Raw genomic sequence first — 118,154 nt, 5'->3', positions numbered from 1 at the left:
TTAGTTACATCATCAGATGGCCGCGATCTTTAACGCGATTTGTGATTTATTCCGGATTAATAATATTAGATATAATGTATCTAATCACCTTAAATATTTATATATTAATTGCTAACAATAACATATGACTGTATATACAATAGGTAACAAACTAACATTTTGTTAAATTATCATATTATATTAATTAGCTTTAATAAAAATTTGAAGAATGTCCTTTACATCCTCGGGACAGAAAATAAACAGAGTTGTAACACAGTAACGTAGTTGTTCTTTCTGTGTATCTTACATGACTAAATTGCACTCAGTTGAGCTTTTGATCTTAATAACGTAAATATAAGCTTCAATATTAATTACAATAAACATTGTGACTGGCATTTACCTATCGTTTAGCTTTATAAAAAAATAATGAAATATTCTTCAAATAGTACCTGGAAAATGAAAGTTAAAACTCTAAAGCCTTATAAAAATTGTAGTATATTCTTTCAATAAAATAAAAGGAGCGTCATCATTGGAATCTTAGCTGTAAGCAATGTGGTAAATGCTTTTGGTTTGGTCGCTATTGACGAAGATTGCTTATATAAGAAAGAAAACTGTTGTCGCAAGTGGATGGAGTTGAATGTTGAAACGTAGTGCTTAGGATTGATGCAACAGCAAAACCCTGACAAAAACAACTTTTTTTATTTTATTGTATAAGTGTTCTTAATATAAAGGAAGTTGATGTGGTGGAAACACAAACTTTACACAGTTTTTCTATCCACCAGGTCGTCGAATATAATTAAATCATTAACACACATATATATATATACTAAGGCCAGTGACATATAAACTGTAAATTTATAACAATCAAACCATTCAAACGATTTAAAATTGCACGTAAAACGTCATATACAAATCTAAGCACTGACGCGCCATAGATAGCCGATGCAAGAAACCTGTTCTTGTCGAGAATTCTCATTCACATACAGGTGAGTTCCTATATTCGAATATATTTTAATGACGTATATAGCATAATTTTTGTTATGCATAATTTATAATTGTTTGACTTATGTAGTATTTTTTTAATTTAAATTTAATATTGTTTCTTGTACTATTAGTAAGAAGTGTAGCTGGTATCGAGTTTATTAAATTTGGAATGATGTAATCTAATGTTTTTTTCCCATATAAATTTTTGTATTTGGGTAATAGAAATTCGTTTTTTAATTTTCTACGTGTTGAATAGTGATACTGTGTTTTAATTGTTTTGAGGTAATTTTCTGTAAAGTAGTTTTCATTTAATAATTCTAGTTGCACTTTCTCGTGTATAAGTATAATTTTGAAAAATGCAAATAGCTTTCTATAGTCCTCTTTATATTGTGATTTTAATTTTATGGGAGCAATTGTTTTTAAAATACGTATTTGTATTGCAAATATTTGATTTAGATAAGTTTTGCATGTCCTCCCATAGCTTGAAAGTCCATATGTTATAATGGATTCGGCTAGTGCTTTGTATAGTAGTAGCAGAGTTTTAATGGTATTTTATTTTTTATTAAAGTGAATTTGGCAAGTATCGCTCTTAGCCTATCACAGACAGAATTAATGTGCATTTTCCAGGACATTCAGTCATCTATTGTAAGCCCCAGGCACTTATACTAATTCTAAGGCGTTTGCAGCTTTTGGGGTACGAGTTATAAGTATGTGCACATGTGTGGTTGTGTAAGATTAAGATGGGTGTACGTGAGCTTAGATTGTGACTGGATCGGATATGCATGAACTTTGTTTTGTTAGGATTTAGTCCGTCGTGGGACCATTTAGCCAATGTATCGAAATCAGATTGTAGCTTTGTTTCTGCTTCTTGGATGTTAGGCCCTGCGGCTACTAGGCATGTATCATCTGCAAATTGGAATATCTGACAATACTTTATTACGTTAGGTAATGTGTTAACGTAGGTAAGGTAGTGTATAGGCCCAATGACTGAGCCCTGAGCCGTACCTTCTGTAATAGATATTGGAAAACTTTCTTAGTTGCACACTTTAACACGTTAAGTTCTGTCTTGCAGATAGTTTTCACACCACTTGAGTAGGTTTCCTCGTACTCCGCAGTCATTTAAGTTCTGTAGGATTACGCTGTGCTTTAATGTGTCGAATGCCTTACTGTAGTCAATAAACACTACTAGAACATGATCTTTTTTATTTAAATATTTATAAATGTGGTCTATGAATGCGGATAGCAATTGTGTGGTATTTTTATTTGGTTGGAATCCATATTGTTTGTTAGAAAGAATATTGTGTTTTTTTATAATAATTTTGAATTTGTCCACATATGTATTTTTCTATTATTTTGTTAATTGTTGGCAATATAGTTATTGGACGATAATTATTATAGATTTTTTTGCTACCATTTTTGTATATTGGTCGTACTATGCCTGTTTTTAGTAAGTTAGGATATTTTCCAGTGTAAATGCTCGTATTAATAAGGTTAGCTATGGCTACGTTGATTTTATTACATAATGTTTTAATATCTATAGCTCGTATTTTATCTGCACCTGGAGACTTTCTGTCGTTTAATGATTTAATTATCTTTGCAACTGATTTAGGGTCTGCTGACTGAAATCTCATACTAGTGTTTTCTGCACGCTGGTAAGAGCTTTTATCTAACAGTGGATTTACACAGTTGGTTGCTATATTACTAATACTATTGTGAAAGGAAGTTGCAAAATTATTTGCAATATCTTTACATGTAATATTTTGATTTGCAAATGAGTTCTGTATAGCTACGTCGATGGATGTTTTAATTTTTCCTGTTAGTTGGTTTAATATGTCCCATAGATTTTTTAGATTATATTTATTAGCTTCTATATTGGTTCTAATTGTTTTATTTTTAGTTTTATTTATTAATTTATTGACATAATTTCTGGTTTTATTATATTTTTGTTTGAGTATTAAGTTGTTTGGATCTTTTATATATTGAGTAAAAAGTTTATCTCTGTACTGACATGCTTTAATAATTCTATTATTAATCCAATGGTTACTATTTCGAAGAGAGTTAGATTTAAGTTTAACTGTAAATTCAGATTTTTTATATGCTTGAGTTAAGTTATTTTGTATGAAGTTGTATATACCAATAGGACACTTAATTTCTATTGTCGGCTTCCAATCAATTTGCTCTAGAAGGATCGTTAATTTATTATTGTCAATTAATGTTTTATATGTTGGAACATCCTGTAGCTGTGTTTTAGTGCAAGCAAGCACGATCGCTCGATGGTCCGCTAGTTTTGTGCCAACCGCTGCCGTGTATAGGTCGTGTGTTTGGGATCGAGCGTATATGTGGTCTATGCATGATTTTGTAATGGTTCTTTTGTATAGTTCCGCCCTAGTGTAAGTTGTGATCCCACACATAAGGCCTAAACTGTGTAATGTGTTGCAATATTTATGTTTTATAGGAATGTCTAGCTTTAGATTTATATTAACATCTCCCAATAGATACAAGTCAATATTTTTCTGACAGTTGTTCTTAATAATATTATGAAGTTCGTCAATAAACACGTTCTTGCTTAGGCTAGGTGGGCGGTAAATAGCACAAATTTGTGCAGTGTATTTTGTCTGAGTTGTGATGGTAAAAAGTATATTCTCGAAATGTTGGCTTTTTACAATTTGCATATTAAATTTATGTTTCTTTGTTACATATACTAAGATACCTCCACCTTTCCTACCATTTCTGAGTGCCGAAAACATATGGTATCCATCTAAATTATACAGACAACTGATTCTATCAGAAATGTTAGCCTCTGTAAGCACAATAACGTCAACAGCGCCAGCCGCATATATACATTGCTCGAGACTGGCAAAGTATTTTATGATTGACCTTATGTTTATGTGTACACACAATAGATTTAAATGTCTACTGGGAATTTTACTTCTAAAATCATTTATGTTTATACAGTCTTCTAATTCACAAATATCACTAGTTAAACTATCCATCTTAATAATAATAATTTATATGCATTTAATTTGGTCAGTTAATTGACATTCTGTCTTTTTTAACACTTGTATATCCAACACTGATCTTAGGTTTTGTATTTTAGTGTTTTCATCCTTTCTTGCACGCACCATACCGTTTTTCAACCATACGTATTTATATCTTTGTTTATTCTTTAATTCCTGTTTGGCTTCCCATAAAATGCTTTTGTTGTATTTAGTCATTGCTTCCCTGATGAATACTATTTTGTTATTGTTGGGTTCATAGGGGCAAACATCGGCCACCATAGTTTTAATGGTTTTTGCAGCTTTAATCCACTTTTCTTGGGTTGCTTTATCATTAAGTTTTACTTGTATAATGCCTGGTTGGTCGTTTTTACCTTGGTATCGCATTGTGTTACGGATACCGTCGAAGGGCTGTTTCAGTTTTAATGCTACATTTTCAACTAATTTTCTCACATTCTCTTCACTCGCAGGGGGACGTTTGCTATTTCTATAGAATTAGCAAGTTTCTCCTGTTCCATCTCATGGAAACGCTGCTCCAATGCACCTACCCTCAATTCCAGATTTTTGTTTTTGTGTATTAGTTCCGTGTTTTTTCTTTCTAAAAATTTTATGGTGTTTTTAAAGGCATCAATACAACCTAATAATTCGTCCAACTTCGTACTGTAAAATTGCAGAGATTGGTTGAATTCGTTTATTTCCTTCTTTATAATTTTTTCTACTTCCTTGGAATTTTTCTGTATTAGCCCCTTAGTGTCCATAGGTATATCCTCCTCTGCATCCTCTGTTAGATACAAAGAGGAGTTTCGCTTCGGGGATTCTTGTTGGCATTCCATACAGGTCCAGTCCAGGCTTGGGGCCGCCTTTAATGCGGTTATCTATTTGTTGGTAAGACCACTGCATGTGGTATTTAGGTGTACCATTTTTTCACATCGGGCACATTCAGATCCAGGCAAAGATTTATAAAAAGATTTATTACATTGGTCACACTTCGACATGATTAGATTGTCTTAAAAAGATCGTGTTGGAATATGCGCATGTCACTCGCACGGCTGCGCTTCGACGACTGACGTCGAATATTAAACGTGATATTGACGTTAAATTTATAATTTTTTATTCTCCAGTCTCTTCAGTGAAAAGATGATATTAGGTACTGTCTTTAATGGCACAATATGCTACGGAATCAGATTCGACCAGAGGTCAATATTCTCATCGGTTATCAGATGTAGTCTCTCAAGCAAAATAAACATTTGTAGCATCAGATATATCCCTTGTTGATAACTATAATTTTCGCTAAAGTCAATGTGCAGCTGCAATTTGATTTATGGTCAAGCCATCTATACATATTTTTCTATATATGTTTGACGCGTTGATAACAGAGTAGTAAATGATACCATACCATACCATTCCACAAAACATAAATGATATAGTAAAAGTAAATTACACTTTTTTTTCATGTTTACATTATTAACCTATTTGACAACATATTGACTTTAAAATAATGAAAAATTCGTTGTTTATTTACGTAAATAGGTAGGTAACAAAGTTGACACACAATAAAAATACGCAGCACGTTGACCGCCTCGCAGCCGACTGACACGTCATAATACAGACATCCCACCCAAACTAGTACAAAGTCTATTTTTTTTTTGAAGAAGGAATCTCGCTGTTGGCGTTAAGGGCCTTTACAGCTCAGCTCGGGCTGTTTTGGCGAGCGTAGCTCGGCCAGAAGTACAAAGTCTAAACAACTCCATCGCTATTTAAAGTTGCGATTTACTCAGTAATATAGTATTTTTGACAAATTCACAAAGTACGCCGGCCAAAGTCTACCGATTTTACAGAATGTTTTATAAATATTGACATTACTCTTATTATGGTAATAATGTATTTAAGGTAGGTTGATATAGTATAAAATAAAAATATTTGTAAGGAAAACCTTTCCGTTACCAAAAATGACCACAATGTTACTTTACCAAAAACAAAAAAAAACTATCTCTTTATTTTAATTTTGAATGCTTATTAAATCGAGGTATTTTGTGTTTAATATAAATTTTAAAAGAGCTTATATAATTATTACGAATAAAACAATAATCACAGTTGAGGGACTAGGTTACCTGCGCGAAATTTGACGATGATCTATAGAAAAAAAGGAGGAAGTTTTACAATATGTATGATGACCATTTTTCATGTAACTCTTGGTAACATAACATAGATGACGTGGTCAGCAAATGTAAAGCATTCGAATTCGTATATGTTTAAAGAATTTTTATTGAGACATTATTAAATTATATTTAACGATCTGTTCTTCCAGATCAGAAACTTTCTGGGCGAGATTAAGTCAAAGAAAATCGTGGTGATATATATGTATGCAACTATATTCTCTTTCCTATCAGCTGTGGCCATTCTCTGCTTTATTGACTGGTTTCAAAATTTCTATACGGCGTTTTATTTAAACAACCAAGGTATTTATTTTGTTAATAATTTACCTGAAACTAGTAGGGCTTGTCTTATCTCGAATCGATTCTTTTTACAAAATTAACTTAATTCGCCTATTGTTAACTGATTTATTTATTTATTCATAAAAGCTTTCCAACGCTCGACACACTGTCACATTGGTACAAGAAATACAAAATACAATACTTAATATGACAAACACTTATATATTAGGTCCTTACATATGAAATTGGCGTTTTGTATGGGAGGAATGTCGAATATTGTTAAATATAATATATTTAATTAATCAAAGTATGAACCATCGTTTTCTATGCACTTTTGCCATCTCATATGTAGTTCATTGATCCCTTTACTAAAAAAACCAGTCGGACGGGAATCAATAAAATCTGTGAAGGCGATTTGGACTGCCCCATCAGAGTTAAATTTTTTCCCTTGCAAGTTGTCCAAATTTCGAAAAAAATGGTAATCTCTTGGAGCAAGGTCCGGGGAGTACGGAGGGTGTCTTAGACATTCCAATTGAAGCTCTTCTAATTTTGAAGCCGTCTGTTGTGCAGTGTGTGGTCTAGCGTTGTCGTGAAGTAGCAGTGGCGTGGAGCGATTGACCAGCCTAGGTTGTTTAGCCGCTAGCTTTTCCATCATGGTTTGCAATTGCTGACAATAGACATCAGCCGTAATAGTCTGGCCAGATTTGAGAAAACTGCAATGAAAAATACTGGCACTAGTCTGCCAAACGCTTACAAGTAACTTTTTTGGGGTTAATTTTCGCTTCGGGCAGGATTTGGCTGGCTGGCCAGGATACAACCATTGCGCTGAGCGCTTCCGATTATCGTAAAGAATCCATTTTTCATCACAGGTAATGATTCGGTTTAAAATACCTTCATTATTGTGCCGGTTCAGTAATGTTGCGCAATGTTCAATTAATTCGTGAGGTACCTACATTTCAAGCTTTTTAATCTTCCCAATTTGCTTCAAGTGAATTAAAACAGATTTATCACTAACACCACAGCCTGCAGCTAACTCGGACGTGGTTTGCGATGGATCCGCTTCCACAATAGCCTTCAATACTTCATTATCAATTTGGGTCTCAGGCCGTCCACGGGGCTTGTTCTGCAGGTCGAAATTTCCAGAACGAAAACGTTGGAACGAAAAACGAACTGTGTTTTCTTTTGCAACATGACCGCCATACACATCATTCACCCTTCGAGTCGTTTCCGCAGCACTAGTGCCACGGCAGAACTCGTACTCGTAAATAATGCGATACTTTAAGTTTTCCATTTTGTAAAATGAGTGACGCAAACAGAAAAAAAAACAGAAGAAAAAAACAAATGAATGACGGTCATCGAAGCACAAATACATGAGTAAATAGCTGTACAAATTTGAATTTGAAATTCCTAACCAAATAGGAGGTATTTGAGGTCAAAGTGCACGACAAACGCCAATTTCATATGTAAGGACCTAATACATACACAAAGAGATAAAAAAAAATCACAAGAAGTCCTTCTGGGATAGAAATATGCCGATGGTATGCTGATAGCAAGAAAGTCATGGTGTCCGGTGGAGTAGACTTAAAAATTAAACTTGAGGAACCGCGATTTTAAAATGTGTTTAAATTATTACAGTGAGTCTGCATCTCCTCTCTACCTTCTATGTGGAGTACATCATAGAATTACTCCTAGAGTTTCAGTTCATGATCGTTGTAATTAGACTAACTCGTATACTAAGGGTCGTTAACGGTAGACTGTCGAAGTTGCTAGAAGTATTGGGTAAGTAACCAAATATTTTATTAAATCTCTCTCCCGGTGATTCGAGGATTCTTATGAATAAAGCCCTGTGCTACCTTACGACCTCTATTTATTCCTTAACAAAAAAATGTTTCGGTGATAATGTTAAAACTACTACCATACGAACAATTATAAGCATGTGCATGGGAAGTCTCTTCAGCCCAGTGAGCGTCGATTCAAACAGAAATACATCACGGTTTTAATTTTACCAACTAATTAATTAATTATGTATTAATAAAAACACTAATTTCCGTTTGTATTGTCTGGTTATGGAATTATGAATTTTTAGATAAAAAGAAGCGTAGAAACAAGAAACTATTAATTAACAACTTCACACTCCCCAAAAATATTCTTTTTAACAATGACTCAAATCAGATGGAAGGTGAGTGAGTCTTGCTTCTTTTACACTCTCCCTGGTGAGGGGGATGTTTTAGCTCGTTTAGGGCGTATGCCCCCTCGGGTTGTTTGTGTGTTCGCCTCAAGTATTGATGTAGGTACCGAGGAGCGACGCTCGACTCGGTCTAGGGGTCCGAGCATGTCAAGTCCGGTGGTGGGGGGAAGGTGAGTGAAACAAACATTGATATTCTTATATAATATCTAACACACACACACACATACTTTCTTACCATAAGTACTTTCTAACATAAGAAATTTCTGTGTACAACCGAAACAATTGTTGTTTTTTAGCCGATTTAAAGCTTGAATACACAAAGTAGGCCTATTGGCGTAAACTAGGTTTAGGCTTAAAAAAGGTACTCATAACAATATGTTTACTGCGAACTGAAAATTATACCTGCTATAACTATTTAGTAAATGAAGAACAGGCGAGCGAAGAGATCCGAGTACTCTGGCTGGTATACGAGTTGGTGTGTGATCTGATTCGAAGAGTGAATCGAGGCTATGGCCTCATACTGCTGCTTCTCTTGCAGTCATTTTTCCTTCACTTCATCATGACACCATATTATATGATTAACCTTTGTGAGTATAAAATGAAACTTTATGTTCGAATATCATTCTTGTGCACCACCACCTAACGGTGGAGAACGGATAGAAAAAAGGATATTGGCACTTCGACAATAATTAAAACAGCTTTATAAAATTGTTTAATTAATTTAATAGCTACGTCTGTCTGTTATATATTAAAAAAATAACTTCAAATAAAATTAACCGTGTACACAAACACTCCAGTTATGATAATGATTTTCGTAACCGACTTATATTCCAGACCAAATTCCTTCAGGACTGTCGACATTAGGTCAGCAAGTGGCCTGGTTCCATTTCCACGCTGCTAGCGTTATACTCATTGTGGAACCCTGCCATGGAGTGCAACAGCAGGTACTTTACCCGAACGCGGGTTTAAAACACCATTGTAAGCTTTCCAAAGAGAAATTCAATATACTTAAGGACACAAGTGCCTCAGATATTATTCGTCATGCGCTTTATCTAAACTGAAAGTTTTTTTCGCCGGCTTTTCTCTCGGCAAAGGGCTCTCTCAAAGGGTGTAGCCTTTTCTTTACCGATGGATAGGGATGTTAGTGTTAATGACGTGCAATAACCTAATACATGTATCTTATATTTCATAATAAACATATTATCTTTTATTTTTATTAATAGAAATGCCATCTGTTTCAGTAGAGTCTGAGGAACTTTGTATAGACGACATTGTTGTTTCTTTTGACTGTTACAGATGGCCAAAACTCGTTCTCTAGTCAGCAAGTTGATGTGTCAGACGAGGCCTTATGGCAGTCTTTCGCGATCTCTTGCTGCTTTCTTCAGAAGTCTCACCTTAGAGCAGCCGCTGATAGCGCCTTTGGGAATGAGCGTGCTTGAGAGACCTCTACTCATCACGGTTAGCGCTTATTACACGTAAATACGGAACCCATTTGTCTCTTAAAAGTGTCGTGTGGTATTTTCAAACTAATGTTTATTGAATTGAAGTCAGAATCGAGTTGGCAAAATGGTTGCTGTGAAGCTGAGTATTTTTATCTATATTGTTTATACATACATATAATTCTCACGCGCAAGTATTAGTCAGTACAATTACAACGTTTTTAAGTAATTATAAATATGTAATAGAAATAAACATTTCATCATTTCATATGACTATAATCATTCTCTTTACGTTACCTAAATATCCTGTATATTGTGTATAATAAAGTTTTTCTTTCTTTGCTTCTTTCTTTCAGATCCTGGGGGTGGTATCTACATATCTTGTACCTCGACATTATTTCTCTTTTCCCAACTCCACTGACAAGATATTTAATGGGACTGACACTGCGCATGTAGCAAATAACCTGTTATTGGAAAATTAAATTTATTTTTATTCATTATTTACACCTGTGTCTCATTTCAAATTTGAAAAAAAACATTGTTGTATTGCATTTGAATATTAAAAATTATGTTACTGTAAAACTCCTATTTTACTGTTAATTCCATGATAATTATAAATGCTGCGATTACCATAACCGACGCGAATGGATTTGAGTCAAAGGAGAAAAATGAAACAAACAGTAATGACACAAATTAATATAATAAATCACACTACAATTCTCCGTTATCATTATATTCCTCCAATTCGTGTTCGACCTTTAAGATTTGTTCAACAACTTCTTCAGGCGTCAAGGCCACGCGATCATATTTTGTGTGCTGTAACGATGTATATTCTTCGGCATCATCAAGTTCGTCCATAACAGCCTCTTCCCCATAATCCTCTTCTAAAGCGTGTGCTTCCTCTGCAAGGAAATATGTCGCAAGATACTCAAAAAATACCGGCAGATTTTTCACTATATTGAAGTCGTTTTGTAACGACCTGCCTTCATCTGGGTTGGTTAGCGCATCTAAAACAGTTAATATTATTGAAAACTTTGCCACAATCGAGAATTTACTAATGATATGAAGACAACTTAAATTTTCTTTTGTTTTTAAAGCTGTTTCCGATAATGTTTAAGTTTCTTATTCGTTTGTAAAATTGAGACAATAACTTAACTAATAATAATAATTTTACATTTACATTTATGTATAATCAAGAATTTAAATATAAGCAATACCTTCAGACCTAACTAGAATATACAGCACCGAAAGGCAAAGTATAAGCTCGATTGTCTTAACGAACATATTTCTTCGGTGACACTTCACTATCTAGAGACGCTGAATATGAATTATCGCATTTTTATTCAAATTTTCACAAGATAAGAAAGACTTAACGAGGCAAAAAACCACTTGGGAAACCTTGGATTATTTAATTGACTATTGAACTGACAGACAATATATGTATCGCACTATCATGTATCGTGTGACTTTCTCTGCATGGAATTGGAATTAAAAATCTTTTCGAGATGCTATTTAATATATTTAAAATCACAATTCCATTTCAGCCGATGACAGCAAGCAACGTTTCATAACTGTAGCTTTTATAATTTTAAAATAATCAAGTAATTGCATGTAAACGTACGTAATAAGGTAAATCACAATAAATACCCAATTAAGCTACTTAAATATAATTAATTCAATCACTGTTGCACATGAAACCTGCAGTATAAAGACACGATCTCAATTCGACACTGCATATAATCACCATGAAAGTATTATTTGTCGTAACGCTGGTTATTATAACTTTTTCTTTCGCGAAATGTTTGAGCAAAGTTCAGCAAGTGAAAGAGATGGAACCACGGACAAATTTAGAATCACGAGAGAGCGATTTTGATTTAATTGAAGTTTTGACTGAATGCAATGATAGTTTTCGGATCGAGATGTGTAGGTTTTATTCATACGATAAGTAAAACTTGTTTAAAAATCTTTAAGGATTTCTAAACAAGTTTTACTTATCGTAATGCTACATTAACTAAAATTATTTTAGCTTATATAGAGGCGTTAAACGCAAGTGGAAGTTTTCCAGACGAAACAGAAAAAACTCCTAAAGTAAGTAAGACTTAAACGTCATATTACATTAATATAAATGATATAATATTGTACCATAGCTTCATAAGTATATTATTCGAAGTGTTACATCCGCTGCGTATTGGAGAAGACAGGTGTGACGTTAGAGGGGGAGGAATTTGACCCGGAGAGGAGTGCCATAGTGCTGGCACAGGTCAGAAAGACTACGCCGGTAGAGGCCATTATGGACATTGCCAATGACTGTGCTAAACGATGTATGTATTATTTGGCTTTGGTATACAGTGTAATATGAAATCATTTGAGTTGGAAAGTTTGTTTGTGTGATCACGCTGAGAGAGAACAAATTCTAGTGTTACTTGTATAGACTTGATTTATATCTAATATTTTAAAAATAAATTTAATGTTTTTCAGCGGAAACGTGCAAGTGTGAACGATCATACCAGTATTTGAAATGCCTCATGGAGACCGAAATACAGAAGTATGAGACAAAGTCATAATGAAACTTAACTAGATACTGGAGCCCCGCATAAAGATTTAAAAAAATAAACGACAATTCTTTAAACTGATTGCTTACAATGTTTATGCACACTATTTTTGTTTAATATATAACAATATTATACAATATTAAAAATGTCTGAACATAAATTCGTCATATGAAATAAAATGCATTGTTATATTATCTTAGTCTTTAATTCTTGTCTCTTATTAATAATAAAAATTATTGTTAGGCCAATCATATTGTCATTTTCACGAGATGACCACGTCGGAGTCGGATTGCTTATCGCCGAAAAAACTTTGCCAAATCGAGCCCAACCACCCTGTCTGTGGCTCTCTGAAAACATTTTTTTTATTAGACTTGATTCATTTTTCTTCCTTTATTGTATAATTTTATTTAAAAAATAGATACATACATATACTGGACAGTTTTTTGTCGTCGACGTCGAACGAATTTAAAACTTATATACCAATCATAACATAAACTTATTTTGCGCGTAATATGATATAATGCACTCAGCCCATCGAAACATCTTGGTATAACTATACTAATATTAAAAAGCTAAAAGATTGGTTTGTGTGAACGGAGTGCGTCTTAAGTACTACTTCGAATTGAAAATCCTTTTTTATTGAAAGGTCTATGCATGTATACGAAGAAAGCAAGCGCAAAATCCAAATTAAACAGTGAAACATTTCATCGCGGCTAGTTTCCGTTTTACTGCAGTTACATTTAGAAGACGGCTCGACTGATTTGAATGAGATTTTACTCTGCGGTCCCTACATAGAGAGACTTAACAGATGCCGCAGTCTTTATTAGTTACTGCAAAAAATAAATACTGCAATTTATGTTAAGATCGATACCTAGTTGGTGAGGAATTTTGTGGCTTCCCGGTAGACGTCTCATTAATACCTTCAGAGTTGGGGGGTGCGCTAAAAATTGCAGTGCACAGTAAAAAAAAAACAATTCACTGGATTACGACGATTTTATGACTTATCAATTACAAAAAGTCTTATTTAAAATTGTCTAAATATCGAATGGCTTACATTAAATAAAGCGTTGTAACCCGATAAAATGCTATGTAACTGTATTCATATTAAACTTCGACTCTTAAAGTTACGTTACATTATTATTTTATTGTTTACTTACTCCTTTTTACAATTATACATGTTGTTCACTTTCTTTACATCCCCTCGGCTTAGACCTTCTCTTTGACCGATCTTCGTGTTGCTGATCTGTGGGCAATATGACAACCAAAATTTTTGATGTAATTAAGTAATTAAGTGATGTAAGCACAAAAACAAATACAGTATAGTAAATACTGTACTTGTTGTAGTATTCTATTATCAGCTATGATGGTATGCTATCTGGAACATACCTTGGGATCAATCGTTTTCTTGGAGTTTCTGGAGAAGGCAAATTCCGAGTAGTGCATCACACTGTTGTAGTCGTAGCCAATGCCGAAATTATCTGTTCTTTTTACATCAGATTTCTTGAAATTTATCTCGGTACCTATTTAATAGGAAATAATTAAAACAAGAAATGTATCTTTTTTGCTACTTCTCTCAATAGTAAAAAAGTACTTACTTATATGTAAAAAAATACAATATAAAAAAAGACTGACTTACCAGGTTTGACGTTATCGTAATTAATTGTTACAAAGTCGTCTCTCTCTGGCCGGCTCTGCTCGTGCATGAACCCTATCGCGTGGAGAAGCTCATGCAGCACCGTACCCTTTTTGGAGACACAACCTGGTGCTTGCAGATTTACCTCTTGACGGCCGCCTAGCGTTATAAAGTTCTAATTTTGAAAATATTTTCTTTATATGCACAACAAGATCCAGAGACGTTATAACGTTTCTCTTATTCTCTGTCCTTTATTACTTAAGCTTCAAAATGTTTTATAAGTCCTGGTATTCGCACTCACCCAGTCTGCCAACGCTGGACCAGCAGCCAGTTTTGGAACTTTTGATGATGATGTAGTCACTCTGTCCACTGTAAGGTACGAACCGCAAACATGTCAGGCGATGGTAGTCGGCTATGGCCTTACGTATTGTGTCTTTCTGCTCCTGAGCTTTAGGAAAATGTTATATGATGTTAAATATTTTACCCATTATTGATAGAAATTGGTCAAAATACATAAACGTGGAAGGAAGCCTTCATATATTTCCTAGAGTCTAGAAAATCTAGGTGACTTATAAAGGGTCCTTAAAGAAAGATATCTAAATTGACTTACTATAACCGCCGTCAATAATATAAGGGATAATGCCATTTGTCCACCGCGCCGTCTTGTCCCTCATTCCATTCCTGGCCAGACCCGGTATCAAGATGTCTCCCTCTAGGTAGCCGCCCATTTCTTCAGGGTTCATCAAGGACGACTCAGTCCACTCCGTTAGGGCTGCTCCTAAAAATCCAATGGAGATTTTGAAAAATAAATACATTTACGGAACCGCTATATTTGACTTAAATGGAAATGAAAAGCCATTTGTTATCACGATATCGTTAAGGAAAGGAAGCGTTTCCGTTAGCGAATTCCGAAGCGTGTCAATCAGTTTATTAGCTATAAATTACTTTACCAAATTTATATGGCCTATTTTTTAAATGTATTTAATAAATATCTTTACAAACAAAGCATTCATAAAGGTACAAACCGCTTTCATTTGTTGGCACCCCATACGCCTGTGGTCCCAGGTCAGATACGTCGATTTCTCCATCTCCCTCGATCCGATTCGAACTCAAGAAATCATCAGAGATGATTATAACTACGTCGTCGTCCTCTATAGGCAAAGAAGTGGTCGTTGTTGCACAAAATAAGAGTATTAAAAATAAAGCCATTTTCTAATGATGTACTAGGCCCGCAGAAGGTGTGAGAATATCTGAGTAACTTTGAAGGTGCGCCGAATTTATATTTAAGGATAGAGTAAACAAATGTCGCGTCACTCGTCATTCCCAGATAAGAAATACACGCAAGTTTAGTAATTACTTAATTTACAGAATTGCAAACAATTCGATACTATTCACACCTTGTGACCGATTTTAAATACTAAAATATTTTACACAGCGCAGTGATTTGGAATCTATAATCGAGGCTCAGTAGAAACTGACAAACATCGTAAACTTAATAAATATTTATTGCTTATTTATTATCTAACTAGAACTGTTATTCGATTTTGATTACTTTTTTGACTAAACAACAATTTCAATAATAATTACTTCATTTGAATGGAATTATACTAGGAAAGTATAAAAATCGAGATGAATAAGACTTTCCTTTATTAAGTGTTAGAAATTCAGTGAGATCAAATCAAAATGAGTACCATAATGTTACTTGCCATTGTCGTGTCTTGTACGTCGATTATAAGTGAAGCTGCAGCTGAGGACTGTTGCTGCCCATGTGAATGCCAAATTATAAACTCAGTATCCAGCGGCCGTAATCAGTCGGAGAAATATCAAAAAACTGTTCAGGATCAATATCCCTTTTTCTTACTGAAAAGATTGGCATACACACACCGGATAAAGGAACAAGAAAGGGGCGACCAGGATAAATTTGTAGAAACCGGCAATGAATTGCGATATGGCATGTGAACAACTGATTAGCGTACGCTCCTTGTAAATAAACGCGTTTGAATCCAATAAAAAGTATTTTATCAATAAAATGTTTTATTTGTCTCTACTACCATCAGAGATGACCATTGGTTGGGAACCCTCAAAAGGTCAGCGGAAATGCATTTCCACCCTATACATAAAATAGTAAGGCTGGTTAAGATTTTAAATTACAAATGTGGTTTAAATCAATATTGAGTCAGGCTTGACATGACGCTGTCGGAACACTTGCATCCGCTCGGAAGCACACCTTATCTCATTAATTTAATCTCCTCATATTTCTCAAGGTTTGGTTGTTTGCGGAAGTAACAGTTAGCCTCCGTGTCCATCATCTGAATTTCTATCTTGTTATTTGTATGGAAAATACAAGCTCTATAGACACCGTAGAAAAAATTTAAACGAACATTTACTAGAAAGCGTATTAACTAGCGAGAAATAAACTAACGCTGGCCATAGACGGACCGCATGTTGCAGTCGAGACCGACTGCTGTAGAGCGGTCGCGTTGAAGTCGTACACGGCTGCAACACGACCGCATAATGCAGTCCCTGTATGGTGGGTCCGGCAGCTCTAAGCAGTCGACCTCACGGGGAAACTCGACCGCAGGGCGACTGCCCCGACCGCTCAGGAGCTGCTCGAGCGGTCCGAGTATTGCGGATATGAATTTAGTACTAACAAAGAAACTACAGGCGTTGCGCCGTGCGACTATGGCCAGCGTAATTGTGTAGCTTATGGATAAGTTTTTAAACCGGTAAGTTTCATTGTAATTATTTGTAATTTGAGGTGTTTAGTTTTGTGATTCTATAGTAACGTTTGTCTATGTAGAGTTATTGATTGTAAACATTGATATGTTACAAGCATCGTCGTCGTAGCGTGACAGGTCGTTTAATTCCCTCAAATATGGTTGAATAAAACGATGGCTAGCGCTAAGAAATGATCGTAATGCACGAATTTCAGTTTGAACGCGTTAATTACAGGAACGACTGATACTACCATCCATCATCCATGGTCCATTTGTCTGTGGAAGCTATAGGCAACATGTTTTACCAGTCTCTGTTATGTTTTTTTATTTATTTACAGAAATACATACATTATCCTTACGGACTATGCCAATCCGAATTCACTGTGAATTCACTTTGCGAACATATATAGATGTCTATAATCGAAGACAACATTGAGTTAGCGCAACGTCTTTGTTAACGGGAATCTGTGTAACCAGTCCATGGTATCAAAAGGCCGAAGTGCCTTCGCACATATCCCCTAGGTACAAAAAAAACCAGAGTTCTTGGAGTACACTTCGGTTGCACATCAACCCCCGAAAATCTTTCAGAAGATATATATTAGGGCAGCTGTATGTGTCGATTCATTATAACCATTTTTCCGTAATAAAATTCTGTTAAGAAACAAATTTATTTTTGGCAATCATTATCCTCTTGCCATCATTTGATGCAAATTAATAGTGTCAAGCTATTTGAGACTTTGGTGATTCATGTATTTTCCTATTCTATTTTGGAACTTGTGATTAGCTTTTGTTTAGACTTAAGTTAAGTAATTATAAAAACGTTCACTAGTACCTAGGTAACACTGAAAATGTTTAGAAAATGTAAAACGGCTTAATGTAGAAAGTTGCCGATACTTTTGTTTTTCGAAATAATTTATGTTCCTCTCTACACATCGTCGCATTCGATGGAACCACTGAGAAAAGCAGTGAGCCCATTCTTAGTCTCTTCTATGGCATTTTCGTATGCTTTCACCGCATCTTCAGGGCCTGTAAAGCGAATACCTCGAATTTTATCTTTAGTTCTTGGTATAAATGAAAGTCGCAGGGCGCGCGGGCAGGACTGCATAGCGGATGACTCATTATCTCAACACCTGCCACAGTCGAATATTCACCAGTCCATGCGAATGTGTTTCTGGTCGTCGGTTAAATTATGGGGAATCCATCTGGTACAAAGCTTCATGACGACTTGGCACGAAATCGGGCTTCATTAAGAAATGCTAATCGCAGCCTATCATAGCTTTGTTGTTGAGTAAGCCCACGACGAAAGTCATAATAAATCATTGACCGAAAATGTTCTCGCGTTAGGTTCATTTTCACGCGTAACAAGTTTTAGATTTGCCGCCAATTCACAAAAACAAATGACAAATGAATGCAATATACATACTACATTAGGTTACCAAAGAGTTCTAAAATTGAAATTCAAAAAAGTTTTCAGTAGCAATGTTTCTAACTGGCCAGTTCTAAATACTTTCAGTGTTACCGACGTACATGTAATTTTGTGTTAATTTAGTTATGCACTTCTTGTATTTTACCCTTATATGTTCTATTTCTATCGCCTGGAAGAGATCGCTTATTAGCGATAAAATAATTATTTTGTTTTTATCTGTACTTATAAATGTTGATAAAATAAATAAAGCTACTGAACTTATAGTAATAAATTAATTTAGAGAAATAAGGAAGGTGGCGTCGAACGGTCACCAACCCATCGGCGACATGAGGTAAGTAAAAGTAGCTCCAATCATTTTAATTCTGGATAATACGTAGATACATACTACAAAGTAGAAAAAACAACATTACAAAATAAAAACCCGTTAGTAGATAGTTAACTTTATGCTTTCCGTTAATTACAGATAAAAGTCTAGACATTATATGTATTAAATTAATTAAGCGTCTTGAGGATGAGGGGCCCGTATTTAACGTAATTTACGAGAACTAATAAAAAAATTCACCTAATATTGTGTTGGCTTTAAGAAACTACAGTTAGGCATTTTAGTACGTAGTAAGTAGTAACTAACTTATATAAAAACGCAATCATTTGGACGAGACAAAAGAGGTATTATTTGGTGGATATACAAATGCAGAAAAAACGTTATGGCATTTTTAATAGTGTATGTGTAGGCGTATATTATCGTACTGTGCAAGGACATTGTAATCAACTAATATTTTCTCATATAAAGAAATTGAGATCAAATTGGTCGATAAATTTAAAACCATTGCAAAATAATTAATATTAGACGACACTTTACAACGGCAACGTAAAATAAAGCATGTTTGTATCGCGCAAATTTCCTAGAATTAGCAGTCTAAATGCCTCACTAAGATAAATGTATCTTTGTAATAAATTAAATTCATTGGTTCAAGTTCGATTGAATTTGGTTAACTCACGTTTTTAACTTAGTGTAAGAACCATACGGAGCATTACATGATTTTGTAATTTTACATTCGTTGATGTAAAGTGCAAAGCCCGAAGTGGTGCATCTAAAAGAATGTATACATACCACATGAGATCTTACATACAATCAACGCCAAGAGATTAAGCCGGTCGTCAGTCCAGTCTACCAATCACTAAAACGCGCTAACATAGTTATTCAACGCTAATCACATAAAGTTTTCTTGTGTTATTACAAATTTAACCCTTTTAGTGCCGTACAAGTTTTACCAATATATTGATAAAATGCCAGTGCATTTTTCTAAACAATTTATATGAACAAGATAAATATTCACAATTCCCTTTACAATACACAAATATTTTACTCTTCAGGAGATTTATACTATGATAATAAAAAAAAACACCGAAACTGCATACTACATATTTACGGTCAAAACGAGCGCTATCGCAACACTGGCATTTTTCAAAACTAGCGAAAGCAGCGCGTCGGCGCTCCATGGCACTAAAAGGGTTAAAGCTAAAAATACATTTCAAATAACTTTAAAAAATAAAAACTAAACCCAAAATTAATAATTAAATGAAACTAACAAAATGCTCTTTAACTGGCAACATACACTGGTGTATGAAGAATGTAGGTAAATAAAACGAAGAAAATAAATATGGTTCATCTGTATTTCTAAAATATTAGAATTTTATACTACGTAATTTATAATATTTACATGAGCATTCTCGCTTCGCAATACATTTAAAATAAAATTCTCTCTTTTAATTTATTTTCACATTATACATCTTTCATATTATACAACTACCGTTAGGCAAAGTCAAATGCTAGAGAAATTCACAAATTAAATAATAATCATTACTTTGCGTCAGCGCAGGAGGAGCAGGATCCTTCAACTCTATGATTTAGTTAGCTTTTATAAAACAGTTTAATATTCCAATATTTAGGTACTCACTATGGATTGCTACAAGGTTCAACTTTGAGTCCATAACGATTTCGTTATATATTGTTTAATAATTGAAAATATTGCACAAAAACAAAATATCACGGACAGTCAACGGAAACTCTGACCTAAGTTAAAGCTCGATATACACGATATTACAAATGTTCAGTTTGCAAGTAACATCTACTCGTAACGATATAAAACTATTGGCACAATATTGCTTATCAGAAAACTGGACAGTATTTGTCTCTCTTCAACGCCAATCGCTATTCAAATGAGTGAAAACGACGACGAAGTCGAATCAACAACACGAGAAACTGCAAACTTAACAAGCGAACGCCTACAGTACAAAATCTTACAAATCCTCAAGACAGCCAAGCATAAATGTATCCTTTCTACTCATCCACTCCTGATACCCGACAACAACAAAGCGTATCAAAATAGTACTTGGCGCGGTGAGCGTTTAATGAATTTCCAAAAATATTTTTATACATTTTTAGTAGGAGTAGTAAAGCAATTCGTCTTAATTTTTTATTGTTTCCTGATATTTGGAAGCGTGCCATACAACAACAATAAGGATAAATTTATCTGGCCGAGGTATTCACTCGCATTATCTATGTAGGCACTAGAGTAGGACGGCCGAGCGGCCTGCGAAATCAAGCTTTGCAATAAATAGTCCAATTTATCTGAATGCGGATTCGTACTCACATAAGAGAAAAAAATATTTCATCCACAGATTCAAATATCAGCTGACGAAACAATTGTTCTATTGCTGTACAAACCGAATATTTTCTTTTTGATACACCAAAAGTGATTATAGTAATGGTCCCAAACAATTTAATTAAAGAGTAATAATAATAAATAAATAAGGGTACGAAAAAAACATTCATAACATTCCTATGGTACGTCACCCGATTACCGTCGGTGCTTGTTTCTTCTCTCCTGGTACAAAAACATACAGCATTCAATTTTCTGACCATAACAAAATAAATATAAATCAATCATCAACACAGTGGTTCCTCTCACACTCATTAAGGGACTTTGAAATAAATTGAACTTTAGACCTCGTTACAAAATATGACCTGCATTAAAAACACGCGTCGAGCATTGTGGGGTTCGAAAGCATCTCCCGCACCGCACGATATAATGCTCCAAATAAACTCGTGTTAAGTGAACGACGCAATTTTGCTCCCTACGTTGCCGATACGAAAAAAATAAATATATCTACAATATCACATCTCGACTGTACACAACGTGGAATTTGTTGTAGAAAAATATACTTAAAACTGTATGTACAGTACGTCAGCTCGACACTCCACTCTCGTCCGGGCCGCGCTCACCGATACGATATCGGAACGTTCCTTTCATCGCTTCTCTTTTTATACTTTATCGTCGGAATACAAAAACAATATCACTCGTGTCTTAACTAAAAGCCTTTCGAGAAATTCGAATATCGCATACGTGATCTCGACCTGCGCACGCGACTTTATAAGCCCGACCGCGAGAAAATAGGGATGAGGTAGTGACACATACTAAACGTTTTATCCTGACGTGCGCCGATACCACAAAATAATTCTGCTCCGCCGACTTTAGTCAGTGTAAAATATTGAATCGAATAAAATTTTGACTGCATTTTAATGCAATATTTATGTATTTATTTCGTGGTAGCGTCACAATTTGCCATTTGCCATTGGCATTAACATAATGCTTCAAGTTAAAAGAAATGACGGAAACGTATAACGCGACACGTTCCTCGCACACAATATAATCACAAACGGCACGCTTCGACTGTCTAACAGATAAGGAGGCGCGAATAAGGCTTCTCGGCGACGCTCGCCGCGCCCGGCGGGCCAGCGCGAGAACCGAGTTTCACATAATCTAGGACCGCGGGCCGGCCCTCGCCCCAAGTCGGTCGCGACACGCGGGAGAACTAGAATACGACGTTTCCGTTCGCTTGCCACAATTCCATCGACTTCTAGGCGCCGGACGTCTCGTCCGACGCCGGCGGATCGCGTCGTACTCGACGGTGTCATCGGAAGAGACCGACGTAGGCGTCGGGCGAGCGAGGTCACGTGGCCGGAGAGTGGGCCGACGTGACCACGACCACGGGCTTCACGATCGTGGTCGCCGTCAGGTACTGCGCGCTCACGGCCAGCGGGGGCACGCCGTTCTTCACCATACCGCTCTCGACCATCTGCAAATAGCGCCGCACTTTTTATGCCTGTGACGATATCTTATAAATTCATTTAATATTGTCACACTCGGCCGGACACAGAAGAAAATATAAAGGCGATCGAGGAAGAAAAACCGGTACCGATTTCTTTACCTTTTGAGTGATTGTGTGCGTGTGCGTGTGCAGCAAGTGCGCGGTCGATTGGGACACCACCAGCGGAGTCAGGCCGCTCACTACCACACTACTGCCTTCTGAAGTTACATTTACAAATTTAGTTTTACAGATATAAACGAAAAACTAATGAAATTCCCTAAAATTTCAAGTCGTTTAAGAAAACAATTAGCAAAACCATACAGACCGGTAGTGACGGCGGCCGACGCGCTGACGCCGTTCTCTTTTGACAGCCGACTGCTCTCCGTCGCCACGCCTACAATAGCAAATAATCTCTCGTTATAGAGAAATGGATATTTCAAACCTTAACTTGAAATAAAGTAGAAACGTTCTTTACCTAGGTAACACTGAAAGTGTTTAGAAAATGAAAAACCTGTTTAATGTAGAAAGTTGACAATACTTTAATTGTTTTTCGAAGTAATCTCTGTTCCTCTCTACACATCGTCGCAGTCGATGGAACCACTGAGAAAAGCAGTGAGCCCATTCTTCCTTAGTCTCTATGGCATTTTCGTACGTCAATGTTTCTAACTGGCCAGTTCTAAACAGTTTCAGTGTTACCCACGTACTATATGCCAATAGTCACAATCGGAGGATCAAATTTAACGGAAATTATCAAAAAGAAGATAATCACCGTTCGTTTGCAGCACCCGAAGTCCTCCGCCGGTGGAGAGCAACTGGATAGCGGCCGGACTCACCATGAGGCCGCCGCTGCCCACCACCTGCACACGCCATATGAAAATAATTGCAACGTCTATCATTGTAACTTCATGACGGCATCGGCCAATTAGCATCGAGCAACAAAGAGTTTACGGATTAAAAGCGAAAGAGACGATGATGACCTGCGAGATGGGCAAATGTATGTGCGCCGGCACTAATGTACTGAACTTTGCGGCCGTCGAGCCGTCCTCGCTTCTCTGAAATGTTAAATCCCAGTCTCTTACTTGCTATGCGTTTAAATAGTTCGCTCATTGGTAAAGGCAGCGGTTTTAGCAATATATTCCGCATCACCATTCCATAATATACGGAAGATAAGCGAGAGAATTAAAGCCTACTGAAGGCGGAATCTATTACCTGAACCGTGCAGGTGGAATGCGCAGGCGCGATGGTCGTGAGCGTGAGAGCGCTGTGCCTCGCACCGTACGACGCCCGCACTACCTGCAAGTGCAATTCCCGTGTTGCACAAAATTAATACGTTTTTTTTATTCTTAAGAACATTTCCACCGGAGACCAGTAAGACCCGGCTTTCCGCGCTCTTTTTTTATTTCGATTCTCACTTCTGTTAAGCATAAATAACATCATAGATGACGTTCCTTATTTTAAAGAAAATTTATCAATGGAAATGACACCCCATAGATAATAAATTATTACTATCCTGCAAGAAATCAATCATGTGTATGCAATTTATAAAAGATAAGAACCAGTTCCAGCTGTTTTGTTTCCACAAACAAAACAAACATCAAACGGTGTTCGGAGATCGTTTACTTTTTTTCTATTTTCTAATTCTAATCCAAGATTAAGATCAGCCCTAATTTCTAACCGTGTACCAGGGACGCATACCTGCGAGGTGGTCGGCGATATCTGTATGGGCAGTGTGCGCAGCTTTGTGCTGAGGTTGAGGGTGCGGGGCGGAGGGGTGTCCGCGCGACTTGTCTCTCGCGGAGGGGAGCAGTTAATCTGAAATTACATGGGTTAGGTTTATTATTGAGGTTATATCGTACATGAACACAACCGAATTTCACGTGATTTAATCAAAATACTCACACTTATAGGAATTCCTAAAACTTGACCGTTAACAATATTTTCCTCTCTCTCTTTGTCCTCAGCACCATCTGAAATAAATTAAATTAAATACAATTAATATTTCATTATTTTACTATTTCTTAATAAAATTTAAACATTTTAGTTTCTAAAATAATGTATAAAGCCGCCCCTAAGGCGGCAGCATAAACAGCGAAACCCGACGTTTTGTAGAAATAAAAAGAGATGGCGCTGGTTTATTTCCTCTCCATTACGGGTAAAAAAACAATAAATTAAAATGGTCGGTCGGCCATTACTATTATTAATAATACACAAGAGTAGTAAGTTTATAATTAATTATTTTCAAACAACATTGTCAAATATTAAATAATATCGAGCGTATGTACCAGGCGCCCAGACAATACATAGAGGTTTACTTACTAAAGCCGCGAGGCCGGACGGCGGCGGCTCGGATCGTCACCTCTCGCTTTAGCGCGGCGAGCCGCTGTTGCGCGGCGATCTTTTCCCTGGCTAGCCTTTCCATCTCGTGCTCACATTCGCGCTCCTTGCGTCGAAGCACCTGCAATCATGTATACAGCTCATGGAAATACGTAATAGTTATCATAGACCACATATTAAATACAATCGTTTGAGCAAATTTCCACAAAGAATCTCAAGACCCAGTCATATATTTGATTTTTTTACTTAACATTTTCCTGACATTAGAAAATCGCCTTAGAATGAAATCTCAATATATATACCGTGTACATCATGTTTGAAGCCTTCAATAGCACGCTAGTTTTGAGTGACATAAACAGAACGGAGTATTAATAAAAATCTTATAATATCATTAAATATGTTTGTCCGAAAAGCGACGACCATACACTTACTCGCCCCTGTGACATGGATTTTATAACATATATTTAGTAGTACATATGGCAATGAATTTGTTTAGCTGTTTTTGCATTCGAAAATTTGTTTTTCCTATTTTATTTGTTTGTACTGCAAGCTTAAAGTTATTTCAGCAAGTTTTCATGAACATTTATATACCTGTATATACCGGATAGCAGAACCCAATATGGAGAGGTTAGAGGTCTTTTTATCGTCAGGGGTAGCCGGCAGCTGCCGCTTCAGCATTTCGAAGCACTCTTTAAGGTGTGCTCTTCGGTTCTTCTCCAGCTTATTGTGGACCTCTCGGGTGCCGGCGCGAGGGATTCCGTTGCTGCCGCTGCTGCTACCATTGCTGCTGCTGCTGTTGCTTCCATTACTACTGCCATTGCTGCCCACAGACGGAGGGGACGGAATTTGGGTTGGCCTGTCAATTGTATTTGTCTACTAACGTGTTTTCTATAATGTGCGTAAGCAATATTCCATCCGGTATTATTATTACTAATATATTTTCTGAACAAAAATACTCAGTCTGACACAACTTTCTAAAATAAATTTGGATTTATCGCCTTAAGTGTATTTCTTAATTTATTTCAATGTTTGTATTTATTTTATTTGCGGAAAAATAAAACTAATAAACATATTATTAATATGGATTTTGTAGGTAATTTCATGAATAATTGATCTGCATAAATGCACGCAGACTAACGATATATAATATTTGAATATCTAAGTGTACGCGTTTAATATTGATTACGCATCCACAACAGAGCCTTGACGCTAATCGCCCGGGACAAACATACCGATAAACCTAGCGTCTACTTTTATTATTATTTTTATTTTTAATGAAGTTCTATGAATTATATAACTATAACATAATACATATAACTTATTAAATTACTACTTGCTACTGAAAAGGTAACGTAAATCCAATTTGAATCTAGTGAACGTTTTAAATTGTGTGCATGTTTTAAAAAATGGCTGAGCAGGAGGACGCTAGGAAAACATGGATGATGATGTATTTTTATTGCACATGGCTAAATTTCGAGTGAAATTAATGCAATAAAAAGATCCTACCATGAAAACATGTTGACAGAAAAAAGGCGATTGCAGTGTTAGATAAACTGAAGTTTTAGGAATTTAATATTGCAGTTAAATTTGCTTTCAATATTAGTTCACTCAGCAATTGTATCATGAACTGCAAGACAAGTACAGAACCGCTTTGTGACAACTCTTAACGAATAAACAATTTTAAATGGTTGACTGAACCGGTCTGATAGCATATCACTAGTCAAATCAGGTACCTGCACATCGATAGCAAGGATAACTTACAATTCCATGATGACCCTCTTACATTTTAATACAGAACGTTCTAGATATGGGCATTAATTCATGTCGTCCTAAATAATAGATGCAGTTGCTTATGGTTTAAACATTTCATGAGCAAAGGCATTGATCTCGTTACATTGCATAAATTCAGGGTTAAATTTGGGTTTACCACTTGGAATAATGACGATGGACAGACATTTGTGACTATACATTATTTAGTACATATATGTAGGATTATTATAAGTAACCTATCACCATATAATAAAGATCAGATAGTACAGGCTACTAAATTTTCTAATACCGGCCAGTACATCCATCCATAAACACTGTAATTAATTGAAGTATCAATTCAGGTACAAAAATAATTCAAGGCGAAGAAGCAACGCCCCAGCTGTTTTCAAGACCGTGGCTACCAGGAGAACATGACCCACCCGTGACTGCCGTTAGTGCGCGGCCTGGAATGTTCTTGTGCGAAGTCGAGGATGGCGGGCGGCGGGGGCGAAGGCGGCCGCACCACGCCGTTGCTGCGCGACACCGGCGCCTCTGCCACCCGCACCGACACCGGCAGCTCCGGCTCCTCCTCTGCAAACAAACGCCACGCGTCATAACTCAGAACATCGCGTTACGGATTAATCTAACCACCAACCTCACCGCCGCGAAGGCTGCGCGATCAGCGGGCGGTGGAAGCTGCGAATCGTGGCGGTAAATTACCAGGACGGTATAGGCGGTCGAGAGGCAGTCTGGCAGGAATACGCACGGGTGTGGAGCGATCCATTAAACTTTAACTCGCTGTGATAAAGTCTACTATTGCGTGTTCAAGCGCGACGGAGCGGGACACAAAATATTTCGTTAGAGGGAGACGGCAAAGAGGCGTAACCGGCCTGACGTCATTGCAGCATGAGGAGTTTGACGTTTGTTGCCACGCCAAAAATCAGCTGCTGGTTTTGGATATAAAAAAACCGGCGTGCGCTTTACATACGGCCGGAACGCCCTGCGTTCACTTGCACTGCGTCGTACCGCGTACGCGAATCGCCGGTATTTTCAATGCTTTCGATAATTCGTTAGCTTTTATAATTTTGTATACATTATATTTATAATGTATTTCCAGTACCCAATAATTTTGATATCTAAAAGCCCGCTTCAGTATTTCTGCACATATGCAAATTTAATAAAAGGAACAAAATAGTAAAAAGCAGAGAGAAATAAAAAGCCGGGCGATGTTGAGCCTTCGGAATAAATTTGAATCAGTCCGAGTATCCCGGGGCCGTGAACTCTTGACTTTGACAAACATCCTGACTTTGTATTCTATCATTGAATTATTTATTTACGCCACTCTTTCTTGACGCCAACATTTTAGAGGAGTTGTTAACAGACTATTTCATCATATCAACAGCCCAGTCCCAGATAGGGCCAGCATTAGAAAATATGTCACTAAGACTTTCCCTAGTGGAAGCCTTTAGTTTAGTAGCTGTTCGTGCCTCGAAATAAATGTGCCTAAATATATAGCTATACTTCATCCGTCCCATCGTAGGATGAAAGTCATGGGCTTATCCCAGAGTGCACTCGCTCCCTACGCACACTTGTATATCTCCTACATAATTGGGAAGTCTCAATAGAGATAAGCCGACGTGGTCCAGTCGGCATATACAAATAAATAGATCAGTTATAATGTGTAAAAGACATTGAGTCTCGCACTAATAAAGGTTTAGCATACCTTTTTGTCTTAGTTTTCAAACGACGTCCGGTCGAATGTAAATCAAAGAAACTGATGCCGTTACTATGTAAATCAAAAACATAGGATTTAGTATTTTAAAAATCAACGAATTATTAATGTATGTCTATCGTCGACTTTCAAAGACGAATAATTTCTAAACATTATAATTCAATCGCTAATAATAATTTAAAATCTTTCTATCAACACCTAAATTTTTTATCAACTTGTATAAACTCATGTCATTGTCAATTGTCAATTTAGAGTTGTCGACAAATGTATATTCCTTTCTCGATAAAAATAATAGAGAAAATACACAGAAATGTCAAAAACAAATACTTCATATCACTTGTACAAGACCCTGGACACGACAGGACTGATTTATATAAAACTTACGTCATGCCCCTGCGAGTCCTTGTTGGGCGCTTTCTTCACGCACGAGTACCCGGACAGCCACGAGGATAAAGAAAATGTTCGAACACTGTTACCTTACTTTATAACCTTGTGTAGTAGAGTATTGCGTTTTCGTAAATGTCTTTTATACTGTTTTGGTAGTGTTGTGGTTGTTATAACAACTGTTTGTGAGTAATAGATGTTTATTAATCGCAGTGGCAAAACACTATACTATAAGGAAAAATAAGTAGTGTAGTAAGTATAAGTAATTATTTTATAATTTATAAACATTTCTGGCAATTCAAAACAACCAAGAACGCTTCTTCTACGCTAGTGAGTGCTTCCACAAGCTATACGATCCTAGTACAAATGCGCATGGCGGCGCGGTCTATGTTTGCGGAGGCAAACAAACTGTGTGAAAGAGTGCCAAGACGAGCGTCTTACTCCCACACTTTCAAAGTGTGTGTAGGTAATACAGGTTTAGATTTTAGCTAACATGGAATGAGTCAATAATTAGCCATGATAAAACAATGACCGACGCAAAACACGTTACATAATACGGGTAACAACAGACTTATTACTTCATTATTTATACTAACATCGTTCATAATAGGAGTGCTGTTAAAAAGCATCCACGTCGTTTATATAATTTGTTAATAAGAATATGTAAATTCCTTATATTTAAAATTTAAATATTGTAATTTAAGGCAGTATCCAGAGGATGCAGTACAACTTCCATTTAGGGTGTTGATTGTGCAAGATGCAAGGGAGGTCACAGTCGCGACTGGTAGTGCTGATAAGCGGGGAGGGGAGGCGCTCGGCCTCTCGGCACGTGACGTCGACGCCGTCCGAGTAAAACCGAACTGAAATCTACCACCTGCTGAGCAAACTACTTTTACATTGCTTTGTGAATTAAATAAACATTTTGGGAAATTTTCTTGGAATGCGAAACACTATGAATTAAGAAAGACAAATGAAGAAATTGAAGTGCGTTTGCGCTTAATAAGACACTAAATATAGTAAAAGAGGCATTTGAGTGATCATTACTGAGAAAAATACGCGCCGCGATATCAATTTATCGCAATGTCAACAACCTAGCGAATCGTTAAACACGGCCTATATTTAATCGCGTACTTTCGACACGTGTAAATTTTATCAAGATTATATCATCAGAAGGAGATTGGTGACCCATGCGACAGCGATACGAATTATCGTGTCACGTAGAGAGAGAAAACACAATTCTTAATTATAAAATGGAATAAGAAATATATTAAGCAAATTGTTTACTACTTTAAATGTATTTTATATGTTACCTAGTAAATACTAAATGTACCAAAGCATTATATAAAACACGATAAGTATATAGGGTTATGTAATAATCGAGACACACGCGAGCATAATCTACGAGATTGTAGGTATGTATTGCATAATATATTAGAGCTAAATATGCTATATTGACGTTTAAAATTGGGTGAAAAACACGTATTGAAAAGAATGCATGCGTCACCCAGAGATACAGAATTTTATTTTGAAGTTTCTACCTAATTAAAATCGCGGATTAAGTAAACGTAAATAACAGTTCGTACAGTAGTAACATATGGATCTCGAAGTTGGGCGCCACAAAGCTACAGTTGTGTCAGATGTCACCAACAATAAATAAACTAAAGTAGAAATTGGCGGGGCAAATGGCAAGAGGAACAGAAAAGTGGACCAAGGAAGTACTGAACTGGGATAAACGAAAAAGAGGATCACAATTTAGAAGGTGGATAGACCAAACTAAGTGAACAGCACCTGGCACATGGCAGAGAGTAACACAGTGGATACAGGAATGGATTTTGCCTATGCCAAACCAAAGGAGCACACAGATATGTTTATTAAGGAGTATAAGATACAGGTATCACTTATTCCACGTCAATAAATTTGAATCGGTAGACATCCCTACTCATCGGCAAAGAAGAGGGTGTAGGCGAAGAGGGTGTAGGCCGAGAGAAAAAGCTCTCGGTACTTTTTCAAAATATCAAATCATCATACAAAATGACTACGGCAAACTTAGATAGAACAAACCACAAAGGAGGGAGATACGGTCCGCTCTTTATTACAAACAACAAAACAACATAAAATATTATTTTCCGGCTTTAATCGCTTAATTTGCTTATCAGATCGTCGTCTTAACGCTGGCTTTGATACACACTTCTGACACCTGAGAAAATAATTACGATTAAAATAGGGACCCATACTCAGACTGCGTAACATAAGTATCTATCTACTTAAAACGTCATAAATAATATTTATTGAAAGGTACAAAATAAATCCCCGCTAAAGAGCCTTGGCAGCCAACCATTCTTCCTCTAACCACTTCCTATTCACTATTTACACATCTGCATATTAATTGTTGCACTTAACAACTATAGTGATTTATCTGAAGTAAAGCAATAAGGTCAAATATAATGTTGAATGCAAATTCCATGGTAAACAATTCTAGGGCAAATTAGTTATACCTGTATGCTGACATTGATAGAAGGTCTTTTAACAGCAGGAATGCTGCAGTAACATAAATATTACAGCAATGGCACACTCTCCACAGTATTAACTTGGTTAAATATGTGCGGAAGTTTTTAATTGGAAAAAATTACGTACCACAAAGAACGATTTTGTGGCAAACTTTATTTTAAATTAATAAGACCTGAGTATATATCTCGGTTCGATATATTTTAACATGAAAGGCGCAATCGTCAGCCGTAAGGATAAGGAGGAAATAAGAATGGTCACAATAAGAGGTTAGACTGATAATATAGTAACTAATACATTGCCTTGAACTAGTTCAAAATACGCACAAACACTCACTAAGAAATTTTACAATTGATGGCGTAACTAATAAATATAATTGGCAAAAATATAATCATAGTCAAAGTGCGTTTAGCATAACCCAAGAGAAACAAAAGTAAGAATCAAAAGAGAGGATGGGCTGAGTTAAAATAAATGAATACGCTACGTATACATTTATTATTGCATCAGCCATGTCACACTATTTATTCAAAGACCAAGCTTTGTGCCGTGTTTGGGAAATGGAACAGCCAATTAGGTGCTGAATTAAAGACCACTAACATATTGTTACGAAGACGGGTCGACTACAATGTTTCTAGATTTTTCCACTAGTTAGAGAACTTTTCAGCAGGCTGAAATATGATTTCTTACCGTTTCAGGAGAGGGTCAATCACATATTAGAAAATTGTAATTTTCATAATGTTACCCTAGTTTTCAGGAAGCTGAAACCTTTTTTCAGTCGGTTTCAGAACATGTGTAGTCGAGTGGTGCAGTTTTCAGGAGACCCGTTTTCAGGCGTTTTCAGGCCTTGTTATACCCCTTTGATGAAGGAATATTCTAGACCGAACTTTCTAGGTGTGAGACAAGGACGAAATGATACGAGAGAGAGAGAGATCAGAACTTTCTCGAAACTAGACGAGCACTCTAGAACGCCGTACGACAAGGACGGAGCAACGTGCGAAAGAGACAAAGAGTGCGAACGTTCTAGAATTGTGCAATCGCTACTCAGTAGCAAGCCCGCCTAGAAAGTTCTCGAATATTGTTTAGAATTATTCCCAGGGATATATAAGCGAGCCGAAACGCGACTAGTCACTTAGTTTTGAATGCGATTACAAGAGCGAAACACCGAAGCGATAAAAGTGATAAAGTACTGTGTGAAGTGTGCATAAGTGAAGTAATAAGTGATTGTTTTTGTGTGCTATAAGTGCATTTCTGCTATTAATTTGTGCCCATAAATTCCTCATTTGATTTACCAATAAATAAACCCTTGAAGAAATCCACGGCATTTTCTATCCGATCCCCTAGCTCGTAACATTTTGGTGTCAGAAGTGGGATAGAAACATGCCAATTACTCCAAGGGAGAATCAAGAGGAGTCTGTGGCAGAGTCTTCAGCTGCGGAGGGAGTGCAGACAAGGGCGCAATCAGCACGCGACGCCGCCCGGCGACAAAGTTTCGATGCGAACCGCGGGATGGGTGAAAGTAACGATGGCAACATCCTCCTTGCTCTGCAGCAAATGATGGAAGCACAGGCACGCCGTCAAGAAGAACAAACACGACAAATGATGAAAGAGCAGGCACGCCGTCAGGAAGAACAGGCACGCCGTCAGGAAGAACAGGCACGCCGTCAGGAAGAACAGACACGCCAAATGATTGAAGAACAGGCACGCCGTCAGGAAGAACAGACACGCCAAATGATTGAAGAACAGACACGCCGGCAAGAAGAACAGGCATGCCGTCAGGAAGAACAGGCACGCCGTCAAGAAGAACAGGCACGCCGTCAGGAAGAACAGACAAAACAAATGATGGAAGAACAGGCACGCCGTCAAGAAGAACAGGCACGCCGTCAAGACGAACATACACGCCAAATGATGGAAGAACAGGCTCAGACACGTCGCATGATAGAGGAGCAGGCACGACGTCAAGAGGAGCAGGCTCGCCGAATAGGAGAAAAACTTTGTGACCTGAAAATACAGGTAGATGAAAAGATCGAGAATTTGGAATCTAATATGGATTGTAAGCTATCCAAGCAGGATAAACGTATCCTTGGATTAGAAAATGAAATCCAATGCCTGAAGACCTCTGGTGTTGTCACGACTGTAGCACCACCTGGAAATGTGAAAGTGCCTCCCTTTGATGGTACATCTTCTTGGGGCGCGTACAAGCTGCAGTTTGAGACTGTAGCAGAGTCAAACGGGTGGACTGACGATCAAGCTGTTACCGCCCTTATTCTGGGATTGCGAGACGAAGCCCTCTCCATATTAGATACCAAGAAAGGTAAGGTGACGTTGAAGCAACTGCTAGATGCCCTGGAATCACGGTATGGAGACGCACATTTAGAGCACGTTTACAGGGCTCAATTGAAGGATAGAATACAGCAGACAAATGAAAGTTTGCAAAAATGGGGACTAGAAATAGAGAAGCTGGTAAGGAAGGCCTACGCATCCTCACCAGATGTTGCAGATAAGATGTTGGTTCAAGCTTTTGTCGACGGTATTCGAGACCGTGAAATTCGAATAGCTGTGAACCTTGGTCACCATAAGGAACTTAAGGATGCTCTAGCCCATGCGTTGGAGGTGGAGGCAATTCGGAAAGACCCTCAACCTTACCGCATTAGGGCTATCACGGAAAAAGCTAATGGTCAACGAGGGCCAACCTGTTATATCTGTGGGGAAGTAGGGCACATGAGGTTTTCGTGCCCTAAGAAAGACTTCCGAGGTGATGTGAAGGTTAGACGTGGGAATACCTTAGTTATCGAAGGAGAAGTCAATGGCACTAAGTGTGATCTGACACTTGATACAGGAGCTTCACGAACAGTGATCAGATACCAGCTTTTGAAGACATTTTATAAAAGCCCTTCTAGAGGAATTGTACAGCTTGTTACGGCAACAGGTCAGCGCATAACCGACCGGGGAGAAGGTATCGCAACCTTCAAGATTGGTGGAAGTTTATACAGACACAAGGTTGTTCTTGCCGACATAGTAGATGACTGCATAATCGGATTAGACTTCATGAAGTATTATAAGTGTAAGATAGATCTGGAAAAGGGAATGTTCAAGTGTGGAGAGCAGGAAGTTTGTTTTAAAGGCAACTCTTCAAAAAGTAGTTATGACGCCTGTAGAGTAATCAATGTGGACGGACAGGCTAGTAATCAACAAGAGTGGAACGCAGTTCGAACAGTTCTGGATAACTATAAGGAAGCCCTGTCAATACTTCTATCAAACGCAGAGGGACAATTAAAGAAATTTTCTGACATGTTATCTATTCATGAAAGAGAGCTAAGGAGTTCAGATGATGTGTCTCAAGGACCGTGCGATAAAGTTAACGAAGAGGATGGAAGGGATAATGAACCAGTGAGGATACTAAGAACGGATACGATTAGTCCAGATTGGTGTGGTAAATTAATTCAGGAAGAGCAACATCAAGATTCTGACATTAAACCAATTCTGGACTGGATGAAATCTTCAGCTGTCAAGCCACAATGGTGTAAAGTTGCATCAACAAGTACCACTACTAAGAGTTACTGGGCTCAATGGGATAGTTTAGTTCTACATAATGGAGTGTTATGTCGCAAATTGAAAAATGCTCAAGGCAATCATTTGCAGTTTGTTGTGCCAAGATTCAAGGTTCGCGACATATTAGAAATGTGTCATAGTGACTTGTCTAGTGGACATTTAGGAGTAAAACGGACTCTTATGAAGGTTAAGGAAATGTTTTATTGGATACATTATCGTGAAGATGTAGAAGACTGGATCAAGAAATGTAGAGCTTGTGCAGCTGTTAAGGATCCGCGGACTCGATGGGAAAAGATAATGGCCACCTATAAAGGGAGTAATGATGCTCGGGACGAGCATGTCTAAGGAGGGGGTAGTGTTACGAAGACGGGTCGACTACAATGTTTCTAGATTTTTCCACTAGTTAGAGAACTTTTCAGCAGGCTGAAATATGATTTCTTACCGTTTCAGGAGAGGGTCAATCACATATTAGAAAATTGTAATTTTCATAATGTTACCCTAGTTTTCAGGAAGCTGAAACCTTTTTTCAGTCGGTTTCAGAACATGTGTAGTCGAGTGGTGCAGTTTTCAGGAGACCCGTTTTCAGGCGTTTTCAGGCCTTGTTATACCCCTTTGATGAAGGAATATTCTAGACCGAACTTTCTAGGTGTGAGACAAGGACGAAATGATACGAGAGAGAGAGAGAGATCAGAACTTTCTCGAAACTAGACGAGCACTCTAGAACGCCGTACGACAAGGACGGAGCAACGTGCGAAAGAGACAAAGAGTGCGAACGTTCTAGAATTGTGCAATCGCTACTCAGTAGCAAGCCCGCCTAGAAAGTTCTCGAATATTGTTTAGAATTATTCCCAGGGATATATAAGCGAGCCGAAACGCGACTAGTCACTTAGTTTTGAATGCGATTACAAGAGCGAAACACCGAAGCGATAAAAGTGATAAAGTACTGTGTGAAGTGTGCATAAGTGAAGTAATAAGTGATTGTTTTTGTGTGCTATAAGTGCATTTCTGCTATTAATTTGTGCCCATAAATTCCTCATTTGATTTACCAATAAATAAACCCTTGAAGAAATCCACGGCATTTTCTATCCGATCCCCTAGCTCGTAACAATATCAAGCATTTAACGTGAAGTAAGTGCAACGGTTATTCATTGACGAATTTAGTCGCCAACAGACTGACTATTGTGCAAAAACAACACAAGGTTGTCCCAACAAGGTCGACGGGCGCTCGTCGGAGTAATCTAATTTGTACGTGTATTTCAACGATGCGATGCTGCAACTAAATTACAAGAATTAAAATAGCTGCGGCTTGACATCATAGATAGCTGTGTAAACTTACCTAAATACTCTTTGATCCACTTCTTTTTAGGTGGCCTTGCCACTTTAGGTTTATCCTCTTTGACAGGACTCTGTATGATAACGGACGTCGTAGCCCTCTCTGGCTCTACCCGGAGAACAGGATGTAATGGAGTTATGACCGAGTGAGGGAAACTGTATCCGTTTGTAGGAGTGAGAGCCGGTATGTGGTTATACGCTTTGAGCGTTATCGGGATGGGCTCCACATAACTTCCGAATTCTGTGTCTCTGGTATTGATGGCGATAGTGTGGAGGGTTTCATAGTATTCGCTGGGAGCACTCATCGTTCCAAACAAGTCTGGCTCAATACTTAGACAATTGGCACCGACCAAGTTAACCTCTGAGCTTTCCATGACTATACCCATTCTATGTTTCAACAGTTTTTCTAACTCGCACTACAAGTCCTCATTTTTAATAATTCACTGTGGTCCCTTACAAAGTTCATTGTCACTTGATTAGCTATTTATTTATTTATAAATAACCAAATTTACCACTGTCTACTTTGTCATTACGCTATTATTGATAACTTTTATCTTGGGTGGAATCACCGGGTGCGTTTAGTTTTTATAGGCTTAAAATATTTCTGTAATAATTTATACAAAAACAAGTCAGTATAAAAGAGTCTTGAGGATGCAAGTTTTTCTGCCAAAAGGTAATTGTTTGGAACACCGAACAATTTAAAAAAAATGAAACAAACAATAATACGTGCTTGAAAGTTCTGCAACTTTTTACGCAGTCGTCAATTTTTCTCCAAAATATTCATTGTTGAATGAAACAATTTCAAAACTTAAAGCCATATAAACTTAAACTTAAACAAGAGCAAAACAATGGCCAACAATAAACAATTAAAAGCTAATTTTTTACCTCTATTGAGAAACCGAAAGAGAAACGAAATCATTCTCTTGCTCCTAACTGCTAAGGAACGGGTGTAAAGTATAACTTTTACATAAATAAAATAAATAATTTATAGTGATTACAACAAATAAAATTGTTTGAATTAATAACATCCCATTTATATAGAGAGCCCCCGACACCTACCGATAGAAACCTACACACCCAATAGTGCCGTGCGTAAACATTATTTTTTTCTATAAAACTTCGCCATACATTTCAAAACATTGATAACAGTGTTGGAAGTGAAACAATAGAAACGAAACAGAATTCTCCAGAAGGATTCATACTACATTCATAAGAAAACAAAAATGATCACAGGGCACGAGGCATTTTTACTTGCAAAATAATATTAATAAAAAAAAGACAATAAATAACAAAATATACACTATGTAGAAATCGATAGTCTCCATACGACCATGAAAAGAGACAGAACATAAGCGGAATTAACGAGTGTGAAGAGTTATGATATTATATCGTGTCGCTCGAAGGCCAGTGGCACGGATAGCGAGCAATCCGCTCAACAAGTGAGGGAGGGGCCAGAGGAACGAACGCATGGCATGCACGGCGATATGACTGCGAGCACGTGTACTACCCCCCCTCTACCTCGAACCGCAACTCTTACACTAGCTCTTATTGTATCATACGATCCTAGTACAACGGAAGACCGTATTGCATAGTCTAACAAAGAGAGACACGTGTATCACTCACACACTAAGATCTGATTTCGAACGTGGGTTGATTTTTAGCTCTAACTATTTATGTAATTGCTAAAACGAAAAGTCTATTATTATAGTAAACTTTTTATTGAATTTCAAATTTTAGGTGGTTTAACTATGTAGAGATTTAATTAAGAGGCAGCGTCAAGCGATCACATCCTTAGCTGAACCGGAGCCAAAAAAGCATTACATTATTGTCAACTTTATGAATCATGGAAGTTTCAAACGACGACACATTCGGTTTATGTTTTGAGCTGTGTCGATATCAAGGAAACCCGCGAAGTGTTACATAACGTTGTTTGAAGAAACGGTAATGCGCTTATTATATTAATTGTATACGTGTTTAACTACTATTCTGTTAATACTTACTTCATGGAAAAACTATTTTGGGTAATATTAGGGAAATTACTTGGGAAAAAAGCAAAAACTTGTAGACATCATTGGTATATTATATGTATATTATTAATTATAATATAAAAGTATGATTGTATTGGAACAGCTTTAATTGCACATGTCTGACACACATAACTGAAATTAGACACTGCAAACGGACACCTTGATGATACAATATCAAAACAATGGAAACCAAGTGGAATGTATTCTAGGACATAGCACGTGCTGTTACGTAACAAAAGATATTGCATAACTAACAAATTATTTGGTCGAACCAAATTATTTCAATTACAACTGAAAAAATAAAAAACGATGTTCTTTGGAAACTATGTTGGAAATCGGATATTTTACGTAGGGCTTACGCGATTATGACGAACTCATTAGAAATAATTAATTACGAAGAATTCGACGTATTTCTTATCTCCGTATAACAAATATTTTGAAAGGTTAGTCCAGTTTTTCCTTATTAGGATGTATTTGTTTAAAAAACAAATAGCCTAGCGAATTATGTTTAATAATTTTGTAATTATGTATTACATTGGCGATAACAAGTCAGGTTAGCAATGTTCAACAAAAGCTAAGATTTATTTTAATGCAGTTAAATGTGAATTATTAAAAATTATTTTCTACATATCGTGAATCGTAATACACAAAGTTAAGTTTTGAAATATAGAAATGTTTCATATGTAAATATATAATGCATAGAGGAAAAGTATTTACTTTCAGCCTAAAGTGCTGTTTTTATATACGACAGCTAAAAATTATACTAAATATATTAAATAATCAATCGATACAATTAGTAAAGCCATAGACAAAGATGCAGAACCAAGTGCTTGCAGCTAAACTTCAATAACAAAACACGGACGGCAAACAATTGGCTATCGTTTGTCGAATATTAAAAAAAACTTGCAACCTCCAAACGAAGAGTGATTCGATCGGATGTTCTAGAAGTGACTGTCTATTGCAAAGGCCATAAACAAAGAGACAAGATGGGCTTTTGCGGCCCGTCTGCGGGCACCGCTAATTGTTAGCTGCAATGGTCGCGCACGTGTGAGGCGGCGCGCAGGTGCCGGCGACCTCGCGCTATCTCGTCTCGCCGCGGCCGAGGTCACGATGATAACACACGCTATTTCGAGCACAGCCGTCGGCTCGGCATTCAAAACTGCCGCAAACGCACCCGCGAATCCTATACGCACCGGACCGTACACGCAGCGACTCGCGCTCAAGCAGATCGTGTGCCGACCGACGTCGACAAGCTCCACTCGACGACTGACCCACAATGAGGACTGAGGAGGCAGCGAGTGCCGCGGGCCAGCCGCGTGGAGGGCGAGGCGGGAGGCGGGCGACCTCCGCGCCCCTCGCCCCTCGTCTCGGTGCACCGCGCCCGGCGCGCGACATTCGCCCTGCATCCTCTTGCGCCTCGCACTTTACATAACTGCAAGCGACTCCCTTCTAAACGAGGTCGCCGTCGCACCGCCTCGCACGTCTACTGAATTTTAACCGGTAGCAGAAGACGCCGAGCATCGGTGACGTGGAGCCGTCGGTCGCCATCGATGTCACTGAACCTCAGCGAATAATGTGAACGGAACATTGTACCGAATCCAACGGCACGAAGGATGATGCGAATGTAGGTGTCTGGTCGCGACGCTCCACTCCTTATGCGCGAAAACGCAAGCTTTCTAACAAAACGTACTTATGTACTGGCTGCCGCCAGCGCCCACACGATGTTAAATATTTCAATGATATGTCTCTTGATAAACTAACTCTCCAGACCGCTGTTAAGGTATAACTTCCCAAGGATTCTCTGAATTGACCCTGGTTCCGAAAGCAAAGAGCTCGAGGGTATATAAAACACCCCTATCTTTAACCGCGCTAACTACGCATGTCGGTAATCATCGCGCTGTGCGAAACAAACTATCAGCGATTTCGCTATTAATAGAGGCGCATACCGATACGCTTTTAACCGTGAACTCTAAAGAGAAATGTTAACTTTAGTCACCGGCACACATCGCGTACGTCCGAGTGGGGGGAGTTTATCGATATTTTTCAAGATTTCCGTGCGGCGAAGTGTCCGGGAGGCTATTGTTTCGAGTGCAGGTCGCAGGGATACATAAACACTAGGTGTTCGCTCCGATAAGGTCGGCGGGAGGGAGCGCATGCGTGTGCCGGCTGACCTTGGCGCGGTGCAGCGTGCAACCCCCCCGCACTCCGCCGCGCCCCCTCCCCTCGTAAACCACACCTGCCGGTCGAGCAGGTTGCGAGGCAACCTAGCATTATACCTAGATTCTATTTCTGGCTTCAGCGGACCTCATCAAAATTGCTCGGTGCAAACCTCCCGACGTTCAACTTAAAAAGATTCAACTTTCCTACCGTCTTCTGCTTCAAAAATATTGTTCAATTTGTTCGTACGCGTCGTCGACACGCAGCAAACAGCAATGTACTCCAGGGTCACACGAGCGATGTTACATGATTACTCCGCCATCGTAAAACAGATATCAAAATGAAAACATAAAAGGGGAATCGGCCAACAGGATATTTAGATACGACGCGTATCCCGTGAAAGCCGTGACTTGTTCGCACTGATAACATTGCTGTTTCTCGTACATAAAACTTTCAAATCAAACGAGTACTAAAAATGATTCAGTTGAAAGATTTTCAAAGGTATTATTGAATTTCAATTTAAGCGTGTAGCGGACCGAGCGCTCCGATATCGTTCTAGTCAATTAATGCAAACACAATATCCTACCAAATGTATGATCGGCCATTAGCAAGTCTAAAGTGAAGTTTCGAGCTACTGAATTCATTTCAATATTTAAACTGATACCGTTACATCACTTGAAAATTATTATTATCAATGAAACCAATGCTTGAATAATAATTGTGGTTCATTCTCGATTGAAAAACAAAATAGCCATATCAAGGGAAATGATAGATACTCTATTTGAATTTTAGATGTTTCAGAACATCGTGAAAAATATGATAACACATTTAGACTTTAGACAATTTTTTAATGGACATGATTGCCGTTCCATATTTTGGCCGATTGTAAAGAAATTGGTTGAACGTTCGAACAGGTTAGTACTTAATTGGCTATGAAGACGAAATTGCTAGAAAAACGTCGAAAGAAGCGCGGGAGTCGAAATACACCCGTAACCACAAGCCGATACCGTATCGTCACGAGGCCACATGATCACTTTCACTTCTGCTAGCCGGGTAGCTGACTGACCATACAATAATTGTCTGATCGCGTGATTTCTTTCATTAGCACCAGATTTTGATCCATAACAAAGTCTCGCTTAGAAGCCATTTAAAAATGTAACCAGAGCAATGAGCAGATCTTGTATCTGCTCATTGCTCTGGTTTATAAATATATAAATATTTAACCACCTTAACTTTAACCTCTATAAATATTTATACTCTACTGTTATCAAAAAGCCGCTTCAGTTAAAATGTTGCATGAGACCATTGACGAATGCCCAAGTCTAATAAACTGCGCAACTAGAACGGAGTCAATGATACGTTTTGCTCAGGCAAAGTGCTGCATACAATATATTTACATATATATCCAAATACATCTTAATTTGCATTTGAATATGTAAAATGGTGATGAAAACTAGTAGGTCCTTTGGCCATGTAGAACGAATAAATGCGAAGCGGTTAACTAGTAGTAATATACAAGACAAACGTGGATGGAGAGATCGGGTTGGTTAGGCCTTCTCGGGCATACCTGGATCAAATTCAGAAAGTACCAGAAAAGGAACAAGTTACACCCTTAACTGACGAGCATGCATGGTGAATGTGATGAAAGTAGGTAAAATGAGAGAGGTATGTCAGAACCGTTGCAAGTGGAGATCCATGGTCCCTGCCTACCCCTTGGGAAAAAGGCGTGACGATAAATAAATTACTAATCTGCTAATTTCATGAACCAAGCAAATGATCAAATGCGTCTAAGAATGTCTCAAGAATGCGTACGATATTTACGCCACATCTCAAAAAATTATCAGAGCTCATATCATCGCCACCCATGGACAGTGCCAGATCGCGAGTGCGTTGTCAGCTTTTAAGGAATTGGTAGGTTCTTTCCCGAAGTCGTATTGGTTCAGATATTGATAAGCGACCTCAGTAATGCAGTAAAACAAACTTTAGATTAGTGAACGTATATACGAACAATCAAACTGCAATTATGACATCCGTGTTTGATGCAACGCCTGCTATTTGTATTTATCTGTATTGTTTACTCCGACAAACTCTGCATATCTAGGACATCAGGTAATATAATAAATAAATATATATTTATTATATATAAATAAATATATATAATAATAAATTATTTCCTTGACGTATTTATTTAAAAAAAACATTATGAACAATTGTTCCAGGTAAAAATTTACATTTACACAATGTATCTCTATTGTTGATAATTAAAAATAGCAATCACTGTAGCAGCATATTAGAAAATAAATAACTATACAAATTAAACTTTGCGTAAATGTTTAACTGTTTTGTTCCCAGGTGAGGCTACAGTGGTCTGTGGAAATTAGGAACGCAGAAAATTAGAAATTAGCATACGAGGGTATGAAGCGAATTTCAGAAGCAAGACTTAGCGCTAAGTCTGACTCGCGTATGTCAAATATTCCTATACAATTTGACAGTCTCTTTTATAATCATTAAAAAAGTGGAGTTTACATATTTTTAGGTGGTGGTAACGAGATGCAGGGGATTTCCAGGAAAAAGAAACGTGGAAAGACCGCAAAAGCGATGATCTGATGATCGTATCGATCGTATGGTTTCTGGGGAGAAATGAATGGAGGAAGTAAATAACAGATCCAAATAGAAACTTCAGGACGCCTTTACCCAAAAGGGGTCCATACTGTAGAACACTAAGTAATGGAACTATAGCTAACATAGACTAAGTGTATACTAAAAAACTAAATTTATAGTTATTTATTTCGTTAGGCAAGTTAAATCAAAGAAATAAGAAGACCAGAAAGCAATCATTCCTATGAACATATTTAAAATAAACCCAGAGATACAACGAATCGTTTAGTCACATTTTGTCATAATATGATTCATTCTTTTGTGGTCACTGGTCGCCTCAATGACACCTTTTAGAAACAACTGATTAACATATAATTCTAAGCTGTTAGTACATGTTTGCATTAGCCTGCCACTTTAGTCGTTTGAGGAGCTTTACTCTCGTGATTTTCAACAAAAACAATGTAAAGTTGATTGCTCTTAGTTCAAGTGATTCAACCCCAACGTGCCCAGCAACGCAGATTAACGCAGAAATGGGTACAAGGGGTAATTTACGCCGGTCGTACTTTCTGTAACATCATCTTTTCGTACATAAGGCTTATTACCGAATTCAACTCGAGTATTTATCTTGAAGAGAGTTACGCCAGCCAACATCAGCCACTGAACGCGTTTGCGACAAGTATGACTAGGCACAAAGATTACTTCTAGATCTTTAACGGTATCGATACTAAATTACTTAAAATATTATATGTATATATTTATTATATATATTTATAGTATGGGATGTATCATTAAAGACTATACACGTATACTTCTAGCAGCAAAGCTTTACGTAAGAACATATAACATTAAGTTAAATATCGTATAAAGACTAAAACAGATTGTTTTTGGTACAATAAATAATACTTAGCAATCCCATCACATTGACTTCAAAACTTCTCCTGAAGTAAATGACTTACCGTTAATCATGAACTGCAAATATAGAAAACCTGAAAGAAGACTGAGCTGGGTCGATCCCTTCGTCTCTCCATGGGAGACCACTCAGAATTATATTTAATTTAATTTAAATTAGTGACCTTAAACTATTATTGGATAAGTAAGTCCCAGTTACCATCACACTCTATATAGTCAAATAAGTTAGTTATACTTATTTTACATTAAAATAGATAAACAACTTTAATAGCGACTAAGATTGGAGAAAGCCAAAAGTGCGTGACAAGACAATATTCACATCGCGAATTCAAATCAGATCGTATTAACAAAGAGTTTACAGCCATCAACTATTTTTACTTTTTAATCTAAACTAGAAACTTGTCTTTTTCCAGTTTTATTAGTGTTTTTAAATGTCTCAGGAAATCGGGGAATAAACGCAAATTTATTACAATCGCCAAGATCATAAGCATATATATTTGCATTAAAGAGACTGCATTTGTCATCAATCATTGGTACGTCACGTGAGCCGATTCCGCTGACCTTTCCTTTTCAACTTCAATGCAATATTGTCACATTTCAAATGCAACTAACACTTTCCTCCAGATAATTATTACAAAGGTAAGGTGCTAACCAAATTATGTAATGAAAATAACTTTGTGATAGCCAAAACACCACATCATAATTCATGTGCTTGCTCGATAAGTATACAGTTTCCATGTCTCAAATCTGATAAATGATTAGGGTTTGTGAGAAGACTGGACGACGGGAACAAGCAAATCCTATTTCTGGATAGTGACAATAACTACATTTATAAGAAAAATGTCAGACACTTATAGTTTAAAATGTTAAATGGTGTCAACGTTGTAATTCTGTAGTCAAAGGAATAAGTATAACAGCCATCTACATGATACGTAATAATCATTTGCGTTCTAGAACGTTTGATTGTTGAGTCTATATTTCTTTACATTTTGAAGTTTCAGCAACTAAACAAGATTTTTAACATTAAATGCAAAGGCATCGTTCCCGTTCAGATCCGAATCTTATTGAATTTCAATAAGTTTCACGAACTTGTGAACTTTGGATCAGTCAATAGCCGACACTTATTCCAGCCACGTAACGCATTTTGAATATACAACTGCGTGTATACTGTATTGTGGACTACTATTCTCGGCATTGTATTTCATATTATAACTGTTTATCAGTCTTGAACTTTTAACATAAATTATTGAAGGACATCCTGGTCTATTTAGTGCATATATCACTGAAAACATGAGCATTTATTGTAGAACCAAATCACTATAATTCAGTGACGCATCTCCTATTGTAATTATTTGTACGCTGTCATGTTGCAAGTAAATGTTATCTGCACGTCTGGAGCGGAATTAGTGACGGACCGTTACGCAACCGTGCCTTGTGCTACATTCGTGTCAAACTTACTTCAAAAAATAATTTGTTTCTTCAAATGCATCGCGCGATGCGTCTCATCACGAGTCATTCCCGCGCCCCTCGCGCTTCTTATTAGAATATAATTCTTTAATAGTTTAGTGCTTTGAGGGAGATATTTGAGGGAAAAAGAAAACAACTAAAACAAAATAATATTAGTTATTTGGTAAAGCTAATGCTTTAAAGAAGAGCATACAATTTATAATCCTACTTGAATGGTCACAAATAAACAGGCCTATGTTAGGTACTTTGCATACTTTGTTTTTGTCTCTATCTCGCGTCCTTTCGAACGTTACGAGAACCGATCAGCTGATCGCGTCATCAGGATCGTGGAACGACACACATTGAGCGGCAACCGGTGAGCGGTGACCGACGTCGATGAACGAAGACCAGAGAGTGCGTCACGGCTCGACCACGTACGCACATCAACAATAGAGGAAAACACCGGCCGCATTCAACTAATCTAATCCACACTCGCGAATACGCGCCTATGTGTGCGTCGTAAGCCACGGGACGCGGTACACGTGTAATGCTCTCGTACAATCGCCCGCTTCACCGTAAAAAGGACCACTCTCTCGAGCGCCGCGAACGCAATAACGTCGAGATTCCCTTGCACCCGTCGACACACTTTACGCCCGCAATTCTCTCACGAAACGATGCAACGTCACGTCGGACACGTAAAGACCTACCGGTTGCGTTTTAGAAAAGTTAGAAGAGCAGATTCACTAACTCCGGAGCTGTGGAATCCGGGCGGTTTCTGGCGATCCTCCGTCCAGGTGCGGAACGGTGGCGCACTTACCGGCCTGCAGGCGAAGCTCCTGCAGCTCGATGAAGCGCGCCGCCTCCAGCAGGGTCTCGAGGCGGCTCATGTCGGACGGCGGGCCGCGCGGTTCGAGCGCGCCCGGTGTCACGCCGCGACTGGCCACGCGCGCCGCGCGCCGCTCACGTGGCCGCCGCGCCGCCGCCCAATGGCGTCTCGCCGCCGCCGTCACGTGGCCGTCGCCGCGGACCAATAGACAGGCACGCGGCGCCCCGCGGAGGGTGTGCGATCGATGTCGATGCAGCCATCGAATGCACTCGCCGCTGGCGGCTAACGCGGGGTGTTTGTCTATGTAGCTTCGCTCCACAATCGCGCCTTTCACTCGGCCGTAAATGTCTTTGTTTTCGCAATTGGAAGGCCCACAACTAACTGTTCGTGGCTTTTGAGGATTGTTACATTATTGAATCACGGCCAAGATGCCGTATTTCGAGCGGCACGTGCTGTGTTTACATCATAACGATACCGAAATTACTAGCGAACAGATCAGCGATAGACACCTTCATAGAAGAGATGTCAACTTTACAGTTGCATAAATAATTCTTATACGATTCTAGTAAGAATTTAATTTATATAAAACGAGATTTTTTTTCTTAAAAGGTAAAACGTAGAAATACAGGTAATCAGTCACTTGAAAAGCATTCCACTAATGAATGGCGATGAAAAGTTGTAGTTTCTTTATCCTAGAAATATTTATTGCCCTTGTTGAAAATTTTGTCTGTTAAACCTCTGGAATGAGTAGAAGTCTCACGATCACAACTACGTGTAAACGTAAACACAATGAAACACACATATACATATATAATTTATTCAGTAAAAACGTAGATAATCTTTTAAACACTACAAATGGTACGAAACAGTAGAGCTGTGAGACAATAAATATCTAAATAGTGTTTCTTCTCATCCATTATTTCATGAAAAGATCTCTATAAATTGAATAATTGTTAAGCTGGGTACTGCGATGTATGAATTGGTAAAATAGTAATTATTATATATTATTGAAAACAAAAAAATTATTAAATATGGTTAAAATAAACTTAAGATTCTAAAATCTATCATATATGAATGATCACTTATGTAATTGATAATTTAAAATTAGCTACGAATTTTGGCTAACATAGCCACATACACTTATGCTAATTCAAAATTAAAATATTGATTTATTAAAGAAATGTAGACTTTTATATTATTATAGTTTCTTTCCTTGCTTCGACATTTTAATTCAATACAGGTATGATAAAATTATCAAGTCAAAATTTTATATGTCTTTATATTTGTATATTTAAATACATAAAAAACAATATCAGTTTGGTAATTATAGTTTAAGCGTAAACTTATATAACGATGCTTAGATATAGATAGACTTCTATATAAATTTATATAAAAGGACGAGATTTGAAATTCATTATGTACTAACAAACTGTTTAATATTCACATAAATACAGTATGAAACGAATAAAATCACTTATTTTGTCGAGAATGAGTTACAAAAATAATATATTTCAAAACAATGATCGCAATTAAAATATAATATAAACATACTAAATATGTAAATATATGATGAATATTTAATGAAACTAGAAGCGCAAGTGTAATGCTTAAGTGAACTGTTTAGTTCTTACAGGGACAATGAAACATTCTACCTAAAAACTTTGATCACAAATATGGATTTATTGCCAACGTTACAAACTAACTACTTCCGAGTCTATAATATTAAAGTGCAGAAATAGATTTCGACATCTACTTCAGAATAAATAGATCCAGAATGTCAGAAAAGGAATGTCAATGTGTCAATTGTCAAAACAAAATGACCGATTGGCCTTCTAGCTTCTACATCTATTCATTCTGTAATCGTAGTATGACAATCATACGCACTACAACCGACTTACATCACACGCACACATTTCAAACTCGTACGAACGACATCTTTTAACCCCTGTCGCCCTGGTACTTCGGCTCCTCTAAAACAAAAGGATCTATTTCACTTTCCAGATAAAAAAAAGTTATGTTTGCTTGCTTTAGGGAAAACTATCGAGAGCTCGGTAGGTAACTTCTGGAATCTTTTCCAAGTCTTTCATAACATCTTATGTATTTTACCAGGTGTGAAGAAGTGGCGAGAAGGTTAACATCACGTACGTCACGATAGTCAAGTTGTTTTAAATTGACTTAGGACCGATCAATTATAAAATTTTACTGAATGATTTTTTTTTAATTATTAAATAACAAAACTCAGTAACACAATTTCACTCGTTACAAAAATTAGATTTGCGTATTAATGAAAATGAAAAAAATAACTCAAATTCAGTACTGTGATCAAATTGGGACCAGACAAATGAAGTCAATAAAAATAAAATTCATTCTTACAAGCAAGCAAGCATTTATACACGCCACTCAACAAACACGCTTAATTAGCGTTATGTCACTATTAATCTCACCGTTTGCACCAGGGCAGCAGAGACATGGAGCGGTTCGTCTGGCGCGCGGCGTGACTATCGGCTGAGATTGCTCACGTACAAGCTCTTTAATTCCGTCTTCGGCGTGTTCTCGAAGAGGGCAGCTCGGTTTTGGCCCTCGCCTTTTTTAACCCAGTGCCCGTACACGCGGAATGCACAACCGTCGATCACCTAGATAAATATTATAATTTACATTTGAAAAGTTATTACTACAAATCTATTGTCACCAAATTGTTAATAAACAAGACATGCTATTTTAAACAATCGGTAGGCAAGTTTTGCCGCACACCGCTACGTGAAACCTGGCTGGTAACTAAAATATTTCCGAACCAAAACGAAATAACGGCCCTTCGGGTAAAGAGTATACCAAATCTTAAAAAGCCGGCAAGGCAGTCGCGAGTTTTCTGGCAATGTGCGCGTCCACGGTCTGCGTCTGGTGAATTTTCTGCCCGTTTGCTCCCTTATATAAAAAAAACCCTTATAATGCAGTCATACTGTCACACAAAATACTCGACATCAAGCTCCCTGTACTTTCAGAGAATGTTAATCCATGAGCAAACGCAACAAAGGCTCGGCGAATTGTGGATCACGAAAGTTGACTTTTTTGGACGCAAATGTTGTCATTAAGGAAATACTTTACAGACATTTCACTGAAGATATTCATCGCCACGGGTTCGTCACTCTACTGACCTTGCGGAGCATCCTGAGCGTGTAGGGGTCCGTGAGGGCCTCGTGCAGCGGGATGGCCCTCGCCGAGGTGTGGGGCAGGCGCCGGAGTCTCACCGCGGCGCGGACCGTCACCAACGCCAGCCGGAGACGCGCGCGGGCGTTGAACCCGCTCGACTTTATCGCCTGCCGGGTGACGCTTCGGTTAACTTACGCATCTCGAGTCGTCGGTCGATTCCTCCGCCAATTATTAGGAACGTCGCAAGAGGTTTAGTTAGGTTTAGGCGTGTAAAGTTAGAATATGAACTAGTAAACGGCAAAAAGAAAAGTACTACGCGGACAAAATCGTGCAATCTAGTCTACGGCACGGGGGAAGCAAAGCGAGCGGCATTACCATAGCGATCTGGTCGATGCGCGACATCCGTCCGCCGGCGGTGGAGAAGGTCTTCTTCAGCGGCGTCACGTCCTGGTCCCACAACTGCCGACAGACACACTCGCGACATGCTTGCGATGTCGGGACGCAGAGTATCTCGCGTGTCGGCGGAGCGAGTAGGTCAAGTCCGACCGACACGCGACATACGAGTTTTATGAAAAAGAAAAAGCTAGTTAACTCGTAAGCGAACGGGCGCCGACATACGTGGTATCGATGTATGTACGTACACGTGAACAGAAATAATAGAGCCATGCTAAACAATTATAGATAAAATGAGTGATCTTTGAACTCGACAAAATATAAATAGCGGGAAAAGTATTCAATATCGGAGTCCCGGGATGCGAGACATGGAGACGTTACCTTTGTGTGGAAGAACTGATGCTCCAGCGCATCGTTTATGTCGATCCTCTCACCGGGCTCCACCACCAGAAACCGCCTTATGAGATCCTTGGGATCCTCTGGAATTCACGCGATCCTCCATTAATTTACTTAAATATATACACAATACATCTCTAGACTCTGGAGTGGGCGTTTTGAAGGAACTGACCGGATATGTCGAGCCACTCGGGGCTGGTGAAGGAGTATCGGCCCTCCATGATGTTTCGCAGCATCACCATCTGCTTGCGGTGCCAGAACGGCGGACAGCCCACCAGCCTGGACGTACAATTATTTATATAGAAATATATGTGCCAAATGGTACAAATTATATGTATTTATTTAGTGGGACTTAACGGGCGCCGTATTCGATCAAACTAAAGACTGTCACTACGTTGGATGTGAAAAAGTATATTAATAACTAATTATATAAATTATTACCATTATTATATATATTTTTACAAACTTAAAGTGATAAAAACTTACAATGTGAACATAATGACGCCGCACGCCCATCTGAAATAAATGGTCATCATAATTAGTATTCAACGAATAAAGGATATTTGTGAATTATAAAACAACAAAAATAATCTAACGTGTCAACTTCCTTGCCGTAGCCCGGCGCGTCCTCGAACATGTTCGCCTTCAGCGTCTCCGGGGCCAGATAGCCCGGGGTGCCGCACAACTCTGCAATTATTCCATGTCATATAGCAATTTCGGTTCGGAGATACTTTAGAAACCTAACATTTGTTGTTTTTGATTTATTTTATTAATTTATTATCGTTACGATCATTATTTACTCATTGAAATGCAAAACTCGTTACTGAATCCCCTCGAGAGAATTACTCGACTACAAGACTGTCAATTGATCTTTTGTCTTACGTGATCTAAGAACTTAATAATAACGTTTTAATATTTTAATCGCAAATGATTTGATATTGAAATTGAAAGAATTACCGAACAGCTTTTCCCCATTCTTAAGCACCTTTGCAAACCCGAAATCGGTAATCTTCACGTTGAGCTGGTCGTCCAGCAGAATGTTCTCCGGCTTCAGATCTCGGTGGACGATGTTCCTGCTGTGAATGTATCGCACTCCCTCCAATACTTGTCTGAAATTTATATATTGCCAAGTTCTTTTATAGATATTGCCAGTGAAGAGGGTCGAGCGCTATCTACTCAATTTCTTAATGGACGGTAAATGAGTTACTTTAAAGCATACAATTGGCAACATAATTAAATAAGGTGGGCGCGGCAAATGATTACAAATTGTTTAGTAACAAGGACAACAACAACAAATTACTAAATTTGTCTCACTTATATAACATAAAAACGTCCTTTGCATAACATTATTTTACATTCTCTAGTATATAGAAACATGTACTAACGTAATAAAAATCTCCATGTTCAATAAACATTTTTAAGCTAGGAATGAAACGACGCAAATGCACTCTACCAAACCAACCAAGGAACAACTTTGCAAAAGCCACAATGAGATTTTCAGCTTTTAAGTACTAGGAGTACATGAGTTGTAAAGACTCATAGGAGATCGGAGAGTGACCAACGCAAGGCACTTATCTAAATTTGTTTTTAGTATTACAATGCTGACGTAAAATGTCGAGGGTATGCGCAAAACGTGTATAAATGTGACTTTATAGAGATAACGATTCTTTATTAATTCTGGCTATCAAACTAACTCGACTTTGCATCATAAGATTAATATAAATTTAAACATTTGTTTTAATGGTAAATCAAATAACTCACTAATAAATTTTTATAAGAAAATTATATTACTGGGTAAAATCTCTGTTACCTATGAAAGCAAAGCTGCAGGTGAATTAATCTTTTAATTAGATTGTTGGTTAAAGGAACAACACTGTCATGTTATTAATGATTGCTTAATATATGATCTATATAGAAAAATCAAATCTCAGGTCACATTGTTTGTGGTCAACACTCCTACGTAATGGAACAATTAATTTTTTATGAATTTTTTAATGTATATTTCATAGGCAGAACAATAGATTGTAAAGTTTGTTGCATACTGCTAGATGCTAAGGTTAGCATAGCATCATTATAATAACTTTAGATACTATATTTGTACCAACCTCATAATGTATCTTGTTTTCTTCTCAGACAGAGTAACCACTGAAGTTAGGTAGTCAAACAGCTCACCATTTTTGCACAACTCAAACACAAGGAAAATAAAAGTTTCCGATTCAAATACATCTTGCAGTTCAACTGAAAATCAATGTTCTGACATTAATTTTCAAAATTGTTGTCTACTAGTTGGTAAACTGTGTTAGATTACAAATAAGATGTCTTTGTAAACTTCTTCTATTTTTCTGACAGAGAAATAAAATACAAATTTATGAGTTTTAACTGCAAGCAGGCTGGATCTGAAATAGACCACCTTTATAAATCCATAAACAAGTAACCTGCTTATTGATGAACAACAACAACAACTGAATAACTGATATGCTAAAGACTAGATTTTGTAACCTAGATTACAAATTAAATCATAAGAATAATATAGAAAATCAACAAATGTTATAAGTAGATTGTAAGAAAATTTATCTTAACAAACATGACTATTATTAATAATCCAATTATATACAGTGACGTTAAGCCAATTTGGATCAATCAAACAAGACCACTGAGGAAACATATCAGTTGTGTATATTCTTAAATTAATTAAGCTTCCTAATTAATTAAAAATGTATAGATAAATTATGTAATATATAATCAATGAGACTCCTACTTATCAGTCATGGTCAATAAGTCTACAAGTGTAGATATCCCAATATTTAAACAAAAGAATGCATCTTAAAAAATTATTGCAGGTTTGAAAGAGAAAAAGAATGTACACAACACCAGAGTTCTTACTAATCTTAGCAACTTTTCAAGTACTTTATTACTTAATTGTTGGTGATATCAAGAGTGGGTGTAATGCTATTTAGAGTGTATCATTGTATGGACAACAATCTAAACCAACCAAATCGACTTTTGATGCTTTAGGGAGTTCGTCATTAAATCAAGGCCTGTTACATGGAGTTGACACTGTATATTAATAATTGTTATATACCTATATAGTTACCAAACAATACAAATACTTTTTATTGTAATAATTGGAAAAATAATGGAGATAACTTTAAAGTTATTATCATAAATGAATGCATTAAGAAAAAAAGTTGGATTCAATTCTATGAAATCAGAAAAAGCACAGAATGTGTTTATTGTTAGAAACTAGTTGTCATCTAATTACAACTCACTCACTAATATAAGGATGTCCGGCAACAACCCTTAGTATGTTAATCTCTTGCCTAGTGGCATCCCTCATGGTGTGAGTGTCCACACCATCTTGGGACTCTTGACTGAGATCTATGATCTTAGCAGCAAACTCATGACCAGTCTCTTTTTCTATACATCTCCTTACGGTTGAGCTGATACCTCTACAAGTAAAATATTTTTAGTGTATTTACTTTCTTAAAAGCTATAAAGATTTTTTAGAGCTGTACCACAATACAGTAGCAATGTATTGCATTATACGCCTTAAATGTATTTTTAACATAAAATTATACTAGTAGTACCCAATTAACCAGCTAAGTAGGGTAACTTAAGTAAACTGCCTCAAGGTCAAAATTAAGACTTAGCCAAATCTAGGATGTCATATATTTTAAAAGTAGAAATGCATGTCTTAAAAATTGGCAACGACACTCAATCTTTAAATCGTGTCACAAACTGAAGAAACTATAAATAACAAAGATCACTAGTTAGACGAGACGTACCGTCCTATTATTTCCTTCGGTTCGTATTTAGCGTAGAATTCTTTCGCCGCATCTTTATCTGGTAAATTATCGTCATCTTCTTCTTTGGCCATATTCACGATTAGATCAGGAATAGCTTCCACACAGTAAACTCCTAAATTAATTTAGTACGAATATATTTTTTATTATTATTCAACACTGTAAATGTTACTATGAAGTGATTATTAAAGGGAATTCTGATTTCTTAAATATATTCTCAAAGCACCAAGTGCCTATATTAAACAAACAACTCAGAAAACACACGGTTTAAGTTGGTTTCAGTTATTTAACGTTTTTAAACGATAGAAAATTAACAATTTTAAAAACAGAGTTTTGAAGAGACGATACTATGAAAGAAATCTAAATTTTGAATTGAATCTACATTAAATTAAAGTATAATATGTCATTTCTGAGTTATGACTAGATAGTAACACAGCTACAGACATTACAAAGTAGAACCATGTTCTTTAGTTAGTCTGTGCTTCCGACAGACTATTTAGAATTATATGTATATATTATATAGAACAAAGGTTGGTAAATTCTTGGACGGCAAAATAAAAATAAATACATGATAGATGTGCACTATTCAATTCTTACTTGCACCATCTTGCTATAATATTTAACAATATTTATAAGTTTTATATTAGCTATAAAATTATATAAAAAACTATAAATTAAAATTGTACATATATTATCGTTAATAAATTGTGTTTTTTTTCAGAAGATTTATTGTACTATAAAGATTTATTTATTTATTACAGATGTGAATTATTACATTTATTGTATTTACAAAATTGGAGTTATAATATTATTTTTAACTCGCTGAGAGAATGGAATAGTAAGATAAACGTATCTTAAATGTGTATTCAAACGATTACGTTTGAAAAGTTAAAACCATAGAGTACATTCCGATACACTAAAAGTTTAAACGTCTTTTCTTGTCAACAGCTGATTTTGTCTATGGTACAATGACAAATCATATGGCATCTCTTTTACTCCTATTGTTTATCACCATGTTGTATTTCATCTTCAAATTGAGCTGTTTTCTCTTGTTCGGTGTTCCGTCCAATGGTTATGCTTTTGTAGATTAATTAATAAGAAAATTAAATGTAGATACATCACAGTGGCTTATTTCTTTAGAATAATATAAGTTCCTTGGATTTAATTGTTTATTGTTGCTGGTGGCCGTTTTTAACGGGTGAGTGTAATTGCGCATTTATTTTTTCCTTATTGAGTAATGACAATCTTGTACCTCAACGGATCAGCTAAACATCTTAAGCAACCTTGAATCGACTCACTAATAAACTATCAGAAACATTAAAGATACAATACACAAAATATGTTATTTGTTTAGATTATAATGCTGCAAATATTACGTTATCCGAAATAAAAAGTTGCTACTACCTTCTGGTGTTACGAAAAACTCATGCCAAGTTTTATATTGCCCTACAATTATAATTACCTTTGTTCAATCAAATTGCCAAATCTAGTTGCATTATCATCGTCCTGGATCATGAAATATAGAAGATTGTGCTATGTGTGATTTTAATTTTTTTTCTCACACATGACAATTTTTTCTGGCTAGGTACCTTCAATTTCAATTTTGTGACCTTAAGGTTTGACCTTCAAAATTCATTCAATCAATAATGATTTATCAATATTCTTTAGAAATGATGTCTCTTATATTAATCCAATTTGAAATGACCAGTATTGTTGTGTTTAAATTGATAATATTAAAGTTAGTTGAAAGTAATATATTTATTTTATTTCTATCTACTATTGCTATACTAATTTTTATTTTATATGTAGGTCAGTAAAATTATCTTGTAGTTAGTAATATATTCTTAATTATATAATGTGTTAAATATAAGACATATTGGTATCCCACCAGTATATTGAATTAATTTCAGAAGTTAAATCTATTTTAATCTTCTAAAATTTAACACATCAAGCCAACAGTTCTTACATTATATATTCTGTTCTAATATCTTTTAAATTTTAACATAATTGCCTCAGATATTTTGGATTTGTAATAATTCATTTAATAAAAATTCCTTTGTGAAGTAAAACTAATATCGCATAATTGAAGGTAGAATACACTAGTGAGTAATATACATACATTATTTTGTATCTTATTACAACTTATTGGCAGAAGTAATTTTTAAAATAGTTTTTTTTCACACACAACACTGCATGTAAAGGAAGCAATCTAAATTTGCAGACTAGTAGTTATTGGTAACAAAATTAATATGTTTATTAAAAAATATATTGAATTTAATTAATTTAATAGACTAGCTTATTTTTGTTCAGTTTAAATTGATTTAGATTTTATCAAGTTCTGGTTTATTTAACATAATATATTTGTTGAAATTATTTACCCCTAAGGTGGACATATAAGAGAAATGATCTGACAAAATGTGAAGGTAGGGATGAATTAGCCCTACCTGCGTTTAAATTTTATGTTTCATACTTTCTAACAAAATACATGTATCAGTATTTTGTAGGTAGCAAAAGATAATAAAGATGGCGTAGTGAAGGAGCCATCTAATCTCTGTGGTTGACAATAATAGCTCTTGTTGAAGGACGTCTAGAAGTCGAATTCTTTGTTCCTATTTTTTCATTGAACAACCTTCTCATGTTGTTTTTGTGGATTATTGAGAAGACTTGTTAAAAAATCACCTTATGTAGGGAATGAATAGTACTTTTATATTACGCAAAACAGATACAAGTCAATAGTTTTTAGATCATCGTACAAGTCGTACGTGTACGAGCTACTAGAGCGTCTTCTAGCTTAGGTATATTGTACGGTAATATTAGTTATGTAATTTTGTATAAAGGATACGAAAGGGAAACGTAGACGTCATCACTCATCGCTGGTTTTTGTTTGTTTCTTAACTGACAGTTTGATAGACTTAATCAAGAGAGGATTATATACGTATGTGACTTCTGTTAATTTAATATTGTTTAAGCACGACACACATCGCTTGTTAACAAAATGTAGATTTTTATATTATAATTTTAAAATGTGATTGTTTTAATAGGTAGCCAGCCAAACGGCCCATTTAACAGTTTTTATAAAAACATATTGATTTAATTGACAATGCTATTATGTACCACATCACTCTCTGCCATGTGCCACCCGCTGTTTCCTTAATTTGGTCTATCCACCGTCTAAATTGTCTTCCTCTTTTTCGTTTATTGTACCTTGCGCATCAATCAGTAAACCTATTCACACTGTACTAAAGTACTTTCTTCCTCCACATTTCTGTTCCTCTTGCCATGTGCTTTTGTAAAATTTTATGAAGTACCTGTTTATTTGGAGCGAGAGATCATTATTACTTAGTTTGTATATGAATAAACTCAAACACTTATATTCCTTTTTATAACCGTGGAATTCGTATCTATCATAGCTCAATTACAAGCTACAATTGAACCGTGATTAAATATAATAAAAATAAATAATACATGATAGAAGAAATTTTAATGGATTTAAATATTAAGTTTGTTATGGAAGGGCTGGGAACCCTGATACAGGTATTTTTTACTTAAAAGGGTTCCCAAATCTTACACATTGTAATGCATTGTTTATGAATAAACACATTTTTTATTTTATTTAAAAAGTTGTGCGGAAACTATCTAGTACACAATGTTGACAGTTCAAGCTTTATATAACCGTGGCTGCGATTTAGCTGAATAACTTAGAGGGTTTACTTCTGGTTAATGCTGAACTCGACCTCGGACACTCACTAAACATGATGATATGAAACATATTTTCTAATAACTTCGAATTTGCTTCCTTCGCTCAATTTAGCTATAGGAAACCTGATGTGGAAATCAGTATATTGATGTTTACTTTAGTTATATAAAAGCTACAAATATAGTATATAATCATACAAAATTGTATAATATTGAATGTCCACGTCTACTTTAAAAGACCAACGAGTTGATCAATTCCGAATCTCGAATAGGAATAAGACATCTTAAAATATAACTGTCTCCCGCTTAGCTACCGATGGCCACTGTAATACTTGATTAACTCAGCAATATAACAATACTTTAGCGAACTTTTACCTATACAATTTGTTTCATAGTTAATCACAAATTAATTGAACACCAGAACAGAGTGTCTTCCCTTTAATAGAGACTGTAAGTAGCGTTATTGGACACTTACTTATGATAACAATCCTTTTTAGTAAATTAGGTTAGACTTAAATTACTTATTAGTCTTAAGTTAGGCTAGATCGTAATGTTCAATGATGTCGTAGTAAAGACACATGTATATAGAAAAATAAAAAATAGTTAATCACAATAAAATTATACCGCTCAACGACATTAAACGATTTGCAAAATTTGAATTAAATCTGTTGAGCCATTTGGTCACTATAATGCTTTCCTTATGCGCGCGTATTATTCTTAAGTTTTACGATTTAAGAAAACCCAATATACATGAATAAGTGATGTTGTAATAATAAGCTACTACCACTTAGTAGCTTAAGAACTAGGGGTAGAAACACCTACTCCAACTAACAACAAAGAAAATTTTCGTAGACATCACTGTTAACCGTTAAAGTGAAGTGTCGCCAAAAAAGTAAAAGCCTTCTTGGAAACAGCAGTAAGTTTCCTACCTTAATTTTATATTATACTAGCTGACCCGCCAAACGTCGTTTTGCCATGTAAATTATTTCCAGGAAACAATTTTTTACTTCAATACAAATACTTTTATAATGGTAACCCCTATTTTTATAATAGTTCTACTATAACAATAATAGGGGTTGATCGTAGAGGGGTGACGATTAAGGGTTGTATGTATTTTTGTATGCTATATCATAAAAAAATAAAAACAACAAAAAAATTCTAAAAAATTATAATATTATTTTGGTGTGGACACCTCTTATCACTTAGGGGTTTGAAAGAAGTAGCCGCTTCTCAGACTTACTAAATATGCATAAAAAAATCATAAGCATCGGTTGAGTCGTTTCGGAGGAGTTTGGGAACGAACATTGTGACACGAGAATTTTATACACATAGAGATTAGTCACATGATACTACATATGGTTTTTACATTAAGTTTAATAAAGTGAGTTAACCCAATTTAATCAACCGTAAACCTATTGAATGTATTACAAAGATTCATTATCTTAGGCTACACGGCTCACAGATATAGTTGAGATTTATTGTAATATTCATACGCCGCTTATGAACATCTAAAAGTGAACAAACGCATCCTTAAGAAAACACTTTTGTAATGGATTGAAGCTATGTATTATTATTATTCAATCCGTTTAAAAAGTGTTTTCTTAATGTGTAAAAGCCATTTGAACAAAAGACAATACTAATCGCATCCTATTAATCTTAATTGTTATTATTTCGACACAAGTGAACTTTGCTTTAATTATTACGTCCCGATACCTACATTCTTAGGATCCTACCTAACTAGTACAGTAGTAGTAGTAGTTGCAGTTTTTCACCGATGTCTAGTATGAATGAATTTGCAAGGGTGTTAAGTTTATTGACTCATTTTACCTCATTTGTACAGAAATATGGGTTTCTTAATTATTAACGTTTTGCTTGTACTTTTACGTTATGTATATGCATATTGACACTCATATCCTTTTAATAGAAATATAAATTTTAGATTACGTTTATAACACGTTTTATTACTTGGGTTCAAAAGTCGAAGAGTGTCAGACAAACAATAGCCTTCTGTGCCTAATCAACTATAAATAAATAAATATTTACCCGCTCACCGTCCACACTGGACTGGCTTCCGAACTCACCTTACACAGAGTTGAAGATGCTAGTTACACCATCATACACATTACACTCGCTCACATGCACAGACAAACTTATTTATGCACTCGTGTTACTCGTCGTTGTAAATTCAAAATTGTAATTGAAAAAGGAAAAAAAGGGGTTTTGAAAGTAACTACATATTAAGTTGGTTATGAGGTGGGAACTTAAACCTCAAAATGGTTCCCACATGTTACACATTGTAATGCATTGTCAGAGTAAATTTAAAAAAATAAACCCATAAATGGGACTGTCCCAACTGTGTACCACTTTATAATGTTTGATTTTAATTTTTAACGTTATATTTTGAGATTTTATTTCTTTAACGTGACTAATAATTTTCTGATACTTTCCATCACAATTGATGCAACACTGACAACGTGGGATAAAATTAAATAATAGAGAGCGCGTGTGTTAATGAAGTAGTAAGCGCCGCAAATTATCGAAGGAAAAGTAAAGAATAAAATTACCCCTCAGCGGGTTTTATATCAAAATATATTTTAATGAAAGAATTTGCGGTTTGGATGATTTTGGGTGAGTTAAACATGGTATGCACACGAAAGTAAGTTTATTTTTGTCTTCACCGCAAGCCACAATCACAACTTTTAATCAATTTTGATGTAAACTGTTGTTAAATTTAACATAAATATATTTATTACGTACAATTGATTCTCTCTACTGTTTTCTCAGTTAGTATCTCGATATACTGATACGGACGTCTAACTCCAGATAGCAAAGAGGTTTGTAATACAGTGTAATAATAATAATAATTAATAGTCTAGATCTGGGGTCACTGACCCCCAGTTCTATTTCCAGCGTAAACAAGTCTTAGCTATGAGAGGACTTCTATCTAGTTTTACCAACTGGCAATTATGAATCTCAGCTTATTTCAAATATGTATTTCATTATGTGCGCGCTTGTTAGGCTAATTTGTGTAAAAATACAACAAACATTGTTGTTTTTCCTTTAACCATACTTAAATAAATTACTTTCCAATGTTCTTTCCATTCTGCTACTTATGGTGCAAATGTATATCGACAATCCCGTCAGAATTAATACTTTTATACAAAAATAAAATTTCATGTAAACTTTTAAATGTAGCATATATTTTTATAGGCAAATAGGTCATCAGCATTCTATACTTGATTCTAGTAATAAAAGTCTACTGATAGTAAAAGTTACGTTTTTAAGACTTAAGTAATAAAGTTGTATATAGATAATTTTAAAAAGCGTGGTCAGGGCCATAGGAATGGTTCAATCATCTGATTGGCGGTCTCTTTCTTTTTGTAAGAAATACCTGAGAATTGCTATTTACGGTCCGCTGCGTTGTCTGGGCTTTGCAAGATGGGTTGTTCGGTTTTATTGGTTTTCACTAAAGCATTAAACCGAGTGGAACTTATGGTCACCGCTCGTACTTCTTAAAGTAAAACTCAAGTGAAGTTAGCCAGTCTAGCGAAACCCTGGAATAAGTGGACGTAACACAGATCGAACGATGTTGAGAGACGCTATCCGTATCTTGATGTTATCCGTTACCGATACATGAGCTCCATTAAGTACGTTGAAAAGTCCGTAAAGCTGTCTTGCACCTTATCACTCTCCGGTCGGTTAAAGTTTCAGAGGACATGTAAACATTGAGCAAGTAAATTTACCGTTTAACTTCCATATTTGTACGTGACTAGTCAGCGTGAGTTCAATATTGAACCTTTATGGACAGATTACGCGATTTGTCCCGATTAAATTGATTGCATTCGTTTTATCATTCTACTAAATATGTTTTGATATAAATATAGAGTAGTATTGGCGTAGTGGCTTCAGCGTGTGACTGTAATCCCATTTCTTTCTATGTACGCATTTAACATTCGCTCAAATGGTGATGGAAAAACATCGTAAGGAAACCAGCAGTAAAAGTCGAGTACGTGTGTCAGGCATAGGAGGCTGATCACCTACTTGCCTATTAGTTTGATCATGAAACAAATACAGAAATCTGAGACCCATACTTAAAAAGGTTGTAGTGCCACTGATTTATTTAAATATAGGATCGTCAGAAATTTAATAACTCATTGTAAGATACCGATTAGGTTAAAATAAAAATATCTAAAAATTAAATAAAATTGTTAATAATGCAATGCTGGTATAATACACAACTTGTTTGGTTTATATTTTTGTATTATTATTTACCTTTTAATTGGTTTCAAAACATCAAAGCATTCAAACAAGTGTTTATGAAGTAGCGTCACGCTCAGTACCCGGATGTGTTGATGTGCACATGAAAGGCATTGTACACACCAGGAACCTAGCTTGTGATTGAAATCATTGGAGACTAGTATACTTACGAGCCTTCAATGATATATTGAGTGCATCATACAATACCTATTACCGCTTTGTACGTGTATATCTTTGACAGCCCCGTGTTATATGACTGTTGCATTGCTTTATATATACTACCAATATTATATTAGCGATGTATTGGTCCATTAACTTATATCTTCGATCCACAGTTTTATTACATAATAATTCTGTTTTAATTTTTAATTGTTTAAATATCAGAGAAAATGTCTATTCGTGCGTGTACGTAAACTCGACCGACTTGAAAGCTAATCTTAGCTAAGTCGTAATTAAGCAAATAACCAGTATGTTCGTGCATTAGTTTATCGCATAATCAAAAGCTGATAATAAAAAGTTGAATAGCTGAGTTCCACTTAAATTGTATTTGTGTTCGACATTTTCAACTACGTGAAATAACATAAAAAAATATATAATTTTATTATTGATTTGATATTCAGGGAAAGATCGAGGTTTTTGAAGGGAATTAACTGGCAGATTAAGCAAATATTAAGTACTTTAGCATAAATCCGATATAATTTTTATCTAGAAATACTGTCCTATGATTACATACACTATTAGATTATTCAGATGAGTCCTTAATTCGGTGCATATTTAATATATACGAAATATATAAGAGACACCAACCATTAATAAATCTTTTCGCCGGGACTTTTACGATGTAGGCAATTAAGAGCATTCCTGTGACGCTGCGTCAGCCCAGGTCCTGTCTCTTCCGCTTAGTTAAATCTGCTTTAGTATGCTCAGTATTGTTGCTGTAAACTTTGGAAATAGAAAGACATCTATTATTGTTTTGTGAATGGCTGGTTCCAACCACCAGAAATAACTTTTTTGACCTCTACTATCTGGATCCAGCTGCCGCCGAAGTACATTCAAACCTCGTACGTAACCACTTAGACTCCTCTAAGAGATACGAATTCTTTAAGTAGCTATGACGCAGGAGGCTTCCGTCCATTTTCTTTCATTACCACCTAAGTTTAATTATTTTCCTATATTTGTTTTTAAAGCCATTCCTATTTCCCACTCCCTCGCTATGTATTTGAAGCAAGAATACAAGTTTTTAACGATATTGCTCCTGACGATTAATACATTTACATGCGTCGGGCTATTTCGGTCCGGTCCCATGGCGACAGATGCGGCGCTGCATACAAACTGCAATTCATGCTTTGAATATGTCGTGGCTTCTCAGATACAAACACGTATAATTAAACCTTCAGATTCATTTAGTCTTTCAAGTTTCAAACAAAGGTTGGATATAAATAATTATATTTGCCTACATTTCTTTAGTTTATGTTAGAATAAATTTGCATTATTTTGGTAATTATGTGATAATTAAATAGCTTCGTAAATAACAGGGGTATAAATAGGTATATTATCAGATAGTTGTTATCGCAATGCACTTGATTTCTCATTGACCTTCACGAGCGCCTAAATCAAATGAAACTTGAGTTTATCCCTTTTTTCTGATCATATCCACGTACAATTCTGTCATTAATTATAAAAGTGCGATGTAGCCATACCTGCTTGATAACCTGATTTGCAAACAGGTAGTGTTATGAATTCTTATACTGTATTTATTATGGACACAAAATGTTTGTAAATACATATGTTATGTAAGGTTTTTTATATAAAATTATCGAAGTATGTAAATGAGACTCCACGTTGAAGGGCAATGACATCAAAATGGTAGTTAACTCGAATTTATAATTAAAACAAAGGATCAGCTCTTCACGAATATTTTTTGTGCATTTTGATGCGTGACGTAAGTGCGTTGTAACATACAAATAGCATAATTTATTATTGTTTGAGATTAAAAATATTTATATATTCTTATATAAGAATTTTATTCGGTTTACTATTACATGTTGCAATTTAACATTAAAGTGTCTGATAAGAGATTCTGTGTCTTGATGATTTTTTGTATATTGCAAAGGTAGTCTCTTGCGACTACCAAACCAATTACTGTTTCGCTGGGAATCGGCCCCATGGTCTCCGGCTTATATGTATACGCTTCTTTATATCCTTAGTAAGTTTATGTCTGGCTAATTGATATCTTTCGACTTTACGATACCTTCTCTACCTAATGCATCGATCGTTCAATACTCATTAACGCTCTAAGTAGTACTAAAGGTTGTATGTTTTTATTTAGCTAAATTAATTTGAATTGTCTGTCACTTCTTCAAAATATATTTGCTTGATTGTTAATTAATCTATATAATAGTTTTATATGTAAAGCTTATACGTTGAGTCACGTGTTCAAATATAAATTTCAGCTGAATTGATTGGCCTTGAATGATTTGGTTTATAAAATATAAAGGTGCGTTGACCCTGTCTGCTGTATGTTGATGTTAATTATTATTCAGTATCTAATGCGATTCGTGACTTGTTTAAAGACGCAAATACTACATTATTACTTTTATATAATACATCCTTATTTATTTTATTTATTGAAGTTCACCACATTACATGTAATGCAATTTCTACAGTTGGTATATGTTACACGGCAAGTATGGTGAACCCAAATTAAATTTTTTAGTTTTTATTTGTAATTTTTTTGTTTAACAATGTGGATTAGGTACGAGTTAGGCGCTGAACAATGTTTTTTTAAAAATCGATGACGTCGGTACCCAATATGTTAATTATTGCTAAGAGATTAATTGTTATGTCAGTAAGGTACTATTTTTATTTCATATTTTTATATCACATAGCCTCGCCATGTTTGTAATTAAACAACCTCCATGTTTATAAATAAAGTTATCGTGTACTGATTACCTTATCAGATACAAAAAGCGGATTGGTTGACAATAAAATACCAGAAATTATATTAAGATATGTATATATAATACTACGAAAAATATACGATATGTATACACTAACTAATTTTACATTAAAATAATAACTTGATAGCACTGTCACATCATCTTGTTGTTGATTGATTAGTCCAAATCTAATTTAAGTTGACGAAACTTTTAACGAATCCTAGACGGCTTAAATATATGAACCGAAGCAAAATCTCTTACGCAAGGAAGAGCAATGGAGGTCTCTGTAACCCTGTCGAGTTCAAGGTCGTGAAACCTTTTTCTGTCGCGCCGGGTTTTATTACGCACCGGCGGCTGAGCCGTTTCAAAGTAATCTATTAAGGTGCTAGTGAGAGTGACTTATTACACCTCCCAATGGTGTATCCACTTTTATAACTCTGTCCATTTGGTCATAGTCTTTGTCCTGTTATTAATGTATATAGAAAGGAAAGACTAAAGTTGGTAATTGTCACCAGGCAGACTGGAAGCATATACATGTAGTGTTTAAGTTTAACCACTGTATACTATTAAATAAAATAAAATATTTACATTAATTCAAACCGAGGTTAATTTAATGAAGTCTACTTTGTTTATTTTGATAAATATCAAGTATAAAGATATAAACAATTCACGATTTATTTGTACAACGATTGTGTAATTTAAATGTTCCTTCCTTATTGTGGAATGGGACAAAAACCGAACGCCCTTGTCCCACTAACGCTTGTCTTCGTGACGGCATACGCGTCGCGTGTTTTTTCTACCTTGTTCTACGACTTTCTTCTGATAAGAAATATATATGCCATATATTTCTTAGTCTTCTCTCGCATGAACTGTGTGTGTGTGTTTTAAATTATAGAATTTTAATTAAAGAGTTCTGAATTAATGGATCAAATGTGAACACCCACAGCCAGTATCCTCCCTTACCTTTATGGCCAAGGAACGTGTGGTTATAATGATTATAAAGCAAACAAAAATCGGGACAGTTGCTTTCACAATAAAGTGGTAAAAAGGCGCGTTCGATCCCGTAAATGTGTTTAGATAATATTTAAAGCTGACTATAAATTTCCTATGTTATGATCCACACTATGCCACTCAGATGGCCTCACCTACTTTCAGGGCGTGTCATATGAAGTCTAAAACGTGTAGCTTTTGCACTCAATTTCCCTTTCTGATGACATGTATATGATAGTATAAATTCTATTTCTATGTTTGGTTTTAAAGAAATGGGCTATGTATTTTACTCTTACCCAACTAACTATGAAAATAATGAGTTTGCATAATCACAATAAAAGTAGCAAAATTTTCGTACCTCGTACCTCTCATATTTTAGATTCCGTTGAGGTGGTAAAAGATGAATACTAAACAATGTTATTGACTTTTAACGAATGTAAATCGTGATGTTACAGTGCAATATCCTAGGCACTAGGCTTTCAAATATTCCTCTTTCAGTTAAGCAATGGATCCGATATCTAGACTTCATTATACTTGGATTTCTTAATTTGAAGATTGTAACTGTGGAACTTCTATTGTGTCTTATTATAGGTACGTATTGAATTAAATCTAAGTAATATAAGGTAATAAATATTACATAAATAATTCTGTATACATACTATAATCGAGGCACGTGACCATAAACTTGTGTTTCCATGGCACTGTAAAGTATTTCAATTAGAAAACATAAAAATATTTAATATACTTCTTATCAGCAGTTCTACTCAGCGGCATTTTATAGCCATAAGTTACGAATATCTGTGACGAGCAGCCATTGCGATTTTACTTTTAAACTTGATAGAGCAACAACCTATCTAAATATTTTTCTTTTTTGGACAAACAGCAATTTTTTTAAGTAAAGAATATAATTTTAATCCATTTCAATCATTATTATTCCTCAAAGACAATTGCTACGATATAACTACCTAAATTTGCCGCAAAAACGCCACGTTACGGAAAACGCTTACGCTTAGTTAGAACAATTTATAACAGACTTGAAGTGATTTGCAAGTTTTTTGCGGCCGTAGAAGTACGCACGCGCTTGCTGACGTTGCACAATTTACGAGAAGGCAACCTCTAGACTCAGGCCGTTCAGACGCCGGCGGCCCCCCGCGCTAGCCGCCCCTCCCCGCCGTGCCGTCCGTCTGCAGTTGCTCCGCAGCTGCCGCGCGTGATCGTCGCATGCTCTATGCGACTCCGCAATTTTCATATTATAATATGGATATACCCCAAATCCGCTCTCTCGTCAATATTCAGTTTACATATCTGTGGTTTTGTGAAGTTTCCGACAAATATAAATGGATTATATTGTAATATATCTGCTTCTTAGTGAACAACGTTAAGGTCTGCAATGGAATTTGTACTATACTACTACTATGGCAAAAGCGGCGTGCCGACGTGTTCGGCACATGGCTATCAAATTTTACTATATTGGTGCAAATAATGGTTTCAATAAGAAAATTAAGCGATGATAATCTTATTTCATGTTCACTTTTGAAGCTTTCGATTGTATTGGACATGATTTTCTGCTTTCGAAAGAGCATTAGTTTTACGGCATGGCGTACTCGTGGCGTCTACTTTATGGCGCGCTTGCTCAATTAATTACTACAATTTGCGTTACTTTAAGCATTTGTCCTTAGTTTTCTGTTACTGAAACTATAAATTAGTATTTCAATGTTTAGATAAAATACTAAGATAAACTTGCTCATAATCTTGTACACTATGAAAAAATGCTGATAACATTCCTCAATAATTATATAGTTACCTAATTGTTTCTTTGTCGGATTAAGTTCTGTCCGCCGAATTAATTAATAATAACAAGGTTATTTATTAATTTTGTATTCCTAGTGTCATCAAGGAATGTATAAATTCAATTTCATTCAATATTTTTTAAGTCGCATGTAATAAGGCAGGTGTGTCAGGAAAGGAAAGTATTGCGGTGCAACGTGAGTCGTGGCTGACATTAGCTATAATGCAGGGCTGGTAGGCGTGGCTACATTCTCATTTCTAACTTCCTGGTACTGGCTGGTACGACACAGTGAAGAATTTGACATTTCCTATAGTTTCTCACAATTGAATTAGAAGCATAAATCTAATTAATTCTGTCAAGCCGGTTAGAGTTAGTCCTGTAGTTAGTTCTTAACATATTATGTTCTTATTAGTTCGCAGTAGGAAGAGAAAAACCTATAAGATTCTGGTACATCATAGCAAATGTTTTAACAGAGGCGGTATTTAATCTAATTAATTTCTACTAATCTCTTAGGAGGTACCGACGAATCGGGATAAAGTTTTTAATACAATACGATCTGGGGATGATATGTCGCATTAGGGAGAGGTTATGCAACTGGAAAGCGCCACGTGGCAATTAAGCACTAGTGCGCATGCCTCTTTGTCAGATCTATTGAGAAGTTCCGAAATAATCAGAAATAAAGTCATAAATTGTCAAACTTTATTATTTTAAATGGAAGTTCTTGCTTTAATGGCAGAATTCGAGTAGTCCTGAGACTGCGGAAACTGACACTATACAAAATTAATCTTTTATAGTTTGAAAATTTTCATTGATTTGGAAAAATATACTCCATACACCAGGATGTTTTTTAAACGTTTTCAGGCGTTTGCGTCACAAGGTTTTCAGGGTATGACTATGTTCAATAATTACTTATTATATTCCTTAGCCACGTGGACTTTATATTCACTGCGCAAGTCTAATAGTCACAGCTGAGTTTCAAGAAAATCGTTACCGGTGTTACGTAGTCACGTGGCATGTTAACTTTTAATTTTTATTATACGTATTGATAACGCGTAATCAGACTATACAGGTGTAAATATCTGTGCTAACCGCTTTCACGACCTATTATATTATTTGGGTAAACTGTTTATAAACATTTTGGTCATTATCAAATTACGATTAGATACGCAACACTTATCCGCCAAGCCCCTGCCGTAAATTACCTAAAACTTGTATATGGTCTGCAGCTCGCTATTTACTATATTATATCTATAACGAATCCGGTTCTTGCACACATATATTCCCACTTTGGCAATAAAAACCGTAGTGATTACTATGTTAGACCGTTGAAATGTCAGAGTGAATAAATTATTTATTCAGGAAATAATTTTACAAATATGATCATTTATTGATCTGATGTATGTTATTCTAATATATGTATAGTATTTACATTTAACGTTGCAGTCACTTGTTTTTCAGTCTAAAAATAATATGCGTGCAGTTTAACCAATGTGGCCTCCAACATATCTCGATGACCTTGTTATCAGAGAATGTGTGTCCGTATCAATCGTTTTAACGACATTAGCAATGAGAATTTGATCTAAAACAAAGTGATTTCGGAAAAGCCTTGACCCATAATTGTTATTATCTTATAAAGAGATTTACTTGTAAAAGGCAAATGGTTGCCATAATTTCTCAAGTAGGTGTAAGTTGCGAGTTTCATTCGCAATGATGGTTACACGGAAGTATCATTAATACGGACGTATATGGATCGATGTTATCTCTATTTCTCTTTATACATAATAATTTTATGCCTCAGTCTTCACTAGTAATTTTGGACATGTGCGCTTGTCTTCAATCTTGTTACCATCACTTTTTGCGTTTAATGGAATTGACAGAATCCTTGTTTATTTTTTCTTTGTAGCAGCTTTAGGGTTAATATATTTGCTTCATTGTGCTCCGGCGAAGGTCATGGTCGGAGCGCGACGCTTGTACGATGCATCGCTCATACTTGTTTTGTGCGCAACACAACGTGTTGGCTTCCCATTGGTCAATCCTACAGAGTGCTTGCGTCTGGAATGTATAGTGTCAGTTTCACGATGAAAAAAACATTTGGCAAAGTTAAGCGTTTAAATAATAACAATAAGATTAAATTTTTTCGTTCTATACAAATGTAATTTGTACATATTTGTTATGTACATTTTTTTTTATTTTTTTTTAATCCTAACTTCCTTCAGTACCATTGATTGGAACCCTTTCATGAGTAAAGGCCTCCTCCAGATTTTTCCAAACAGTATCTCTATTCTATGGCTGTCTTTCACCATTCGCATCCTGTTAACGCTTTCAAAATCCACCTTTTTAGGGCGACCTCTTCTCCTTCTCCCCCTTGGTCCATTCCATATCCACATTTAAGAATCCCGTTATTTAGTAGTTTTCCTTTGCGTATTTTTAATATCAAGCTAATTATTAATATTCATTAGCAAAATTACCATTAGCATAATTATAATAGTTGTTTATTTGAGTGCTATGTCACTGTCAACGTATTTCTTGGCTTCGCGTTAAACCGCCTCTGTAAATAAATTGTGTAAATATCCTCCGTGTACTGATTGCAATATTTTTTTCTCGCGAACACTGAAATATTCTGAAATAATGACCTCGTTCTAGTAAGCCTACCCACTCAGTCGTGCTTCGTTTCGTTCCCTAATTAAGTATTTATTAATGTGCGACCTGGTTTTTCTCGGAAGATACCGATTAGAATACGAAAATATCTTTAAATTTAGATATCGCAAGGATTAGGGCACATTATAATCAATTTTGATGACTTCCGTGGCAGAAGTCAATGCAATTTAGGAAGATTATGATTTTTATGTCGTGACGTCACTGGGCCTTGGAGATTCTTAGTAAATATAAACACGATCTTGACTATTATTTTTTTATCCACATTTCCTTTAATATGAAATTCTTAGGATATTAACACAAAACATAGGATATTAAAAGCTTGTAACAAAATACACATATATAGCCATTTTAAGTGATCGTATTAGGTTTCTGTCCGTTTGAAACGCGATGTGAAGCTAAAATGGAGCTCTCATATTTCAGTAATACAAACCCGAGTGACGGCGCGAATATGTCGAAACCTATTAGCGAAAAATTGCACTATTACTAAGGTGTTAGGTACTAATTTCCCGTGCCTTCATTGTTATATAGAAGAATGTCGGTTACATCTGAAACATGAGAACGCTGAATAGCAGGCAACTAAATAAGCTGTGGTCCAGTTATTGGAGTTGTCGTATCGTGTTTAACTATTGAACTTATTGTTATTATTAATCTTAATGAAGCGGACGTGCTCGCTGTAATACTCTTGTCAATTAATTCTTGGGGATCGCGACTATCGAAGTTTTGTAAGTAAAGTAGTGGCGTGAGTATGTTAATGTTACTAATAATATAATACATAAGAATCCTATAACTCTTTAATCATAGAGAACGCACACCTCGGGAAATATGAAATTTAGCCGCGAAACACAACCGTTGGCCGCATTCTTGAACGCCGACACGCATTAAATTGGAACGGGCATCCGTCGAGTGGCGAGATTCATGTGCAATGTCTACGTTTTATATCCTCCTGCTCTGTAGTTTATAGTACAAGCCCAGGTATTTAAGGTATTTCAATTATCAAACTTTGCTTAGCTAACACATGTTTCTAATTTTAAGGGGTGATTTCAATACTGGGGTGACTAGTCGTTTTATTTCCGCCTGTTTTTATTTCAATGCATTATCCTATCGCACAGGAATATCTAATTACCAGTATTTGGTGAATGTGGACTGGTTCTGCATCCTCGAGTATTTATTTTTAATGTTGGTTTAGTGACAGTTCCTATTTAAGGGAATTAAATTACAAAGACTTACATAAATCGAGACCGTTCTTTGCTTTGCCGATTGCTGGTGGTCATAACAATAATAAACGATTATAAATTTATTAAATGGCTCTATTTAGTATTGTAATAATTGAAATAACTATTACGTATGGCCGTTGACCGGACATTACAGATGTATAATTTGTATAAGTTTACAATAAATACGGAAAAGCAATGAAGTTATTGCATGTCGGAAGGGCGATCGTTCACGCGTCAGCCACGTGACTAGCTCATTAGATACTTAAACTTACATAAGCGGCATAAATGTTCAATAGAAATATATGTTCTACTTCGCCAACGGAAAACTCATGTCTAATACGATTTTTCCAATAACAACGTCTACGATATTCTATATTCTAACTTTTGATACTTTATCGATACCTGGGCGGATATCGATAAAGTGTCAAAGTTCCCTAATTAATTTCTACTTAATAAAATAGGTGATGTGATAAAGTGTGTGACTGATATGTAATTATACACAAGTGTAGCAATTGTTTATGAGATACGTTTTATATATTCGTAAGATGGATCGTTATGTGATTGCATGCTTCCCTTAGTGCTTAGTGTTTAGTGAACCGTGTGACTGATATACTCGGAGCATGCTGATCAATACGTTTCTAGACACGGAAGATTTCGTGCATTTATATTATCCCGAGGATGAGCCACCCGCGGCCCAAGGTTGTGCAGCCGGGGCCCGAATGGCATCCAAGTACCCGAGAGCGCCTTCGCCGGACTATAAGGAGGTAATTATAATGGGGAGATCCATGTTGTCCAAGAAGACATCACTAGAATTGCCAATAATTTAATAGGTTTATTTATTACTGACATTAGTAAAACAGTCAAGTCAAACTAGCCTGGTCCGGAACACACGCTAATCTTATGTAAAAATTATTCGTCTTTATTTTTCGTATGCTAAATCTTTACGGCCTTCATTTAAGAAGGAAGGTTTTGCTCATGGTTACCTTGCATAGTGCACAGCGTGACCCACTCAAGAGTCGTGATGGCGCGTCCTTGTCCATCTTTGAACCTTTCAAATTTACATTGAATAAACCAACATTGTTGATGTCTTTACTAAATAATGCATACTTATTTCATTTATTTTCGTAAGTGAGGTCTCTTTTTGTAGCCTTAGCATAATAAAATCCACGCAAATTAACTGAAAAACGAATGGAATTCTGCCTGCATACCACGCCAATGACATAACTAGCAAACAGAAACTATTAAAATACTTTTAGAGATAAGAATACAGGTCAGTGATGAAATATATAGTTTTGTTTTTATTCCGCTTATCAGTTAAATGGAGTGAATTTGAAATGGATATTTAGATTGAGTAAAATACGTCTCCGAGCAGTTATGGTCTAGTGGCTTTAGCGGACTCTCATCCCTGAGGTCGTAAAAATCAAGGCACAGGAGGCTGATCACTAACTTACCTATTAGATGAACAAATGATTATGTAACAGATATATAAAATAGTTGTAGCGCCGGTGATTTATTTTTTTAATAAGTCTCTCCTGTAAATGTGATTTTACGTAATTAGTTGCAAATTACAAACGACCTCCATTACAGAGTTTCGTGCGACGACAGCTATTGACAAAAAATGACTAGTTTTATTTGCTACTTTTGATTTTATCTACTACGTCCATGAGCCTTGTGTAATTTTTAACAGATAAGGTTCTTTTTTTAATTATTTTCTTGTTAGCATAGATCTCAATACGACAAAAAAAGACCATCGCTTGCACCAAGAGCGACAGGGGTACTCTGACTCTCAACTCACTTCAGCCACTCTGCTCTGAGAGAGCTGACTTACTCCAGCCACTCTGCTACTTAGAGAGCCGTGCGATTTCTACGAATAACAGGAATTTAGAGTGAATCAGATTATTGAATGATGTCCAAAGGAAATCTTATAAATTCATTAAAGCTAATTGACCAGGAAACGGGGTTGATTGCTGCACAAAGAACAAACAAAGGCTACACGAAGATGTATTACTTTGGTGTTATTGAATCCCTCGAGACACAGAACATTAATATAAATTTACTGCTCTTAAACGGTGACCGCCATAGTTGTGACCAATTGACTAATGCTTAATAATATATATTACTGAATCAAATACAGTTCCCTCCTATAAAGCAATAGACCCGGACCTCGTTATAGGAAATCGCGTTCCAGAAGTATCGCGTAAAACTGTTTTTTTTACCAATAAACTTGCAACATGAATTTAATAAAGTTATTTACTTTTTTTAACAACACAATTGAAACAGTTGTAAAACTAATTATGGAATTGACAAATCATTACAAGTTTCACACTACACTTGAGAATTCTCTGCGTTATAGACGGGAAATACCGCGTTATATGGGGAGAAATATTACTTTATAGGAAAACGCGTTAATAGGGAATTGCTGTATTCATATCTAATTAACGCTCATCGGAACGGGAACGATCGTATTTGCGGGTTCAAGTCTTTATTTTATCTTACAAATGCAGTACAATGAGCACCGTTGCACCAGTGACTGAGTCATCGCTTGAGCATGTTTACGTTTCATTGAATGACTCCCGGCTCCCGTCATTGTTGTGGTCAGGTTTGGATTACTCTTTGTCAATTGGTTCGTAAATTGCTGCTAATCATCTCATGGTAACTTGACAATGAGTGCTTTAAGCAGAACTGTTATTTCTGCACGGACTTACTAAGAACCTTCACGTTTATTATGCTTAATAATTTTGCGCCAAAATAATAAAAACGCTAATTATGTAACAAGGTCGTTTATATCGGCTCAGCTGTTTCGATCAATATTTATTAAAATGTTGTGACAAAAGTAGAGCCGAGCGTATGTCATAGATTTGCTTGTTAAGGTTTCCCACGGTCAAAAACCCAAACATTTTGATTTACGTTGAATATTTGTGCTTAAAGTGGCCTTCAATCAATTCTGTTTGTAGAAATCCCGTGACTCAACTCCGTGGAGTATAAAAGCGATGCGCCCGCTGCTCGACACGACATCGCTTCTGCTATTTGAATTACAGCTCTATTACGAATGAATAGGATTCAGAAATAGTTGCACTACGCTCTGCCATTGAGAATATTAGCTCATTAATACCCGTATACTATTGTCCACGATAAGAATAATACATATTTGTAATTAAAAATCTTCAATTTAAAATGGCGCCTAAATACTTTCTCACGTATTTTCACTAGAACTTGACAGACGTGTCTCTATAAACATGTTTACGTTAGCCGTTAATAATATTCCATTACTTTAGTAAGAGCGTAAACAGTAATGCCCCTTATAAAACTTGGCAAACAGTAGTTGTACCCCTGACAGCATGGACAACCTTAGCCTAAAAAGCCTCGAAACGCGGATGTTATGACATTGTTGGCGACCTCAATTCACTTTCATCAAAACAATTCTATGAACTTTAAATATTACCGATATTTACTTGACAATTTGATATATATATATATATAAATATCATAAAGTAAATATTCAGAGTTCAGAATGTTCTGTAATCAAAACACGCAAACGCAACTCACGAAAAAAACCTCGTAATTCAACTTTGTGCAGCCTGGAACTGTGTCAACAAAACATGTTGAAAGTTAAGCACTATTGTGTGAATAACAATTGACAGCTGAATAGTTTGCACCAAACCCAAACTTCCGGGACGGGAAACCCTTTGCCACACTTTTTAAGGTCTACACAAAAGTTCTCAAAGCACGTTACGCCATTGAGGGCTCGCCTGGCCCGCTTCCGTGCTTGCCCAACCGACAGCCAACACGTTGCGTCCTTGCGAGTACATCGCGGCCCCCACTACTGTGACGTTGCCACACAATATGTACTACGTTGGCACTACGCCTGTCTTGTAACGCGAAACGCGATTAGATTTCGTGATATAAATCTGTTATGTGATACACGCTTATTGATCGATAAAATAATATCAATATTGTGGCTCATCCTTTCCAATATTATTGGAATAAGACTTTATTTATTATTACAAATATGTTTTAATAATCTATAAGATAAATTCACTAAATTATATAGTATACGTTATAATCCTGCTGGTTCCGAAATATAAAATAATGGGCGTATACTGATTGACGTGTTTATAAGTAACATCTGGCTCGTCTAGACGACTGGGTGAGGTCATTTGCCATGGGCTGAACCGATATGGCGACTCGTGTTTGCCTGTAAATTACTATTTCCTATAGAATCGAAATAGGAAAGATTCCTTATTGATCAATATACTTTTGCTTAAGGAAACATTTTTTAATTATTTTATTAATCAGCCATTTCATCAATCATTCTTCTTTGTTTAGTTAGTTTTATTCAAATATCTGTTAGTGGCTAATTTTCATATTCCTTATAAATACAAAAGCTTTATTGATTCTAAGAGCTTCTTTGGCGATCACAAAATATAATATGATCATTACTACTATCAAGTTGAAGACTGAGCCCCCTCAGCGGATATAGTTTAAATGACAAATACATCCGTACACTTGATACAAAACTGAATACATAAATATATTTTAACAATTTTAGCATGAGAAATTGTGGACAATAGAGACCTGTAGAACATGTTCATCATGCCTAAATGCTTTCGACACATATCTTGCAGTTTTTGTCTCTCATAAATATAAATTCACTGTCGACTAAATGTTAACATATTCTAGAACGCTCGAAGCACCTCAGGCCGCTTTTTATGGACACAAAATAGTTAAAAGGTTAATGATCTCAAACTGGAATTTTAACTATAACGCCACCGAATAAATAAATAGTTTAACAAGTATATTAGTACTTGTGTCGAAATTATTTAGTCGGTTTATTTTCGGACCATCCGCACTGACGATAATTCTAATTATAGCGGAGGTGTGATTATTGGTTCATATGTTTATTACACAGACTTTATTAGCAAATCTTAATAATGTTGACTTAAGTGATTATTTTTCCTATCGATTCTTTAAAGGAGATAAGTAATAAACATGAAACGCTTTCAAGGTAAATTGTGCACCGGGAAGTAGATAACAAGTAATGGCACTCGTAAAACACAGCCAATCTCGGCATGGACTATTTCAGTTTAGGAAAGTATAAATTCTTAAAAATAACTTCCTGCTGAAACAATGCTGCTCATGTTAAAGGAAGCCTACTCTCCTTTGAGTCACGTTTAGCCTTTAACTGGAAGCCTTTTTTGGCTCATACTTGTAGGGTGAATGCGCCGGAGCTGGTGGGCGGCGCCGCCCACTGGCCTTTGTAAGGCTTTGTCGTAATGGATGTGCGGCGAATGACTTTCAGATAAATCTAATGTTGTGGTTTTAGGCTGAAAGCATTATTAGCAAACTCAGAAACAGTTTTTAAAAATCTAAAATATGTTTAAATTAAACATGTTTTTTTTTTTGTTAACTTGTAAAAATCAACGCACAAGTTTTTGTGTGCTTGACGTAAACTCAAACAAGTTTTGTAACTACTGTGATCAAGCTAGTGTTTGATTATAAACAAATATGGCCTCACTGAATGATTCAGAGAATAATGATTATAAAATTGTACGATAGTTAATGTGGTAGTTATGTAGTATGCGCCGGCGCCTTGTTGCGTCACTGTGTCGGAATGTTACGTTAGTTAGGGTAGAAAGTCAGTCTTTGATGGTTATAAATAGATCGTTGACTTCCCTTTTATGTTGTTTATTATACATTCTCAATATTTAAGCAGTCGATACACAGATGGTGTATATCATCCTATATGTTCAACTAAATTTTTTAACTTATTTACGTATATAAGACATGTTCATATTTTGACAAGGCAGTGCGTGTCCATGAGCGGCGCTATGATTTTACATCAGGTGATCCTCCTGTCTTGTTTCGCCCCTATTCCTGATGACAGCTACTTGCAAAATACATATTCCTACGAGTAAAAAACTATTTCTAGATGTTAACATCCTTTTGTATATAACATGATAATACAATAATGTTTCGACTGGACTGCTATACATTTATGTTAGTTTTATATCCAATTGATTCCTTTCTTAGTCTCGAGGCAATGAGCGAGCAGATTTCAGTAACAGTCCGTGGGAGCAGTGAGTCACATTTATCGGTGGTTTTACTTTTGTTTGTGGGAAGTCTATGAATGAACGCATGCTGTTCTTTGTTTGTAGGGATGAGCCTTAACTGAACTAGATTTTATACAAAGATGTCAGAGCCGGTTTTTGCGGGAAAGATCGACGATGACGGCGTAATATTACGTTAAAAGTTATACTTATGTATAAATAATCGATGTAGATAACTGACCTCCGTTAGTTATTATGAATTAATTATAAAACTAACAATATTTGGTTTATGTACAAATATTTAATTATTTTATAATATATATATATATATATATATATATATAATGAATGGCATGTTTCAACTTCCACATTACACCGTGAGAAAATTCCTCTTGGGAGTTTCTTCTTTGTTTCGAAATGAATCATTTTCACATGCTACTTTTATGGTAATCGCGAAACGTAAGCCGGGTCATAAACCGACCATTAACATTTATACATTACATCCACTCCTACGCATGTCTGTTATCTTTCTTGAAGAAGGTAGAAATTTCTGTTTCATTTTGTTTTCATTTAGCAAGTTTCAACATCCAAGATTGACCTTTGCTCTAAGCATGCAGTTTTTAAATTATGTAAAAACGTAACGCAATGCTAGTTTATTTTTCTTTTAATTATGTCAAGTGCAGTGTATTTATCGATTGCCGTCCCGGACTTTGTACAAACAGAGAAAGGTAGTGTTTGCTCTCTGTCGCGATATCTTGAACTATTTCGGTGTGCAATATCAGTTGAAGTATAACTTGAAGTCGCGCAAGACTCTTTGTGTTCAATATTTGTTATTTTCCAAAATTTGTTGAATGCCCTCCTGCGGCTGTTAATGTTTGACGATTGTGATTTACATGTTGTGCTTAAAATGAAACGCAAATCTCTGCGTGTCTTCTTTACTAAGGTCCTTTTGTGATGTATTATCATATTGTATATAAAACTATAGGTTAAGGTTTAAAATATTACGTTGGAACATTAATAATGCTTCTATAGTTTAGTTTTGCCTCTATAATTATATATTGTGATAACAATAAGTGAGAAGCAAAAATATTTCGACCGCATAATAACACAAGTTATGGTGTATTAAGAATATCCGTAGCGCTAAATCACCTGCATCGTGAGCACACCCCACATTCACACCCTCACACACCAACACACAGCACAGCCGAATTCGGTATTAATGGTCTTAGTAAATATTTTAATTTATTAATACAGATATAGAACTTTCTCTACAGCTGTGATACTTTTAACAATCAACACCTTTCGTCTTCAGTAAACGTGACCACGCACGCTGTGAAGCACGCGAAACGTCGGAAAATTTAAAATTATGTAAATAATTATAAGTTTATAATAATAATACATAGCTTCAATCCGTTTAAAAAGTGTAAAAGCTATGTTAAAAAGACAATACTTTATTATTTGTTTCATATTTGGCTATGTTTATTTTATTTGCTTTTTGTATTAATAATTTATAGCCGTAGGATTACGAAATAAATAAACAATAATAATACAAAATATTTATGACATTAAAATGTTTTAAAATTTGATTACAGGTATCGACGCTAACGCCGTCGAGCGACATGAGTGAGCGGGACCGAGAGCGGCGTGGTGCGCCGCCCGAGCCGCCGCCGCATCGTGTACGCGCTGCTGACTTGTACCCACGCACGCGCACGCATTACGACGAGCCTGGCCTAGAGCCTGCGCTTGCGCCAATATGTGGCGAGTTTGTGCAGGTAAATCAAAACGTACATATACGTAACATACTTTACATTACAAATACACTTATAAGACTTTTTAATTGTGTATACAGACAAAACCGATGCTGAAATTCAATTTAAATCAGATCTTCGCTAGGCAGTTTTTCTTCTGTCCTTCGTATTAAAAAAAAATTCCTTCTAAAGTAGGAACAACTTATTTTATTTATTACAGAAATACATACATTATAGATTGACGTGGCTAATCTCCAATTTAAATGTTAATATTTTAGAATTAGTTGAAAGTTACGTAAACATTGCATAGTTTTAAATATTTATCCTAACGCTCAAGGCACATTTACATAATAATCAAGTTATTATACTAAAACTGTCCAAATTGTAATCAGAACAATTACATATAAACATACTGTGTACTTGTCGGTGTTTGTAAACTTTAACATTATTTTACGCAGTACCAGGCGATTATAAATCGTATAATTTCAGTGGGTGGGACGTACATCAGATGGCACGATCGCCATGTCCAACTACCGCCTCCACCTTCACACGCGTCGTCGCGGCGGCTCCGGCCTCTCAGTGCCTCTGAGGCTCATCGATGTGGTTGAGATCCGGGATCTGATCACGCTTATCATTTTGTGCAAACATGGAAGACAGCTCAAGTGAGTATTGGGAATGGGTTTACACGTTTGCCATATGCGAGTGATTTCTGAGTGATCATTTAATATACCACACGCCGAAACAATTACAACAATTGTTCTTAATGCATGCTTCCAGCGGATAGTGATAACATTCGCCTGAATGGGGCTATTGACTGATAGGATCACATTAAATAAAGAAAATATTGTAGAATATACTCAATAAATTGATAACAAATAGTCCATTTCACATTGGTCGCCACCTTTGCCGACAAATGTGAGCTAGAAATCCAACATCTCCGTGTTACGGTTTTAGTACCGAAATCGATAAAATATATCATAGATTCGGGTCCGTTAGTACTTGGGGACACAAATATTTATTTTCGCAATGCTTATGAAAGTGTGTTGTTCAAATAGTCTGCTGGCCGATGTTTACCTGTTGGCTCAACTGTAACTTAGCACACAGGATTACTAACGCCTAATTAGCACATTCTAAATATTTCTTGTCCTTGATAGAAGGCAATAATCGTATTAGTCCGGTCAATATAGACATTAGAAATAACAAAAATTCTCGAAGAGCCAAAAAGTTTAGAAAATCCACATCGATTTTACGTGTGCTACAAAAGTTATTCGGGGTCAAAGGTCTAAATTAAAGGTTTTTCGTCTTTGTCGAAAACGGTAAGTTTTATCAAAAAAAGCGTCACACTGAGCTTGTGTCACTGCAATATTCGTAGCTGTTAACTTGTCACTTAACATGAAAATGGAAAGAGATTTATTATTAATGTTAGCGAAAAAAGCGAAAAAAAATTGTTGATTTGGTAGAACTGTCATATATTCATCAAGGATAATCTCGGAAGCTGATGATGTTTTTGTAGTTCGACGACGTTGTTCTGAAGATTTAATGTTCTTTGTCGAGTCACTGTAGCCGTCAAATATATATATATATATATATATATATATATATAGACGAGATATAAGAGACACAAATAGGTATTTATACTTGTCTTAAGTGCCTGATTATGTATATATGTGGGTTATATGTACATGTCGAGAAAATTCAAAAACCCTAAAATTTTGACCTTTGACCTCGAATAACTTTTGTAGTACACAGGATCGATGGGGATCTTTTAAATTTTACTTTAACTTAATTAAAGATTAAAAATTAAATTAATTAATTAAAGAATTAAAGAAAAAAATTAAAAAAATCAAAAAAAAAATGTTAAATCTTAACTTTATTTGTAATGGTAAGCCCCAGCTCTCCACCAATTTTTGGCTCTCCGGGAATTTTTGTTATTTGAACACTATTTTTATGTCTAAATTGACCGGACTGTATATACTATTAATGTTATGTTTTTAGATGTACGTTCAACGCGAGTGAACAATGTCTGGAATGGTGGAGGCGTCTGACCACATCTCTGGCCCCTATCACTTCTCTGCAGGATATCTTCGCGGCGTCCTACGCCGCCTGGGCGAAAGAGCAGCCGCCTTCCTCCGTGCACAGAGCTTTACTGAACGCCTCCCAAGCGCCTCATCAGAGACATTGGTTCGGCTGCGAGGTAAGCACCTGTTCTGCTCGTCTGTTCCTATTGTCGTTTTATTAACGAGGAAAAGATGCCTCCGTCGGCTCTCATAATTCATAATGAAGGTGTGCGTTGGCAGTTGGAGCGATTAGGATTCACGACGAAGGGTCCGTGGCGCGTGTCCGCCGTCAACGCGGAGTACAAACTCTGCCCCTCCTACCCTCCGCTGCTCATCGTGCCCGCTTCTATCGGAGACGAGCAGCTCGAGGCCGTGGCCAGGTAAAGCCTCACTTCCTCGCTTTAACGTGCCACTTTCATATGTTGTGCAAAGACAAGAATAACTATGAATGAAATGCAAAACCGTATGGACCTCGCCCTGACCCTGCAGTTGTGCCTCCACAGGTTCCGCACGATGCGACGCATTCCCGCCGTGGTGTGGCGCCACAGAAAGACGGGAGCCGTGATCGCCCGCTCCTCGCAGCCCGAGGTGGGCTGGTTCGGATGGCGCTCCGGAGACGACGAAGGTCTCCTGGCCGCCTTCGTCGGCGCTTGCGATGCGGATCGCACCACTCCCAAAAAGGTATTCGGAGGTGTTCCGCGTACGCAGGGTACGGCTGGTGTGCAATTAGCTACCGTTCGCAATGGTCCATGGCGTCTTTTCTTTCCAGCCTCGAAGACTGCTAATAGTGGACGCGCGTTCGTTCACTTCCGCGGTGACGAACCGGGCTCGGGGCGGAGGCTGCGAGTGCGCCCAGTACTACCCTCTGGCCGACATTCAGTTCATGAGCCTCCCCAACATTCACCACGTGCGCAAGAGTTTCCAGCAGATGAGGGACCTCATCGCCGACAACGATCAGCCCAAGTGAGTTTTCTCTCCTCTTCTCGACGCACCTGTGCGGTTGAAGGCGGCGTATGGCCGTTTTGGTCTGAATCTAGAAAGAATACGACTGATATTTCAGCTGGCACAGCGCTCTGGAGCGCACCCTGTGGCTGCAGTACCTGTCGGGGCTGCTGCGAGCGGCGTGCACGGTGGCCCGAGCGGCGGCCGACGGACAGCCCGTGCTCGTGCACTGCTCGGACGGGTGGGACCGCACGCCGCAACTCGTGGCTTTGGCCCAGCTACTCTTGGACCCCTATTACCGCACCCTGGAGGTACTCCATCCGTTCGACTTCCGTCCGAGCGGATCGCGCCGATGCTCATTTTTCAATCGTGACCTTCACAGGGATTCCGCACTCTCGTGGAACGGGAGTGGCTGGACTACGGCCACAAGTTTGCCGAACGATGTGGACACCAAGTGGGCGGAGAGGACCCCAACGAGAGATCTCCCGTCTTCGTCCAGTGGCTGCATCTCGTACACCAACTCATGTTACAGTTTCCCGTCGCCTTCCAGTTCAACGAGGCCTATCTCGTGAGTGTTTCCATTCGTACCTTAACGGGATTTGGAATTATGAGGGCAAAGACGCGACGCCTGAAAATGGACGATTTCCAGATAAAGCTCGCCACTCACGTGCACTCGTGTATGTTCGGCACGTTCCTGTGCAACAATCGGCGGGAGCGCGCCTCGGCCGGAGACCCCGGCCCGCACGTGTGGCATCTGCTCGAAGCCCCCGCCTACCGGAACCATCTCTACTTCCACGACCAGGAGGAGCTGTGGCCCGAGTGCAGCGTGAGCGGGCTGCAGATCTGGTGGGGGCTGTGGGGTGGAGGAGGCGCCCACGAGCCTCCGCCCGCCTCACCCACGCCGCCTAGGCCCGCGCCGCCCCCGCACAACGGTAGCCGCCGGTTCGCCTCCTTCCTGTTCTTCCGATTTAGAAAAAATATTGAACGTTTTCTGTAAATTCAGGTGTCATGACGAAGACGCGGTCGTGCGACAACTTGCTGAACGAAGGCGAGAAAAGAACTGCGCAGCGCCGCAACAGCGATCCCAGCCTCCCACCCGACGCGTGAGTCTTTCGGCCCCCTTCTCGAACGCGCGTGTAGTGTTCGGAAACTTTATTTTGTTTAATTTACAGAAAGCTACTGATGCTGAACGGGAAAGCGGAGGAAGGCAAAGTCAGAACGGAATGTGAGAAGGCGTTGTCCGATAGCTGCGTGGACTCTCTGCCTCCCTCGCAGACCACCGCAACCCACCTGACGCTGGATTTGCAGCAGGAAGAGGTGAATACTTTGTTTCGGTCAATTGTAAAAGAAGCCACGAGGGCGACCGCCCGACACCTCTAAAGGATCCGTGTCGATGATCACACAGGTCGAGTTACACGCGAATCACTTCCGCCCACCGAGAGACATCGCCAGCAACTCTTCCTCGTTGGAGCGGGAACTGGCTCTGGTCACCGACAGGGCCGACTCCGGCTCCATCCTCGACGGCGTCGTGGCCGGCCTCGGACCTCACGTCGCGGTCGACGTCACCGACAGTGGATCGCCGGACACGGCCGACAGGGACGTGTTCGACCTCTACGCAGACGTCATCGAAATAGCGGATGTCAGTTTGGGCTTTTCTCGCTCGAGTTCTCTTACTCTCACTTTTTGATGACGGCCGTCTTAACTTTTCAATTTTAAATTTCAGACCTCTAGGGAAGCTCGCACGCGGAACATAAGCATCACGTGGCGCTCCATATCCGAATCTAGCAACCAGTCTTCGAACGGTTTCGTTATTCCGGAAAACTCGCCACAGAACAGACTGGAACCCGTCGCGGCCCGACTGGAGAGAGCGATCGACAACAGGAGTTCCTCCGAGAGAGACACTCCCCCGGACGACAGAAAATCGTCAGACAGAGACGGGCCGGTCGTAGACAACCACAACTCCACGGAGGGCGACATAGCCAACCATAACGTCGTCAACGGCAACACCAATCACAACCGGGAAAGCGTCGGCAACGGAGACACGAACGGAATCGCGAACGTCGCGGCCAAGTTTCTGGAAGTGGAATTGAACGGTAACTGTTTTCCTCTTTTTAAACATACGTCTCTGCATGTTCCTGACTAGTCGTAGACTGATTGAAGACCGTTCGGCAGGCGTGGTGTCGTCGAGCTCCGAGAGCGAGGGTGAGGGGCGAGCGCGAGAGGAGGGAGGGCCGCGCGCCGGCCGAGTGCCCAGCCAGCTCACGCTGTGTCCCGCTTCGCCCGGCCGGACCTACTGCCGCTGCGGATCGGGTACGACGCGAGCGCCGAGCCGAAAGAGATCGCTCGGAGGGAACGAGAGCTTCGATCGCTCATTCGAGTGCTTCCCGTTCCCAGAGTCGGTGCTGAACGGCGTGTGCTGGTGCGGCGTGTGCGGCACGGGGGCGCCCGGCGGAGTGGGGGTGGCGGGGGTTGCGGGAGGCTGCGTGTGCGGGGAGGGGGCGGAGAGGGAGTCGCGGGGGGAGAGAGACTCGCTCGACGGCCTACCCCCGGCTGACGACCCTCTGCAGGCCCGACTGCATCAGATCATCCTCTATCAGAAGGTCAGCGTGGTGAATTAATATCCTAATGGCTTTGTCCAAGTCGTTCAACGCTTGTATTAATTCTAGCGCGGCCTCTTCTCTTTCTTGACATTTGGACTTTTAGTTCATTAGGCCCATCTTCATCTTCCGCCCATCTCGCCGCATGCCCGTGGGCGAGGCCGCTTCAGTTTAGGACAATGTGAGACGTCTATTTAACTTTTAAAAACATTTCAATTTCAGAAAGTGGTAGAGGAGCTGAACGTCCAGTTACGGTCGGCTCACGAGGCTTTAAGGAGAGCGTCGCCGGCCGCCCACGCCCCGCCGCCCGCGCGGCACCGGTCGTCTACGCCGGAACCGCCCAAGGTCAGCTCCCTACGGACCGTCCCCGGGTCCCGTCCCGTTTTATGCCTTTCGTCTCGCTAACGTAAACGCACGCGCAGACGGCGATCGGCAGCAGCAGCGGGGGAAGCGGCAGCAGCAGCGGCAGCGCCTCGGAGGTCGAGGTCGGCGAGGAGGCCGGCGGCGTTCTCTGGCTGCCGGACAGTGCGGCGCCACGTTGCCAGCATTGCCGCAACCAGTTCTGGCTCGCGAGGCGGCGCCACCACTGCAGGTCCGATCCGGGGCCGTGCCGCCCGATTCGTCGGATTCTCGACGCGAACCAACTCGTCTCACGAGATAATATTTGTATTTCAGGCGTTGCGGAGGCATCTTCTGCGGTTCCTGTTCGGAGATGAGCTCGTGGGGCGACGTGGGGTCGGTGCGCGTGTGTCGCCGATGCCGCGCCCTCAGGTGACCCATCCGCCGGTCCGGCCTCGCCGTCCACCTCTAGACGAGCGGTCCCGCCCGAAAACCCTTCCATCCATCCACTTCGCCGCAAAGCCCTCGTCTCGAGTCTCTCGCCGATACTCATCGCCACTAGTCGACGTCATTGTTCAGCGTCACGCGACCTCTCCCCGTCGTTCGGGCGAGCAAAGGGAAATTCGTCCCGGTTTCGGTTCGGTTTACGGTTAACGGGAAATAGCTAAAACGAACTGCGATCATAACGATTCGAATATATCGTTATATACCTCATTCGAAAGCAATAATAATAATAATTATCGGTTACAAAATAGGGTGTGGCTTCAATTTTGTACAAATGTTTCGAGATAGGAACTCGGACTTCGTCGAGCGTCGGAGGGAAAGCAACGATAGTATCGGATTTGACCCAACGACGAGGATATTCCACTATTTGCGGACACCCTGCGGCGCACCGTCCGTCGAGACGACGCCGGGAGCGACGGGCGTCTCGCGGAAGGAGTCTCCGGGACGCGGAAACTGTTCGACTCAAAACGATACATTTGTTTATCTCACGCGAGACTCCGCTCGCGATGCGCACGCGACGTGAATTTTACTACATATCGACGATCAAAAGGACGGAGACGGTCGTCGCAGGAGGCGGGAGTGCGGCGCCGCGAGGCCACTCGACTGATCTTGACACCGTGGCCCCGCCGCGTAATTCGATCGTCGCCGAGACAACTCTGTGACGATTTGTTTTTTTTTGTACAAAAGATTTTTTGTTGTTTAGTTTTGTAAAGTTATTATTCGTGACCCGTGGACCGTCGGTTCCGTTCAATAGGTCGAAAGTGATCGATTGTAAATTAATTTTCGCTTTGTACATGGCGTTGTGTCGGGAATAAGCCGAGGTGAAAATGGTCTCCGATGTGGAACGGTCCGAACGGCCGCGGCGTGGATTGTATATTTTGTCGAGAATTTGCGATTATTTTATCGCTTTTTGTGATATTGACGATGATTTTGTATAATATTAAGAGTTTAATAGGGTGTTATTAGAGGTTAAATTTTACCGGTCATTATTTAAGCGTGCTCGTTGAGTTTATGCGAATTATAATTGTTGACGTTTCCGGAATGACACCGACCCCGAAAAATTAAACTTTCGAAAACATTGTTATAGTTAGAAGTTAAATGGGTACTCGTGATGATTTCGATGATGTAATGTGCGTTTAACGGACGAGGGCACTCGCCGCGTTTCGTATAAATCACGTTAATTTATTTGTGAGCCTTGCTTATATTCGGGTACTTGCATATATTTTATATTGTAAATGTAAACTAAACTCCGCGCGAGTGTCCCGTCTGGCTCGATGTGACCAAGAAATATTGACGAAATATGAAATAAAGCGTATTTAATTTTATAATTCTTTTATTATAATATATAAATTCTAAAGTCTCATTGTGCAGTAGCGATGGGATTTTCCTTTACCAATAATTTAGTTAACCACAATAATTTTTGGTAGTAGGAAATCTGGTCTATATTCTCCCGCTCCGCTTCAGCCCCTTAATAATTAGGAGTAAAAGGATCAGTTTTTTTGTTTAATCACAAAAAAATGTATCGTCCAAGCATTTTGAAACACCGTATTATTACAACCATAAAATGCGTCAATCGTACTTCCAGTTTTAACTCTCGAAATTGAGGTTATTGGAAATAAAATAACCAAACATCACTTTTTATATTTAATGTCTATATTACAAGGAAATCGCTACTTATGGATACATTAACCACATACAAAATTTAGTACAAGGGTAAAGAAAATTCGATGATTACTTCAGTGAGGTAATTATTTGTCTAAATTTTGAACATTTATACTAAGACAATGTACAGATATGCCTACTTTTTAAAATAAACATACATACAAGTAGATGAACACGCATTTATTAAAGCAGACAGTAGAGATTCTTATTTACAAACATATTTCACCAAAATTGTGAATTTAAATCACTAAATTCTTATCTACATGGACATTACTAAAATACATTTTGGCAATTCATAGGAATAATACTGATTTACATATATTCCATCTATAATATAATAAATAAAAATAATACAATTGATCTAACTATAGTTATGTGAAAATCTATTGATCTAGTTGTGTATATACCAATGTTAGATACATAGTGGGGTCATAGATAAGTGTTTAGCCTTCGTTGTCAATTTATAAAGCTTTAATGTTTCACTAAATGCAACATTCTTTTATAAAATGTTTCCTCAATTTACTAAAAACATGAAACAATAGCGGGTAAGAAATAGGAACTTTTCTAACTTTGGATCAAAGACAACTTTGCAATAACCATCGATTGTCACAACACACGTGTTTAAATACAATTTATACAAAGGTAGTTTTTAAATCCATTACATTTCATATAGACACAGACTATACACATACTGTAAACTGATTTTGACTTTTTATTGAAAATTCATGCTATTCAGATTATGTTGTTAGAATTACCTATAGGTATTGTTGTGGGACTTCTCATACTCCACTATCAAGTTAGCAATTCTTCTACGAACAGTCTCCAAGACTGCATACATATGAGGTGTAAAAGGGTCAAAGTCTCTGTGCTTTTTTCTTCTGCGATAAATACCCTCCTTGTTTGCTAACGCACAGTTCATGTCCTCCTGAAAAATTATAATAATAACTTTTACAACCAAATAACTATAATATTTTCTTTCATCTTAAAACAAATCATTTAATGTTAAATGGAATGTTATATCACTTTACAAAGTAGCCCTTCACTTATAGATACCTCAGTTACACTTTGGTTGAGGAAGTCCAATACAGAGTGTAATGTACTACGAGTGTCTATCACAAGCCTCTCATAGAGTACTATGTGCAGAGGACCAGTAAATCTGGTTAGCCATAAGCGATGAGTGCTCTCCCATGTCATCACCTCCATGGACACATATGATGTCCAATCTGTAAAGTAACATGCAATTCCTTTAAATTTATTATTATAGGATATATCCCATAGGTGAAATGTAGAGCTAGTCAAACCTTTTAAGGACAAAATCTTTGATTTATATAGAGTTGAGAGCTGACTTACCAGACTTTTGGTCTCTAGTCTTCCTTTTAAAGGCTGATTTAGGTGCCGTACCTATATGGCCTTTGTGAATCCTGTTAAAGTCTGCCTGAAATATAAAAACAAGTTATTATGCATACAATAGATTATATACAACTATTTTGAATAATGATGACTGTAAAAACAACATCTAACCTTAGGATCTCATTCAAATGCAGATCTTGTATTACATAAAAGTGCATACATAGGTGTTAAGTGCCAAAGCCTCATGTATAATGCAACACTGCAAATAAAAATAAAACAAAGCTTTAAATGTCATAAATTATAATAATAAAATACAAAAAATCTACTTAATGTAAAACAGGTACAGTTTATGTTAATGAAGCAAATTAAAAAAAAATCTGTCATTTTTACTAATGTTTGACAAATTCTAATAACAAAATCATTAAGTTTTATTAGGGCAACAAAATTTGTTTCAGAACAGAAGCACTTACTAATATTGCATCTCTAGGATTCCTTATAAGTAATACTGCAGCTTGAAATTTTTTGTCTGGTGGAGGACCTTCATGAGTCTTAACAACAAGCACTGAACCATTAGTAACATTCTCTGCTGGAAAACCATGGACTTTCAGACCATAATCCATATAGATGGAACCAGTCATAATACCTACAAATACATTAACAACGTAAGAATAATATTTCAACGTAAAATAACACTGCGCGAATTAATGTTTACGTACCCGTAGCCTGTTGTAAGAGATATCTCAACCAGGTGTTTCCGCTGCCTGGATAAGAGACAAGAGCCACGACATTATAAGAAGGGGGCTTAAGCAGCCGCAGCTCTTTACACCAATTGACGCTCGACTGCCGCAATCCTAGGTGTACATAACTACTCCTATAGAATGATCTATTACTATATAGTGGGCTTAACATAAAAATAATAATAGAAAAGTGCATTAACACAACTACAGCTGCACATAAAAATATCCACTTTCTAGACATTTTTTTTACATTTTTGCCTTTGTTTACAATGATGGTACAGGATCATGTGGATTTTTCAAGTTTACAAGGATTTGTCGAAATAACAAATGATATTTTTTTAAATTTCATAGTCGAAAGTATTTAACCCCAAAGAAGAATCAATTTGAAATTAACCAAATATTTTAATTTTTTTTGTTTAATAATTTTATGGCCTGGTAACGAGACCTTTAAGCCAAGTCTTATTTACGGAATATTTTAATAAATTATAATCATAATTCAAAGAAATTATGTATTATAGAATCTTTTTACTCTTTGATACGAAAATTGGGACACAGACTAAAATTGGAAGGCCAATGAAGTCTAATAAGAAGGAACGTAATTGAAAAAAACTTCTACAAAATCAGTTGCTTTAAACTTACGGTGGCATAGAAGGAAGTATACGGAGCAGACAACAATATTTATTTATGTATGTATGATTCATAACGCAAACTTATCTCTCTCTTTCTGCTCTCAATTGCTTTGACATCATTCTTAAGAGACAAAAATGTTTTAGTTGATGTGTACCTAATTGTAAAATCTTCTCTCTCTTTTTCTAGTTAGGAACGTCCCAAATACACCGTTTTATGCGCTACGCTAAAATATAATTTAGTATGATAGTTACAACCCTTATTCTTATAAGTAACCATCCATTGTTTAATGTTTAGATGTGCATGTTTATAAAGGAGGTGTATACCTGTGGTGTATCAACTTTCCTCTGTTTTCTTTAGTCTATCGGTGGTGATAATTGTAGCAATTTTTCACTGACGTCCGACATTGATTTGTATTTTGTGTACATTAGTACAGTAAACCAGCAGTAAACAGTATATATCTCAACTCGAACTTTAATTCTTAATAAACTTATAGGTTACACGAGTTAGTTATTTGAAAACGGTTATAGAATCAAGATTTGATACTTCAATATTTTAAAATCGACAGCGGTATAATTTGTAAAATGTCAAATAATGGGGAAGAACCAGCTATATTGGCTCAGCAATGTTATTTAAAAAAAGACTATGCAGCGGCGCTTCAACATCTTAGTGAATTAGAAAATCTTGTTAGTAATAATACTGTTCTCCTCAAGCGTGTACAACATAATAAAGCAGTGGTTGAATTTGCTGCGTCTGATATGAAAAATATTGAAAACTTTAAAACATGTATGTCTGATTGTGCCGGTGTTGACTTCCCAGATGAAGAAGTTACTGAAATATCATCTCCTTTTGCGTTATATAACTATGCAGTAATATTATATCATTATCGATATTACTACCAAAGTGTAGTAATACTTGAGAAATTATTGGCCTCAAAGGTTATTAAGGATAAAAAGTTACTACATTATGTAATATTACTCCTGTTAGAATGCACACTTTGCAGACGCACTTACGAAAAAACACAAGAAATTGCAAATGCTTATGGTGACAGCTTTAAATCAAATAATGAATTTAGTCATTTGTATCAACGTCTCATAAGCAGAGCACAAGTGTTTCTTGGACAAAAAGTTCATCTAAAGGCGGACTCAATAGAGAATGTTTTAATAGTGGCACAACAACAGTATCTCAATGGTAATGTTAATGATTCTTGTAACACAATAAGTTTGTATACATCATTAGAGTGCCATTATGATGTCAGAAATGAAGGTGAAGATGTTTGGGCTGCATTAAACAATAATCTTGGAGTTATCTACTTGTCATTAAAAAAACCTTACTTGGCAAGAAAGTACTTCCAAAATGCATTAAAAGAACATTTTAAAAATTTAGAAAGTGATGATGGTGACAGGCTTATTATTTGTAAAGATCATCCAATTTATGTCTATAATCTTGGGTTAGCACTACATGCCACTAAGAACATTGAAGGAGCATTTGAGTGTCTAGTGGAAGCTGCAAGACATTACCCAAACAATCCACAAATCTGGGTTAGACTAGCAGAGTGTTGTATTAAGAAGTGTTGCAGTGAAGAAGTCCAAAAGTTCATTGTAAAAAAACTTGGTAACGGCTCTCATACAAGAGTCCTCGTTGCAAAAGAAAAAGAGAAATATTCATTAGCTGGAGAATCATATGCTATACCATCACTTTCTCTCGAGTTTGCAGCACTTTGCTTAAGAAATGCTGTAACATTGTTACTTAATCAAGAATCTCCCACAGATGAAACACATCCTTTCATTCAGGCACCTCCTGGGCCTCCTATTAACTGGAAACAAAGATGTGAATTAAAGAATTCAATACATGTACTACAGAGTTATGTTTACTTGCATCTTCAAGATCCTCTTGCTGCTTTAGTCAGTGCCAATGAATTGTTAAGTGAAAGTGATGCTTCAAATGGTCATAAAACTTGGGCTCATATCTATGCTGCTGAAGCATTGATTATACTGGACAAGACAGTAGAAGCAATAGAGCATTTAAAGCCAACAATGATTCATGAACTAGTATCTGGTCTTACTGATCAAACCAGAGACATAATTGGTCTAGCAGTATGGGCTAAAGCCGCTGTGTGTAATATATTACGTGGAGATCTACTACAGGCAAGAAAAATCCTCCAGCAAATAAATTCTTCCAAAGTTTTGCCATTACAAATGTATGTAGAAATTTGCTTAGGATGTGTAGAAAACTGTCATACATTACTGCGGAAAATACGATATTCTCACATATCTCAATAACTATACACAAACATTATCAATTATTCATTAACTTCCCATATAAAGTATTTTCAGCTATACCTAAATGCTGAAAATTCAACATGCTTAATAGCCAAATATAAGGCTGAAGTATTCAGTCTATGATGCTTAATGTCATTTATTTAAATTAATATGTTACTTAGATTTGATTCTGATTTTTCAGTCATAATATAGTCTATTGTTAAATCTAATCTATATATGACAGAAGTTGAATGTAAACTTATCTTTTATATAACTTTAATATTTATTAAATAAATATATGTTCATAAAATAAACTATACTATTTTTTAAATAGTAAGATTTTCTTTGCATGTTTGGTTATATGAAATAAAAATATTTTTAAGAATAATTTTTTTTATTCCTCAAATTCAAAATTTGTCAACAAAATACAATCATAAAAAAAGTTTATAAAATCTTTACTTATAAATCTGGATGAAGTATACTTTTAAACTTTTTACTTGATCTTTCTGCTGGCCTAATACAAAAATGTTTTCCAAATACTATAAGTTTTAAATTTTTTATGTACACATTAAAAATGCTTTCTTTTTTTGGAATAGTTGTTACTAAATCATTAGGTGATACAATTTTAAAGGTATTTTTTGTATCCATAATGCAGATACCTTTTTTACCAACATAACTAGGACACTTTGAACGGACAACTTCCAACATGCTTCCATTAAAGTCTGCTTTATATAATGTTTGTGTAAATTGCTCCCATTGTTTGCTTGTTACATCTGGAACAGATTTATCTAGTTCCAGTATTTGGCTCACATAATCTACCCAAATTTTATGGAGAGGTTCAATATCAATATATTTAATACTTCCTCTTGGAATAAGATAGAAACCCAAATTCTTCTTCTCGTTTCGTGTTAATAATCTTGTTCTTCGTTTTCTTAACTTGAGTTTACGATCCCTAGTTTTTGTCTTACCAAGTAAAAATTCCTTTTTAAGTTCTGTTCTTATGTTGACTATATCGGATCGGGGGACATTAGCTTCCAAAAATTTTACCACTGTTTGTGATGCTTCATTTTCTAAATCAGTACAATCCATTTTGCCCATATATAATCAACTCTGAAATAATTCTGGATCTTTTATTGTACAAAGCTAATTTATATAAAACATATGGGTCTCTCATATGGTGTAGTTATGCAGTTTGTTTTTATTAGAAGTATTATTCTAATTTATTTTTAATAAATGTTTACAGCGTGCTTTGACGTTTATTTTCGAACGTTTAAACTGGATCCATAATACAAGGATATAATGACAACTTCTGTCGGGTGACGGTTCACGGATCCGTTATAGTGCGTTTCAACTTTCACGAGATAATTCCCTTCTCGGTTAGGTTGGTAGAACTGTAATCAGTGTTGCTACGGTTTGAAGAAATAAAATCACCAAAATCCGGGGTAAACTACTGCATACAGATAAATTACCAATAATAATTTAAATTATTATTGTTATTTCGGTGTGATCGTGAAGAACTGAGAGTTTGGAAATTCCGTGTTTTGCTTTATTGTAAATGGTTAGGTTAGGTTAGTCTTGTTGCCTAGAGACTAGCTAATGAAAGAAGATAATTGAATTATTTGAAAACTTTCGGACGGCAACACAGAATGTTGTTGTCAATTTCTCAATAAGGCTGGTGTCATACATTTGTTTTGGTTTATTTTGTTCTTATTTATTCATTTAGGTGTTTAAATATGAGTAAAAGTGGAGTTCGAGAGATATAGTGGCTATAGCTTATTTCTATTATACATTTTTTTCCGAATAGTTAACAGGTATAATAGCCTAAACTTTGTTTTATTTGATAGAATATTTCGTTTCTTTCGCAGGAAGGAGGGTCTGGGTGAGGGTCATCTGGAGGATGTAGAAGGAGTCGATGCAATAGTGAGAACTATTGGTAAGAATAAAATCCCAGAACCAGTACTTTAAAGAAATCGCTTCCATCACTGGTAAAATTTTCAATACTTTTCAAGTAAATTTGAAAAATAATTAAATAGCTTTCCATAAAAAAAAATAGCTTTTCCACATTGAAAGAAATCAATTTTTTAAAGCTATTTGTATTATTATTAAATTTAAAATTATGAAAAATAATTATAAGTTTATAATAATACAGATAGCTTTAATCCGGTTTTAAAAAAATTGTTTTCTTTCACTTTTGATGGAATTAAGAGAAAGCATAGGATTTGCTGGATGTCGGGAAACTCTTCGCCGAATATTATTGGATAATGGCTATGAATTTAAGAAAAACAAAAATGAACGGTCTTTGTTAACTGAGCGCAATGACATATCTGCCTGGGGACATTACTATTTCATATTTTTATCGTTGAAACATGCAGAAAGAAAGCCACTAATAAAGCCAAAAAATGTACATCAAACTTATGTTCACAAAAACTACAAGCCCAAAAAATCGTGGCAAGGTCCCTCTACAAGTGGTGCTATTGAAAATATTTCATCTGGAAAAACGTACATAATTGTACAAGCAGGGTCGGAGAAAGGTCCTATGCCGAACTCATTATTAGTATTTAGCACTAAATCAAAAATGGCTGATTATCACCATGATATCAATGCTGCCAACTTCAATAAGTGGTTAGAAGAAAAGCTCCTACACAATTTAAATGGGCCAAGTGTAATTGTTATGGACAACGCCAGTTACCATTCCGTTATAGTAAATAAAGCCCCTACGACACAGAATCGCAAACATGAGATGAGAGAATAGCTGACTTTCAATAATATTCAATTTGAAGAGTACCATACGAAAGCAGAACTGCTAAGTCTAGTAAAACGGTATAAGCCAGACCCAATATATGAAGCCGATTAAATTTTAAAGCACAATGATCATGAGGTATTGAGACTACCTCCATACCATTGTGATCTAAACACCTATATGGAGTCAAATAAAAATATTAAATTGACTACAGAGCAGTTAGAACAAGCGATTAAAGAGTTGTTTAAAAATGTAACAGCAGAAGAGTGAAAGAAAATGACTGATCATGTTGTACATGTGGAAAATAAATATAAAGAAAGGGACAGGACTACAGAGGAACCTGTAGAAAGTTTCATAATCAATGTGAAAGACAATGATAACAGCAATGAGTCTGATAAATCTATACATATTGATTTTTTGGATTCTGATTTTGATTATTCCGAATAAAGTGTTTTATAATAAATATAGTTTTAGTTTTCCACGCAATACTAGTCATTTTAAGTATCAATAGTAAAAGACTAAATACGCATAGTATTTAATTTCATAGAAATACAGTTACTATCAATGTAAAAAATAATAAAATAAAATCGAGTATCAAGTAAGTTTAATCCACAAAATTTATCCAACTTTTAGGGATACCATACTATTTTTTTGAATTTGCCGCGCTTTTTCGTTATCTGCTTTCATTAACCAGACTCTAGGAACGTTTGGGAAACTCATTAAACGTTTCGTTGATCGTTCACTCACTTGTCTGATGGAACTTTAGCGACTTACTGTCTAGAGATTCAATTAACTCTGTGATTCTCTTTACTGCGACATATACATGTTTATTCGCGCTCCGCGTGATGGGAAACTGGATAAAACTATCCATGTTTTATAATAATCCTTCAGCCATAATTTCATAGTTATGGAACTCTACAAAGCCTAACGAGGTTGTAGAAAACATGATCATTCACTCACTTGTCTGATGGAACTTTAGCGACGTAATTGAATATCGATTTATAATTAACTGTCTAGAGATTCAATTAACTCTGTGATTTAACTACTTTACTGCGACATATACATGTTTATTCGCGCTCAGTGGGATGGGAAACTGGATAACACTACCCATGTTTTACAATGTTTTTTTCTTCTTATCCTACATTTTTTTCAACGACACGTCGTACACTCCATATTAATTCTATAGGATTAAGGTCGCAATGATAAGGCCTTACTACTTTATGACAATGTTTTTCAAGTATCAGGTCAGCTTCATATTTAATTAGTTCCTTGTGCTCTTTCTCAGTCTCATACAATTGAGCTTTAACCATTGTCGGCATAGACATAGTTGGAGCTTCGTATTAGATATATTTGGAGCTTTGTTGACACCTATCGTGTGGTAGGATGCATTTTGCACTACAATTAAAGACCGAGGAGGAAGATTTAGCAACATCTTTTCCTCAAGCCACTTGTTGAAATTATTCCTGTTCATGTCGTCATGATAGTTTCCCGATTTAGACTGGGATCTAAAAATTAATTGAGGATTGGTTATAAAGCCCATCTCTCCACCAGCATGTACTATTATCCATCGTGGCCCCTAGTCAGATGATAGAACACCTTCTTCGTTTTCGCTTTGCCAACATGTCCCGGCGCAGTCATCCAAATAAATAACTGGCCGCTGTTCCCCATTTCGATTGTCCCGGAATTCATTTAAATATCGAAATCGCCATGCTACAATGTCATGTCTTTTCATTAATACTTTCCTTTTGGATTGACAATTATTAAAGAAATAACCCATCTTCTTCATTATCCTCCAAAGAGTAGTACCTTGCTGCCCTTAATATCAATGTCATTTCGACTTTTGCGAGGCGTTGTAATTTTGGTTGACGTACTAACAGCCACTTCTCCTTCTTTGGAAATTTTGGTTACAGGTTTTTCGGATATATCTGAAGACAAAAAATACAAACATAATAAGTACAAAACCTGTATTTGGAATGCAATGTGAAGAACAAAACTTAAAATTTTTAATTCTTGTAAATTTAGGTAGCGTGGAAGTATGTCATTAGATTTATTTAATTGCATTGGAAATTGGAATATTAATACTCCGGTAATTCCATTGAATCACCGAAGACTAGTTTCGTGGATAGTATTGACTGAGAAGCATGCCGCTTCTCCATACCGTTGGACGGTATTTTAATTATGCTAGATTGTAAAATGTACTGAATTATAGTAATGATGACATCCTTTGTTATTATTTCTTAAAAATCATTTTAATTTTTGAGACAACCTGTAGAAAAGGACGGAATGTTGCTGTGATCTTGACTTTTTGTCTGTTGCGAAATAGGAACCAGAACATAAGATACACACAGCATCATCTCTTTCAGTCTCGCAGCTTATACCTGAATGGGTACCACATTTGTAAAACCTAGAAATCTGCAGCAATTAAAGCATTATAGCGTGGGGTAAATATACTCTACAGATAGGGAGTTGAAACATATAAAGGCCCTGGGAGGTAACACCTTTCCATCAAAGGTTAAAACTATGATCTCAGTTGGAGTGAACTTAAGACGTCTCGCCATCATACACCTTTCTGTGTAATCTCCGAACTTTCAAAATGCTTCTACAGTTCATATTTCCTGTTCCATCCAATTTTTTGATGCTTCCCTTTACAATGCATTTTATTAAACTTTTTTAAGGAAAAATCCAAATTGTACCTACTGGGATTCACCTATATCCGGTTCGATTTGGTTGTAATTTTAGAACATGTACAACATAAGGCGCAAGGTCTGATGCCTGGTAATGTGACCTAGCAGCGCGAGGGTTACTAATTGTAACAAGGCTTTTAGCTACGCAAAAAGGACGCCCGTCTCCTTCAAAACTTCCCGCGTTTCTATAAGATTTTAAGATGTCGACTGTCGACTGTCAAGTTGATAGTGAAATTTGTCATTTTTCTTCTACTTGATCTATAATTGTCAATTTATCAGTATTTAGTATTTACAAATTGTAGTTGATAACTTGATAATTCTTCATTCTTCAAAAAGTTATATCACATACACTACAAAACAGCAAAGTTTAACCATATTAGATTAAGGATTCAGTTGTGTACGTTTTATTATTATAATTATTATCATATAGTTTTATAACCTCTAGGTAAATTATAAATTGTATTTGAAAAAGAATTTTAACTCATATACATTTTGTGTTTTTAAAATTCAGAAACTATAAATAATGTCTCCGAAGGTTACCAAAATCAAACTCAACAATGGTATGGAACTGCCAATGATTGGTCTTGGAACTTATGCAGTAAGTGACGCAACTTGGTCGTATCTCTAATCTCCTATCAAGTTAGTAGATAATATGCTATGAGCCATTTAGTAGCTGTTTAAATAAAGCACTTATAAATTAAGTTGATATGTGGAGGTCAATCAAGGTTACACTAAATATTTGATATAAAATGTAACATGTAAGAAGAGATGAAATTAATTATTTAAAAAATTATGTCATTTTTTTACTATCTTGAATTTTACATTACCAATTACAGAGAAAATGGGATGCAGGGGATTGCCAACAAGCTGTGGAGTGTGGCATAGACTTAGGCTACAGGCACATTGACACTGCATCTGCATATAAGAATGAAGAGGAGGTGGGACAGGGCATACTTAACAAGATTAAAAATGGAAATGTATCTCGTAATGACCTTTTTGTTACAACTAAGGTATGTTACTACTATATTCTTAGATAGATTCAACTCTATGCCATATACACTATTTGTAAACTTTGTTTGTGTTTTCTATATTTTTATAGTTGTGGAACAATAATCATGGACAGAATGAAGTAGTTCCGGCATTGAAAGAATCTTTAGAAAAACTGAAACTAGATTATGTGGACTTGTATTTAGTTCATTGGCCTATCTCAATCAATGTAAGTTTCTTAAAAGCCAAAACTATAATGTACTTAAAATAAAATACCTATTGGATTTTTAAGGGAAAAGTACACATTTTTTTTGTTAGATATGTTAATGGGTTGTGAATTATAAGCTTGTTTAAATAATCTTGTTTGTTCTAATAATCCTTAATAATGGTATAAAATAAAGGTAGATTTGATATCACACGGCAATGGTGGTGTAATGAGGTGGTGGTGCATGCTCTTTAGAAATTAATTAAAACATGATTTGTGAAATAAATGAAGGAAGGCACAAATTTTCTATTGTTCTTTACGACTTGTATACCCAAGTTAAGGAGGCGCATGGCTTAGGACCTCATAAATAAAGTTAAAAAGCTAATAATATTACATGCTAAATCTAAATGATATTGTCTCAGTTACTACTGAATTATGTTAGGTTAGGTTTTTAAATTTAGAGAAATAAACTTGCTCTCCTACCGGGAATCAAACCCGATCTAGCTGACATTTAATAAAACCTTGCCGTGATTTGACAAATTAACTGAAATAAATATTTTAGCTACATATTATACAGCATGATTTTTTTAAATTTTGTAATTGCTTATAAATTATTAAGGCATAATTAAAGATCTCAAAATAAGCGTTGTTTGAGATATACATTTCAGTTCTTTGACAAATAAAGAAATACTATTATTGTAGAATAACGGAGAAGACAAAGGGACAGACTACTTAGAAACTTGGTTGGGAATGGAACAGGCTTTACAGTTTGGTCTCACCAAAGCAATCGGTGTTTCTAATTTTAATGAAGAACAACTGGACCGACTGCTCAAAGTAGCTAAAGTTAAACCTGTTGTCAATCAAATTGAGGTTGGTTCACATAAAATAGTTTTGAAAATGTGTAACACATATCAGTCATAATTACTTCTAATAAAGTTTATATAATTTGATACTTGTGTATGCTTTTACAGTTATTGTCTTAATTATATATTTTATGCCGTTTTTAGCATTTATATATACATTTACATTTAACAGATCAACCCCACTCTAACTCAACATAAATTGGTGGACTTCTGCAAGAGTTCAAACGTTCAAGCGGTGGCTTACACCCCTCTGGGACTCATATCCGATGCTCGGCCTGAGTATGCACATCTCGATCGGATCAAGACTGATCCAAAATTAGAAGCATTAGCTGCCAAGTATGGCAAAACTCGGGCCCAGATAGCACTGAGATACTTGGTGAGTCATGGATTCTTATAGTTTGCCTTAGATTTTCTCCATAAATTAATTTTTGGCTTTAGTGGTATTTACCTCCTTTCTCAATTTTCCTTCCGCATAAGATTTACTATTGGTCCTATTCATATATTTTCTAATTGTTCCATATCTTAAAAAGACTTCTTGTGGTCTATATTATATAATATAATATTGTTTCCACAGGTTCAACGTGGTATCGTGGTTATCCCGAAGTCTTTTACGAAATCCCGTATGGAGGAGAACTTGAATATTTTCGAGTTCGAACTGAGCGATGACGAAATGGCGCTAGTGGACAGCTTCAACATTGACCATCGGTGTGTGCCGGCCACTTCCTTCGCTCACCATAAGCATTACCCCTTTTAGTGTAATTTTGGGCAATGTTATGGGGTTTCGGGATAGCCAGTGAATGTATTCTAGTAGGGCTTCGAATTGAAAACCAATGCTTACCTTAAGATGCAGTAAGCTGTCTCTCTCTTTAGAGATTTTATATGTAACGCGAGAAGATGGTTGTGATTTAAAGATCCCCAGCTGTGATAGACTTCAATTTAAGGTAAATGCTATTATATTTTGTTCATTTGGTGATAATAAAATTTGTTTTTATCCTGTTTGTTATCTTTAATTCTGCAAACATTTAAATAAACCATTTAAACTGATTTTTGTTATAACACTATTAACCCAGAATTCTAATGGGTACTGGTTGCGCAACGCCTAGCATGTAATGATAACAAATGGTTTTACCCTGATTTGTATATATATTTATACATAAAATAATACATGTGGGTCGTTATTAGATGAGATTAATAAAATATCATTTAAATTCAGTTGTTTGACAATGTATTTAAATCATAACAGTAAATAAATAAACGCAACATTCAACATCGTAAATAGACATAAAAAATAAACCCAGAGCATTAAACGGTTCAATCGTAACGGAATGTCTCATCGAGATCTCTCGACATTAATTTAAAAATGAGGGAAAGCAGCATTCGCCGAGCGAGGTCGTCGTGAAAACGGTTTCGAGAGATCTTTAAATGTTAACAAAAGGCCAAAAATGCACGATAAGAGAAATGCAAAATATTGTCATATGTAATAAATTCGTCAATAAGTAAAACATGTCTCAAGAGCGCGTAGCGGAAGGAGATTCCAATTTATAGATTTCTTTTTTCCGAAATGACTCGTCTCGAACGCGGCCGAAGTGGCAAAATGCACAAAAACAATATAAAAATAAACCTTTATACAAAAATAACGCAATAACATAATAAAAGCATTGAAAAAGAAATGCAATACAATTCTGATTCCTGGAACCCTGACATCACACTTCACATTGAGATATAAAACATGTGAACCTCACCGAAGGACGCGTTCGTACCGAACTAACGATGGAACTTGTGAAATAGTCTTATAAGAACAAGCGTCATACCAAGTCCAGTTCATAGTTAAGCTTAATCTACTACATTGGGTAACTTTAACTTTCTATCTAATGCCACAAACGTAAGCGACCGGCTTTTGGCCGTCTTTACGATTGCATTCAGTAAAATATTTGACTCAAAGTTGCGACGTTGACTTTCGATTTAGGCATCACCTCTATACAAATACAAATAAATACATCGTGAAGCGTTACTTCCAGACGTAGTTGAAGACGTCCATGATGCTGTCGTAAATGGTGAAGGTGATGGCCACGTCGAACACTACCCTGCTGAGTCTCGGGACGGTTCCCTTGTAGAAGGCGAGCGGTCCCTCGTGCTTCCAGGTCTTGATGAAACAGTCCCAGGTGCTCTTGTACTTGGCGGCTTCGAGACCCTGCATCCTGGTCTTCACCACGTCGATGGGGGTGTTTCCGAACACAGACGTCGCACCTGGAGACGATAATATAAAATATTATTTAATTTCAATGCATAAAAGAATGGAAAAAATATAATCTAGGTTTAGTCCATGTCATGATCAGAGCCGGGAAATATTACCGAATTTGGATTTATTTCGACGGCTCCGTCGATTGTCACGAGGTTTTTGCACGAGCGGAACAGAGTTGGAGCGAGTGCTCAAAATTAGTCGACGAAAATGACTCATTAATTCATAATTGTGAGATAACGTGAAATGGCTTTTCCTACAAACGAATGAACGCATGACGAGGCATAAAGTGTATGGTAATGTAAATTCTTAATTGTTTTCCTCATATTAGACATTGACCACGTCTTTGTTCCGGATTCGCTCCAACCACAATATGTATAGCATATATATACGTATATATACATCGCATAACTACAAATATTATGTATCTCTTTGAAATTGATTGTTTAATACAACTGTATTGCTCAAAAAGTGGCGTGTTGCGGGAATGTATAGCGTTTGGGATGTGGGCTATTACACACTCGTGCTTTTTCTTTCCCTTTCCCGCACTCCTGCGTTCTCTTTCCTAACTGTCAAAACAATGTCTTAAAAAGATAAAACCAACCACAAAGTTTTTACTAAAAAAAATCATAAAAGTTTTATGATTCATGCAAATATTTTTAAAAAGAAGCTACTAATTTGTTACCATATCAAATTTAATGATTTGATTCAATGATTTAGGTTAGGTCTCATTTCATATCATATCAATAAAATAATTCTTTTCCCTTTGCCTACCCAGAATGGGTGAAGGAAACAAAAAAAACTCGGCCTATATTCTTTTACGGTTGGCGCCATTTTTCAAAAATGTTCTTGCTAGTTTAGTTGTTTGTTTCACAAAATAAGTTCTACGATATTTTATTTGAATTAACACCGCAGAACTCAGTATAATTGCACAAAATGCTTCGGAGAACTTTTTACGGAGACGAATTTATTGCGTGGAGAGAAGAGAAAAAAGCAAATAGTTTTTTTAATTGCTTAATTTTTTCGCAACTGTATTAAAAATAGTTGTTCAGTACGCGAGCGGAACCGCCATTGCAACTTTTTCCGACTGTCAACCTTTGCAATGACAGGCTTTCCGCACTTGTAATTAAATATACTATTATAATTATTGACGTTTCCTTTTATTTAATAATGTGGAATATATATAGTACGGACACATTTCTGCGTCTGTACCGGTTCGCCCATTTTTGGGCAATCGTGCGAATGCCACTCTAAGATCACAAGGCAGACGACAAAGATACCCACCGGCTACACCACCGAACAGTGCCACGATGTACTTGGGCACGGGTTTGTCCCTGTCTCCGCCCTTATACCAATCGCGGAGAGACTCCATCACGAAGAACCTGATGGCCTGGTTGCTGCCCTGCTTCATTATCGTCGCCGACACACCCTTGTATACGCCGCCCACGCCTGAAAAGTTTTCATATTAAAGTGGTGGATCTCGCTCCGTTGGACTTCAGCCCCACCTTCGGCTTCAAGGACACAAACATAACCATAGTATTAAAGGATTCATCAACTTTTAAGGAGGTATATAGATAGATAGGGACTTTAGCGAGAGCTGAAAAGATTCGCTAAATCTTATCTAAGACGTTACGTCTCTTGATCATGTCACCTTTTGGATACGATCAAAGTTTCTAAAATAAGGAATTTCCTTATGTTTTTATCGAATACGAATCGCATTTTACATTTAAATGAATGAAACAAAGAAAACACTTTCGACGTTGTGACGAGGTCGAACGAATAAATATACAATACTTAAATTTACACTTTACTTGTATAAGAACGTTCACTTCTTGCGTTCTTTAGGTATATCATTAAAAAGAGATTAGACTACTAATTAGTAATTACCATTTAAACAAACGGAAAAATTTATTATTTATATACATGATTTGATTCAAACAATTTTTTAACTTTTTATATTAATAAATTCAAATAATTTTGATTTAACGCGTTAAGTCTGGCAAAATCGTTACCTATAAAACGCACACAAACCGGCCCGTTTTTATTATTGCATCTTTACTACTGCGTACGTGTAAGAGTAGTTCAGTTGATAATAGCCGATTTGTAAGAAAATGTTCGTATTCACTCACCTTCCTCACGCACAATAGTTCGTACGCCATGGAAGAATCCTTTAAATCTTGGTTTTTCCATCCTCATGTCATTGATGAACTTGACCTTAACAGTCTCCATGGGTGTGACTGCGAAGATAGCTTCGGCGACACCAGCTGCCAGACCACACATCAGCTTCCCCGAGTTTGATAGAGTACCATTTTCATTCACCATATAAAGCTTCGCTTGTTCGAATACTCCGAATCTGGAATCGGTACAAATGTCTATTCCAATTATGTTTCAGACTCATATCACAATACGACACAACACAATTACAGACTTCAGACACGCGACCGTTATCCATAAGACTATATATAATATTTGTTTTCGAATCTGTGGATATAGTGAATACCCTATGCTAGTTGACCTACCATTCGATATCGTTTCTGGAGCTTTAAGAGTCTTTAATTTGTTTCTTTTTGATGAAGTAAAAATCCATGAATACACGAGTATTTTCTGATAACAATCGATTAATTGGTTTAAGCAATTTTTAATTAAATAAACAAGTCAGTGACCCGATGACGCAGGGATATGCTTAAATAACTTTAGTAACGTAAATGTATATATCTTGTTATGCGGATTATCACAAAATACAAATTGAAAGGAAAAACGAAGAATTACCTCAATATTATTCAATTGTCATAACCTTCCGACATCTTATATGTATAGTATAAAATTATGTTGAACCGGGATATTCATTATTAAAAGAAAACAATTTTTTAACCGGATTAAAGCTATTTGTATTATTATAAACTTATAATTATTTACATAATTAAAAAAAAATTTTTTTAGCTAATAACATAGCTTATTAATTTATACATACATTATTAATTTACTTGATTTATATAGTAATACAAATTTCCATCATAAGAAAGACCAAGCCGGAGTAACAGATTAACAAATTATAAAGGTTTGCTTCGGGTTCTTCTAATATCCGCGCTTTATATTTCTAGAAATATACTTTGTACGACCGGAATGTCATTGACTATTGATTAAAGCACTATCTCACATGACTCAATGATCTCTATATCACTTAATTATTGAATTGCTCTACATAAGGTTTCATGTTATGAATAAATAAACATGCTGCATACGTATTTTTTAGCAAAAGGTTATATCCTATACATCTCACTTCATACCTTCAGGCATAAGTGTTTATATTGTAATATATGTACAGATTTTTATTCAAGGTCTAGTTATAGAGATAAACTAGAATACAGATACTGTAATCATATTCAGACAAAATGCGCCATCGTTATCATTCTCACCCCCCTGAAGGCTTTGCCAATTTTTTTACAATAAAGTACACATCCAGGACCAAAATACAGGTATGTGTAATATATTACAAGCCGGTTAATCTTGAAGTAACCAGTTACGTAATCTATCACCATAATAATATATACACCGTTCATTTTTCTGCGACGTTTTTAAAATTTTCCGTCTACGTAAAATAACATCTTTTCATATTCGTTTAGAATTCTTATATAAAGTAATATTAAATAAATAGGTAGATAATAAATGGTAATTTATAATGGTAGGTGGGCCTTTAAGGATAATTTATTCCCCTATTGTGCTCCATTCAAAAGGCAGTCGCATCATAAAGTACATAACCCTCCGGCTTCAATCCGTACACAGAAATAATATTTTGCTGTAATGTTGTTGGACTAACCTGACTGCAGATTTTGGTATAGAGCCATAGAGGAGCACACTGAGCCCACGGTAGAGGCCGAGAAAACCATGACCCTTGACAGTTTTTTGGACGCAGTCAACTATTCCCGAATACTTTTTGGTTCCACCTGGAATAGGAAATAAGATATTTTTTAAGATCTAACCTAAAACTTAATTTCTTAGATAATCCTTGGACCTGAATAGTTATTTACGTATTCCTTTGCATTAAAATATGCATAGCTGATGATTTTTCTAAATAAGTATTAAGTCTTGCTCTCAAATTCTTAAATGATAAATAGACTCTTAAGCTGGTGAAGGGCTAGTCTACTCGATAGTTCTTGAGGATCTTGACCTAAGACCCAGTTAAGCCACTGATCATTTGGCGATTACATTTAGAAAAATGTATTTTTTTATAAATTACAGAAAACACAAACAAATAAATAAAATAAAAACTCTGTAGCTAGATTATTTTCACCTTGGTATATGAATTGCGTTCAATATGTGATAATTGATATATTTATTAAGTAGGTACTAACTGTGTTTGCGCAATACATATTTGTTTCGCTTGCGTGAGTTACCCAAAATAAATTGTCTGTAAAAATAGAAGTTCTTGTTGTTTTATTCCTACGATATCAAAGGTTACGTTAGAAATTTTATTTTGTACTAGCTTCAATTCCAAGAATTGAATTTTAACAGAATTATGATAAATAGTCTATGTTATGTCCAAGGTATACCCGTTTCTACGAAAATTCAAGGTTTGAAAGTGATAAATTAATAAGAGATCTTCTGTAACTTGTAAACGCGCAAAGATTACTTCTAAACGTGATGATTCAATTGAATTTCAACTAGTTCTTGTAAAGCTCTTTGTACCTATAGTACTAGTAAAGAGCCACACTCGTAGTTTGATAAGGCTTATCGAACTGAGCGCAACTAATTTCTAGGTCAAGTTACCTTGGGGTCAGCCACCGCATTACCACTCGCACCTACTTGTTCTTACGTTAATTTACGAATAATACAAACACGATTATCTTGTTACCAGAAATTTGAAGTAGTCTAATATTCGGAATTATATTTAGGACTGTTTTTCCTGACGTTACTGTATATTCCCTATACCTATTATGTTAATCTTACGAAATATTTCTTAAAAGTTACATACATCGTTACTTGCTATGCATGATACGTAAGTTTGTTTACAAATCGTAAAGAGAGTCGATAAGCGTATTTTTCGTTGGCATTATAAACTGGTATTGGTTTTATAAATCAACATAAATATGTATTGACAAACGAGTTATAGCTTTAAAGTAATGACTTTTATCTCATTTGTATTAATAACTTTTTTATATTGAAATCGTTCGACAGTGCTTTAGCAACAAATACATTTTTAGATACCAATCGCATTATATTAGATAAGACAAAATTTTTATCAAAGTGTTAGGGTGTTTGGTAACTGATTATCACTGAACCAATAAATGTTTCGAATTTACTGGACAAACAATACTGTAATGATACGATTAGCAAATTGGCGTTTTGGTAATCATACGAAAATGAATACTAGTGTTATGTAAGCTATTTGAATTTTAAGCATAAAACGTAGCTGCTGCTCGCGCTTTTCTAGATAAGATGAAAGTGTTAAGTTAGATAATATAGGGCACGATTCGAATACTCATACATAGCGCTAAGTGTTGTTGAATTACGCGATAAGTCAGCTTTTGAAGGTCACCCTTACTTTTTAAGCCACAAGCCACAATTTATTTAGAATTTAATACATGGAAATTTATCAGTTGAACATTATTAATAATTGTAGTAGTTTTAAACTAGTATCAAGATAATATTTCGTACCGCATATTCATATCTATATCTAAAATAACTCTAAGTAGTGATAACAGTAGTTACAAAACAAATTTAAAATAGTTTTAAAAAGGAAAATGTATGTTATATATACATTATTTTGTAAAGAGTGGATAAAAAGAAAGAACATAATAAATAGCGGAAGTATGTAGAAAGTCACATTCCCCAGTCTTAGTCAAATTATTGTCAAAATATCATATAGATAGATTTTGAAATATAAACTGTTTCATTGAAACAGTAGTAGTTGTTAGCAAGTAGCCGTAAATAATTGCAAATTTTTGTTGTGAAAAAAAAATTAATTAATAATTTATTCTAACAATATCCTTGAGGATAGTTTCCAATTTAATTGCCGTTTATTCGTCGTTAGCTGAGCAAAGTCCATGTTAAATAGGGTATTATTTTACAAGTGCGACTTGACGCCCGATTACAATTTGTGGTAATGTAACCTCGTAAACAAATTCACGACCAAGGCAAGATTCTTATAAGAAACTATATATTCTTTTCCGCCGCCAAACTACATCTGAATAAAAATATATTTACTTAATATTACGCTTGCCAATGACGTAAACACCGAACTTAGAATTTATTTTTGGAACAAAAAATTCTCGCATTAGGTATATTTTAAAATCCGATAAAGAGTTTTTACGAATATTATTAAGTTGATAAAATAAAAATTTATGAATAAAAGCCCGTGTTTTACAGTTAAAAAGCTGACCTTTTTCGTCTAATTGTAGTTGTGTTTTTACATATTCGGTCGGGAATGTGATACAAATTTCAATGCCACCAGTTATTCCTCCAGCGACTACTCCTTTCAATCCAATGGAACCACTTCCTGCCGCTGCCGCTGCTCCAGTCTCCGTCATCCATGGTCTCGAGAATGGATTTTTGAAATTTCCCGTCTTAGTAGACATTATCGAAAAGATCCAGTTTTATGTTGTATTAAACAACAACTGGAGCACGCGGCGTAACCCTATCAACACGGAGGAGAAAAGTTAACTGCAAAGATTACGAAATTTAACATTTGCTTAAATGATGATTGACAGTTTCATTTTGCAATCGTTTAAGTTAAAGTCGGTATATGTCAAATGTCAGATATGCAAACTTTAAATGACAGATATAATTATGAGCATTGACATTTGACACTCGGAATGCGCGTTGATTGTAAAATTACACTAAACTAATTTGTAAAATATACAAACCAAACGACGAAGCATCTAGCAGGCGAAACTTACAAATTGTTAAAGAGTAAAATATATGTAATATAAATCAAAATAAATAAACACAGCAATCATGGCGTTAAGAACGTACGGCGATAAGCCTATAAGTTTCCAAATAGAAGAAGGGGGTGACTTTTACTGTGTTGGCTCAGAGGTACTTCCAAAAATTATATTTCATATTAAATTTTCATAAAATAAAACAATTGTTGTTATTATGTATTTTTATGTTTCAATAAATAACACAATGATAATGTATTTAAATTACAGGTTGGAAATTATCTTCGGTTATTCCGAGGGTCCCTCTACAAAAAGTATCCTGGCATGGCCAGAAGAACTCTGACAAATGAGGAAAGAAAGAGACTAGTTGATAATGGCCTGGGACCTCATGTTTTATCAAGTTCTGTATCTTTGCTTAAAGCTTCGGAAGTTGAAGATATTATTGAAGGAAATGATGAGAAGTAAATTGATGGTTAATCACCACAAAATATAAAGGATTTAACCTTTAAGATTATTGATTATTTACTAATGATTAATTTTTATTTTTGATAGATATAAGGCTGTATCCGTCAGTCAAGAAATGGCTACTCCAAGAGAGGGCAAAAGTAAAAAGCCTCATAATCCTTCATGGCTTCCAGTCATGCCAAACTCTTCACATTTGGATGCAGTACCACAGGCTACTCCTATCAGTAGAACAAGAGTTCACAATAAGAAGGTTTGTACCATATTTTCTATAATTAACTTATTTGAACTCTTTTAATATACATCTGTTAAACAATCTAGCCATTGCAATATTGGTATCTTGGCGATAAAGGTGAAGTATTACTCCAATAATTTAGCTGCTACCAGAGCTTTTTGCTTTCAGGCTCAGCCTCAGCCATCTCATCTTCATCTCCTTGTTCTCTTATTTTTGTTTGTTTTTCCATATTGTGGACACGGTAGAGTGATTAAATCCAAAGCATTTGCCAACATCACTTATCTTCTCTCCCGTTTTGTATTATGCCTATCATTAAAACCTTTTCATCAATACACAGTGATTTTCTTTTACTAGCCATGTTTACAGTTTGAAAGTTGGTGAGCAACTATGAATATGATAATGTATAGATAATCCATGACTTCTACTTATTAGTCATGGTCAACAACAGTCTACACATGCAAACAATCTCAATTTGTAATCCTGAACCTGACTTATGAGTTGTAAAGAGAATGCAATGAATTGTTTGACCTTGTTGGTCGATCTTGGGAAGTTAATCCATGAAAAGGGAGGAGGAAGAGTCATTAATTCTAAGATCTGGGCCTGGACAGTCAAATTCTTGGTGTTTCGTTTAAAGTCCGCCAGATCTTCTAACCATATTAGCTCATCAATTCTCATTAAGCTGAGGTTCATGTGTCACTGCTGAGCCGATGCTGCCAAGATATCTAGATGCCTTGGAGAGTTATTGAGTCGCAAGATAAACAAATTATAGACTATGATTCACTCAATGAATCTAAACTCTAGTCTTGTTAAGTTAACCATCGCTGTTCAGCTTTCAGTACGTTTTTTTATTCAGTGCAGTTCAGTCTTCTATAGTTACACTAATTGATTCCGTCATCCCCTTTAAAACTACGCTCGTCTAGTAGCATGCTGGAGTTTCACGCGTTACTTTTTGACGTCCTCAAGTGCCGCTCTTCACCGTTTAGATAATGGTTTCTTTTGAAAACAGCGGCAGAAGGGAATCCTGAAGTGGCAAGAAAAATGTGAAGGTACCTGGACATGCGTGCCCCCCAATAGAACGCATGTTACTTAATATCAGGTAGTATTGCGGCCAACCTCTGTCCAGTTCTGTATAAAAAATATACAAAAGACATTCTATATCTAAGGATGATTATATGACTTTTTATGAGTGTGTTTTGTAACTAGGTGCGCACATTCCCTCTTTGTTTTGATGACACTGACATGACAGCAATGCTGGAAAACGCATCACAGAAGCAGATTCTGGTGCCCATAAGACTGGACATGGAGATTGAAGGACAGAAGCTCAGAGATACTTTTACATGGAATAAAAATGGTATTACTTAGTTTAGAATAATAAAGTAGCAGCTTGAAAGGGGGCATTGAAGAAGGAAAAATAATATAATATTGTCTGATTCATGGTTAAATTTTCACTGATTCATTGTTAATTCAAGTCAACCTTCCAGGCCTTTAGCCATAACCAACCAAGCTGTTTTTCTTTAACCACGCAAGCAAAAATTATTAGTGCCCATAAAAGAATTAATTCGTCAGGCTTGTTTAGGCTAGATCACAGTACCGACCGTTGACTACCGAGTTTATACCACTTTCTAAAGATTTACAGTAAAATAAATATTCTAAAGAAATAAAATAAATCTACCAATTCTAATTTAAGTGAGAAAAGTGAGGAAACGATTTTGTCTATCAACAATATTTTTCCTTACAGAATCAATAATTACACCCGAACAATTTGCGGAGGTTCTCTGCGATGACTTGGAGTTGAACACTAGCACTTTCATCCCGGCCATCGCCACTTCTATCAAACAGCAGATCGAGGCGTTTCCGAGCGAGCCACCCGCCATACTGGAAGAGGCCACCGACCAGAGAGTCATCATCAAGCTCAACATACACGTCGGGAACACTTCTTTGGTAGACACTGTACGGACGATATTCCACGATCGGCCGATGAACACTCGAAGAGGCATTTAGAAGTCATCTATCGATACGCACGTTTCAGGTGGAATGGGACATGTCAGAAAAAGAGAATAATCCTGAACAGTTTGCGATGAAACTTTGCGCAGAGCTGGGCCTCGGCGGGGAGTTCGTGACGGGCATCGCATACAGCGTGAGAGGCCAGCTCGGGTGGCACCAACGCACCTACGGCTTCAACGAAGCTCTGCCGACCGTCGAGGTATTCATTGTCTTTATCAATATTTCTGTTTTGCAATTGCGACGCCATGGATTTTTAGATGTGATTTCTACCACTTGTGTTTGAGCTTCATACCTTTCAGACGCCATATCGGCAGCCGTCGGAGGCCGAGGTGTGGGCTCCGCACCTGGAGACGCTCACTAACGCCGAGATGGAGAAGAAGATCCGAGACCAGGACAGGAACACGAGGCGCATGCGTCGACTCGCCAATACCACGCCCGGTTGGTAGACATACAAAGATTACACAAAGATATACACATACCAAATAGTTTTTCAGAAAACTCTGCGTATCCTACACTTCGTACTTACTTGGATAGAAGACTTATTTAATTAATAAATTATTTTCGAGACGTAAATCGTTAAATTATGAAAATAATTATCTTCATTGACAAAAGTGAAGGATATTCCTGTATTTATTTTCATCATATTTTATTATTTTTTTCCGTTTGCTAAAAGCGAACAAATAATATTCACAATTTTGTATTGTTCGCCCCGATGTTAGACAATTGTTTTAGCTAATGACTTGGGTTTTGTAAAGAGTTTTGGGAGCAAAGGGTCCGAACGGGAGGAAAACGGTTAAAGAGACTTATACGTGTTCAAATTACGCTTAGGCTAGTTGTAATCTATGACATAAGTATTAACTTATTAATATTAAACATATGTGTATTTATCTTATTTACATTTGATACTTAGTAAGTGGACTGTTGATTTTTTCTCACATTAAACATTTTTTTATGGGAATTATTTGTTTCATTTAATTGTCATCTGTGATTAAAACTCATACATTCTACTTACCATACATCTATTCATATCATACAGTTATCATTTACTTTATCTATTAATCTATATATATATATGCACACGAAGCATAAATCATTTATTAACACATCCTAAATCAAGTGTACATATAGTATTTTTGTAAAAATCCAAATCTGAAGTTGGCAATGATGATAAATTGCGTGGACATTTCGTTAGACTTGATCACTAATATCAAATACGGTGTAGAGACCGAAGTCGACTATTTTTGACGTTTTAAGGAGTTTACTTTAGTTGAGAATCTTTAGTTGAGTAAGGTTATTAATCATCGCATTGACAGATGTCTCCCTGAGTCGAGCCGTGAACCGGCTCATTCGCGCTGACGAAGCGTTGTTCCAGACCACGCCCGAGAAACGCAGAAAGAAGATATAAATTAGTTATATTAATTGTAATTATTTAAGTTACGTTCTAATTGAAAACTTCGTTTCACCGTTTTGTGAAATTTATTAGAATTTCATAGTGAACTTCTTATTCTTAGATCTGGTACTAGTAAAGCGTACTCCTGTGACTTTGATAATTAATAAGATCGTATTGAAGATTTTATTTCAACATTAATTTCCCTTCTGGCTTTACACTCGGTCGTCAGACAGTACATCCTTTTTTACAGAACGAAAGTTCACTAGTGCGGTGCTTATAAAAAAAAATACTTAAATTAGCAATATATAAAAACAATCTGGTTTATATTCAATTTATTCTGAAATACCTGATAAAAATAAATCTTATGAAAATTAGTACTTCATTATTCAAGTCATTTTAGTCTAGAAACGGAAAATGTACGAAGGGGTTATCTTGTATGAAGCATTCATTGATTAGAGTTACATATATGTATGTCATATTGCACTTAGTATCTTAGTTTTATATCGATATGATGTGAATTTAAAAATTAATAAATGGACTGTAAAATTATATATTGATGTTTGTTTCTTCCCGTTGCTCCATGAAGGTGCTTCATTATTATTGGTCAATCGAAAAGGATTTTGTCGCGTCTGTCATTGGCCGAGGAATGCTGTACAAACTCGAAACTAAATCAAACGAAGTTACGTAGATAAGTATATATGTGTGTGTGAATATGCATCACCACCGTGAGGCTGAACACTGTTAATTTTGGACAATATTGGTATGACTCATTGGTTATTATCCGTATATCTTATTAGTGTTTGTCCATTGGCATAGAGTTGCCGGAGTTTCATATAGACGTTGTTTTATCGCTTTACCTAACTCTTAAGGACAGGAAATGAATAAATATGAAAATTGAAAGAAATTAAATAATACTACACTTACTCTCGTGGCCATCCATTAATCGTTTCTTAATCGTTTTGCAAAACATTTACCCATTACTTAGTGGAAAATTTCTCGGCCATAGAGGGGTGTGTCTATCGGTTTTTCCGTAACGACCACAGTACAATTGAAGATACGACTAACGATTCCAACGCGACACGCAAATTGATTGTAAGCTGCGTTTACTGTTTTAATTTTGTAGAATTTAAATTGTAGGTAGTACTAATAATAACAGTATCTTTGTGCGTTTCCTTAGGCAGTAGGCTACAATGCCTACTACCTAAATGAAATATAATATAATCTAGGTGCTTATTTATAGATTTTTCCCTGGGAGATTTATACCTAAATGTTATATTATGAAAAAAGTAAGTAACTATTTTAAATTTAATTTTAAACATCAGTTTAACTTAAAGAAGCCTAGATATATTTTGATTTACATATGAAAACGTTGGTCACATCCGGATAACTTAGTAAAAGAAAATTGTGACACCGTTTCATTGTTTTAAAATAAATTGAATTGTCCCAAGACATAAACATTTATTAGGCCTATAAAACGACCCTGTACTGTGTTATATGGTTTCAAATTAGATGGCACAAGGGGAAACCTTGGAGTGCTGTTGCGATGGAGCCGTGTGAATTCCATGTCAATATTCCTCTTCATTTCGCCAATGAATAGAGCTTACGACGTATGTAAAGACGATTCAAGTTTTTAGTTGAGAAAAACATCGCTCGCACATGCGCAGCATCAGCCAATGTGCTCACCAACGGATAGAATCCAGGAATTTAGGGAAGACAAGAGTCGATGGGATCAAACGATACTTTAATAAGTTACAATTAATAAAGTATCTATAGTAAATTAATTTTGAAAAATTATTAAGTTAAGACAATTTAGGAATGAAACACTAGATAGTATTGCAAAATATACTAAAAAGTCACCAGGTTTATGTTATTATATGTATGTATTTGTTCAGGGAAAAGAAAATTTGGGAACTAAACAACAAGTATTACCTACATCCTAAGTAGGTTCATATAAGTAGTACTTCCTGGCTTGTGTCCGAAGTGAGTGCATCTTTATACGATTCCTCATCTCGCGTTATCAACAAAGTCGATAGATTGACGCATCACTATCGTCAGATTGGCGATCCCTCAGTACGAAACGTTGGCCGAAAGAAGCGGATGGAGGCTTACGATTTTCCTCCCCTTTCCCGCCAAAGAGCAATTTCAAATTCTAACCGCCTCTGCTCAATAAATTGACGGAACTCGTTTATAATATTTTTTTTTGAAGGTTGATAAATGAGAAATTTCATTATGTGCTTAAAACGCGGTGAAAGTTTTGTGTAAGTGCCACTCAGGATGTATGGCTGGTTGATGGTAAGTTAATTGTTTCATTTTTAAGCGAATTATTTTTAATTGAGTCATTTTTTCGCGCCTATGCTTTTGTTTAATATCTCGTAGCATATACATTAAAAATAACATTTTATGATCGAAAGCTGTCTCTATACTTAATAAAAACTTTCCCATTAAAAGTAAGTTATAGCTAAAGCAAAAAGTGTACAGATCCACTAGGACATAGAAGGTTACATTACATAAGTACCTACCATGAACATTAAGTTAATAGCACGTAGATTAATCATAAGTTTTGAAGCTTTAATGGGGATACAATATTGCAAGATCGAATTGATAAGAATGAAGATGAATGAAAGACTAAATAAAGAGATGGGTATAGTTTCTATATTGTCGAAATGATCCTTAGGCAGGCTGCGGACGACAGGTGACGAGTAAGGCATTTTTTTAGCCTATAATTTCATAATATGTTTATTATGGGCGGAACTATATATTTTTAATCAAGTGTAGTTTTGAGTTTATCAGTGATCACTCTTATAGATCCTGTACATTGGGAAGTCAAATCTTCGCTATATGATTTATTTTGATTACGCTCGGTTACTTATGAATGACAGCAAAGTTCTAGTGAAAGAAGATCCATCCGTATGCTTTTTTCATAATACTTTACATAATGGAAAAAAGGAGATCACAATTAGTCAACGCTTTTTCCCACAGAACAAATAAATAAATAAGTATTTACACGTTGTCGGCAGTTTTATTTACTATGAAATCTAGTTATTTATTCTAATAATTGTTACCCAAAAAAATATTAAATAAAGAAAAGATCGTCGGGATTTGTTCATTCAGAAACTAGGACTTCTTTATAAAAAATTATGTCACAATTTAGGAGTCTATAAAATCTATTAGGATAACGTCCAAGTTTGTGGAGCGAGTATATGTTTGGGACTATTTAACACTAACCTCTGCAAGCAACTTCGCGTGTGATCCAGGACAAAACTTTGACTGATCTGAACTGAATCACTTATTACTTAGCCTAACATTTTAGGCATAACTAATAATATTAGGTCCTTACATATGAAATTGGCGTTTTGTCGTACTGGCCACTTTGACCTCAAATACCTCCTCTTTGGTTAGGAATTTCAAATTTAAATTTGTACAGCTATTTACTCATGTATTTGTGCTTCGATTACCGTCATTCATTTGTTTTTTCCTGTTTGCGTCACTCATTTTACAAAATGGAAAACTTAAAGTATCGCATTATTTACGAGTAAGAGTTCCGCCGTGGCACTAGTGCTGCGGAAACGACTCGAAGGGTGAATGATGTGTATGGCGGTCATGTTGCAAAAGAAAACACAGTTCGTTTTTGGTTCCAACGTTTTCGTTCTGGAAATTTCGACCTGCAGAACAAGCCCCGTGGACGGCCTGAGACCCAAGTTGATAATCAAGTATTGAAGGCTATTGTGGAAGCGGATCCATCGCAAACCACGTCCGATAAAACTGTTTTAATTCACTTGAAACAAATTGGGAAGATTAAAAAGCTTGAAAGGTGGGTACCTCACGAATTGACTGAAGCAAACCGGCAAACGCGCGTCGACTGCTGCGTTACATTACTGATCCGCCACAATAATGAAGGTATTTTAAACCGAATCATTACCTGTGATGAAAAATGGATTCTTTACGATAATCGGAAGCGCTCAGCGCAATGGTTAGATCCTGGTCAGCTAGCCAAATCCTGCCCCAAGCGAAAATTAACCCCAAAAAAGTTACTTGTAAGCGTTTGGTGGACTAGTGCCGGTATTGTTCATTGCAGTTTTCTCAAATCTGGCCAGACTATTACGGCTGATGTCTATTGTCAGCAATTGCAAACCATGATGGAAAAGCTAGCGGCTAAACAACCTAGGCTAGTCAATCGCTCCACGCCACTGCGACTTCACGACAACGCTAGACCACACACTGCACAACAGACGGCTACCAAATTAGAAGAGCTTCAATTGGAATGTCTAAGACATCCTCCGTACTCCCTGGACCTTGCTCCAACAGATTATCATTTTTTTCGAAATTTGGACAACTTCTTGCAAGGAAAAAAATTTAACTCTGATGGGGCAGTCCAAATAACCTTCACAGATTTTATTGATTCCCGTCCGACTGGTTTTTTTAGTAAAGGGATCAATGAACTACCTATGAGATGGCAAAAGTGCATAGAAAACAATGGTTCATACTTTGATTAATTAAATATATTATATTTAAAAAAAATCGACTTCCATACAAAACGCCAATTTCATATGTAAGGACCTAATATTATTAGTTATGCCTAAAATGTTAGCTAAGTAATAAGTGATGGTTTTACATTAATGTTAATGACTTCAATAAATAGGTATTCTATTTTTTATTGTTAAATGTAATTACAGTAAGTTTACGGAGAGAAAGATACCTATGTATTCAACAAAAATTATAATTGTATTTACATCAGTTACTACGAAACGCGAGTTTAATTAATAAATTAATTAGTAACGTTGTGTTGTAGCAATATCTGATATATGGGAAATGTATAGAAAATACTAATTGCGTTTTGTATGAATTATTAATACTAATCTATGTAGATATAAAATAAATTGTATCCCTTTCCTATATGTCCCTTATATTCTTAAGTCAAAAATTAATTTTTCCGGCGTCGGGACGTGACGACACCATCGCCCACTGGTGAAATAACCTGTGACAGAAGTTATTTCATCAGTGCAGTCAGTCAACCCCCTTCCTAGTGGGAGTGCCATGCTGTTGCTTTCGGGCTTCAGCCAAACGGGCAGGCACGACCGGGGCAGTACCGCTGTCTCACAGAAAACCGGCGTGAAGTGATGCAATAGGTTCAGCTTATTGTACTCGCGTTTCGTGCGGTGAGTGAGACTCCCGGAGCCCATCAATTCCCCACCCCAGAATATGAAGATGCAGTTTAAACAGAGATTACCCTAGGGGGGTACCACACGTTTCCGCTGTGGAGAATCT

General features: G+C 36.5%; 12 protein-coding genes across 28 annotated transcripts; 6 read left to right on the top strand and 6 right to left on the bottom strand.

Annotated features, from left to right (window-relative positions):
- Positions 1-7,970: 7,970 nt before the first annotated feature.
- On the top strand, positions 7,971-10,503 carry LOC123709520. Its single transcript, XM_045660916.1, has 5 exons — positions 7,971-8,173; positions 9,002-9,169; positions 9,417-9,526; positions 9,879-10,040; positions 10,378-10,503. Exons 1-5 carry the CDS (start codon positions 8,098-8,100, stop codon positions 10,501-10,503), a joined length of 642 nt encoding a protein of 213 aa, XP_045516872.1. The 5' UTR covers positions 7,971-8,097.
- A 1,263-nt stretch (positions 10,504-11,766) lies between these two features.
- LOC123709972 (general odorant-binding protein 84a) lies at positions 11,767-12,731 on the top strand. Its single transcript, XM_045661616.1, has 4 exons — positions 11,767-11,944; positions 12,048-12,109; positions 12,192-12,342; positions 12,500-12,731. Exons 1-4 carry the CDS (start codon positions 11,767-11,769, stop codon positions 12,583-12,585), a joined length of 477 nt encoding a protein of 158 aa, XP_045517572.1. The 3' UTR covers positions 12,586-12,731.
- An 89-nt stretch (positions 12,732-12,820) lies between these two features.
- On the bottom strand, positions 12,821-15,499 carry LOC123709973 (low choriolytic enzyme-like). 2 transcript variants are annotated; one of them, XM_045661617.1, is made up of 7 exons: positions 15,232-15,499; positions 14,817-14,984; positions 14,508-14,654; positions 14,210-14,365; positions 13,960-14,093; positions 13,731-13,816; positions 12,821-12,920 (listed from the first exon to the last, which is right to left on the bottom strand). In XM_045661617.1, the coding sequence occupies exons 1-7, from the start codon at positions 15,413-15,415 to the stop codon at positions 12,836-12,838; spliced, it is 960 nt and encodes a 319-aa protein (XP_045517573.1). In that variant the 5' UTR covers positions 15,416-15,499; the 3' UTR covers positions 12,821-12,835. The 2 variants fall into 2 exon arrangements, with proteins under 2 accessions (XP_045517573.1, XP_045517574.1); XM_045661618.1 differs by lacking the exon at positions 12,821-12,920 and adding an exon at positions 13,287-13,513.
- A 4,492-nt stretch (positions 15,500-19,991) lies between these two features.
- Positions 19,992-39,481, bottom strand: LOC123709931 (max-binding protein MNT-like). 7 transcript variants are annotated; one of them, XM_045661553.1, is made up of 13 exons: positions 36,972-39,481; positions 36,091-36,690; positions 27,025-27,175; positions 25,427-25,691; positions 24,818-24,956; positions 24,401-24,468; positions 24,197-24,313; positions 23,711-23,794; positions 23,479-23,553; positions 23,271-23,358; positions 22,827-22,895; positions 22,622-22,716; positions 19,992-22,489 (listed from the first exon to the last, which is right to left on the bottom strand). In XM_045661553.1, exons 2-13 carry the CDS (start codon positions 36,470-36,472, stop codon positions 22,364-22,366), a joined length of 1,659 nt encoding a protein of 552 aa, XP_045517509.1. In that variant the 5' UTR covers positions 36,473-36,690; positions 36,972-39,481; the 3' UTR covers positions 19,992-22,363. The 7 variants fall into 7 exon arrangements, with proteins under 7 accessions (XP_045517509.1, XP_045517505.1, XP_045517508.1 ...); XM_045661549.1 differs by having other exon boundaries at positions 22,622-22,719; positions 36,972-39,478; XM_045661552.1 differs by having other exon boundaries at positions 22,622-22,719; positions 39,024-39,478.
- Positions 39,482-46,852: 7,371 nt separating this feature from the next.
- Positions 46,853-54,164, bottom strand: LOC123709933 (phosphorylase b kinase gamma catalytic chain, liver/testis isoform). 2 transcript variants are annotated; one of them, XM_045661556.1, is made up of 12 exons: positions 53,771-54,164; positions 53,259-53,434; positions 52,091-52,223; positions 50,943-51,094; positions 50,582-50,672; positions 50,472-50,501; positions 50,158-50,264; positions 49,971-50,068; positions 49,572-49,655; positions 49,202-49,363; positions 48,494-48,682; positions 46,853-48,019 (listed from the first exon to the last, which is right to left on the bottom strand). In XM_045661556.1, the coding sequence occupies exons 1-11, from the start codon at positions 53,860-53,862 to the stop codon at positions 48,548-48,550; spliced, it is 1,260 nt and encodes a 419-aa protein (XP_045517512.1). In that variant the 5' UTR covers positions 53,863-54,164; the 3' UTR covers positions 46,853-48,019; positions 48,494-48,547. The 2 variants fall into 2 exon arrangements, with proteins under 2 accessions (XP_045517512.1, XP_045517513.1); XM_045661557.1 differs by lacking the exon at positions 49,572-49,655.
- A 661-nt stretch (positions 54,165-54,825) lies between these two features.
- On the top strand, positions 54,826-86,887 carry LOC123709205 (myotubularin-related protein 4). 6 transcript variants are annotated; one of them, XM_045660311.1, is made up of 21 exons: positions 69,896-70,839; positions 70,919-71,098; positions 71,793-72,095; positions 78,971-79,150; positions 79,616-79,788; positions 81,122-81,320; positions 81,424-81,563; positions 81,687-81,864; positions 81,953-82,146; positions 82,244-82,436; positions 82,508-82,693; positions 82,775-83,057; positions 83,129-83,228; positions 83,298-83,442; positions 83,531-83,764; positions 83,849-84,218; positions 84,298-84,435; positions 84,520-84,725; positions 84,945-85,067; positions 85,145-85,314; positions 85,398-85,636. In XM_045660311.1, the coding sequence occupies exons 3-21, from the start codon at positions 71,952-71,954 to the stop codon at positions 85,495-85,497; spliced, it is 3,456 nt and encodes a 1,151-aa protein (XP_045516267.1). In that variant the 5' UTR covers positions 69,896-70,839; positions 70,919-71,098; positions 71,793-71,951; the 3' UTR covers positions 85,498-85,636. The 6 variants fall into 6 exon arrangements, with proteins under 6 accessions (XP_045516271.1, XP_045516270.1, XP_045516265.1 ...); XM_045660315.1 differs by lacking the exons at positions 69,896-70,839; positions 70,919-71,098; positions 71,793-72,095 and adding exons at positions 54,826-54,986; positions 66,169-66,261; XM_045660309.1 differs by lacking the exons at positions 69,896-70,839; positions 70,919-71,098 and adding an exon at positions 66,859-67,053.
- A 309-nt stretch (positions 86,888-87,196) lies between these two features.
- LOC123710437 (WSCD family member AGAP003962) lies at positions 87,197-89,845 on the bottom strand. Its single transcript, XM_045662307.1, has 5 exons — positions 89,294-89,845; positions 89,048-89,220; positions 88,578-88,662; positions 88,281-88,450; positions 87,197-88,152 (listed from the first exon to the last, which is right to left on the bottom strand). The coding sequence occupies exons 1-5, from the start codon at positions 89,553-89,555 to the stop codon at positions 87,979-87,981; spliced, it is 864 nt and encodes a 287-aa protein (XP_045518263.1). The 5' UTR covers positions 89,556-89,845; the 3' UTR covers positions 87,197-87,978.
- A 484-nt stretch (positions 89,846-90,329) lies between these two features.
- Positions 90,330-92,460, top strand: LOC123710278 (CCR4-NOT transcription complex subunit 10). Its single transcript, XM_045662076.1, has one exon. It carries the CDS (start codon positions 90,526-90,528, stop codon positions 92,221-92,223), a length of 1,698 nt encoding a protein of 565 aa, XP_045518032.1. The 5' UTR covers positions 90,330-90,525; the 3' UTR covers positions 92,224-92,460.
- A 125-nt stretch (positions 92,461-92,585) lies between these two features.
- Positions 92,586-93,541, bottom strand: LOC123709771 (ribonuclease P protein subunit p29). The gene has a single exon (XM_045661310.1). The coding sequence runs from the start codon at positions 93,298-93,300 to the stop codon at positions 92,662-92,664; it is 639 nt and encodes a 212-aa protein (XP_045517266.1). The 5' UTR covers positions 93,301-93,541; the 3' UTR covers positions 92,586-92,661.
- A 4,327-nt stretch (positions 93,542-97,868) lies between these two features.
- Positions 97,869-100,677, top strand: LOC123709600 (aldo-keto reductase AKR2E4-like). Of its 3 annotated transcripts, none has more exons than XM_045661030.1 (7): positions 97,869-98,023; positions 98,138-98,224; positions 98,463-98,636; positions 98,726-98,842; positions 99,521-99,688; positions 99,854-100,057; positions 100,256-100,677. In XM_045661030.1, exons 2-7 carry the CDS (start codon positions 98,150-98,152, stop codon positions 100,433-100,435), a joined length of 918 nt encoding a protein of 305 aa, XP_045516986.1. In that variant the 5' UTR covers positions 97,869-98,023; positions 98,138-98,149; the 3' UTR covers positions 100,436-100,677. The 3 variants fall into 3 exon arrangements, with proteins under 3 accessions (XP_045516986.1, XP_045516987.1, XP_045516988.1); XM_045661031.1 differs by having other exon boundaries at positions 97,908-98,023; positions 98,162-98,224; XM_045661032.1 differs by lacking the exon at positions 97,869-98,023 and adding an exon at positions 98,053-98,071 and having other exon boundaries at positions 98,162-98,224.
- Positions 100,678-100,889: 212 nt separating this feature from the next.
- Positions 100,890-108,581, bottom strand: LOC123709598 (putative tricarboxylate transport protein, mitochondrial). Its single transcript, XM_045661029.1, has 5 exons — positions 108,300-108,581; positions 105,738-105,864; positions 104,050-104,273; positions 103,205-103,369; positions 100,890-101,928 (listed from the first exon to the last, which is right to left on the bottom strand). The coding sequence occupies exons 1-5, from the start codon at positions 108,493-108,495 to the stop codon at positions 101,690-101,692; spliced, it is 951 nt and encodes a 316-aa protein (XP_045516985.1). The 5' UTR covers positions 108,496-108,581; the 3' UTR covers positions 100,890-101,689.
- Positions 108,582-108,732: 151 nt separating this feature from the next.
- LOC123710166 (SWI/SNF-related matrix-associated actin-dependent regulator of chromatin subfamily B member 1-A) lies at positions 108,733-113,434 on the top strand. Of its 2 annotated transcripts, XM_045661913.1 has the most exons (8): positions 108,733-108,955; positions 109,069-109,259; positions 109,351-109,513; positions 110,699-110,846; positions 111,234-111,445; positions 111,525-111,698; positions 111,799-111,937; positions 112,813-113,434. In XM_045661913.1, exons 1-8 carry the CDS (start codon positions 108,875-108,877, stop codon positions 112,902-112,904), a joined length of 1,200 nt encoding a protein of 399 aa, XP_045517869.1. In that variant the 5' UTR covers positions 108,733-108,874; the 3' UTR covers positions 112,905-113,434. The 2 variants fall into 2 exon arrangements, with proteins under 2 accessions (XP_045517869.1, XP_045517870.1); XM_045661914.1 differs by lacking the exon at positions 112,813-113,434 and having other exon boundaries at positions 111,799-111,945.
- The last annotated feature ends 4,720 nt before the right edge of the window (positions 113,435-118,154 follow it).

Source organism: Pieris brassicae, chromosome 5, assembly GCF_905147105.1.
Source record: "Pieris brassicae chromosome 5, ilPieBrab1.1, whole genome shotgun sequence".
Classification (NCBI taxonomy): domain Eukaryota; kingdom Metazoa; phylum Arthropoda; class Insecta; order Lepidoptera; family Pieridae; genus Pieris; species Pieris brassicae.
This window is presented reverse-complemented; position numbering and strand designations above follow the sequence as displayed.

What these genes read in the sequence shown, in the direction of transcription:
- LOC123709972 (XM_045661616.1), top strand. Translation starts at nt 11,767, where the DNA reads ATGAAAGTATTATTTGTCGTAACGCTGGTTATTATAACTTTTTCTTTC. An exon ending in TAGTTTTCGGATCGAGATGT is followed by an intron (nt 11,945 to 12,047) that starts GTAGGTTTTATT and finishes AAATTATTTTAG; the next exon opens with CTTATATAGAGGCGTTAAAC. An exon ending in AAACAGAAAAAACTCCTAAA is followed by an intron (nt 12,110 to 12,191) that starts GTAAGTAAGACT and finishes TATTATTCGAAG; the next exon opens with TGTTACATCCGCTGCGTATT.
- LOC123709933 (XM_045661556.1), bottom strand. Translation starts at nt 53,862, where the DNA reads ATGGCCAAAGAAGAAGATGACGATAATTTACCAGATAAAGATGCGGCG. An exon ending in TACGGCAAGGAAGTTGACAC is followed by an intron (nt 50,502 to 50,581) that starts GTTAGATTATTT and finishes CATTTATTTCAG; the next exon opens with ATGGGCGTGCGGCGTCATTA. An exon ending in GGCGTCATTATGTTCACATT is followed by an intron (nt 50,265 to 50,471) that starts GTAAGTTTTTAT and finishes TTGTACGTCCAG; the next exon opens with GCTGGTGGGCTGTCCGCCGT.
- LOC123709771 (XM_045661310.1), bottom strand. Translation starts at nt 93,300, where the DNA reads ATGGGCAAAATGGATTGTACTGATTTAGAAAATGAAGCATCACAAACA.
- LOC123709600 (XM_045661030.1), top strand. Translation starts at nt 98,150, where the DNA reads ATGTCTCCGAAGGTTACCAAAATCAAACTCAACAATGGTATGGAACTG. An exon ending in TTGGTCTTGGAACTTATGCA is followed by an intron (nt 98,225 to 98,462) that starts GTAAGTGACGCA and finishes TACCAATTACAG; the next exon opens with AGAAAATGGGATGCAGGGGA. An exon ending in AGATAGCACTGAGATACTTG is followed by an intron (nt 100,058 to 100,255) that starts GTGAGTCATGGA and finishes TTGTTTCCACAG; the next exon opens with GTTCAACGTGGTATCGTGGT.
- LOC123709931 (XM_045661549.1), bottom strand. Translation starts at nt 36,472, where the DNA reads ATGGGTATAGTCATGGAAAGCTCAGAGGTTAACTTGGTCGGTGCCAAT. An exon ending in ATTCCACCTGCACGGTTCAG is followed by an intron (nt 23,554 to 23,710) that starts GTAATAGATTCC and finishes TTAACATTTCAG; the next exon opens with AGAAGCGAGGACGGCTCGAC. An exon ending in CGCACACAATCACTCAAAAG is followed by an intron (nt 22,490 to 22,621) that starts GTAAAGAAATCG and finishes CGCTATTTGCAG; the next exon opens with ATGGTCGAGAGCGGTATGGT.
- LOC123709973 (XM_045661617.1), bottom strand. Translation starts at nt 15,415, where the DNA reads ATGGCTTTATTTTTAATACTCTTATTTTGTGCAACAACGACCACTTCT. An exon ending in GGTGCCAACAAATGAAAGCG is followed by an intron (nt 14,985 to 15,231) that starts GTTTGTACCTTT and finishes TTGGATTTTTAG; the next exon opens with GAGCAGCCCTAACGGAGTGG. An exon ending in AGAAAACGATTGATCCCAAG is followed by an intron (nt 13,817 to 13,959) that starts GTATGTTCCAGA and finishes TATTGCCCACAG; the next exon opens with ATCAGCAACACGAAGATCGG.
- LOC123709520 (XM_045660916.1), top strand. Translation starts at nt 8,098, where the DNA reads ATGATCGTTGTAATTAGACTAACTCGTATACTAAGGGTCGTTAACGGT. An exon ending in GAAGTTGCTAGAAGTATTGG is followed by an intron (nt 8,174 to 9,001) that starts GTAAGTAACCAA and finishes ATAACTATTTAG; the next exon opens with TAAATGAAGAACAGGCGAGC. An exon ending in GCCATGGAGTGCAACAGCAG is followed by an intron (nt 9,527 to 9,878) that starts GTACTTTACCCG and finishes TGACTGTTACAG; the next exon opens with ATGGCCAAAACTCGTTCTCT.
- LOC123709205 (XM_045660309.1), top strand. Translation starts at nt 71,952, where the DNA reads ATGCTGATCAATACGTTTCTAGACACGGAAGATTTCGTGCATTTATAT. An exon ending in CTTCGCCGGACTATAAGGAG is followed by an intron (nt 72,096 to 78,970) that starts GTAATTATAATG and finishes ATTTGATTACAG; the next exon opens with GTATCGACGCTAACGCCGTC. An exon ending in CCCAGCCTCCCACCCGACGC is followed by an intron (nt 83,229 to 83,297) that starts GTGAGTCTTTCG and finishes TTTAATTTACAG; the next exon opens with AAAGCTACTGATGCTGAACG.
- LOC123709598 (XM_045661029.1), bottom strand. Translation starts at nt 108,495, where the DNA reads ATGTCTACTAAGACGGGAAATTTCAAAAATCCATTCTCGAGACCATGG. An exon ending in ATACCAAAATCTGCAGTCAG is followed by an intron (nt 104,274 to 105,737) that starts GTTAGTCCAACA and finishes TACCGATTCCAG; the next exon opens with ATTCGGAGTATTCGAACAAG. An exon ending in AACTATTGTGCGTGAGGAAG is followed by an intron (nt 103,370 to 104,049) that starts GTGAGTGAATAC and finishes AAAACTTTTCAG; the next exon opens with GCGTGGGCGGCGTATACAAG.
- LOC123710166 (XM_045661913.1), top strand. Translation starts at nt 108,875, where the DNA reads ATGGCGTTAAGAACGTACGGCGATAAGCCTATAAGTTTCCAAATAGAA. An exon ending in TTTACTGTGTTGGCTCAGAG is followed by an intron (nt 108,956 to 109,068) that starts GTACTTCCAAAA and finishes TTTAAATTACAG; the next exon opens with GTTGGAAATTATCTTCGGTT. An exon ending in CAAGAGTTCACAATAAGAAG is followed by an intron (nt 109,514 to 110,698) that starts GTTTGTACCATA and finishes TTTTGTAACTAG; the next exon opens with GTGCGCACATTCCCTCTTTG.
- LOC123710278 (XM_045662076.1), top strand. Translation starts at nt 90,526, where the DNA reads ATGTCAAATAATGGGGAAGAACCAGCTATATTGGCTCAGCAATGTTAT.
- LOC123710437 (XM_045662307.1), bottom strand. Translation starts at nt 89,555, where the DNA reads ATGTCTAGAAAGTGGATATTTTTATGTGCAGCTGTAGTTGTGTTAATG. An exon ending in ATCCTAGAGATGCAATATTA is followed by an intron (nt 88,663 to 89,047) that starts GTAAGTGCTTCT and finishes TTTATATTTCAG; the next exon opens with GCAGACTTTAACAGGATTCA. An exon ending in GACTAGAGACCAAAAGTCTG is followed by an intron (nt 88,451 to 88,577) that starts GTAAGTCAGCTC and finishes GTTACTTTACAG; the next exon opens with ATTGGACATCATATGTGTCC.